Source organism: Lethenteron reissneri, chromosome 11 (assembly GCF_015708825.2).
Source record: "Lethenteron reissneri isolate LAM-NWPU_2019-01 chromosome 11, ASM1570882v1, whole genome shotgun sequence".
Lineage (NCBI taxonomy): Eukaryota > Metazoa > Chordata > Hyperoartia > Petromyzontiformes > Petromyzontidae > Lethenteron > Lethenteron reissneri.
In genome coordinates this window covers 6,574,011-6,718,189 of record NC_083789.1, presented here as the reverse complement: position 1 = coordinate 6,718,189, position 144,179 = coordinate 6,574,011, and the positions used below count along the sequence as shown (strand labels likewise).

The window sequence follows — 144,179 nt, the reverse complement described above, 5'->3', positions numbered from 1 at the left end:
GACACGCGTTACATCGATTACGCTTATAAGCGCCGCCACGGGTGCACTCATGCCCACCCGGGAAAGCGGACGTTGCATTAAAGTACTGTCCTTTAAATATTATTTTTAAAAGCCTCCTCTTTTTTGTCCAACTCATATCCCCCCCCCACCCCCAAGAGAAAAGTGCTGACGCATTAACCGAGAGAGGCCAATGCGTGTACAAGACGACCTTGACTGCGCAACAAAACGTGGCCACTTGGGTCGTAACTTCTCAAGCGGAATGGGCGTTCCCGTGGAGAAAGGCGCCGAAGACGGGGATGATGCCGAGACTGCGAACACCGAAGCGCTTTCAACTATGGCGTGATGTTTTATTGCCATGCGAGTATCCTTACGCAGGACTATGCATCGAGAGACGGTTAACAAGGATGATGTCATCATTTTATATTTACTAATTTGCAACAATCCACGTATTCAGGTTTGCAGTTCAATTTAAGAATTCTTATTTCACAATTGTGTTGCACGTAAGCCCTCTCGTGACAGCATGGGTCATGTGAACCAGTTATGTACATATCTGAAGACAAAATAATCAGTTCCTCGGGGGGGGGGGGGGGGGGGTCAGAATACTGAGCCGGCAATGCTGAGAATCTAGCTTCAAAACCAGGTCCTCAGCAGTGATTAAACCAGGTTCGAATGTGAAGCGCATTGATGTCTCATGGCGATCGATAATGACAGAATGCAAGATTCTATTAAGTAAATGTTGTTTTTCACTTAATTTTGAAATATCGCAGCTCTAAGACTTTAAAAAATGTACTGCTTTGACTGTAATGTGATGGGAGAATTCATTGTGGGAAAAGATCTCAGAACAATTTCCATGATATCTCCTTCCATGGAGCATTCTCGAACACGGGGTGACGCACTCCTCTGCAAGATTGCGAACGGGACACTTCATCTCATGCCATGACGCCGGGGGAAAACAAAAATATATTCTGCACTATTCTACGCTTCCATCGGGAGTGTAAGAAAAGATTTAAATCTATAAATAAACCACATCGTTTCATGCCTTACCACTGTAAAATTATGGGTACGAGGGATCTGTTCACTGGATTTTCAACTGGTCAGAAAGGCAACATAAGTCGACGCAAAATTATGCTCAACTAAGCATTGGGGGTGGCACTCCCATTTACAACCCTGAGCCAAGGGTGCAAATGGCACATTCCTGTGGCAGGGGCAATTAAATACATAGGAAATCCCCCAAAATGACTTCCAACACAGTAGTATTTATTGTGGACCCCCCCAAGAGGGATCAAAAGCAAACGAGATTTGAACTCCACACCCTCTGTTCTAACGGCCGTGTGTGCTTGGCCGGATGGCTACAACAGCCACCACGTGCATAAAAAAAAACCCAATAACCTTCAAATCACAGCCAAGTTGGAAACACTCCTAATTCCAACTGAAACATACACTAAAGACAAGGTGCACAAAGTCTGCAAGCCCTGCAGCAAATTAATTTAAGGACGGCGGACATGGCAATAATACACTTCGCTACCCCTTGCACTCACACGAATAGAAACGGGAATGGAGAAAACCCCGCGTTTGTGCCACCGCCTTCACAAACTCACACGGCACCAATGGTCACCACTCCTTCGGTCTAAAAACATTCTTTTTTTTAAGACGGACTTGATGTAAAAAAACAAAAACAATTCGGAATTTGAAAAAAAAGGCGAAATAATGTATAATTTCATCATTGGCAACTTCGAGTTTTTGGTGCAAGATTCTAAATCTGGGGCACAGTCGATGTGACATGGATCGATCAGCACCCAGCACTTTTCTGTTGCGAAGGTGTAGGCGGCTGGGGAAGAGAGTGGCGGTATTGGCAGGCCGAGGAAGTGGCTACTGACGTGTCGCTACCATCAGCCATGGGAGAGGGTTCGGGACGACCACTTCGCCACGCGACCTCCCTGACTTCATCGGCCAAGTCTATCAATGCCTTCCTCTGCTGCTATACAGCGCACGCAACGCAACGGCATGCATCCCGGAGCGGATCGCAAATCCAAAATGCAATAAAAATAAAACCATCGAGAGGTTTTGCATTTCGATCTGTGCAGTAGCTCTCAAAAGAAAATGTGTTCGCCAATTCGGGCCTGCAGGCTTCTGAACAGAACCCAGCTAAATTTTGTTTTTTGGCGATGCTTTCAACAACAGGCGCCTAGCCACAGATACTTAGAAAGTCACATGCGGTGGGTGCGGTGTTGCCCCTTTGAGCAGTCACCACTGGCTTTCTTGCGCTGCGTTGACATCAAACCCACGGGTGGCGGAAGACTTCCACAGGCGTGGAAGAGACAGGACACGCGTTTCTGCCAACTCGGCTCCTTTTCGCCAAAAAAAGTGGACGGCAAAGGTGAAGGGCAGCGCCACTTCCCCGTCAGTGCGTTCATATTCCCAACATGGCGCTGCTCCCAACAATTGCATTGTGGGCACGCTCTCCGATTCGATTTGGCGAGAAAACAAATAACCTTTCGTTTTAGCCGAGGCACAACCACAGCCATAAAATAACAATAAAAAGTAAGAATATGAATAACTAAGGTGCAGCCAACTCAATCATCGGATCGACAGCCTGATCATTTTCAGCCGCACCAAAAGTGACAGTGGCATCAGGTTTTGATGGATGAGCCCTCGTGATCACATGGGGGGATTACTGAGGGAGCAGGGTTTTTCCGTGAGATGAAAGGAGTGGGAAAATGGGAGGCGTAGGGTTAGAGATTGGAAGTAATGAGTTCCAACGTCAAAGTCAAAAGGTCAGGAGTCAAGGTTTGGCCAGAGGGTTGATGCATACGCTGCACGGAGAGGGGGGGGGGGGGTCGCTGGAATGGAGCGACTCCTGGTCCTCGCCGTTTCCTGCAAGTCTCCGTAGCCGAGCACGGAATTCAAAAGCTTTGGGAACAAAACAAAATATGAATTAGGGTTGCATTTATTACTTATTTTAATCAAGTTATATTAACAGCAATGTCGGATTAAAATAGCACATTTTAATTATTTAAAATAAGTAAAAAATAATATATATTTAAGAGTGTGAACAAATGGGTTTTTTAATGACCCAAACATTTCTAGCATTTGATTAAGCAAGCAAACCTTGGATCAGTTTCAACCGCTCCGATTCTCTTCAGCAGGGGGTGGCCCATTAAATAAATGCTGTTGGGCTGCCGCCTGTTCTTATAAGCAAAAGCCCTCCACCAGTACGGCGGGGACTCAAACCGAGGGCACAACTGGGAATCCTACCCAGGACACCATGATCATAATTGCAGTGTATTCTACGATGTGCCATTGCTCCCCATACATAAATACACACCAGGACCTTATTGAAGGCTGAGTCGAGGAGGCCTAGGACAAGTTCAGATGCTATATGCCACTGATTTGTTTAGCTGGGATTCGAACTAATGTCGCTCCTACACGGAACAATAGCAACCGCCATTCGCCACTAAGTGATGGCGATGTCATGATAACACTTGCACCAGATTTGGTGCACTGTAATGCAATGTGAAGTATCAGACTCCATGGGACCTCCTTTGCCAGTACCAAAATATGATAATAGGGTTTCCCCTTTTTTCTGGCAACAAAACAGGTGTTAAGATGTTAAAACACCAAACTGAACCTTTTTACAAGGAATCGTGTCTGCATTAACCACAAGTATTGTGACTGCATTAACCACATGTATTGCGGTTAATGGAGACATGATTCCTTATAAAAGGTGTTTCAGTTTGGTGTTTTAACATCTTAACACCTGTTTTGTTGCGAGAAAAAAAGTGGAAACCTATTCTCATGCCAAAGACTTGCTGGCAGGAGATCACAGGGCAGACCAAGGTATAAATGGGTTAAACTAAGACAAAATTATACACACAAACGTGTGTAATTTCCACATACGCACCTAGCAAGCGCAGTCAGGCTTGGCTGGGGCTTGCACTCCCCGTGGCTGCCGCAACTGTCGAAGCGTCGAATCTCCGTACTGGATTCCCGATCCCATACGCTCAGGGTCCAACTCCCCTGTTGTGGCAGCACATACATGAACACAGCATGAACAAACAAGACATCGAACTCCCATTAAACAATATTCAACACTGAGGAAAGGACTGTAAGTGAGTCCCTATAATGGTCAGTCCAATGCACAAGGGACTTGGTGTCCAGCACAATGCCTTTGTTCCACTGCTCATGTTTTAAATACTACACCAGGTACTCAAGACTGAGTTGACCAATAGGAGACTCAACACCGGTACAAGATATCAGTTGCTACTGGCTGGGAATCAAACTCGGGTTGCCAGGTTCATGACGCAGGAGGAAAACCACTCTACCATCACTCCTGACATGAGTGTTACACGTGTAGTAAGTATATGGAGGCTTGACGACAGGATCGGAGGCACACTTATTCATTACACCAACACAGTTATTACAGGTCACTTGGCTACAGGGATTTCTCGACAGCTAACCCCTCTAACCTATACCAATTCCTCCACTACGGGACTAGGGGAGGCTATCTGTCCCAGCTTGGTTAAGCTGGGATCCCGGCTCCCTGAGTCACCAGACCAGCTTCGTCTGGGCTCTCGGGGCCACGCCACCGGCTTGCCCTGGTCGGCCCTTATAAGAACAGCGAGCCAGGGGAGCTCTGGGGCCTACACTAGCTGGTCTTCCGTCTTCTCTGGTTAAAGCTGAGTCCCGACCTCGAGCCCTCGAGCTCATCACCTTTTATAGGACTCGCCCCCGAGGGGGGGCCCGTGGGGGATACACATGCGGACGTCGGTGCGAGCGCCACCCTTGTGTACGGCCGTAACCCCGCCCCTTGTGTTTGTTGGCCATCCGTGGCCATGCATAATCACACCTCAACATTCGTAGCCATGCGCAATTACACCTCTACATCACCCCCCCCTGTACAGCTCGCAGCCGTCCCTGGCTGCAAAAAAAATCAGAATAAAGGTGCATCCCTCACGAAAACCCCGTGTGTGTGCCTCGCGTAATTTTTAACAAGAACAAGAGAACCTTAACAAGAACAACAACAGGAAGAGAGAGAGAGAAAAAAATAACCCGACGCACCCCCCCCGAATAAATACCCCAAAACCAACATATATACACACACTCCGGACGCCACCCCTCCCATTGTCCGCAAGGCCCCCCAACGGCCGACCTCACAATAGTCTGCGCGTTTTGGCGCGCGTTCTCGCGGCGGGCCCGTCACAAGGGCCCGTCCTGGCACGCTCAGTGACGGTTGTTGACGGTCCGGGTGCAAGAGAGTCAGGCGTCGCTGCCGAGTGACCCCCGACCCCTCCGGGAGGGGTTGGTGGGTGTGGACCCGTCACTCCTGTTGCGCCTGGGGACGGAACAGTTGATGTCGGGTTAGGCGAGTGCAGCGACGTCGGGGAGTCGGCGGAACCCTCACACGTTTGGCCATGCGTGTGTGTGTGTGAACCACGGGGCGGCGCGATGAATGGTTTCAACCTTGAGGGGTGCACATACCACCGGCGCCTCCCCCATTTGACGCGAACACATTGCGGCCGCAAGACCTGTACGACCTCCACTGGCCCCCGCCACGGCCGTACCAATTTTGACGAGGTTGCCAGCGGCACCTGGGGACAGTGCAACCACGCCCTGTCCCCTGGTTTCCATTTGACCACCTGTACCCGCCCCAACCGAAGCCTCTCGTTCGCCCTCTGGCGGAGTTCAGAATTTTGCACGGCCGCTTCCCGCGCCTCAGACAATTTGCTGATGTTAAATTTAACGTGTTCGGACAAGTTAGACTTCACCTGGGGCGCCGAGAGCTTCAGCTGGGTCGTCACAGGGGGGTTAGCCTCGCGCCCATACATCAAAAAGAAAGGGGAAAATCCGGTGGCCGCATGGGGAGCCATTCTGTAAGCCTGCAACACACCGGCTATACGGAGGTCCCAATCCGTCTGGGATACTGACACCTGCTGGGACAGCATAGACGTGATGGTCCGATGCAGCCGTTCCACCATCCCGTCAGTTTGTGGGTGATACGGAGAGGTCCGAACCTTCTCCGTACCCAAGAGGTCGCACACCTCACGTAGGAGTTTACCAGAAAAATTCCTACCCTGGTCAGTAAGCAGCCGTTCCGGAGCACCCTTGTCGAGGACATAGCCCTGGACAAAGGCCTCCGCGATGGCTGCTGCCGACTGGTTTGCCAGGGGCCAGGCCATAGGCCATCTCGTGAAGTATTCGACCCCCGTTAATAAATACCTATTGCCCCTGGGCGTAGCGGGAAATGGGCCGAGTATGTCCAGAGCGACGAGCTCGTTAACCCGGGAAACCTTAATGGACTGCAGCGGAGGGTTGGACCCCCTAGCAGGTGGCTTCCTCTGCGCGCATTGCGTGCATGACCCCAGGAGATCCCCCACGTCCTTTTCCATGCCCGGCCAGAAGAAATCGAGCTGGAGCGTGGCAAAGGTCTTGTGAACCCCCAAGTGCAGAAGCCGCTCATGAACAGCCCATACCACCTTACCCCTTAATGCTGCAGGAACCACGAGCCGCTGGCGGCGGGTTTTTCCATCCCAGTGCATTAAAAGACCCTGGAACAACCCCCACGAGTCAACGTTCGCCACCCCCTGACCAGCCCCCCCGACGCGACGGCGCAGAGCGAGGAGGGAGGTGTCCTCCATTTGGAGGCGTCCCCATTCCGCGACCGACAACCCCAGCAACGAATCCCTCCCTTCTTGCTCGATAGGACCCGAAGCCGAAGGCGCATCGGCAGCGGCCACGAGGACCGAATCGGTGGTGACGTTCGGGGGCCTACAGCGCCCCGAACCCAAGAGGCACGCGCACTCCGAAGTGGGTGGCAATCGTGACAGGGCGTCAGCGTTCGTGTGGCGGACACCCTTACGATATGTGGTGACAAAGTCATAGTCTTGGAGGATCTCCAACCATCGAGACAACTGGCCCGATGGTTGTTGAACCCGCAGGGCGTACTGTAGGGCCGCATGATCTGTACGGACGGTGAACCGCCGACCGTACAGATACGGGCGGTACTGCTGAATGAAATAAACAATCGCCAATAATTCCCGACGGGTAACGCAGTACCGCTGTTCGGCTGGAGACAGTACCCGACTACCGTAAGCCACCACATGCTCTACGCCCCCAATGAGCTGGGACAGCACGCCCCCGATGCCCGTGTTACTTGCATCAGTATCGAGCAAGAAGGGTTGTGAAAAATCGGGGTAATTCAACGGCGGAGCCCCCACCAAAGCTTTCCGGAGGGCGCGAAAAGCAGCCTCCTCCTCCGGCCCCCAATGAAACCTGACTCCCTTGGACGTCAAGGCATGCAATGGTTTCGCAATCGTAGCGAAGTCAGCCACAAATCGTCGATAATACGACGCGAATCCAATGAAACTCCTGACCTCTCCCATCGAGGTGGGAGTCGGCCAGGAGCTGACGCATTCCGTTTTGGCGGGATCAGTGGATATCCCCGAGCGCCCAACAATGTGACCCAAATATCGCACCGATTCGCGGAGTAAATGGCACTTCTGCGGTTTAAATTTCAAATTGGCAGCCCGCATTTTGAGAAAAACAGCACGCAACCTCTGGAGGTGTTCCTCGAAGGATTTGCTAAAGACGATGACATCGTCTAAGTAAATCAAACACGAATCCCATTGCAAACCTGCCAAGACCAATTCCATTAACCGCTTAAAAGTTGCCGGCGCAGAATGTAAACCCATCGGCAAGCGGTTAAATTGGAAGAGACCTTGCGGTGTACGAAAAGCAGTCTTAGGTTTTGATTCGTCATCCAGAGGAAGCTGCCAGAATCCAGATAGCAAATCGAGGGTGGAAAAGAATCGCGCCCCCGCCAAGGCATCGAGCGACTCATCCATTCGAGGAAGCGGGTACGCATCTGCCACAGAGATTTTGTTCAGACGCCGAAAGTCGACACAAAACCGCAGTGAGCCGTCGTGTTTTTTCACCAAAACGATCGGCGCGCCCCACGGGCTGTTGGAAGGGGAAATGATATCGGCGGCTAGCATGTCATCAACAGCCGATTTGACATGATCCTTTTCGGCGGGACTCAACCGAAAGGGATTTTGGCGGATTGGCGCGCTGTCACCCGTGTCAATATGGTGTCGCAGCAATTTAGTACAACCAATATCAAATTTGTGTTGACTAAAAACGTCAGCAAATTCGCTCAGGAGAACTCGCAGCTGCGCGCGCTGCGAGTCGGACAGGTCCACTGAACCCGCGCAAAGCGCATCCAGCCATCCGTCATCACAGTCCGAATGCGGTCGCGACGGAGGATCGGTGGATACCTGACCCACGAGTGGTTCCTCATAGGGTACCGGCGTTGCGTGTGCAAGCACGGTCCCTTGAGGAACCACGGCCGTTCGCGATCCCACATTAAGGACTGCAATGAAGGGGTCCCCATCCCCTCTCACCATGGTCTGAGCCGCGAGCAAATCGGGTCCATTTACCCCGGCCCGAGATGGTCCCAACAAGACCCCCCGATCCGCAACCCCTTCATTAAACGGCCGACGCAACCTAAGAGGGACGAGCATCTGAGCCCCCGGAGGTACGCGCACAGTTTTTGTCACGAGCGCCTGCACGGTGGCAAACGCCCGACGCTCCGTGGTGGGGGAAGACAAAAATGTAACGCGTCGGCCCGATGGGAGCTCAATGCACCCCTGGTCAATCAGGATACGGATGGGCATTTTGGCCAAGAAATCCGTCCCCAACAGGCACGGAACCGCGAGTGAGGAGGAAACCAAAACAGGCCCGGATAATTTAATGTCTCCAATGCAGATAGTGGCACGGATTTGCCCAATAATGCCCAGCGAGCCCCCGTTAGCAGCATAGCATGGCACGTCAACAGGGAGCAAGGGACGACTTTGAACGGGAAGGATGTTATAAATCAAATCAGATATAATGGTCGCCGATGCCCGTGTCAATTAAAATCCGCACCTCTACCCCATCAATATGACCGACCACAACCGATGATCCCGCCGACACAGCAACGACACGATGGGCGAGCTCCGACCACTGACCCGGTTGGAGCGCTCGCCGCATTATAGAACAATCGCGCGCGACGGACGGGGAATTTGGAGCCCTGTTTGGTTGAGCGCGTGTGTGTCGGATGTGTGCGTGGGCCAAACGTGTGAGGTGCCGCGACTCGCCGTATTTCTCTGCTGGAGCTTGGGAGGAGACGGCGTGGCGTCCTGACGAGGTGTCGCCCCGCGCTGACGGGGAGCCCGGCATCCTGACGCAACGTGGCCTTGCAGGCCACAGTTGTAGCAGCGTGTGAGCGCCCCCGATGTCCTGGGCTGCTCCTGGCGGCTCGGTCCATTCCGAGCCTGTGGTGCCGCCGATCTCCATTCCCCTCGCCGCTCCACCCCGCAGACCTCCTCCGATGGGAGGGCGGTAGCCGCCATGGCATGGCTGGCCGCCCCCTTTGCCGCCTTTCGACGTAGGGACCGCAAGCCCCCGTGGATGTGGCGCGCGACCAGCAGGGACGACATCTCCGCGTCGTCTTGAGCCAGGACGTTGACGTCCAGCTCATCAGCGAGTAGCAGCAGTTTCTCAGCCACCATGGCATCCACTCCTTCCTCGTCCATCCTTGGAAAAGCAGCCTTCGCCAGGGCCAGGAGAGCTGTCCGGAAGGCCAGGGGCGATTCGTTGGCGCCCCGACGCCGATCGTGGAACAGCTGCCTGCAGTCCGAAGGCGGCCCATAGACGGCTGACAGCAGCTGCAACGCCAGGTGTAGAGTGGCGCGCTTTTCCCTCGGCGCCGAGGTGAGGGTAGCCAGGGCGTCGTTGTCCAGCATCGCTGGCAGCGCGCGTAGAGCCTCGGCGTCCGACCAGTTCGCCATCTCTTGATGAGCGATGAACCGCCTCTTGAAACCGCCCCAGTCTCCGTCTGCGCCCACGAATTCTTTAAGAGGCGGCAGACGCTGTTGTAAGGCGGCGTCCGTGGCTGCAGAACGCTCTCCGTCGCTCCCCGCCGATGATACAGTGTGGGCGGGCTGTGAGCATGGCATCGCCGGTCGCTCTGATGTTGATGCGCCGGCCGGTGTTGATGACGTCACGGCTTGTGCTTGGCGCTCAGCAGACACGTGACGCGGCCCGGCCCCGCCCTCCGCTCGCACTGTAGCGATGGCGGGAAATTTGACCGCGAGCCGCGTCGGGGTGGCGGGAAACGTTGCCCCGCGTCGGCTGCCGTCGTCGACCCGCGCTGCTCCTCCAGCCCCCAGCCGCGTGATCTCCTCCAACGCGGCGGCCGCGGCGTAGAGCAGTTCCGCCAGGCGGGAGTGGGCCAGCCGAAGTCCTTCGGCCGACGCATCCCCCCCCTCTTGTCGTGGCGGCGCGGGCGTACTCGGCCCCGGCAGCTCCGATCCGACCCCGGCCATCTCTGGTGGTGATTCGGCCGCGGCGTCTTCCATCTCCGACTCCCTGGTACGTGTCGTCCCTCGTGTGTCCATCGTTGGACGTTTTACTTCTGACACCAGATGTAGTAAGTATATGGAGGCTTGACGACAGGATCGGAGGCACACTTATTTATTACACCAACACAGTTATTACAGGTCACTTGGCTACAGGGATTTCTCGACAGCTAACCCCTCTAACCTATACCAATTCCTCCACTACGGGACTAGGGGAGGCTATCTGTCCCAGCTTGGTTAAGCTGGGATCCCGGCTCCCTGAGTCACCAGACCAGCTTCGTCTGGGCTCTCGGGGCCACGCCACCGGCTTGCCCTGGTCGGCCCTTATAAGGACAGCGAGCCAGGGGAGCTCTGGGGCCTACACTAGCTGGTCTTCCGTCTTCTCTGGTTAAAGCTGAGTCCCGACCTCGAGCCCTCGAGCTCATCACCTTTTATAGGACTCGCCCCCGAGGGGGGGCCCGTGGGGGATACACATGCGGACGTCGGTGCGAGCGCCACCCTTGTGTACGGCCGTAACCCCGCCCCTTGTGTTTGTTGGCCATCCGTGGCCATGCATAATCACACCTCAACATTCGTAGCCATGCGCAATTACACTTCTACACACGCATAAAGACAAAGATCACCCATATAGCCTTAACATACTTTTGGGGCAAGTACTGTTAGCGAGCACCTATGAAGGCTAGCATGGCACACAAGGGGTGAGGGAGGGGGGTTCAGCATTATGCCCGACCACCCTTGTCTACCTAGTGGCAATGTTTACACACCGCACAAAGTACTAATTTAAGGCTGAGTCCACCTAGGGGAGGCACAGGACTAATTCAGATAATCGTCACTGGTGTTAGCTTGAGCAGGAATCGAACTCGGGTAGTCGGGTTCGCTAACCACTACACCACCGATCCCCATACATAGACACACACACACCCACAAATATGCACACATTGTACCCTTTTTTAAGCTATGGAAGGACACCAGAGAACCCAGAGGAAACTCATGCATAACAAATGGGGGAATATACAAACTCCACGCAAAAAGGCACCCGAGGAGGGAATTGAACCAAGGCCCTTCTTGCCGAGACTGTACGAGCACTACCCCCCGTAAGGTGACTTCACCAGTGGTAAATGTGACACGACTGACCAGACTCGATCTTGTTGAGGATGGTCCTCGCACACTTGAGGAACGCCTCCTCCACGTTCTCGCCCGTCAACGCACTCGTCTCCAGAAACATCAGCTCTGTGAGCGCACACAAAAAAAACACGACGGTTAAGAAAGCACATGCATATGCAAGGATTTACATGTACGGAACCGTCCTCGGAAATATTGAATTGGCACATTGCAAGCCGACAGTTAATAGCTGTCGGGGCAAAACGTGTCCTGTTTACTCTACTTTGAGTCCCTCCCCAGTTTCCACAAACCCTTGGATCAATATGGCCACTTTTCAACAGGGTGGGACAGAGCTTTCTATAAGAGATGTTAAAGATCACAACTGATGAAAGCATCTATCACTGGACATCGACCCTAGGTTACGAGGTTGAAACTCAACAAACGGGAAGTCCTTAATAACGACGAAACTTTACACGATCGTTTTGTTCATACTGCATCTTCTATAAGAGATGTATGATGAATCCTTCCACCGATACAGATGAATGGACGGAAGGACAAAAAGAGCCAATGCACGCACGCTTTATAACTTAGTTGTAAAAAAATCAAAGCACAGCTTAGGGTACCGCACCGATTGGAGGTGCCATCAGTAGTGTAATGTACCCTATTTTTAAAATGTTTTTTCTCTCTCTAATCGTGCTATTCTGGGATGTCACGAGTTGCATACATTTCCATTCGAGTGCTTGCAGCGAGTGTCAAATAATTTGGCGCCTGGGAAATAATGTCATGGAACTACTTCTGAAAGCCCACTTCAAAGGCCTCTTATCTGCATTAGGTGATGCACATTTTTATATACCCTGTAAAAAATTGCTCTATGCATGACAATCAAAACAAAATGTTTAAGCCTCGCCATAGGAATATGCCGAAGTCATATGGTGACAGCCGACCATTTCTCAGTATTATACCTCTAAGCAGTACACAGACCAGTTGCCAGCACACTCATCCATTTCACTCAAAGAGTTAAAGTTTTGAGTCCTCATTCAGCTGCACAAGGAAGACTGCAGCTTTAACACCAAAGCAAAGCCATTTCCTGTAAGGGCATTAAAATACCCATACAATATACGTGGGCATCATGGTCCGAATATAAGTTGTAATATTGTAAAAATATAAAACTTTTGTCAGATACATCTGAAAAAGGCATTTAATTTTAGAGAGCCCCACTGGGATTTACAAAGAGGAAAATTAACATCATATACACAGATGTATATGTTTGGTGTCGCTGCTGTTATCGAGCCCCTATTAAGACTAGCAGGCCCATGACAAGAAGCTTATTTAGCACACCAGAACCACACATGCCCTGCCACTTGAAGCCCATCTCCTTGACAACAGCTAATAAGGGTGCATATGGTATACACAGCCCAACCAATAATAAACATAATTCAAGCTGATTCGCCTATAAAGATCAATGGAAGGGGGGGGGCAATTGCAGTAAGAGAGGGAGGGAGGTTCAAAGGCTGGGAGTGGCTGCTGGGAAGGTGGACGTGTTGAAGGGAGAGGCAAACCGTTCTCCTGGGCGAAGCGCGACGCCTCAAGGAAGGTGACCTCTCGGTCCGGTTCCAGGTCCTTTTTGTTGCCGCACAGGATGATGGCGATGTTGGGGCTGGCCAGCGTGCGTGCGTCCGCCAGCCAGTTGGTCAGGGCGTTGTACGTCTCCCGGCTACCGCGGTAGAAAAGGAATGGTGGATTAGATCGCACGTAGGCGCACAGGCGCTCACACGACAACAACAACAGCAGCAGCAACTGCCATTCGCCACGAAACGGCGGTGGAGAATGCAATGAGCAGGACATTTGGCCTTAAGTTAAAGAGGGTTGTGGCATGCATGAGGTTTACCTGGTGATATCATACACCAAGAGGGCACCGGCTGCTCCCCGGTAGTAGCTTCTGGTGACAGAGCTGTGAAGACAACAATTTTGGTGTGAACGCCAACATAAAAAAGCAAACACAAAGGGGTGATGGCTGAGGTGTAGGGGTAGAATTAAGATTCATGACAGGGCTAGTACAAGAGGTTGGCTGTGGCAGGTTAGTTAGGCTGAAAGATGGCATTAGTTGATTAGGGTCAGTGGGAGGGCTAGTACTTGTAGCTGGTTGTCTAGTTATAAGGGCTAAGGTTAACAAGAGAGCTAGTACTCGTGTCTATTTGCTAGTTTGCTTAGGGTTAGCAGTTAAAAGAGAATTTGGTTGGTTAGTTCCACCAGTCCAATGGCTTGCATAGCCTCTCCAGTGCGATGTATGGCATTTTCAGTTTTTGGCCACTTTCATTTATGGTGTTCACACGGTGCCTCTTCAAAGGCAGGCCAGAGGGACATTTTTATATTCATCTAATGACCAGAGTCGTTTATTGGGCCAAGCAGCAAAGGGTGCAAAAGTCAATCCAGCCAACCACACAAGTCATTAATTAGTAAGAAACCCAGCCTCGCGGTTGATTTGCGGTCGACTTGGCTGGCTTGATGCTAATTGTCAGTTCACTACGAGTATATCAAGGGTTGTTGGCAACCTCTTAGCCCATTAACTAGACAGACATTTTGCTCGCCTACCTAGTAAATACATCAGTGCTAAAGTATAAAGAAACCCATCATAGGTGTACAGAGTGCATATTAATTTAAAACATGACTATACATTTAAAAGTGTAAAATTTACGCTTACTAGATAAAAGGAAAAAGGGCCAGCGTAACAGCAGTCACTGACACTCATGTATCATGAAGTGGTGTGGTGCTTACACATTTATTTATCAAATGTTACTGCTGCACATACTTGTAGCTTATTGCTATGTTCAGTTGTGCAGTCAGTTCACACATTACAAATTGTCTCCACAGGGCCGATTCAGGCCATGACTCAAGAGTACTAATTTCAGGCCGAGTCAGCAAAAAGGAGAACCGGACCAGGACCAGACACCAACGTGCCGGACAGAAACAAAGACAACCGCTCCCGTTGCTCACCGATGGCTAATTCCACACCGAAAGGAAACATTACTTAAATACTGCACATCAGGGGTCGGCAAACCAAAATAGCAAGAGCCATGTTTTTCTAATTCGGTAAAACAATTCAATCTGTCCAGAGCCGCAATGCATGCAAATAGGAGACTGTCTTTCTTAACGAGCTGCATGCGGCTCCAGCGCCGCACGTTGCATATTATTGCAAGTTTTTACTGAACAGCGAATTAGGTTATTTTGCAGGAATTAGGTTATTTTGCAGTGGTGGTATAAGCATGTGGAAAACACACACCGAAAGCGCTCTTGGCCCGCCGTGTCCCAGATCTGAAGCTTCACAGTTTTACCGCCAGTGTTGACAACCTTCGAGCCGAACTCCACTCCGATGGTGTGATTCGAGTCCTGCTTGACTACGCACGCACACGCACAAGCATCAGTCGCACGCGTGAGGCACGCCATGTAAACCACAATCGTGTCTTTATTTATTCCTACAAAAAGCTCCCAGCACATGCAGCGAAACGTCGGACATCATGCCGAATATCGACCGCGACAAACATATTAAACACCTGTCACGGCGCTTAATTCCCCAAGGCGTCTCATCCCAGTTATCTACACGCAGCAATCCAATCGTTGTATAATAGTCAACTCTCTATTCGTGGGCGGATTATCCAGGCTGCAGATTAACTGTGCTTGTGAAAAGGGAAAATACAGTACAGTATTCCACAGTCATTCACACATTTTACGTTCACTGGATCTATTATTAGCTGCTCCTCACTCATGACTAATTGCTTTCAGAATAAAATCAGATGACACATTCTATGTCTTTACCCCAATTTTATGTAGGTAGGCAGTAAATATGTTCGTATCGCCTCGTTTACATGTTTTGCATTAATCGTATTTTCTATCATCTGACCATTCCCTCCCCCCCTCCAGTTACCCATAAAATATATATTGAAATTTCATTTAAAACGTCTTTTTTATGTTTAGTTTGTTATCCTTCCCCGACAAACTCCGCTTAGCATGGTTGGCTACGTACGGTGCAACATAAGTTCAGCATACATAACATCTTGCTACGGTGGGAAGAGATGTTAACTACTTCGCCTGGTACGCAGGAGGTCGTGCGTTCGATCATAACCCCTGTATATATGGAGTTTGCATGTTCTCCTCGTGGCCGCCCGAAATATTCTCCCGCTCCTCTAGAATCATGCGTTTAGACCATTTGGCTGCAATAGATTTCCACATAAGCCACTTTCTTGAGCTATCATTTGTGGCCAGGCCACTTCTGAAAGAGAACTATATAGGTTAGTGGACCTTACCTGGTAAAATATAGTTTAGCTTAGTTTTAGTTTAGATACCCTGGATAACTCAGCTGACTGTACTTGCCTTGGCCACTCATACACCCGAGCCAGCCAAGCTCCATTACATGATCTAGTAATTGTGATAGAAAGGACACGTGCTGTGTGGTCACTCACACTTGTTCTCTATGAACTGGTGCAGGAGGCAGGACTTTCCCGTGCCAGCACTGCCAATGACCAGGAACTTGAAGAGGAAGTCTGTGGAAACACACACACAAAATAGACATTATGCAAAATGAGGCCTTGGCAATGCCATTGCAGACATTTCCTTGTTCACCAGCAATGAAGTGCAGGAACCGAACAAAGAACTCTTGAGATTTTGGATTTGAGTCTGGGCAGACCCTTGTAATTTCAAAGGGCTATTATATCAATATCAGCAGCAACAACAATGATCGATTCATTGCAGGATGAAGGCCTCCCCAAAGCTGTCGCCATTTTGCATGGTCTAGCAATGCAAAATCCATCTAGCTCCTGTACACAAACTGATCTCATTGTTCCGTCTCAGCAATGGACGTGCTTGCTGGCGTGTTGCTGCCTTTAGACTGGCACTCCAACAAGCTGACCATTTCCCTTTCTAGCGACATTTTACGTCCAATCCCACTTAGTTAAGCCAATGCCTCTCGCTTGTGGATGTTCCCCGATTCCTATTTGCTTCTCGGTGTATTCCAAGTGTGCGCCTCTCCAGGCTTCTTTGCACACTTTTGTTATATTTTTGTTGTCAATGTTCATGAGTCTGATCCATATGTCATAGCAGGTAATAAACAATTATACACTTTGGTTCTTTCGGTAAAGTCATGTAGATAGAAACATTTTTAGCGATCTATTAATTTTCTATCTACGTGACTTTACAGAAAGAACCTAAGCGTATGGATTACTGCAGTCACGAAAGCTTCAAATGAAGAACACACAATTATTAAAACCCTTGGGCTCTCACGTGGCTATAAATCTATCAACCCATTATATACTAAAAGTATGTGGCCAGGCAGCACAATTTTTGAGAGGCCAAGGCTCAAAAACATGTTGTAAGTTAAAATCCAAGTTGGGGGGTTTAACTCAGCCCCCCTCATGCCTTTGGCGTGAATAAAATGAGCTGTCCTTTGTTAGGACAACCAGTGGTTGTGTAATGGGTTAACCTGCTCCCAAACCTGTCGCAAGAATGTGGAATTTTCACCATGGGCTTATAGCTGTAAACCCTTGAGCACTTGTAGCTGAAACATACTTGAGACCTTTCTTGTCAGTATCAAAATATAAGAATCGGTTTTACCCTCTCTGGCAATAAAACAGGAGGTGTTAAGATGTTAAAACACCAAACAGAAACCTTTTGCAAGAAATCATGTTTGCCTTAACCACACAATACTTGTGGTGATTATGCTAAACAAAAAATACCAGAGCATGTTTTATTTTAAAAATACCAAAGCACGTTTCATTTAGCATATTCACCACAAGTATGTGTGGTTAATGCAGACATGATTCCTTGCAAAAGGTTTCTGTTTGGTGTTTAAACATCTTAACACCTCGGTTAAAACCAATTCTTATATGAAACTTTAATTTTTTTAGCGAAGAGGTTGCCATTGTAGCAACGCGACTTTAGGAAATCTACTCTTTTTTGTCTTCATTGTACAGTCTCATTTCTACTGTTTCCCTTTGCTCAGTCTCACTTAAAAAATGGTCATTCACATCTTTTATGCATGTGAACCGGTTTAATTAGTATCTGTTCATCTACTGATGGTCAATGATTCAGTGTCTGCAATCATTAATTTAAGAAGCAATAAAACAGAAGACACATTAAAACCGCTTCACCCCCATTCTACATAGGTAAACAAGTAGTATGATTTAGTAAACAATTTACATTTCATGCATTGTCTGCTTGTATTTTTTACTGGGCTATCCCTCCTGTAATAAAATGGTAGGAAGTGAAAGCTCTGGAGACTTCCCTTGTAAGACAAAAATATTACTTGTTAATGGATGACGAGAAACACCATCCTGCCAATTTTCTCACATGCGATGAGTCACTCCAATAATTACAGGCATAATTAAACTACGCTCACAACCATGCACATTTGTGTTATATTTTTAATACATTTTCATTTGAACTAGGCTCACAATTCTGGAAGGACCCTTACCATATTCGTACCTACCTACTTGAGTTCAGATAACGGATGGGCTACAGTCACTATGGTACAGGCAGACAACGAAAACTATTTCAAGGAGAGATTTGTTTTAAATCTCTGGAGTCTGTGAGATCAAAGGGCTTCTTTAATCCCACTCGCGCAATGCACAAGCTCCTCAAAAGTTGGCTTTTTCTGTCAGCTCATTGTGATGTGAAGGCTCAAATTTTATTTTGCCATGTTTCTGAATACTGCGTGTCTGTTCATGCGTGTTTAAAAAACATGTGATGCAAATTCCAGTCACCCTAGACTGCTAACCTCGAAAACCTAAACTCTGTTCAGTGACCAGCCAACTAAACATTTATGTCTCCATGTGGAATCAAAGCACACCTAGCCTGGTACAAGTGCAGTTGTTATGTTACCACCATGTAGTGGTCCATAGCTGATGTTGCTGTTCTGTGTAACGGCGACCTTGGTTCGATACCCTGGCTATGCACATCAGTGGCAAATGGAATCTGAACCTGTCCTCGGCATCATTTTAGGTGAACTCCGCCTTAAACAAGTACCCGGTGTAGCGTGTAAACATTAGCACTGGGGAGACGAAGGCGGCCAGGCATAGTGCTGGGCGCGGTATGCTGTGCTCGCCTTAATCGAGGCTTACTACTGACAACACTTGCCCCCGCAGGCTAGAAGGGATATTTGTGTGTTGCACTCTTAACAGTAGAGGTACAACTGAAACTCACAACTATGGAATCAATGGAATCAGTTTGTGTTCACTCGGCCACAAACAGGAAACAAAGTTTAGATACAACCAGTCTTAGAGCCATGAAGGACACGTTGAGATGTTATGAAAACATAAAGGACAAATGACGGCAACCTTCAAAACACACTTTTCTCGAAATCATAATCGGCTCACTCCAAGCAAAAACAATCAAAGACAAATATAACTGCAGTCAGGATGGTACGTGATGAATTCCTCCTCCAATGCAATGTAGAATGACACTCATAAAATACTGCGTAACATATCTCAAGGGGTCTCACACATGGTTGAAGGACAATGGATTGCACCGTGCCATATTAATCATTAGTGAGAGGCCGAAATCGCACTTTTGACTTTGCACCAATCCCGTGCCTTCTTATTGCTTATGGCCAAATCACGTTGAACGCACCTGACCATCAGATCCCAGAAGCTATGGAGGACTAAGCCTGTGTAGAACTTGGATGTGAGACTGCCTGGGAATAGCATGTGGTGTGTGGGCTTAGGTTGCGAGGTGGCCAGGCAGGACAATAGCAGTATAGCAATGGACTATTGAACATATCTGTGCGGAGTGCTATCCCTTTGAGTGCAAAGGGTTTTCACTGGTTGCTGCCGTTACTTGCCAAACACTCATTAGTGGAATTGGCCAAGCACCGTATTCAGGGACCTGTTGACCGTGAACTATGGTGAATCAAGGACCCTCTTATATTAACAGATATCTCTGCAAACATGGGGTTTTTCCCCCCACTATAGTCCTCAACAAGCAGTCACACAACACAGAATTAACCTTCAAAACCAGTGAAGGATTCTCATTGTGTGTTTTCGCACATTCCAGCAAGTGGCGTGATGTGCACGAGTCGCCCACCCCCCCCCCCCAGCTGGCCTACAGCATTGTGCCTCTAGGAGACAGTCTCGCAAGTAGGTTTACGACACGCTATCTGCATGGCAGTTCTAGTTTCCTCCCGCACCCTAAAAACTCACCCAAAACAACGCGCTCCTTAAATAGTCCTGGAAAACTGTGAGGTTTTTTTCCTCGGTATAAACTTCACGAAAAATGTTGCGTTTGTAATGTTGGAACAAATCAACAGAGTTTGAGAGGCGTGATCACAACCCCACTGAACAATACATTTTCCGATTCCTTTCCCTGTAGTCGCCACACAATGGAATAATTTCCCCTCATGCCCTAGTGATCCTTCTGTTTTCACTTCTATATTATCGGGCACTCAACAGCTAAGCGGACTGATCAACTTGAAGCACGAACAAAAAAACCAATGCTCCGATTATAAATGAGTAACCCTTCATTCAGTGAATCGACCCAAATGACCTATAGGAGAAAAAAAATGATGTTCTACCCAAGAGCATTACTGACACAGGCAACTATTCACACCCCCCCCCCAAAACATGGCTTTATCATGTGTGTATGTTGAACTTCTTTCGCACCATACGTAGCCAACGGCTCTAATCGCAGGTGATCGCATCAAAAAAGAGACGTGCTAAGCGAGCGCAAAGTTTTGTTTCAGAAGAGGACAAAAAAAAATGATACAGCCGACAGTGTAGGAATAATATCTGACATGCGGTTGCAAATCTTTCGCCACTTCCGTATGTGGAAGATGCACGGTTACAAAATTCCAAACCAGCTCCCATTCAGCTTGCATAATGCGGTGAATGATCCACCATTTCGTTACAAAATAACACGAATAAGTAATTTACTCTCAAAGGTGAATCTCCTGTGCAAGAGCACCAATGCGGTAGACAGCACCAGATAAAAAAGTGTTTGGAACATAAGAGCCATAGCGTACAAGGTGAAATATTTATAATTTATTGAAAAAATTGGGTTTAGTGTCCAAGCCTGGCTAAGGAAATATGGTTGACATCTGACCACGATAGTGAATACTTTGGTGAATAACAACGCAACACATGATCGGGCCACTTCACGGGCGATCAAGACAACAGGAGTACAGAAGAAGTTTGTGTTATCTATTAAGAAGATGAAGAGTACAGTATTAAAGCCGAAAAGCTCACAGACTTGTGTTTTCTGGTTGAACCGTGTTATTCAGTACAATGTCGCCTACATTTTTGTCCGCTTCCTGAACAAGCTCTAAGGAACAAAACGTCGGACAAACACACATTACAGCCCGAAAACACATCAGAAAGCAATATTTATTTTAACACTCAATGTTAACGTTGAACCCCAATTAACTTTTTTCAGAAGGTGAACTATTCAATTCCTGATAACGCTCCAGGCACATAATTGGTCTCGTTTCACAGCTTGATTTGATTGGCTATGTCGGGTGGTGGAGGGTTATAGTTAAACAAATGGTATACCTACACGATCGAACCAGAAATAAACAAATTATGAATAATTGTATCGGTCATATAAGGCTACATAGAAAATTAAGCAACAGGCACAAGGAGCGAAACATCAGTACCGAACTATTTAGTTCCCGAAGAAGTTCCATGCACAAGTTAACTATTGTTGTTGGCTACGTATGGTGCAAAAGAAGTTTAAGTTATCTATTAAAACTGAGAGTGCAGTGCTGAGACTTTGGGCCTGCGCTCAGCAACTGCATATAAATATACGTCCCAACAATATGCCAAATATGACGCAGCAGAATTAGATGACACACCGGAGAACTACAATGCACAACCGCGAAAATCCACGCAGTAGTTTTACAAATGTAACATTCCCGTTTAAATTATGCTCCTATATCCAGTAGACTTATAGTGATGAAGCACTTGGAATTATACTTAGAATTAGGAAATACATATTGGATCGTGTAATTCCATTATGGACTACTTACGCAAACTATATGCTCATATGTCTTTAGGATGATCGAACAAAGGAGAAATATTACACGATAGAGACAACGCAAATGAGACAAAGTACGTAAGAAAAAGCCAACACAAACGAGAGACATTTTTTTGGAGGCAGAGCACACAACGAGGCAGTATAAACAGGACAAACAATCATTTATTTTTTCAACAAATCATTACAATCAATTCTCTCAGTGGGGGTTTGATTTTGTTACATTCCAAAAATCTGATCATTAGTAAAAAGTATCCAAAGCCACAAGCAGCCATCACCCCACATTCCTCCCCATCTCATCCCTCATTTTCCTGCACCCCACCCCCCAAACCATGTCACCTCTGTATTGCCTGATCCACCTCCTCTCCTTTTGATGCTCATATCTCAAAGCTTTCAAATAGGACTAGGGCGGCTGAATAAAACTCATTGTGAAGGGAAAAGCTCCTCTCGAAGTACGATGAATAATTAAAACGTGGGGAAGATACTTTGAGGATACGCATTGATATGGAAATGTTACTCCTGCAATTCTACCGTTCATTTTGTCTTCGGGAAGAATTCAGTTGGGGAAAAACAGCTTGTGACTACCAAAGATATTCCATAAAATGCAAGGCATATCGATAGGAATTATGTCAATGTCATTGGAAGACAATACCATTAAGCATACCGGCGCTGTAAATTAATCATTTAGATCAGTATGTAAGAAACAGAATATTTCTTATATAGTCTCCACTATGACGTGGAACAATTAGTGTTATGTATTGTAGAGCTTTGTGTCAAAAAATGACTTCACTACTTCACATAAAGTGTACTTGCCTTTAAACATAGGGCAGTCCATCAACATTGTTTTAGGCAGGCACGACTGCTGATGAGAGAATGATTGTCAAAACCCTTTCAGACGTTTGCTTGTATCGAACCAATTTTATTGCAAAGATGCGCCACCAAACAGCCATGTAGCCAATAGGACGTGCCAAAATAGTATTGTTTTGGATGTAGAGAGATGAATACGGGAAGGAGACATTATTTCTGCGATTTATATTATCACAATCAGTTGTATGCTTGGAAATTGGCTGGAGAAATTACAAGCCGAATTTGTTTGTTAAAGCCCCATGTGATTTGGCTTAGATGATACACAATGCCTGCTGGTAATCCTATAATCACCAGGTGGAATGCTTTCAGTGGAGGACCTAACCCCTAGCACCAACAAATCATGGTGGCACTGAGTTTTGTAAATATGCTCCGTGCATCTATAATTATAATTGAAATGTCAGTTTTCATGACACCCACACCAACCGTTTTCTCGCAAACAGCAATGGTGAGGAACGTATGACCCTGAGGCCGTATCCGGCCCCTAAATGCATGTCATGCGGCCCACGGTCACATAACGCCCACTAAGTAAAAACATCACACAAACGTTATTTATCCATGACTGCAAGCATCTTATCCGCACTAATTTGGTACTGGAGAGGGAATATTTTCGACGTGGCAACACTGCGTTTATAACTTCAGCGCACAGCGTCTGAGGCATATTTCTACTCTGTCAACATGCACACTATTGTTGTTAATATCGAATGATGCTGAGGTATGTTAATGAGGGACCCACCAAAGGTATTACTTCAAAGCGTCCCCACTCTTGCTCTACAGTTACACATTGTCATTACCCGGCACGTAATGAATGAGTGTTTCTTATTATGTTCATGATATATGCTTTAAGCCCTGTGTGAAATCAATCAAAAATCAATCGTATAGTTATTTAAAAACAGGCGAGGGGACATTGAGACCTACGTTAGTATATTTTAAGGGAGACATATATGACATGTAACAAACACCAGAGTCAAAATATTAAGCAAAACAGAAATCCTCAAGTCAATAAGTGAGTATCTACAGTGTATGCCAATCTTACCTTTAAAATATCGTAACAAGTACTGTGTGTACTGTACATAATATTAAAACAATATCCAATCTTGAATAAAATCATGACAATTCATAGAATCGTATGGGGTGGGGAGGAGTGAATGCTAAAATGCCTCATCACTATGAACATCTTCAGAATCTCAAAGTTTTGAGAGATTAATTTGAGCATATTGGCCTTAACGAGTATCCAAAGTCCACCGATGGAGCCAAGATCTGTAATGCATTTGTTGCAAAGCACAAATTTAGTAACCTAACAACTCTAAATGTGGCCCTGATATCAGCATGCAGGGGCCAACAGGTCTGTAGACAATGTTACTCCCTCTGATGCAAGTTGTCACCCCACACACTTGTTTCATCATAACGTTGATGCAAAGCATTGTTCCAGGGCTGGGACTTCATTTGAACATGGTCAAGTTCAAGTTCATGTATTAGGTATAGCCCTGTGAGCCATTCGGCTCTTGAATCGGGTGCAACCGCAACAAACAAAAAACAAAAACATGAACAAGAAAACATCTTAAAGTGACTATGTGACTGAGTGCAAACAGAAAATTTAAGAAAAGACAGCAAAATATTGCAGAAAAAGCACCGTACACCAACACTGTGTGCAAAAATCCCAAATGGGATGCAAGTCAAACAACAACAACCACAAGACAACTTAGATTAAGGCCATCAGTCTAACTCTGTACTACAAACAAACATGGCCAAACCTAAAAACTTTTCGAAAATCACCAAAATAAAGCCATAAAAGCAATGAAACAGTGATCATAGGAACCGTGACCGAATTTTCACAATAAACGACGTAAACAACATGTACTACCAAACTCTGCAGCCATAGCTGGCTGCATGAGTCACTCCACAACAGCAGGAGCATCAGTCGGAGTGTCACATGGACCCAAGTGGACAGACATCCTAACTTGCTTTTCCCGGCAGAAGGGAAGTTGCTGTATGCATAGCATTAACCTGAAAACATGTGCTTAAGGGCAAGGCCAGCTTGATCATGCCTAACATACACAATGATGATGCATCAGCAAAGCATGACCACCCCCACCCACCTGCTTAAAAAGTCTTAAGTCTCAGTTGAGTTCTTCTGGGTAAACGAAGTCATGTTATTTTTGTTCTGAAATCAGTCTATTTAATAATATTGGATGAAGTCTTAGTATTTGCTTAAGAATCTGGGTAAAATACACAGAGCCCCACAGAGATGTCCAAACCAAGGCGCTAATAAAACAAAACTACAGGAATCACATAGCTTTTCAATCACAATCCGTCAATGACAGGATTTAGAAGGTACAAATCAGATGTGAACAAAGGCGGGAGTGCCAGGATGTTGGCGAGCTTACTGATCAAGACAAATTGTCAAGAAGGCTCAGATTCAAATCGTTAAGCTTACAGGGGGCAAAAACAATGTACCCCACAGGTCACCACTGAAGTGTGACAACCGAAACAATTGACAAAAGCTCTGTTTTTCATAAACACAGTAGGGGTGTGGTTTGGACCAAACAGAAAACCCCCATGATCCGGATGTCCAGGTCGATTAAGATTTTAGAAGGAGAAAAACATAATCGTAAAACATACAATTCATTCAGAACAGTGAGCGATAATTAAAAATACTGTCCAAACATATTACAATCGTCTCATAATAAAACTGTACTGTTAACAGTGCATTAACAATGCATACAAGGAAACCACACGTTCTAATTTAGCGTCGCCCATGTTTACTGGCAGTCCAACGGAAAGTGGTCGAAATTCCACGTTATTATGGCAGAAGCAGTCTACGCATATAACCAATGTTGGCCTAGCGGTGCCGCCTAACCGGGCGGTGCTCCTTTGATCAACACATAAGTAATGTCTTCTTGGTTCTTTCGGTAAAGTCACGTAGAAGGGAGGTAATAAAATAATAAAAATAAAACATAATTAAATAATTCTCACGACGTTTCGGCCACAACGCAAGCAGCCGTCCTCAGGTGAAGACCAGGTCTGTCGTGAGAATTATTTTATTGTTTTATGTTTATTATTTTATTACCTCCCTTCTATGTGACTTTACTGAAAGAACCAAGAAGATGAATCCCTGCAGTCACGAAAGCTTTAAATCGAAACATAAGTAATGATCACGATGGAACTAAGTTAGAAGTGATTATGGCGATGGTCATGGGTCACACTGATGATATTATACTAATGACAGAGCTAAGGCAGCGTTGATAGTGATGAAGATGGTGCAGTGTCATCATTGATGACGGCTAGGTTAGCACAATATTATGGTACCGATGCTAGTGATTATGAGGACTGATGAGTGAAACTTGATTGTTATGTGGCTGATTCAATCTTGATGATGAAGAGGAGTTAAATTGGATGTGTGACGATTACGAATGAGTGGTGATGAGACATGTTGTTGTTGCTGTTACTGCAGCAGGTGATCGAGCAAGAGACAACTAAAGCAGACTTGAAGTCAGCACGGTTGCAGTCTAAACTATAAAAATACTAACATCGCTAAGACTACAACTACTCAGACTCTCCTAAAACCACTAACATCAGTAATAAAAACACAAGACCATAACTACTAACACAACACCATTGCACGAAGACACCAAACATTAACATACTATCAACTGTAAACACGTTAACGTCGCTAAATCGTGACGAACGATGAAAAGCACTTACATCGACACACAGAAACACCAAAACCACCGGCAAAAACGTCAACACATTAACACTAATTAAATAATACGTGTAATATTATCACAGGAACACATTATGTTCTGATACTGCGTTGGCAGTGGTGCACAAATACACAAATAATTTAACACGTTCGTCTATAATACTGTGACCTTAAAATAAACCTAATAGCCGACGTTTCAGGCAATAGCTCTTCTTCAGAAAACAAAGATAGGCCAGAGCAATAGAATAGTTAGAGACTGCATTATACACCTCGGAGTCTGATAAGAATTCCTTTAAAATGTATTCCTGATTAACCGTTTTAAATTGGAATATGAAGTTACCTATTAATAGCTATTGAGTAATAGACTAAAAGACTAAAAAAACATGAATTACAACGTAAAATGATTTGTATTAAAATTAAAATCATACACTTGCTAGAACACTGCATTATAGAAAAGTGTAGTACTCTACCACTAACTCATAGCAACACTGATCAACACCACCACCATTAACACACTACGGGCAACACCAATATACACTAGCCTGCAACAGACTGTTAGCGAGCACCTATTAAGGCGGGCAACGGCACACGAGGGGGTGGGTGGCCAGCACCAAGCCAGGCCGCCTTTGTCTCCCTAGTGGCTGAGTAGACCTAGGGGAGACCCAAGACCGCTTCAGATGATCGTCGCTGTTGACCGTGAACCGGGATCGAACTTGGGTCGCCGGGTTCGTAGCGCAGCGCGATAACCGCTACACTACCACTCCCCCCTTACCAACAACAACACCACCACCACCAACAACTACTACCACCAACTACAACCACCGCTAACACCAAATCCCCTGTGGCTTGTTTACACTTCTTTGATTGATAATTTTATAATTCGTAGTCAGACGACACCTCGGGCCTACGGCCGCAGGCTTCTCCCAGGCGACGAGTCCAGCCGCAGCGGAAGCGGTGAAATCAGAACGCGTCTTCCCCAACCGAGCGACCAAACGACACCACAACCACCACCACCAGCCACAACATCCCAAGGAGAGGATAAACTGACCGTACGACTCAGACATCGCTGCTGACACGGTGCTGCCCCGCTTGTCTCTTGCCTGACGCCTCTTGCTACCGCTACTGCTCCTCACTCGGCGCTGATGGCGGACGCTCGGGTCACGTGATCGGGGGTAACCGTTGGGGGGGGGGGGCGGGGGGGGTAGTGACGTAGGAGATAAAGGCGCAGCCCTGAAATTGCCACCTGCTGACGGCAATAGCTGTAGGTGGTAACTGCCACCTCATCCAAGACGTCTGGCCGGCATGGAAGAGTAGACCAAATACTTTCTAGGTTGGGGGCGGGGGAGGGGAGGTAGTGACTTAGGAGATAAAGGTGCAGCCCTGAAATTGCCACCTGCTGATGGCAGTAGCTGTGGGTGGTAACTACCACCTCATCCAAGACGTCTGACCGGCATGGAAGAGTAGACCAAATACCCTCTAGATTTGGGGGTGAGGGGGGGGGGGTTAGTGACGTAGGAGATAAAGGTGCAGCCCTGAAATTTCCACCTGCTGACGGTAGTAGCTGTGGGTGGCCACAACCACCTCATTCAAGACGTCTGGCCGGCATGGAAGAGTAGACCAAATACCCTCTAGATGTGGGGGGGAGGTAGTGACGTCGGAGATAAAGGTGCAGCCCTGAAATTGCCACCTGCTGACGGCAGTAGCCGCGGGTGGTAACTGCCAAGACGTCTGACCGGTATGGAGGAGTAGACCAAATACCCTCTAGATGTGGGAGGTAGTGACGTAGGAGATAAAGGTGCAGCCCTGAAATTGCCACCTGCTCACGCCAGTAGCTGTGGGTGGTCAGTAACTCCCACGTTGTAACCAGAAGGCTGAGGTTGATGCATGGAGCCCTCCCTCCACCGCGTTGCCCGCTACTCGAGTGGCAGCCAGAGGCGGCGTCGAGCCCGAGAGACGGAGCGATGAGATCGGTTCGCTTGCAGGTGCCGGGTGGATCATTGCAGCGTGAGGTGTTGGCGATGACCTGGGGAGGGCTTCATTCAACGGTGCATTGATCAGAGCTGTTGCTGCTGGCACTGCTGCTTGCTTTGTGTCCATCAATTGGGTTACTCATAATCAAGAGTTGGGTTATTTTGGGGGGGGGGGGGGGCGGGGGGGGTAGGTTATATCGTGTCCACGTAAATGTGTCGTTATATTTACGCGATCTAAGCCCACCTCCCCAAAAAAAGCCTTTGCCCGTCCAAGGACGGGTGTATTGCAGTAAATCTGAAACTTGCAAGCGAAAATCAGACCGCGACGTGATATATTCATTGCATCAATTCGTGTGCAATTTGTAAGGGCGCGGTGACACAGACCTATTTCCTTTAAAGGTTATAATCCCTTGTTCATCATGACGTCCTTTTTACTTTGATGCCTCAACAGCGTGACGGAAACCACGTGACGTCAGGGTTCTGCATTTGTAGTGAGGGTTGTGAGTTGACGCCGAGGGGGGGAGGAGGAGGCGCCTCGCCCCCCCATGTGGAGTGACGTCACCCGCTAATTATTATGAATGGAGGGGGGGTCCATGTGGAGGACGTCACCTGCTCATGATTATTAATAAGGGGGGCTGTTCTATGTGGAGTGACGGCACATGCTCATGATTATTAATGAGGGGGGGGGTGTCCATGTGGAGGACGTCACCTGCTCATAATTATTAATGAGGGGGGGCTGGTCGACGTGGATTGACGTCACTCGCGGGACACACAGACATCCTTGGCTCATTATATTAGGACATATTGGTGTTTGCGAACGCGCCTGCGTGTGTTGTAGGAGTCGGGATCCCACAAACCCGCACCGCTCTCGCCAAGGCACTGGGTCACTAACACGCCGTGTTCATCACAGTCCTATAGACATACTAAAGTTTGACTTAAAAGACCGCTTGTGTTGCGATCGAAACGTCGTGGCTTTTTAATTTTATTTTAAAAATGTATTTTATTATTTGTATTTTTTATTTTCTATCTACGTGATTTTACCCAAAGAACCAAGAATATACCAGTATAGACATACGTTTCAAACAAGGCACACGAATCTAGTGTTCCTCATTGGCAAGGCCCCACGGAACGCTGGCGGCCCCCAGGTGGTCTTTAGTGCGGCCCCCTGACAATACACAACAACGCGTGAGGACATCACCGCGCTGCTGCGGTCAGACCCCCAACTGGTGTCAAATGTGTGGCGGCCCTCACACTGAAGTCTTATCGACGAACGTAGCTCCCCCCACCCTCCCCCCCTCTGAAAATTAGTGAAACACATCCCTGCGGAGGGAGCTGTTAGGAACGTTGGGTTACTCGGTCAATGGCCAGGGTCAACGGCGGCGTGGTGTATTCCGCAAATATGCCCGACTGTGAGGGCGTGCACAAGCCGGCGTGAGTAGGTTAAACGTTGAGTTTTATAAGGGCACCACGGGTTGACCAGCCCCTCCCCACCCAGCCCCCCCCCCCCAACCAGCCCCACCCAGCCCCTCCCCACCCTCCCCTCTCCACCCAGCCCCTCCCCACCCTCCCCTCTCCACCCAACCCCACCCCTCCGATTTTTGGATGCACGACGGACGGACGGACACAATAATCCCCTGTGGGCTGGTGTAACCAGGAGGTTCCTACCAGTATTGACACCGCTCTAATCTATAACCAGCCCACGAGAGGGCTTCAGGAGAGAGAGAGTTCATGTGGTTTTGCTTTTCTTGCGTTGAAGAAGCGCCAGATGATGGGGAGAGAGCGCGTGCTGTCTGAAACTCGTTGTTTTACAGGCGGCACTATTATTATTCTGCCGCGATGGGGACTTTTCTTGGGTCACTTGTTTTCTTTTTACATAGACGTGACTAAACACAACAACCGCCATTCGCCACGAAGTGTCGGTGACGTCACCACGACGCTTGTGCCAGGCCATGTGCACCTTGAGGCTACCACGTGAAGTGTCGAACGCCCGCTGGCAGGAGGTCACGGAGCAGACCCAGCAGGTACCACGGGTCGACTGACTGAGATGACCGAGATGACTGGCTGATGCACCACCTGTGCCTCCTCCTACTGTGCCAACTTGCTGTGCTTTATCCACCCGGCGCTCCGCTCGTTGTTGTGAGCGTCACACAGGCGCGCACATACACACACATACACACCCCGACACGAGGGTTGTAACCAGAAGGTCGGGTTTATTTGCAGAACCCTACACCGCGTTCTGTCGCAGCCCCGCGCTCGACAACTTGAACATTTCGGGTCCTCTGTTATAACAGTTACCGGCAGCCCTTGGTGATGCATCTCGGCCACATTGAACAATTAAACACGCTCTTGGACTCAGCGTGGAAAACTCATATACCCGACCACACAACGATGGGGTCAAGCATAGGTATCTCGTCGCATATAGCGTGGACTGCTGCTTATATTATTAATTTTTTACATAGCACCTGCAGCTCAACAGCATTGAGTCTGTAGATGTGACGCGTGTGCGTTGTGGGTGTGTGGTACAGCACAGCGCAGCGCGCATGTATAAGTCGTTGTTGACGATGTCCCCAAAGAGTGATGACACTGATCGTGATGATTAATAATTATTTTATTGTCATCAACGTCGTCGTAGTTATCAGTTCACCTGAAGTTTTCGCTTGATTCGTTTTTTTCCTCCACGCGTGGATACGTTACGATGTTGTCTAGAGATTGATGTTTTTAATCTCTGTTGCTGTTTTTTTATGCTTTCTATGTCGTTTTAAACGATGTTGTTTTGACACCGCAACCTTTACTGCAATGGGGAGGAGCAGGCGTGGTGGCGGCCGTGTAGGTGACGATGCCGATGAGTCTGACACGTGGCTCTCATCGGCAACGAATACACATAGCTCAGATATCAGATATCTCTGTGTGCCAATGTGTGTGTGTACATCGTGTAAAATATCTCTCTCCGCGTACATACATACAGCTGCCTCCAAGTTAAGAGGTGTATTTATGTGTGTGTATACATCTATGAAAGCACCTGTATTCAGATTTCTACGTATACACAAGATATACTATTTATGCATATGGGAAGATGTCTTTCCCAAGATCTCTTTGTGCTATAGTACATTATAATTTAGGGAAAGGTGTCTCTCCCTGGAATCACATAATTGAAACACTACACGCACACATATGTATGCTGAGAGGTATATATTACAAAGGTCCCTATGCATATATTATATATGGGCAGATGTACATAAGTACACCACCATTCTGTATATCACACACATAATATATGTGTGTGTAGTGTATAACGTATGACACACACATAAATGCACGTGGAGAAGCAATGGATGAGTGAATGCATGCACGCATGCACGTACAGCGGCGAGAGAACGCGCACACACACACGGATGAGAGGAACGCACACGGCTAGCCGCCTGCAACCCCCAAGGAGCAAAGGTCTGGGTTCGATTCCTTTAGAAGCACTTGCGATGGACGATGGATGGACCCGCCTCGTCGTACTCCTGCTTGGTGATCCACATCTGCTGGAAGGTGGACAGCGACGCCAGGATGGAGCCTCCGATCCAGACGGAGTACTTGCGCTCGGGAGGAGCGATGATCTGAGGTTTCGGGGGAAGAGGCGCACGATGGGAGAGAGAGGTGAGTCGCGATCAGATCGGGGCTTGGGGTGGAGGCTGGGGGAGTGCACGGGGTGGACGGGAGCAACGCAGGGACACGGGGAGAAGAGAGATACGGCACGCAGAACGGGGGAGAGGAGACACGGGACATGAGGAAACGGAGAGACGGGGAGGCTAAGAAAGAGGAAGGTGAGAAAGGAGGGGGTGGTTGGTGGTGGGAGGGATAGAGGAACAAGGAAACGCCGGGACATGGGGACACGGGGAGAAGAGAGATACGGCACACAGAGTTGGGGAGAGGAGACACGGGACATGACGATACGAGGACAGGGGTGGGGGGGGGGGGACACGGTGCTCGAGGAGGTAAGAGGTTAAGAAATTCCGGCACAGGGAGACAGAGCGCGATGTGTGGATACAGAGGGATGCGAGGAAATGTCAATCAATGTTAATTACAATGGCACTCTACAGCTTTTGTATGAATCAACTGCTGGATGAAGCCACCGATGGCGACTGAGTGGGGGTACGAAATGTTGTAGTAGCGTCGCCGGTGGTGAATGTCAGCCGGAAGTGTCACCGAGACGCTGTTACGCAAATTGTTATCAGGCCACATCCATATTGCCCCGGGTCGCTTATAAGTTAGACTCATCCCGATCTCTTGAGCTCTCACCTGGTTCACCAAAACTTCACACTACTAGATTACAAACCGCCTTTATTTCGTATTAAATGTTCAGTTCGTGTTCCTGCGACACTGCTCATCTCTCACCTTGATCTTCATGGTGCTGGGCGCCAGGGCGGTGATCTCCTTCTGCATGCGGTCAGCGATACCCGGGTACATGGTGGTGCCACCGGACAGCACGTTGTTGGCGTACAGGTCCTTGCGGATGTCGATGTCGCACTTCATGATGGAGTTGTAGGTGGTCTCATGGATACCCGCGGACTCCATGCCTGTGTGTGCGTGAGATTGCGTTGTGTGTGTGTGTGTGCGCGAGCATACGATTAACAATCACGACCACCAATAACGCAGCAAAACCTGCCACCTACCTACACGATCACCACTGTGTGTGTGTTGGCTATGGGGGGCGGTCGACTAGCGGTTAACTCATGGCAAACAACAGCAGAGATTAATGATCTGAACCAGTCCAAGGCCACCCCTAGGACGAATCAGCCTCAGGTGAGTGCCTGATACGATCTATAAATGTCGCTACTAGGGAGACAAAGCCGGCCGGGCGTGATGTTGACCACCCATCGTTTCGTGTCGGCTTTCATAGGTGCTCGCTAACAGCACTTGCCCTAAGAGCCTGTTCAGGCTATACGGGTTTTTTGTTTTTGTATACGTCTGTGTGCGGAGAGCAGTGGCACAGTGGATAGCGCACTGCAATACGAAACGGGCCGCCTGATATCCATCCTATAGCCAATAGTTTGAGTTTATTTTGATTTGTTACATGGATGATGGTCCCGTTTCGCCAGTAACCCGGCTGTTTCCACGGGAGATCCGTGGTGCTGCGTGAGCACAACATTGATATCCATAACTGATGATCAATGATAATGGCGATTGCAAAGTAATTAATTGATCGTGATCATGAAGAATCCACAATTGGTGACACATTTTGTTTCGGTCATGATGGACATTTAATCTATGCTGATGTATACCAAATACTTAATGACCACGATGATGAACGGGTGATTGACTCAATGAAAAAAACAGCAGGTCACTGACTAATGAACGAGGGTTTACAACGAAGAACGAACGAACGAGCGAGCGAGTATGTGGCCACTGACCGATGAATGAGGGCTGGAAGAGCGTCTCCGGGCAGCGGAAGCGCTCGTTGCCGATGGTGATGACCTGCCCGTCGGGAAGCTCGTAGCTCTTCTCCAGGGAAGAGGAGGTGGCGGCGGTCGCCATCTCGTTCTCGAAGTCCAGGGCCACGTAGCACAGCTTCTCCTTGATGTCACGCACGATCTCACGCTCGGCTGCGGGGGAGGAACAGGGACGGCGGCGGTGGTGGTAATGATGATGGTGATGGTGGTAAAAATGATAGTGGTGGTGGTGGTGGCAATGATTATAGTGATGGTAATGATGATCATTGCAGTGGTGGTGATTATGATGATCGTAGTGGCGGTGGTGAGAGTGAAACAGGGGTGTCAAGGATTTACATCAAGACGGACGAACATAAATACATAAAGTCGGACGCGCAGACAGACACTGCCTCGCACGTGCGGTTTCAGACAAACGTACAAAGACACCGACAGACGCGTGTAGACACACACGCGTGCGTGCGTATACGCACAGACACGCAGACACAGACGCAGACACAGGCAGATGCACCGATTCATCAACGCAGATACACAGGGATACGCGCACGTGTATACACGGAAACACACTAATGAGTGATGGTGATGCTTATTGGATTAATAATAATGATGTGTCTTCATCTTATAATTATAGTCGCGATGATATACTGTATATTGAACTACTGCGTATGTCCATGAAGACGAGGATAATGATATCATCTCAGCCAATGATGACGATGTTTTACCCCAACGACAGTGAAATCTATTGAAACGATGATGATAATAATGACGATGTTCATCAAATTAACGATTATGTAATTTAATCCAGTGATGATCACGACGACGACGACGACGACGACGATGACGATGAGGATCTCACCGGTGGTAACGAAAGAGTATCCGCGCTCAGTCAGGATCTTCATCAGGTAGTCGGTGAGGTCGCGACCGGCCAGGTCAAGGCGCATGATGGCGTGGGGCAGCGCGTAACCCTCGTAGATCGGCACGTTGTGGGTTACACCGTCACCGGAGTCCAGCACGATACCTGCGCACAGGTGACAAGCGACCCGTCAGCACCGCACAAGTCCGCCACCCTGCTGCTTCTTACGAACACCTGATGATGATGATGATAGTGCTAGTTGTAATCTCCAGCGAAACGTCGTACGCAATTGTCTAAATCGTGCTCGCTTTTGAACCCCGCTCCGTCGCTTTTTCTGATAAAGCAAATCAATTGACACATTTGCCCCCCCCCCCCTGCCCCCCCCCCCCCCCCGTGACAACGCGAATCGATTGGCCCTGCCGGGCGGTGGAGAGTTATAGGAAACAACTCGACATTGTACCCACACGACGATCTGACCCAAAATAAACTAGTTTCGAATCATAATATCGGTGGCGAAAGCCTCGGTACCGTGCAAACGCATAGACGAGAATTTTGAAGCAATTTTAAGCATTGGCGTCAACAAGATGAGTGAAGCGTCGTCTCACCGGTGGTACGGCCGGACGCGTACAGGGACAGCACGGCCTGGATAGCCACGTACATGGCGGGCACGTTGAAGGTCTCAAACATGATCTGGGTCATCTTTTCACGATTGGCTTTGGGGTTGAGGGGGGCCTCTGTGAGCAGGGTGGGGTGCTCCTCGGGGGCCACGCGCAGCTCGTTGTAGAAGGTGTGGTGCCAGATCTTCTCCATGTCGTCCCAGTTGGTGATGATGCCGTGCTCGATGGGGTACTTGAGGGTGAGGATACCACGCTTGCTCTGCGCCTCGTCACCCACGTACGAGTCCTTCTGACCCATACCCACCATCACACCCTGCGCACCACAAGAGGAGGAAGGAGGAGAAACAACAAACACACAGAGTTTTTACTTAGAACGTTCAAGAGGAGCCGCGGTGATTCACGCGATGTTATTATTCCCGCGCCGGGTACGCAGGACGGTTATTGGGTTCGATCCCGGACCCTGACGATACCTGTTGTATATTTGAGATTCGCGTGTTCTCGCTCTCTCTCTCTCCCCGTGCTGCTCGCGTGGATTTTTCCTCCGGGTTTGACGCCCTCCGCATTTAGAATCAACGCGCGTTTAGATGATTTTGGTGCTGCTCTAAATCCCCACGTGTGACTATGATGATGGTATCAACCTCTTTGATGACCCATCGTCACGTGTAGCCAGGTCGCCTCTGTAAACGAGCTAACAGCTCAGTGGGCTTTACCTGGTTAATGAAATTGTTTTTATTTCTGTTAGTGTATCCATTGGTCCGCAAGGTCTTAACCCTCTACACGCAAGGGCTTAGCCAAAAATACCGAATTGTCATTCAGCGTCGTGACATTCGGTCCTGACAATTATGCATCATCAAGCGACCAGGAGGTGGCAGTACGGTACAACAATTCAAGTGTCCAACCCGCGTGATGTGACCTATCCCCGGGTCGAGAATTACTCCGCATCGAAATTAAATAACGATACGCGCAGAACTCCGTTCCGCGTCGGAACGCACGAATAAGATTTATGTTCTAGTCCATCAGCCGGAACAGGCTTGCCGGACCAAGTCATGAAACTCTGGACCAGGTCTCGACCTTCTGGGTCTCATCAGCAGAGCTATAAGCTCGTTAAACGAATTCCACATTGATCGTGTATTTACAATGCGGGCGCCCCTTCTGAAAGCGAGCCTCGAAACTCCGTGAGACGTTCCCCTATTAACGCTTTTAAATGCCCAATATAATTATGAATACCCTATGTAATTGAATATTACGGACATCATTTGGTGAACTCCCTGAGACGTGTTGCCAAGTACTCCCCGTGCTTTTGAGATGTTGATGACATTTCACTTTTGTAGTTTACAGCACCCGTTAGCGAGGGGCTGAGAGGGGGGCAGTGCAGCAAAAATAGATTTGCTGATCTCTCGGTTCGAAACTAGAGTCCTGTCCCCTTCGCATGCTCGAGTTTTATCATTCCATTTGCCACGTGTGAAATGTATAAACACACACATATATGTGTGTGTGTGCTCAAGACCCTGCATCGTCTGGAGCGCGCGATATGGAAAAGTAGAAACGCGCTTCTGTCTGCAAGTGGTGGTGCCCCTTTGCGCCATAGTCTTCTCGGGACGTGAATAATTCCAATTGGGGGTGTGGAGGGAGTGGAGGGTAGGTGGGTAGAGACAGCTGTGGGGGTCAGGGATAATTTTAGTTCTGGGGGGCGGAGTGGGGATGACGGGGGTTGGGGGAGCGAGCTTGGTGGTAAAAGGTCACTTAAGGGCGGGTGGCTGTCCCTTCTCGAGCTACCAGCCCTTACAAGTCGACACGTGCGTGCGGCAGTGAGGCCACGTGCCAACTCCACCGTTGGTTTCATCTTTTTTTAATGTAAGGTATCAATCTCTCAGCTGGTGTCCTTCTGCCTCGAGGCCAACTGGGTGATTACCCCCCAACAATATCGCTTACAGCCCCTCTCGGACGAGGGGGGGGGGCTATATGACCATACTTCACCACTCTCGGTCAGTTCCGAGTTGACGAAGACGTGGGCTCATGGACGTGGAGCAACAACAATTGATTGCTGCAGCACTGCCCCCCTTTATTGCCCACCGCGTAACCTCGCGGCAGCGTTACGGGCGCCTTGTTGAACTGGGTATCGGCCCCGGAATTGGTGGGAATCGTCAGTGTGGCTCCACATCGGCGCCGGTGCGATCGGTCTCATCGCTAGTTGACGATCACCGGGCGAGCGTGTAATCACGGTACCCCGACACCCGCAACTGCGAGCAGGTTTTCGCCGGTCTTGCCGATCATCGGTGAAAATGTGCACACGCACAGTTCATCCACGTGGCTTCTATTGATATCCCTTGCCGGCAACAGGTGCTCGCTAAAGGCTCTTGCCTCGACAGTACCACGGATTGAAAAGCTAAAACCGGGAGGTCAAGGGAATTGCATCATTATTGGGAGTGAGAAGGGGGGGGCGGAGTTGATGGGTGGGTGACAGAGCGGGTGAGGATGGGGGAGTGCGTTCGGGTTATGGGGGACGAGAGGTGGGAGGGGGGGACTGGTGATTGACAGCTACATATGCAGTTGCCTTCTTACTCCCTTATAAAGGGACGTTGAGAAACGTCGGCTAATTTTGGAATCGCGAGCAGTCGGAGCATGTAAGGCAAGCATTTAAAATCGGCGCTCTCAGTCGGTCTCCTCTGGAGCAGATTGACGATTCACAATGCCATATTATCATCATCATCAACGTCGTCGTCGTCATTATCATTAAATGTGCCTGTTATGCAACACATTATTTACACTTTGGTTGCAAATCAAACCCTTCTGGGAAGTTGGATCATGATTTTGAATTAGTATCAGATTAGAGAGCCCGTTGATATTTTTAACACGAAATTATCATTCGGATGCACTCCCAGAAGGCCGCGTGGATGATTGATTTGAAGAAAAAAACTAAACTTTTATGTGTTACGTGGTGCGACAGAAACCATCAGGAGGCGTGTTGTGTCTGGTTATGTCATTGACATTTAGCCATTTCCTCCACCCCACTTTTATGTGACAATGATGCGACTACTAAAACATCATTTATTTAAGCCAGGAAGAACGACACCGACACAAAATAAACCCCGACTGACTCTCAAGGCAATTTTTCGTTTGCGGAAGGGTCATTCACCATTGCTGATGAATATGATGATGTTACAATAATATGATGATGATGCTACAATAATATGATGTTACGATAATATGATGATAATGCTACAATAATATGATGTTACAATAATATGATGATGTTACAATAATATGATGATGCTACAGTGTTACAATAATCGCATGTCCTATTTAATGCACGTATTTAGGTGTCACGTAGTGTTGATTGATGGGTGATGGGTGGCGTGGAGGGTGGGTGGGGGTGGCAGCTGGGGTGGTGGAGGTTAGATGATGGGAGGGAGTTGGGGGGCTATCGGGTCAGATTGCATTGACGACTGGTGGATGGTGGAGGATGCGGGTGGAGGATGCGGGTGGAGGCTATGGAATTGTTCCGTGGTGGATGGCGGCGCGGTGGAGGTTGGGTTGGTGATGGGGGCATGTGGAATTGATGGAGGGGGGTGGTGAGGGTGGAAGGGGCTGGAGTGGCGGGGAGGGGGTGGTTTGGATAAATGTGTGTGGGTGGCATATGTCGAGAGTGGGGGGGGGGGGTAGGTGGGGATTTACGGGGAGGTTGGTGGCATTGATGGGAGGATGGGGGGGGGGGGCTGCAGTGGGCGGGGGTAGTTACGTTCGACGTGGGTGGCGTTGTGTGTGGAGTGGGCAATTGATAGGGATGATGGAGAATTCAGGGATTCGGTGCGAGAGGCATTGGTGGGGGGGACTGACCTGGTGGCGGGGCCGGCCCACGATGGAGGGGAAGACGGCGCGGGGGGCATCGTCTCCGGCGAACCCGGCCTTGCACAGACCCGAGCCGTTGTCGCACACGAGTGCGGTGGTCTCCTCGTCGTCACACATGGCTGATTTCTGGACAGGTCACGACACCTGCTCGAGAGGGGAGGGGAGGGGGGGGGGGCACACGGGGAGAGGGGCAGGGAGAGAGAGACAATTGAGTGTGTGAGAGACAGAGAGGGTGTGTGTGTGTGTGTGAGTATCGGAGTGAGTGTGTGTGTATTGTTAGTTGGTGTGTGTGTGTGAGTAGCGGAGTGAGTGTGTGTGTGTATTGTTAGTTGGTGTGCGTGTCTGTGTAGTTGGTGTGTGTGTGTCTGAGTATCGGAGTGTGTGTGTGTATTGTTAGTTGGTGTGCGTGTCTGTGTAGTTGGTGTGTGTGAGTATCGGAGTGAGTGAGTGTGTATTGTTAGTTGGTGTGCGTGTCTGTGTAGTTGGTGTGTGTGAGTATCGGAGTGAGTGTGTATTGTTAGTTGGTGTGCGTGTCTGTGTAGTTGGTGTGTGTGTGTGTCTGAGTATCGGAGTGAGTGTGTGTGTATTGTTAGTTGGTGTGTGTGTGTGAGTAGCGGAGTGAGTGTGTGTGTGTATTGTTAGTTGGTGTGCGTGTCTGTGTAGTTGGTGTGTGTGTGAGTACTGTATCGGTGTGTGTGTTATTTGTTGGGGTGTTTAAATATCGGAGTAAGTGTGTGTAAGTTAGAGGATGTACGACAATATTGGAGTGTGAATGAGAGAAACACGGTGTGTGTTTGAGTTTTGGTGTGTGTGTGTGAATTTGAGTATGTGTTCGTGTGAGTATCGGAGTATGTGTGAATATTGGCGTGTGTAAGTTTTATATTCTTGTATGTGTGTGGATCAGCGGAGTGTTCAATTCCCAGCCATAGGTAACGTAAGTGGAAATTGGAATCAGAAACTTATCCTGCTTGATGTGAACGTCGCTGAGTGGGGGCGAGTGGAGGTATTGGGGGGGGGGCACACCCCCCCCCCCTCTTCTACTGTGACGGCTCTAACAGCTGTTCGCCACAGGATTTTTTGTCCAAATAAATAATAAACCCGAGAAAATCCGCGGCACCTTGTTCGATCCACTGCTGGATAAAGGCTTCCTTCTCACGCCGTGCCGTTCGCGCCGGTCGTTTGGTGTGAAGGCGGGTAGCAAAGGATGTGGGATCATAGACGGAACTTACTTGTTTTTTTATTAACAAATATTAGTCTCTCGTTAAAGTTCTGCATGTGCCACGGAGGAGCGGTGGCGCAACGGTCAGCGCGCTGCGCCATGACAGATTATGGATATTTAATGAGTTCGATTTCCGGTCACGGCTAACATCAGTGGCAAGTGAGAGCTGAACTGGTCCTGGGCCTCTCTCCCCCCACTTCCCCAACCGGCAATGTCCAGTGTGGTGAAGTATGGTTAAACAACACCCCCGACTGGCACAGCGTCGGGACGTCTTCATCCAGCAGTTGGTTGACATAATTATTAATCAATCATCTCTATGTTAGTTCAACAACATCAATAATGAAAGCTTTTTGTTGAAGAACATTTTAACAATTTTTTTTTTAAGTTTCATGTTGTAAACTTAATTCACATTCTTCCGTCAAAGTTGCTATTTAATATGACTTATGACGGTATTTCACGGCGGTTCCTCTAAATCACAGACGTATCTCAGGGAGATTCCCCACCCGGGGTCTACAAAATAACAGAATAATTGAATTAAATCCGATTAAGTGATTGAACGAGTGATTGAATTCAACGACTTATTGACGACGATACGATACTGAATTCACTCACGGGTGCGGGGTCAAGGGACCCGGTTCTCATTGAATAATTCCCCGCGTTCGCTGCACGCTATGGACCTCTGGAGTAGGCACGTGACAGCAAAGTGGCCACGAGCCATAGCGGAAGGTATCCTCTCCTACTGGATGTGGTGTGCCGGGTACAACACGATTTTTTTGTTGTTGTCTCGGGCCACCGTCCCGGATAGAGCCGGCTGAAATGAATCCGCGAGGGATAATTGAAGACGGGACGCTAAAAATAATGTTGCCAACTCCTAATAGGGCTTCACCAGCTTCGTGCAGGTCTCCAGAGAGCCATTAGAGAGAGAGATATATCAGATCCGTTTTTGGAACAGTGCTACCGGTTCTACGTTGCATTTTTATATCATTAAACATTTTCCATGTATTTCCCCTCTTAAGAGAGTGGTGGTACAGCGGCTAGCGCGCATTGTGTTACGAATCTGAAAAGCGAATTTGATTCGCTGCCACGGCCACCATTCTGAGTGGCATCTGAAGCCCTTCCTGCATCTTCGCCTCCACCACTGCTGTCACCAACCCACACTGACCGGAGTGGTGAAGTATGGTCAAACAAATCCTCATGACATACACGGCATGGGAGGCCTTCATCCAGCAGTGGATCGAGGAAGGGTTTTGTGAACTTAACTAAAGTTATTTAAATGTTCAAATTACAGCGTCTTCATTATTGTAGAGGTAGTACATTATACTGTGCCACTTTATTTAATCATATTCGCATAATCGAATTCGTCATTTAAATCATAGATCACAGATTTAGATTCAAGTACAGTAGCTGTGTTTAGCGAAAACAACCAATTAAACAATTCGTGTAAATGCTGGTTGCTGTAAATCACTTTACTGCATAAAATCACAACTTATCGCGATCGAATTTTTACGTTTTGTTATACGTGCCATTACAACATTTGTAATTTTGAAATGACCACCTTCATTGCAATTATCATCATAAATCGCACCAGTAGCATCGGCGTCATCTATCGCTGCCACATTGCTGATGCCACAATTTAATTACTGCCGGCATAACTATTGTGAATCAACTGAAGCTTTTATGACTGCAACTATCCATGTCATTCTAACACATTTCACAAACAATAACCCATTGAATCAATCAATGTTCGTGCCATGTATTTAATCACCGTGGAATGGTTACAATCAGACGTGCATGGGGTGTGAGGCTCATTGAGATGTGGTGGCATTTAAGCGAGAGCCATTATGCATGCAATTCCTTATCCCTGTCACCCAATAGGACACATTGCTACGTGTTAACCGTCGATGCAGTGGTACCGGGTGTGTGCACGTGTGTTATTGCACGTGTGTGTGTGTGATGTGCATATAGGTGTGTGTGTGATGGGTGGATGTGTGTTTGCGTGTGTGTGAGTGGGATGTGTGCAGACACACACGCGTGTGTGTGTGTGATTTCACTCACCGAGTGGCTGATTGCAAAATGTGGGGCCTTGATGGACCGCGCGGGCAGTAGTGACCGGTTGACCGCCGGGGTCCAGGTTTTATAGGGAGCCAACGCGGTGGGCGAAGGGAGCAAGATACCACCCTGTCAGCCCAACCCTCTCCAAACCCACCCACCCACACACCCACCCACCCACCCACACACCCACCCAGCTGCCTCCACCTGCCCCCCCCCACCTCGTTCCCAAACCCAGCTGTATCTTCCCACACCCCCTCGCTCCAACTACCAACTCTCCGCCCCCATCTCGGGGCCACAAGCCCCCACGACCACCGTGCCAACAACCATGGACCTCTTGATGTTCCATTCTTTTTGACTTCGTGTGATGGGAAAAGCCGATCAATGGGACGTCTGGTTAGGCACGCAACTGGCACCAACCCATTATCCAGATGGACGGAATCGTGGGGCGCATGAAACGTCAAGAACCAACGCCTCACCGTCACTGGCCCAACAGCAGAGGTCCCCTTGCTTGTTCTATGTATGTATGTAGAACTTCTTTTGCATCGTACGTGGCCAACCGTGCTAATCGGAGTTGCGGGGGAAGGACAACTAAACATACAAAAGCAGTTCTAGATAAATGAGTTTGTCAATCTAGATGATTTAAAAGCGCATAGCTCCCGTGGCTTCCTAAGATCGGAAGCAAGAGCGTTCCAGACGGCCGCAGAAGCGCATCTGAAAGTGCAGCGCGATGCGGTGACCGCCTTTGACGGTTGAATGGACAGCACTTAACCGAATTCTTACAGGACACGGGGCGATGTGGCCATACGTTCTAGGACATGGAACGTATCGTATGACCTTGCTGACCTCATCAAGGAGCATAAACCAGCATGGTTAACCAGTCTCCCGCGCACGAGCTTATTTCATCGCTCCATCTGTGTGGTACGGAGGTCTTCCACGCAGAACCCAATTAAATGGAATATCCACTCAATGGCTTCGCTGAGATGCTAAGCAGAGACATTAAGATCTGAGTGTGCAGGTTGTATGTATGTTTAACTTCTTTCACACCGTGCGTAGCCAGCCATGCTACTGGGAAGGGTTCAGAGGAAGGACAACAAACTAAGCACAAAAAGCAGTTCTAAAGAAATTCGTTTTCAATCTAGATGATTTAAAAATGCATAACTCCCGTGGCTTCCTAATCAAGTGAATGAACCAAATGCAACCGATCGACTCTTGCATCCTTGGGCAATCCGTCTCAGCCGAGTGACGGTTCTCTTCCACCAGTGTCTTATCCGCGGGTCCGAGGATGGCCGATGGGGCTGATCATGAAATCAACAGCCATCTGTAGTCGCAGCTCGGCCGCCGCGTCTCTCCGAGGTGGCCCGGTGGATCGTTGATTCTGACACTGCGAACACGCTGCTGTTTCTACAGTACCACTTCCCTGCCTTTCCTCCTCCCGTTGCAGGGTTTTCCCAGCGCTGAGATCCTTGCCGCAGACTTCTTCCTCCGCCTGGGATGATCCTGCGCAAGAGTCCTCTCCCCCCGCGAGTTGGCATCGACGATGTCCTCCTTCGCGTTGTTCCACGAGGAGGACCTCCTTGAAGCGATTCGTCAAGCATGAGGACACCTCGACTCGTTAAATGCTAATGAAAGAGTCCCTGTAATGAATAGGTGAATGGTTGATGATGATGATGATGATCATGAAATGTCCATTATAAGAGCTTGTAAAAGCCATAAGTTCAGAAGTTTATTGCCCGAGTAAAGCCCATTCATTCATTGAGCTACACGCGGCTTTCTTAAGGGTAACTAGGCCAACAGACAACAGTGGTAGCAAAGGTTTACCAATTGCAAATGTTTCAATAAAAAAAGGAAATCATAACAATATTATCTTACACACAATTATGTTGTGCATTCACACTTGAAGGGAGTACACAGATGGCATCGTGGATATCCCAAAAGAAGAAAAAGACAGCAGACGGCAGAGCCATCTCCCAAGCGTGCACGGCGAATCGGGGTGACCACCCCGGGCCCCGCACTATGGGGGGCCCCGCGTTTCGACGTCACGGTGTCCGATCTAATACTTCCGGTTTAGTTTGAAGGCGTTGGGGGCCCACACAGTGGGGCGCCTCACCCCAATATGGGGCGCTGCGATGGCGCGATGTTAACTTCCTCGCCTCGTATACAGGAGGTCGTGGGTTCGATCCCGATCCTTATTCTTTATATTTGGAGTTTTCACGTTCTCCCCGTGATCGCGTGGATTTTTTTTCCGGGTACTCCGATGTTTTCCTTCCATCAACATGCGTCTCGAGTATTTGGCTGCGAGACATTTCCGCGTGGAAACGTCACTTGGTTGACCTTTCATTTGTGGCCAGGTCGCTTCTGAAAAGGGAGCTGTATAGCTGAGTGGGCCTTGGCTGAGAATAAAAGTTGTAATCAAATTGTTTACATCAGGTACTCCTGCCAGATAGTCTCAAAACTTTGGAACAGCCCCAGTTGATTTAAAACGCCCATTGAACCGACGCGCTCAATGTGACCAATTCATCCGGGATGTGGTCACAAAAGCTAAGCGGGATTGAGCCCGTGCAGTGCTTGAATGGGTAACCGCCGCCGTGCGCATTTGTAGGTGCTGTAGGCAGTAGATGCCAGAGCAACAAGATGATACGTGGTTCATGTACCTGCCACACTTCCATCATCAACCCGCGGTGACTAGCGTGGTGAAGTATGGTCAGATAAACCCACACGACCTAAACGGAATGAGGTGGCCCTCGTCCAGCGGTGGATTGGCAAACGGAATTTATATTATGAATATAGATGATCAAGAGCCCACTGGGGACCGTCTTTCTTTCAACAGAGACCTGAGTTAAAGCATAAAGAGCAAAGGGCTGACTTAAAATAACCGTGCCGAACAATAGAACGCGGCGCAAAAGCAACACATTTATATTTACAATAATGAGATTGAAGCTACAATCTGCGGCCCATTGTGACTCCGTTGAACCATTATACAACTGTGCTGTGTGATGGTGATGGTGGTGGTAGTCAGCAGAGGGCTGATCAGCAAACACAAATCCATTGCAGTTGAAAAATGCCATTGTTGTACTGCACTTATATGGGACCAGCATCTGTGCTCAACTGCCTTCATCATCGATGTTTTTAGACTCGTGTGTGTCGTAGTGGGGCTCGCGAAAGACTTCTTAGCGATGCTGTAATTCACATTCGTTTAATAAAACAAAATAATCGATTCTTGAAATGTGATCCTGAACTGTCACAGTTACATATCTGGAAGAATTAATAGTTCCATAGTGATAAAATAACGATAATCGTGATAGCTATGACAGCCGAGATTTACCCAGACAGATCAAATCTTAGATAAAGAGACCATAGACCAAAGAGCTTTGTAAAAACAAATACTAGTAGCCGGTTACATTTATTTATTGTTTTAAATTATGAATTTTTCACTCAATGATTATGTTTGTGAATCATACGCCCACGTTCAGTGGGTGCTACGCGCTCTCGCACGATTGGCAACGACAAATTTCAGAACGAAAAACTCAAAAGTGCGCACAAAAGCGTTGAAGAGAAGTACGGCTTGGAATTACACTGCGAGACGGAACGGGGGACCGCCTGGATCAGAGAACATGTCCTGGTGAATGGCATCGTTTTGCTATGAAACAAAAAAAAATAGTGGGGTATGGACAGGGCACGTCACGGCCAGAAGGGTCCGTGGGACGATGATAAAGAAGAATAGCGGAGTGGCAACTGAAGATTGGAACGCGTCCGAGAGAACGTCCACTGAACAACAACGAAAGTCGTTCACGCGCAGCGTCACAAAAGGTGGCACCGGCTTTGAGGAGGCCATCCATGCAGCAGTGGATCGATCGTGGGTGATGAGTGATGCTGAATTCGTAACGGCCTTCAGCCACTCTCACCCCTTTAGCGTCGCACTCCATGCGAGGCGAGTTACTTGGTTCGCTAGTTAATGGGAATCGTGATTATTTGTGAGTGTTTGAGAACGAGACTCGAAGCCATGGAGAACGTTCTGCTGACTCTTCCCCGTGAGTCAAACCAATCAGCCTCCGTACTCAATAATAATAATTTACATTTGAAAGGCGCATTTCATCCCTATGCGCCGTGTATTGAAAGCAGAAAATAAACAGAACCAGGGTAAGCGTTCAATTTAATTAATGGCAGGGCCCAAATTTCTAAATATAAATAATTGCATTTTCGTTCAGCTATGATAAGCATATACCCAACTATATTCTAGTGTTTCCAGCCCACCTCGAACATCATTCGAGTTACATCGACCACTCGTTAAGTTCTACATTTATTAGACGTATCAACGTAAAGTTAGTAGCACTGCTGTGTTACGTATAGTAACTGGATAATTGACAGAATGAGAGATAATTGTATTGGTTATGTTCAATAAATGACTTTAAACCTAATTTCCTGCATCGTACACAGGGCTTAAGATCTCGCTGAATATATTCTGGATAGTTGGTAGACTACAGAAGGCATGTGACTAATAGCCACATCCATAGCGCAGTGTATACTTGATGTGGTGTGCCGGGTGCGGAAATATTATCCGGTCGCGGACTCGGATCGACTCGGCTGAAATTGATCCCTGTTCATAATACGGCGCAGTTGACCAAACGTACGGGCAAAATATTCCCCATTTTAGCCGAGTAGACCTCTGGGGGAGGCCGCTGTTAGCGAGCACCTATTAAGGCCAGCAGCAGCCGCACACACACACACAGAGGTGCGCAAAGGGGAGATGGAGGAGGGTAAAAAGCACAGGGCTGGGAAAGTCGGGGTCGGAGGAGAGGACCGGGGGGTTGAGAATGTGGACAGTCCATGCTGGTGGCCCTACACACTCTCTCTATCTCGTCTTCTTCGCCTCCCTTCCTCTCCCTCCCTCCACTCCCCCCCTCTCTCTCTCTCTCTTGGCCGGCACAGACACTCCGGCCTGCCCAAATTTGGCAGGAGGCATTGCGTTCACAGAGGAACCATTCATGGGCAGACGGGCACTCACCAACGCACAGATCACGGCCCATGTTTGGACACACCTCTGCCCTCCTCCTACCCCCTCTCTCTCTCACACACACACAGACACGTGCTTTCTCACATTCACATACGCACACACGACGGGCTATATCTCTGCACACTATTCTTCCGAGCACAGCTCGCTCACAGATGATCCTCCAGTTTAGCTCGGTAGACTTTTGAGGGCAAGCGCTGTTAGCAAGCACCTCTTAAGGTTTGCACAGTGCGCGGTGCATGGGGGTGCGGTGGTCAGCACAGTTCAAACAGGCGCATAGGTCCTCAATTTAAACCAGGCGAAATCCTAGAGATGAAAAGACACTTTCAAGGGAGACCTGGGAAAGAACATCAGTATACACCAGCATATGGATTCGTAGCACACCGATAGGGTCAAAACATTCAGGAGTAAATACACGACCTTTAAAACCACGGACGTTTGACTCCCCAATTACGAATAAAAATTTGTGTGGATCTAGGATGGGCCCAAACCATGTTCGGATACTAATTGCCACTGGGGTGACCACGGAATCGAAACTGGGCTGCGTTTGCACACACACGCGCGCGCGCACGCGTGCTGCCATGCCTTAGTTTGGCTCTGTGAGCCCTCAGGCATGTTTCACCGACTGAACTATTTCAAGCTCATCCAAACGTACAATATCTCACCGCACATTCGCTATAATCTCATGCAGACTCGGCAACGGCTTTTCTTTTAACTGAACACGAGTGACGTGAACACACACACACACACGCAACCTTCGCTTGTGTTTATTTAATGTGCCTTGTTTAAATAAACTGCGCCGAAAAGTCAAAACGTTTGCTCCACTTCAAAACTAAGTGTGATGTTTATTTAGCCTCTGGATAACCGTTTCGTGCAGATAATTTACAACGGGGCTAAACATTCCGACTCCGGTAGCTGCTACTGGATGTCACTTTGCGTTTTTCTCGTTATTTGTGGCAGTAGCCGAGCGAGGGGGGGGCCCAAAGTGTGGACACCAAACGTGTTCTTTCCCATAAGCGGACCTGGCAGCGTTGAGCATCGGTTGACCATACTGTACTGATGAGACCTAATAACGTTGAAACCAGACGACAGCTATTTTTGTCGCCCTCCTGCTGCTGCCAGTCGGTGCTAACATCTGCTCACATTTTTACTACGATGGTGATCCAAGACGAGAGAGTACCACAATGCAATTCTTCAGGAACTGCTGACGGTTTTGTTTTTTGTTGTTGTTGTTGTTGCTGTTGCAAAATGCACAGAGGCTGTGGGATTTGTTTTGTATGCTGTTGTTGTTGTCTTTAGAAACGTTAGGGTTGTTGTTGCTTTTGCACAATGCACAGAGGCTGTGGGATTTTTGTGTATGCTGTTGTTGTTGTCTTTGGAAACGTTAGGGTTTTTTCAGCCTGCGCAATTTTTTTCTGTCATGATAGGTTTTTTTTTCCTTATTATTATTTACAGATCCGATTGCGGGATGGGCTCTGAGTGGGATGTCTACCGGTTTAGACAACTGGGACTGAAGGACAAATTCAAGTTGACAAAAAAACGGTGGCGCTTCCACGATCTGCGGTGAAAATCACGCGAGTTGGGTGGCTCTGTAACACAATCACATTTCTGAGTAATACTTTCCCAGAACGATTTGTCATTTTAAAAAAAGAAGTCCAAGAATATTTCCCACCCGCCTATGAACGTTTCTGAGAGTAACAGAGTTGTTTGGTGACGTGCGGCATGCAGGCCAGGCGATATCGGACCCAGAGGATTTGGACTGCAGCGCCAATTTGTTAAGGAACCATGTACTCGTTCTCTGCAATATTGAATGTTTTTGGATTTATTTTGTTGCTGCAGTGCTGATTCTTCTTCTTCTTCTTGCGTACGGCTGATAGTTGTTGCTCTGCATCTACTAATTTCATATTCAGGTGGTCAAGCCAGACAACCGCTTCAGGATAAGCAGAATGTATCGCTGTGATGTCTCCGTCGTATTTGTCGATGGGACATTGCGTCGTTACACGTTGTACGTTGTATATTATTTTATTTTACTTTTATTAATTTTAATGTTTTACCTACGTGACTTTACCGAAAAAAACCTAAGAATATGAATCCTTGCAGTCACGAAAGCTTCAAATCTAGAGTTGTACGGTCTGTTCTGGATGTCCACAGTCGCACACTACTGGAGAGTTTTTAATTTCCATTTGCGTATCGGGTAATCCACATCTACTGCCATGGTTTGTGCAGTGGATGCGATTTAGGGTGGACCGTGAGACTCAGTGGAAGATCAAAACCCGAGGGATCTTCTTCTGCGTTCGTTGCTGTACTCACGCACCGCCACGGATCTCGCCTCGAAAATAGTTGGGAAACTGGCTCAACGGGATCATCGGTGTAAAAAAACAATTAATCTTCTTGGTTCTTTCGGTAAAGTCACGTAGAAGGAAAGTAATAAAATAATAAAAATAAAACATAATAAAATAATTCTCATGACGTTTCGGCCACAACGCAAGCAGCCGTCCTGGTCTGTTGGGGAGACAGCGTCAGACGCTGTCTCCCCGACAGACCTAGTCTTCACCTGAGGACGGCTGCTTGCGTTGTGGCCGAAACGTCGTGAGAATAATTTTATTATGTTTTATTTTTATTATTTTATTATTTCCACTTCTACGTGACTTTACCGAAAGAACCAAGAAGATGAATCCCTGCAGTCACGAAAGCTTTAAATCAAAATAAAACAATTAATGTCAAACTCAATTCATGAGCAACTCGAGTTGACAAACAAGATATGGAAACGCACCACCAGGACAGCCGCACGCGTCGTATCTACTACACGGCTCACGTAAACTGGGCAGCAGAGGTCTAAGTGCATCAGCGTTCGCTCAATGTACGTTCTGCCGCACAAAAATAGCAACAAGGATGGGATTCGTGTGTAGAAGAGCACTCAAGGCCGCAAGGACATGAGTTTAAATCCTGATCGGTCATCTCAGCACTGCACCACCACCAAAGACAAAGATCCCCCCGTCTAGCCTTAACAGACTGTTGGGGCAAGTGCTGTCAGCGAGCACCTGTGAAGTCCAGTACGGCGGCATACGATGGGGTGGGTGACCAGCACCACGCCCGACCACCTATGTCTCTCCAGCAGCGATGTATACATTTGAGGCTGAGTCGACCTAGGTGGGGAGGGGGCCCAGGACCCGTTCAGATAATCGTCACTGATGTTTGCCGTGAGCGCGAATCGAACTCTGGTCGCCGGGTTTGCAGCTCAGCGCAGCGCGCTGACCGCTACACCACCGCTCCCCACCACCATCACCATCCCTCCGGGGCTCGGTCAATCGAGTGCCCACATATGGCGAGGCTGCACCAATTTGTGGTGCGGGATCGACAGTTGTCTGTCGTCGTGCTAAATTAAGGGGAAAACAGGCCTAAGCCACAGGAATTTGTAATTTCCCTTGCTGGCCCAGGAATGCCAACTGAGTTCAGAAGTGCCCTGTGCTCAACAACAACAACAACAAAAACGGACACACTTCTAACTTTTATAACGAATCGGCCGACCGATTGTGACCATTTTCAATACAAATTTGACAATTGACGCTTTAACTTTCGTGGCGGGCGCTTTGTGTGTGCGGTGATTTATTTTTTGCTGACTTCTTGCCAGGTACCCTTCGCAAAAAGAGCTTTTTTACCTGCTTAAATACAGGTGAAATAGGTAAATAAATATCGGTGGGGGGAGGGGGGCAGTAAAATCGGGTGGAAAGAAATCCGCGGAAGCCCAAAATGGAACTCCGGATCACATCTCGGTGAAGCAATTGTGCAGCACACGTGGAGGCGGGCATTGCAGTGTCGAGAATGGGAGCAGCGTCAACTGAATTAATAGCAGCTCCGTGTCCTTTCTAATTATACCGCCAATGCCAAAAGGCGGCTAAATATAGCGATTCTGCACGGCAGAAGCGATTCGCTTTGTCACCCTAAATAGCATTCAGACTGTGCAAGGATGAATCGCGTCACAAGCCTGGTCACCTACAAGCCTCGCCTGGTTCGTGTCCTATACGAGCCCCACTCGTTGCGCTGACAAAAAAAAATACATTTGGTCCGATGTTTTTTGTTGTTTTGGTTATACCATAAACGCGCCGGTGTCTTCATATCACCAACATTGGGGCGAATCGGATAACCAAGCGGCCGTTTGATCAACTCGTCATCTGGCCCCATGTAATGCGGTGTGTGTGTGTATCTCTGTCAGTCAACACATGGCACGCTGGGTCTGTCCCGTGACGTCTTGCCAGCGGGCGTCGGACGCTTCAAGTGGCCTTAAAAGTGCACCTAGCCTGGCGATTGTGTTGTTGTTTTGTAGAGCTTATTTCTCACCGTATGAAGCCAACAAAACATTCAACTACTTTTATTCGAATGACATTATGGGATCTTTAACGTCCACCTCGGAAGCAGACAGAGTATTTAATGTTTAATACGCCCACCGTATTAACCAGGGTGACCTTACGGATTCAAACTTATGCAGAAAGTGGCAAACGTGCTACTGCTGTTGGGACACATCATTGCCTACGTGTGGGTGATAAAGGGTACACGTGTGGGCTACAGTGTGTACACGTGTGGGATACAGTGTGTACACGTGTGGAATACAGTGTGTACACGTGTGGAATACAATGGCAGGCTGGGTGGGATTGATCTCTCCGAACCAGTCCCCGTTTCACGTGTTCAGACGCTACGTAAGTGCACACTCACATCACGCAGCAGGAGGCAGTCAGACCTTATGCTCTTGATAATAACGAGATGAACACTGGAGCGCGCGCTGACAGTGACTTATAAACAGCAAAATGTGCAAATTGCGACCATGAGATCGTTCCACCCATTATGCATTGCATCTCACGTAACATCTGCGCATTGCGTTTGTGATTTAAAAACATTTTAACCAGATAAGGCCACACGGAGCTATATAGATTTTTTTAGAAGCCATCTGACCACAAATAATAAACCACCTTTATAAAGGTGTCAGTTTTGTACCAGTTTAAAAGGGTAAAAACCTACTACTATATTTTGCCACTGGTAAAAGAGATCTCATAGCACAAATAATAACTCAACGAAGTGGCCCCCATCATGTAGACACTCATAGCAGGCAAATGATCTAAATGCATGTTCATTCCAAATGTGGAGGGGAAAACTCGGAGAAGAATCCACGCGACCACAGGGAGAGAGACGCAAACTTCAATCACACAAACGTCAGGGTGGGGGGAATCGAACCCACAACTTCCGACATACACAGGCGAGGGTGGTGACATCTCACCACCGCGGCACCGTTGTGTGCGTTGCTCATAACGTGATGGCAATGTAGGGTGACATGCACGGCACGATGTAAGGAGCGAGCAATCCGATGGTCACAGTCGTGCGCATTGCCATCTGTAGGTCCTGTGCGCGTGTGTGGACCATTCGTATTGTCACGTTTCCAGCCCGCACACACTTTTCTGTCTTGCCCATTATTCACTGGAAGTATCCGAATTTGTCGAAGGTTAATTGATAACAAGCGGGTGGCAAGTGCTATCAGATTAATGTCGCGAGATGAAGCGTATATATTCAGAACGATCATCAGTGGAGCAGTGTACCCCCGCTGTTCGTGTCCCAGTGGTCCCAACATCATTATGGTTTACCCAGGAATAGACGCATTATCTTGCTGTCGCGGTTGTCAAAATTAGCTTCTATCGGTCTTCTTTGTTTTCATCCCATGGCCAATGATTTTTATGTTGGTGATGTACAGCACCTCGAGTATCCTTGCAGAAACACGCCCTAAGAACGTCATTAATTATTCATATATATGGCATAACTACTACGAAGGGTGCCGCGGTGGTGAAGACGTTAACTCCATCGCCTGTCATTCAGGTCGCGGGTTCAATCCCAACCCTGACGCCTGTATATTTGGAGTTTGCATGTTCTCCCCGTGGTCGCGTGAATTATTCTCCGGGTCCTCCGGGATTTCCCGTCCATATTTAGAAACGTGCGTTTAGAGTATTTGGCTGCTATACATTTCCACACAAGCCACTTTGTTGAGCTATCAATCGTGGCCAGGTCGCTTCTGAAAAGTAGCTATACAGCTCAGTGGGCCTTACCTCGTCAAATAACAATATCATTTTTTTATTTCAACAATTAACAGTTACACTAAAATGTAGATTCCTATGGTTGGAAATACTTAATATGTTGCTAAACAAATAGGATTTTTGCGTGCTGTCATTAGTGACCGAGCTAAGACCACGGACACTCTACGGCCCCAGTTTAATCACGAGCAGATGAAATCCAATACGTGCACCCAGGACCTCAGTAGCAACGCTCAGTGCTCTCACACCAATATCAGTGCTTAGGAGTCACCCAGTCATCTCGGTTCGACAGCGTGACGCTACCCATGAGTAAACCCGTTAAGATGATTCAATACACACCGCTCCAGCTCGCCATGACGAAATACTGTTCCAGAAGATGAAACCCAACTGATAAAGTAGTCCTGTCAAAGTCTCAAACTTCAGCACTCTTTACATCGCATTTGCATGTCCAAAAGCACAATGACAGCATTTTAATGTAAATAAATGTAAAATTAGACTTTATTTAAAAAAAAAGAACTTTGCACAGGCAAGAAAATAACAATAGTTCAGGTCAGATTATTTTCGATCTCCCATCAGGTAACATCTGACTTTGGGATCGGTAAATGGAAATGCGCATAACCAACACCGTAATTTAGTTCCTCCGGGAAAATACGTGACCCCATCAGCAGCCTCGCGAACATCCGCGTTCAACAGAACTCGGGCGATATGTGAGCTCTCCAAAACACACCTCCTTGTCATGCAAAATCCATGCCATAATATACCTGTCAAAATGAGACATTGGTATATATATATGCACATAACAAAGACACAAAAACCCAGGGCTGAAGTTCAGCCGGGTCTGTTCGGCTTGCAGACCTCGAAGATATTTCTGCACCCATCACACCACATCAAATGGACCCCCTCCCCCCCCCGCTGTGACAACTAGTCATGTGCCTCTCCAGTCTACCAGCGACCAACGATCATAGTACTGCCTGTGTTTGAAAGGAGCGGATGCATAGACTGCATGCACAAGGTATATTCAGTCAGAGGCGGGAACTGCAAGCTCAAGTCGGCTCCAAGTTGTGACCGGAAAAGGGGTGGCTGGGTCAGTGCGAGCAACGTTTACACCGGGGATCTTGTTCCGAACGGCCACTTTATGAGAAGGCCAGCAGAGTGGAGAGAACTTAAATGCAGATTAAATTGGTCCCAACAAACACTGATAGGAACCCAAAGCAGATTCCAATATTACTTGTGGTCAGGACCTCCGATATGGACAGACCTTTATTTGAGTAGCAAACGTTGGGTGTCACTTATACAAGAATCAAGCCAACCTTTCCATCAGGCAATGCTAACAGTCGGCGTACTCAGGGTAGAAATAATACTAGACTTGAATATTGCAATGTCGAATTTCCAGCACTGGCTGTGAATCAGTAACAAGAGATTAGCACGGCCCAGTGCTCATTTGGGTATTGAAACTCGCCGACTTATCAATGCGAAAAAGATAAAGTTCACTCCGAACAGGCTAGGCCAGACTGGTGCAGTCAGAACTAATGTCCTGATATAAACGCAGCTGCAGACACGTCATGGAAATGGGATCAGGGAAAACAGCAGCAGGGTGGAGGCAATGTGATGGTATGGGGGTTTGGCAGTAGGCATTCATTGATTAAAGCAAATTCTTACACTCACAACAAAAATGCCATTACATCGTACGTATAACAGATTTTTCAAAATGTATGCACATTAATTGCAAACTTCAGGCTTCAGGCCAGGGATGGGACTGACCGGTCGCACTGCTGGGCGCAGACCGAGGCGCTCATGAGAAAAAGGGGTGATGACGTCATTGTCAAAGCGACGTCATGTGCCTTGCAATGACGTCGTTACGCACGGCGGCGTCTCGCAAACTTACAGCATGTGTCAGGTGTGGTCTGCTTCTGCCTTAAGCTAAGCGCATTAATGAGACCAAACGAAAGAACAAAACATATGACACAAGACAGCAAAGATGGTAAGATACAATCGCAAACCAAAAACGATTAATCGATCGTGACCCCACACCCACCCCCCTCCACACCCCCAGATGGTGACGATGCACTGAATTGCCCGAGGAAGGAAAGAGGGGGTGAACGATAACCGCTACGAGCCGACTGAGCGAGGATACTCGCGTTGGTCGGCTAAGATGTTGCGAGGTTAGAGAGTGATTGGAAGTGCTCGTAGTTTGCGCGCAGCAGGAACTCGAAGGCGGGATCCGAACGCAGCATGCCTAGCGAGCTGGAGCCCAGCAGCGCCTCCGGCGCCGGCATCACCAGCCGCAGGTCCAGCCCTGCGTGCCACACCGAGAACACAGGAGCCGTCAGTTACATTCAAAACCGCGCTGCCGTCGCGAAATGAAGACACTTCCATCTTATTCATATTCTTAGGTTGTTTCCGGTAAAGTCACGTAGGTAAAACATTTTAATTAATAAAAGTAAAATAAAATAAAAATCACGACGTTTCAGAGGCAACACAAGCCTCCGTCCTTCAGGTGGAACCGTCACAGCACGATAGCTGTATCAAGTAAGAGAAATTCCAAGAAAACATTCCTGGTTGAGGGTGGGAGGAGCCAAGGTAGGCCCTAGATATTATTATTGTGAGGTTCGGTGCGGCTGAAGCACGCTGTTAGGAATGAGCCTTTGTTGTGTAGACTGGTTGAAAAGAGTTGTTAAGGTGAGGCTGATGTAAAGGTGCGTGTAAATGGGACTGAGTCTTTTGTTATGTAGAGGTGGTGAGGCTGAAACACTTCCATCTGTAGATCTAGTGGCAACGTGCAATAGCAACCACCGAACGACAAATCCTTTAGAGCTGCGACATGCTGCCGTGCCTTCTACTGGTGGCAGTGTGCCAACCTCTGCCCTCTAACCCGACACCCCCCCACCCCCGACCTCCTCACCATCTTGCAGGAGGAGCTCCATGAGTCTGGCGAACACGCTGTCATTTGCCGCACGCACGGGGTCGTCAGTCCGCAACATGGCAGCCCAGCTACGACACACACACAGGACAAACATTTCCTTATTCGGCCTTACAAATGTCAAGCGCCTAATAAGGTTGCACAGTAAGGAACGTAATGATTCATTGATTAAAATCCTATTCCCACCATTGGAACCTCATTATCATATTTTTCTACTGGCAAATGAGGTTCCAATGGTGTAAATGCTTACCCCGAGCTCTCATACTCTGATGGTGCATTGTCTTTGAGTTGTGCGCCTTTTGGCGTCATCTGGTCCAACACCATGTGAGACTAGGCTCTAAGGAAAGCTGTCTCGGGTGTGGACCAATCAACTTCAAGGACAGTGCAAACATTATCAGAGTTATGTTTTTGTTTGCATTACGACTGCAGGTATTGTGGTCTATGCAAACATGACGCCTTGTATAAAAGGTGTCAGTTGTGTTGCCAGATAAAAAGGGTAAAAAACCAATTATTAAAATCCTATTATTCTGATGCTGATGATCAGGGCTTAATTTTAGCCAGAGCTGTTTGGGGCAGAGCTCTGAAAAATATATTTTTCCAGTCAGTGGTGGGAAGGAGGGGGGGGAACAGCAGGAGATTTCCAGGGGGGTGCCCCAGAAAAAAAATCCGATGAGCAATGGAGCCCTGCTCGTGCAACACACAATCACGCACAACAGAATAAATCATAACTAATGGAAATTGTATTTGCCTTTAGGCTAATGGCACGAAACAAAACAGAGCACACTAAACGGACATTGGAAACGACACAAATAAAGATCTGTAACCAGATCCACACTCGACCACCTTTGTCACCCCTGCACCGATGTGTACACAGCGTAGAAGGCAGATTGCAATTTAAGATTTTATTTATTTCAGCATTAAGGGCCCAATGAGCTGTTAGGCTCTATTTCATGGGCATCCTGCAACTCATTTAAATACACTAATTTAAGGCCGAGTGAACCTAGGGGAGGCCCATGATCAATTCAGATATCACTCCTCACTTATAGTCAGCTATGGCCGGTAAATTAAGCCACTGCTCCTCACATGGCTATTGACCCCTTGTATAGCCTATAAAGACTGTTAGGGCAATTGCTGTTAGCGAGCACCTATTAAGGCTGGCATGGCACACGACACACACACTACAGGGACACGTGGCCAGTCAGTGACGCAGGGTACCCCCCTTTCCTTGATATGGGCAGCAGAAGGCCATCCGGGAATGCGGTGTTGGGTATTTTTATACGGAAGAGGGTGGGGGGGAGAGGGTGGTGGACAGGAAAGGGTTGGGCACTGCCAGTCAGCAATGCTTGCGCTCAGCACTTCCTCGGGAGGTCCCAAGAGCACACATGCCTGACCGAATTCTCTTGAAATGAAGGCCATGACACAGAAAGGGTCGACGCGTTCAAGCGGCCTTTGATTGGCCCTATCAATTAAAATGAATGTTACGTACAATTGTTGAGCCTGTGTGAAGCTTTCAATGCACTGATGCGTAGATGACGGTAGCCTTCTCGCGGTGGGCTCCACCTGTCGAGTGTTTGCTACCTTGAACGCAACTAATAGCCTCGCAGTTAGGCTAAATGGGCGTCATTAATTCAAATCTAGATGTGATCAGTAGAGCTAAGTGCAAGTAAAAAAAGGCTCTTATAAGGGCCGTAAACCAATCGGATGAGCTCTTTGAGTGAACCAGCTAAACGATGAAGGACTCACAGTGTTGGTGTACGGTGCTTTTTCTGCAATATTTTGCAGTCTTTTCTTGGATTTTCTGTTTGCACATAGTCACTATAAGATGTATTCTTGTTCATGTTTTTGTGTGTTGCGGTTGCACCCGATTCAAGAGCCGAATGGCTCACAGGGCTATACCTAATAACTGAACTTGAACTAAAGACCTAAATGTGAATTCTGAAGGGAAAACAACATTGACATTGTCACCTTGCAGGAGATGCAAGCCATACCCAAGAATATAATGCACAGATCGTTGCTAATGATTGAATTTGCAACTTTGTGCGTTTCTTTAGCCAGTGTCATGTTTTCAGTTAATTTTATCTGTAGCAGATTCATTTAATCAATTCCAGCAGGTAAAGGTGGTAACAAGTAAATGTTCTAATAAATGTTCTTAAGACGAGAATAAAATCACTTTAGAAGGTGATCGAACGTGAAAGCCCCAAGGGCGGAGATTGAGAGGAAGGCCAAGAGAGAGAGAGGTGGTTCAAAGTGGTGAACTAGGATGTAAAAGGAATGTGGAGTGGACGTAGAGATGAGGGCTCAGGACAGGAACGAGTGGAGAAAGCGAACCAGGTAGTAGTTAGTCATAGTAAGACTCCATGTATGTGGGAACAATGCCAGGAAGATGAATAAGAGCAGTAAAAGGCTGTAATAATTGACAAAACATTCTTGATTTTTATTTTACCAGGTAAAGCCCGCTGAGCTATAAAGCTCTTTTTCAGAAACGATCTGGCCATAAATGACAGCTCAACGAAGTGGCTTACAGCAGCCAAATACTCTAAACGCGTGTTTCTAACGTGGAAGGAAAAACCGGAGGACCCGGAGGAAAATCCATGCGACCACGGGGAGAACATACAAACTCCAAATATACAGCAGGCGTCAGGGTCGGGATCGAACCCACGACTTCCTGTATACCAGGCGAGGGAGTTTACATCTCCCCACCGCAGGAGCCCCTATATAAATATAAATACTCTACACATGTACTTTTTTCACGTAAAAATGCATCAAAAAGTGGTGCGATTGAGCAATGTAAAACAACGCGCGTACCACACCACTGGCTGAAATTCCTCGATGTATCGCGCCTCCACTCTATATTACAGCCTCCAGGTGAAGCTCTAATAAGATTGTCGACATTTATTGGGCATGGAATAAGTTCTCACCCCCCCCCCCTCATACCCTCCCAACCCCACTCCAGGGGATTCAATGATTTGTCAACATGCATGGTGAATGTGAATCAGCGTCGTGGTATTAAATCAAGCATTGCGGGATGCATGAATAACGCTGCAAAAAGTGAGATTATTATTTATCCAAAGGAAAAGCACCACTCTATAAAATAGCACACCAAGAGATACGCTCTCCAAATACGAGCTGCAACGTTTTTCCCTTCTCGCCTACCCCACCCCACCCCCATCGTCTCAAACGTTTTTGTAAATGCGCCAATGACCAAATCGTGAGCTCACGTTGTTATATATATGAAGCATTTATTGTTGACGATGACGGTGGCGAAGCATTGCCGGCCTGTGCTCCATGACACTGCCACTGGCTCAACCCTCACGAACTTCAAATGAACCACCAAGGCGAGTTCGCACCGTCCTGCTAGGGAGGTAAAGGTGCTGCTGCTGCTGCCCTTGACGGCGGTGGCTCGTGCCGGTACTGCCTTGCTCCGTTGATATTTTGACCCACGGAGAATTCGGAACCCCAGGGTTGAAAAATATATTCGATTTCAATCCTCCAGCTTGTGGTAGTCGAATCAAGTTTTGGGTCATTCTTCTTTTAAAAAATGTGTAGTTGTGTTCGGAGTTAGCGTATTAGTTGTGTACATTAATATAGACAAAAGATAAAAATATATATATCATTCTGTCCCCAGGAGTAATTTTTCCATGGGGAAGAAGGGATTCAAATTACCATAATAGAAATGATACCACAGGGATCCAGTATTTGTGTATATATAGTATTCTGACTGCGGGGCTCCAAATTATAACTGTGACTCTTCCACCACCAAGAATGCAGGCTAAAGAGACACGAAGGACCACTGTGTTGCATTACGCTGGTGGGCACCGAGCGTTTCAGAGAACCAGCTGAGAGGTGCTGGGCGTGGGGGGGGGGGGCGCTTAGGCGGTGGAAGGGGGCGTTGTGGGTGGGTGGGGAACTCACTCGTTCCGAAGTAGCGTCTGGCAAAAAATCTTCACTTTCAGTTCCTCAACGTCCACGTCCACACAGTCCTGAGATGAGAAAAGGCGAGAGGTAGACAAAGTGAGCCACGGCGATCGTATCCTCACTCCTGACCCGCAGAGTTGTCGCCATCATTGTATGCCACCGTCAAGTGCGATGAGGAAGGCTGAGAGTATAAATCTAAATAATCACCACCTTTGTCATTGACACTGCATTAAGACAGAAAAGGTACGCAGTTCACTCTCGATTACAAAGCTTTCGTGACTGCAGGGATTCGTATTATTGGTTCTTTCGGTAAAGTCACGTAGAAGGGAAATAATAAAAATAAAACATAATAAGATAAAATTCTCACGACGTTTCGGCCACAACGCAAGCAGCCGTCCTCAGGTGAAGAACAGGGCTGTCGGAAAGACAGCGTCCTAATGAACAGCGTCCTAATGCACATTAGGACGCTGTCTTTCCGACAGCCCTGTTCACCTGAGGACGGCTGCTTGCGTTGTGGCCGAAATGAACGTCCTAATGAACATTAGGACGCTGTCTTTCCGACAGCCCTGTTCACCTGAGGACGGCTGCTTGCGTTGTGACCGAAACGTCGTGAGAATTTTATCTTATGTTTTATTTTTATTATTTTGTTTCCCTTCTACGTGACTGTACCGAAAGAACCAAGAATACAGTTCACTCTCGATTACAAAGTGAGTGGATTATCCGGGTTGCGGATTGACCGTGCTCATCTGTGCGTTTTGCGTGCACGCTGGATTAACGCGTCAGCTGCTCCTCACCTATCGAAGGTCTGTGTGACTCGGTGTCGACAAGTAAATGGATTACTTTAAGAACCAACAACAAGAGACAACACATTATCTGTCCTCACCCCCCATTCGATATTGGTAAACAATAAAATAGATTTGAATTAGCTAATAATGTTTTTTATAATCTGTGGCCACCTGTCACCCTGATAACCCCGATTAAATAAGATTTTACTTTAAAGCAAAACGGCATTTGATTTCCTTTAGGGGGATGAATAGAGATATTGGTACCTCCTCAATGTACTGCAGCAGGTCGAGGGCTTTCTTGAAGTCAAATTCGTTTGCCTCTCGGTTGTCATCGCTAATGTACATCTGAGAGGGAGGAAGCAACACACACACACACAGAGGTGACCCGATTGCAAAGCGTACGGTGACAGATGTACAGGGATGCTTGCAATTGAACTTGCACCAATCAGACATAATGATTGTGTGTTAAAGATATTGTGAAGAGGAAGATAAAGAGGAAAATGAAAAGTAGATGGATGCTGAACTCTAGAACCCATCAATCACCTCTGCATTCCTTCCCACCTGATTTAATCTAAGGTCAAACTTTTGCATCTAAATGTAACCAATTACACAGCTGCTGATCGGCTTGACTGCTCTAATAATCGGTAACACAAACAGCACAACAAACCCCAACATGCGTTGCCAAGGTATTTAGGAAAAATAAAGACGACGACAACGATGATGACGATGGAGAAAAGAGGGAGAGGAAGGTGTGCAGGCACACGTGCCGCTCACCATGATGAGCTCGTTGGCCGACAGCACTCGCATCGAGTCCACGTCCATCTCCTTGGCCTCCAGCAGCTTGAGGGGCAGCGAGTCCTGGTACATCATGAAGTCCTGCTCCGCGTCGATGTCTGCACCCGCAGGCGCACGTCAAAAAAACAACATAACAATGAACCCCTGCAATCCCGCTGGTCTGCAAGGTGATCGAAGGTGGCGGCACGGCAAATGGTTTCGTGAGCCTGTCTGTGCGGTTGTGTTTGCTCTGATTTATCGATTCGCTTAATTACTGTCCAATAGTTTATTCCTCTTGTCATTTTTGTGACCCAGTTCATGGTTGTAAAGGAGACGATATCCTGGTCTCACTGGTTAAACGAAATAAACTTGAAACATTGGACTGTGAAAACCTGCGACCGTTATTCCCTTGAATAACTCCCACGTGAAAAAAAACACCTTAAAAAGGAACTGGACAAATCTGGCAATGTAGAATGCTCCTGAAAACAAACCTTCAGACTCAATGAGTCTTGAAACTCAATGAGGTTATTCTGCATGAATAAATGGCATAAGAATCGCTTCAGATGTGTCGTCAAACAAGTTTGAATTTGCCACACCGGACGCATCAAGCAGAGTGGAACAACCACGTCGGCTAAAAATCACCAGGAACATCTGCTACGTGGCCATGCGCTGTGGCTATAGGCCACCTGGAATTGCATAAAAGCTTCACAGCCACAAAGGAAACCTCTTAAAAACGTGGGGTGCACACATATCAACAGATCGATGTTTCAGAACACCTCTCTGCAACGTGCAGAGAAAGTTTTGTCCGCCTAGAGGTCTCAAATTGCCTTCGAACCAGAATCAGCTGGTCCAACTTCACAACGTGCGGAATATGGGCTGCACCAACGACCCCGACACACGTGACTGCGGTGAAACAGACTACAGAACTTTGATTGGCCTGAGCCTTGCACCGTGGAGGACCTTGCCAGGGCCACAAACTTGGTGGCCGTATCACCATCGACATCATCATGTGGCCGATAATGGTTAACACCTAGGCCTGAGGTGGCAGGACATGAAACGGAAGTAGTCATGGAAGCCTCTCCCCTAGCGACGCACTGTTGATTAAGGAGTGTGTGTCCTGGGGGCTCATGTCGGAGGCAAGGGCGGACAGCTTGCTGAGGCTCAGCAGCGTCTTCTTGCGCATGAAGTAGCACGCCTCCTGCTCCGCCAGCGAGCGCAGGGTCTGTGATGCCTGCACACGGACGCACGCACGCACGCACGCACGCAAGATCAGGTATGCGAACTCCTCTTGCGCTGTTGCGATTCACTGTACGTGTGTGTTACGTACAACCGTTGTTAATCCGCTGCTGAATGAGGGCCTTCCCGTGCCGACGCGGATCGTAGGTATTTGACCATACTTCACCACACTGGTCAGTGCAGGTGGACAGTACAGTAATACATTCTGCAGCACTGCCCTCTGCTGCCAGCCACGTACTTCTGCAGCCACCTTGGAACAATTGCTTTTGTGGTGGTCGCCCATCCAAGCACTATCCACGCTCAAGTCACCTCTTGTCCCAACTCCTGATCTCACGAATACGGTGTAAGCCAACCCCTTAAGACGCGCCGCAATAATACGCAACAACACCCCCACCCCCCCCACCTGACCTGTGTGAAGCTGGCCATGTGTACATGGTGCAGCCAGCTCAGGTGCTGGTGCCCGATGAGGAAGGTGTTGAGCTGGGAGTTCTGGGCGGCCGGTTGCGTGAGCAGCTTGCTTCGCTTGCCTTTCTCCATGTACCAGCGGAAGACAAACTCGGAAAAATTCTGCAACGTTCAATTGTAAGATTTTAGGTTTTCCCGCAGACCGACCCAGGTGGGTGAACGTGCGGGTGTGCCAAGTTTATTACTCTCCAAAACACCCGATGGTGCTGAAGCAGTAATGCATTTGGGCACATTCAATTCACGTGACACTTTTATTCATTTGCCTTTGTCGGGTGCACGATATGACATTTGTACACGACCTAACCCCAAGGATACCAATTATAAATCGTGATAAGTTTAATTGGGCACGGAGTAAGCCACCATCGGCGACTGAAGAGATGTTAATAATTTAACCAGCAGGGGTGTAAAGATTTTTTATATATTTTTTCACAACCACGGTTTATCCAAAACTCGGATCAATCCGCTGACAGACAGTCGAGACCCATAAGAGTTTTTTTGGGTTGAATTTCATAAATGTGCCATTAAACCTGCCACCATTCGAACGGCACGTTATTAAATTTATGCAATCTAACCAAAAAATACCTCTGTTAAGGATATTGGTCACGAAAGCCTACGAAAAATCTGGAGCCAGTTGTATGCATGCACGCAAAAAGTGGAGTACAAGCGCACCTTGTCAGCAAACTGTGTCATGTAGCGCTGCAGGCGAGCCTGGTTGTTGGTCTCCTCACACAGCCGCACCAGCACAGTCAAAGTCTGAGTACTTCTCAGCAAGAGCGGCTGCCCTCTCGTACTGCCGCAAGTTCACTGGGGAGAAGGTGGATGAATAAATCAACGGAAAAATTAAAGTGTTCATATTGAAAGGAGTTTTCTTTACAGCGATGCCAATGGTTGACACGCACTGCGCTGCGATCCTGACGATCTCAAAACCAGTTATGGATCGTTGCTTGGTCTGACTCGGGTTAAAACAAGTACCTATTCCGGTGTGTAAACATGAGCATAGGCTTATGACAACGGCTACCGAGCATGCCTACAAAACGTGTTTTGCACTGGTACACAATAATAAACCTTCAACTATTAGCAGAAAAGGGTTGTCTTTCTACTCACCCACAGAGCACCCCCCCCCCCCCCAGGCATTACATCAAACCGATGGAGGTACCAATCGCCCCCGGCAGAGGAGCCCTCCATAGCGAGCGAACCGACCGCGTGACCACCTCACGTGACCACCCCACTGTGGCCACCCCACATAGGACGTGCGTATCTTGCGGCTCTTGGCCAAATGAAGATGTTGGCACGCGACTCAAAGGGTCAGGCGGTTTGGCCAACCCTGTCATATAACAACAACAACTAATGTCGAGAGACTCACAGTAGGCCCCTAGCAGCTCCGATCGTGCCCGCGCAAACTCTGCGTCCGCAGCCGCGTAGTTCAACTCCTGCTCTTCCTGCTGCCGCTCTTGCTGCAGCCCGTGTCGGTACTGCAGCGCGCGCAGGCGACTCTCGAACGCGCCGAGGCAGGAGTCGGCGATCGCCACAAGCTGGTCGAGCAGCGTGCGCCGTTCCGCGGAGTCGGCTTCAGGCAGGGCATGCTGCAGCACCAGCGCGTGCTGACGCAGCAGCAACTCTCGCACGGAGCTGCTCGCTGTTGCAGGAGACGAAGGAGTGAGGCGGGACATGGCGGTAATGTCAGGAGCGATATTGATTGAGAGAAGTCAGATGTAAAATATAAAATTTTAAAACATATATATATTTATTTCATCTATCCTAGGGCAGTATTCTTCTAAAAATGCCAGATTGAGGACTTGTGTAACGATTGATTTTTGTAGAACTTGGCAACACGCACATCTACAACCACCACGCAGCCCCCAAGAAACACGTAGGGTGCAGCGCAGCCAGAAAAGGAGAACTCGATTTAGCACAAAAGGGAACTGAGAATCTTTGGAGATTCGACACTGCGGTTGGGAATCGAGCAAGGCTCGTAGACGCTCCACTGCCATTGAAATCCCCCCCCCCCCTGCGCCAGCCTGCGCAGCCCCCCACCCACACCTGTCCAAGGCACGTGGCCCTCGTCCGAGAATCCCTCTGCGTCCTCGCTCTGGTACAGCGAGCCCTCCTGCTGTCGGTACTGCCAGGATCTCTGCAGCACGTCCTGCACATGGATAACGGACCAAGCGATAACACATTTTTTTTTTAATGAAGAAAAATCATGCATACGATTGGTTTAATAAGAAGAATTTTGTACATTTGGTATCGGGAGCCTGTTCAGAAAATGCTGCTGGTGTTTAAGTTAAGAGCCCTCCCCACAAACACTGTGGGGGATGCACTGTCTTGATGAATCACGAATAATAAAAGAACAAATGGCTATGAGAGTGAATATTTAGCCCTTTCCTCGGTAAGGAAAAGGTTCCCCATCCCTATGTTCGTGGGCCTTGTAGGCAATTATTTGAATGAGGCAATTACTCAATTGGGATTATACGTTAAATACATCACCCCCCACAGTGAAACTACTGCAGACTATAAAGGTGAAGCATAGCACCTTCATGATAGCCTTTCTTGATATAACGGTGCAAAACATCAAATGTGGTATATTATTTCGATTTAAAGCTTTCGTGACTGCAGGGATTCATCTTCCTGGTTCTTTCGGTAAAGTCACGTAGAAGGGAAGTAATAAAATAATAAAAATAAAACATAATATAATAATATAATATAATTTTATTACTTCCCTTCTACGTGACTTTACCGAAAGAACCAGGAAGATGGTATATTATTATTGATGAATGTAACCTCAGACCGTGTGGAATAAAAGTGAATGTTACGGATCTGCAGATGTTTTTGCCCCATGACCCTCGGCGTCACCGCACCCGGAGGACGGTGTTGACGGTGATGACAGAGCGCATCAGATCGGGGATCAGGAGGTGATCGTCCGACAGGATGTCCTCCAACTCCCCCTGCAGCGCCGGGAGGGCCTCCTCGATCCGTGTCACCTGGGTGACGTGACAGACGTGCACACGTACGCACATCCAGACACGTACGCATGCGCAGACGTGTACATAGACATACACGCACCCCACGTTCGCAAAAAGTACACATACACAAGTGCACAGACGCAGGCATGTAGACGTACGAACACGTACACATATGCACACACGCGCAGACACGTACACATACGCACATGTACACATACGCACAAACACGCACGCACAAATGTAAACACGCACGCGCACACATGCACAGTCGCATGTGAGAATGAGGAACATTACAGTAGCAATACATCCTGCACATGCACAAAGGCCCAAGCAATTAAAAAATTTGTTACAAAAAATCATGCATATTCAAAAGCTATGTAACGTTTTCCAATATAGGTTAATCTTGGAAAGTATTTAATTAGAAGAACTGGATTTTAGAGAAAAACATGTTTGCATAGGCATTTAATTTTTATTTTTTCTCTTGATCGTCTCTCAAATGTTGGGGCAACCCTTGGAAAAATTTGGCCCGTTTTCAATCGTGTAAGATCCTGACAGCAAGACAACTAAATACAAGTTCATTTCAAATTGGATCATCACTACGAGAGCTGTAGTTCACACCCGCAAATGGAAGGACGGACAGAGTTAACGCCATACCACTTACAACCTTAGAAAACATTCATAACAAAGGAAACATAGTGTGGACCAGAGGTCACTTCCACGGGTAGGCCTCTAACACAAAGAGTTGCCCTGCTGTACTGGAGATACCAATGTTCACATGACGTGACGCCGAAAGCGCAATCGTCACAAAAACTTGGGAATAATTACAAAAGGAAAACAGAATTGCTGCAACCTCTCGAAAAAACAGGTCGGCAGGCGTGAGTGCCTCGCTGTGTCCTCCTCCTCGAACCGCCCTCCGCCTCGTCTCCCCGCGCCGCCAGCGCTCGGCACACGGCGCCGTTGAGCAGCGTCGGGTGGCGCGAGTGGTGCTCCTTGAGCACCAGCGCGGCACACAGCTTCTCGGCGTGCTCTCGCAGCACCGCGCGCGTCGGCGCGCTCGCTGCCCACCGGCGGCCGGTCGGGGGGGCGCCCTGCGACGGCCACGACAGGCTGCGCGCTGTCACTGAGGCCAGCCGCGGCAGGATGTGGCACTGCCGGGAGAGAGACACGGGAGGGAGGTAGGCATTGCACGCGGTAGTTAGGTTCGTCATGATATCGTTTTACATAACAGGATATGACTTATCTACGGTAACAGTTTCCCGTAACTTTGTAATTGTTTGTAGAATTTCTATTGGAGGGGAGGGAGATTGCACGCGGTAGTTAGGTTTGTCATGATATCGTTTTACACAATAGGATCATCATCAGCCACAGTCAATCCAGCGATGAAGGCCACCCCAAACAACATACTCCGAGCACATGCATACAAACTGATTTCATTGCTGCACTTCCTCTCCGTAGATGTGTTCTCGGATGCGTTTAATTCCTTGGCAACCGCTCACATGTACGATGCAATTTCACTTTTCCTGATATGACGTATATACGATAACAGTTTCTCCTAACTTTGTAAATTTTATGCAGAATTTATACTGTTGTTGTGCTTTGCTGTACTTCCGAGTAAGAATGAAGATAATGCAAAAGGTTTTCGAAGCGTATTTCACTCAACGGATGCCTGCCAACAATATCTTAATCATTGCGACTTTACAAGCAATAATACGTATAATGCAGATGCTGTCAGTTATACAAGAAATATATTACACAAGCTGTAAATGGGCTACATTATATCCTCATGGACATTAGTAATATATTTTATTTGTATTGACCCGGAAAAGGGCCTGTTGACCTAAAAAGCATTTACCAACATTGACCCTGGGAGTGGGAGGCGAATGGATAGAGGTAAAAAAAGGGCACAGAAATAAAAGAGGAAATGAAAAGGATGGCAAAGAAGCCAGATATAAGGGGAGGCAGGCACTCCACCGCTGAATTAGCCCGGCATCTCGAGGATACACTGTACATTCATTCTCATGTCACGTGTGGCGCGCCACCGATAGCCGTCGGACCTGGCGGAGGAAGTTCATGTAGTCCTTGTGCACGAGCAACTTATCCTCCAGCTGGGGAATCAGCAACAGCGAGGACTGGCCCAGGCCTACGACATCTGCAGCAATCGCAGGGCGAGGCAGTCACACATAAGGGAGGCATCGACCGTGAACTGTAGCGGTAGGGGAGGTCAGATGCACGACGTGCGGTGTGACAGAAAAAGTTTTACGTGACCCGCGACCTTACGGCAATGGTTGTCGGCCCACTTGAACACGCAGGATTGTGTATGCCAAGAATAAAAATTATATTAGTACATTTGGTACACATTTGGTACTCGTGTATTTCTTATAGCAAAAGGCTATCACGAAGGTACTATGCTTCACAGAGAGTGTGCAGTAGTTTTACAGAAAGAGGCGACGATCGCTATTTATAATCCCAATTGAGTAATGTGGGTGATTTCAGATGCGGAAATTTCAGACCATGATGCCGGCACACAATGGGCTACTCATTTTGAACGTTCAATGTGAAGCAGACGGCACGCATTTGTAGGGTTAATAAATCCGCAGTTATGACCAGGGCGGCCTGCCTGATTCGAACCGCTAACCTCTGCAATCAGTGGCGAACGCACTACCGCTGCGCCATGTTGATTAGGTTGAAGTCTCCATCGACAGGACATATTGCATGTTGTCGTATGGCATACGGATCTAGATTTGGCCCGTGAGCAACTCAACTCCCCATCGCCACCTTATGCCGATTGACCACAGCGTTACACACATGCATACAACACCACTAGAAACACAGATGCAACAGCGCTATACACACACCCAGACAAAGCATAGGACGGCATAAAGCACAACGTTACACAAATACTGAACCGTTAAACAAAGGCAGATAAATCACAGCATTAAAGACAAACAATTTTCACCAAAGTACGACACACACACACATGCACTACTGCCCTGATGTAGTCAGATCATATATTTGGTTCTAACTTCCTCCAGCAAAACATTAACAAAATAGAAGTAGTCCTCATGATGCGGCTACCACCACACCCAGCCACATTTGTCTCCCCAGTGCTGATGTTTGTACACCGCAAATATGTCGATCTAGGAGAGGCCCAAGAGCGGTTCAAATATTCGCCACTGTTATTGGTCGCGAGCAGGAATCGAACTCAGGTCACTGTACTCACAGTGGAATGCCCTAACCACTGCACTACCGTTTCCCACACACATTTACTTCACGCCAAAGACAAAAATCCCCCGTATAGCCCTAATAGACTGTTGGGGCAAGAGCACCTATGAAGGCAAGAACGGCACACGGGGGGGTGGGTGGCCAACACCACGCCCAACCATCTTTGTCTCCCCAGTAGCGATGCTTACACACCACACCAGGTACTCATTTGAGGCTGAGTCGACCTAGGCAAGGCCCAGGACCGGATCAAATATTCAGCACTGTAATTGGTCGTGAGCGCGAATCGAACTGGGGTGGACGGGCTCGTAGCGCGGTGCGCTAACCGCTAAACTACCGCTCCCCACTACTTCGCACCACATGCGTACGCACATGCACGTACACATGCACGCACACATGCACGTACGCACACATGTACCTTCGGGCACGGACTGCGCCCACCGCGGGTCTGATGCAGGGAAGTCATCGGTCATGGCGGAGCTCAGCCGCGCCACGGCGACGTCCAGCGGCGAGTCCGTGCGTCCATCCGTGTCCGTCGGGAATTTCTCATCCACGATGGCCTGAGCACCTACGTAGTCCTGCCTGTGCTCACCAGCAAGGTGGGGGGGGGTGGGGGGCAACCAGCATAGGAATTGAGAAAACTGGGTGATACAATACAATTTGCTTCTTATGAAGCTCTATGGGACATCTGTAAAAAAAGCTTTACATCTCATCGGATTCCTGCAGTATAAATATTCACATTCTGATATTCACGCAGTGCATCCCAGCATGCCTTGCAACAATGATCATTTTTAAAAAAACACTTTTATAGCCCTTGTCCAATCAATTCAGCCCTTGCTCAATCAATTCAGCTAATTATCCCCCAGTTTTTGTTCGTGTGGAGATATGATGCGCCTCCCGCAACAGATCTCAGTAGGCAGGTAGGCAGGTAGGCAGGTGATATGTGTATGGTAAGGGACCCATGGCCACAATCGCACTTGAGGTCATCCCTCATGTTCCCCTCATGAAGCAGGTGTCCACACCGTGTACCTGTGTCCTGTGTGGTTTTGGTTTGGTGCTGTGTACTGTTTTTGAGGGCCCAAACTAGACGTCCCATTATAAGCATTTCTCATCATCCAACAGAAGAATAATCCAACCAGCTAAAAATGGGATTATTCAAACTAATATGTTTAAACATTTCACGTAAAAGTTTTCGTTGCGCCAACATTCCTGATACGACTTGGAGCAAACTTCCAGAAGCAGAGCATAACAACTAAACGCCATTGTGATCCACCAGATGAGTCCATCGCAAATGCAAGAAGGGATTGGTAGTTTCCGTTTTTTTGTTACCAATAATTTTCTTTCATCTATTATCTATTTGGCATGCATATGCAAATATATAACAATAAAAAAAGTCCAGCCCTATGCGTGTCTTTGTGTCTGTGTAAACGTACCGCGCAGTGACCGATTAATCTCACCGCTGGTGCCTTGCGATGGCGGTTGCCGTCCTATTACATTCCCACTCGCATTGCGGTTTAAATGTTGGCGCACGCCAATTGGTTCCATCGTTACTGTCACTGAACTTGATTCGATTATCAATTTCTACGAAGATTAAAAATCGATAACCGATTATGAAAACGCTAAATGAAAAAACAATTTACAACCTTCAAATCAATAGTCACGGAAACGCTCGTCCACCGCCACTGTCCGCAAGTGGCAATTGCTCACCGGCACAAGAGCAGTAGGGCAGCCTTCAGCGCCGCCACTCCCTCGTCCTGCCGCCCGGCATCAGAGCGCAACACCGAGCTCTCCAGCACCGACGTCTGGCAGCACCAACACCAACGAGCAAAGACTTAACATCGATGACGACAACAACAAAATAAATACGTGGGAAAGTCCACATCGTGCACAGTATGCGCCCTTGATAGTTACACCACTGGTGGGTGATATTGGGACGTGTTGCAAGAAATGTAGATGGGGCCACCCCCCACTGTTTTGTAGCCTGGTACCTAGGCCCCTTTGATCCATCGGCCCATGTGCATTTGCACCACCTGTAAACTCTATAGCCACGTGACTTGTGGTCGATGAAAATAACGACATGGGCCCCCACCTATCTCCTCGTAGTCTGGCGGCTGAACCCCTCAGGTCCAGTGGGCTCCAACCCTGTCGCAACTCGCTGCTCTGGCCGCACGCTCAATATCTCCGCCGCTTCACCAAACGACAGGTCGACGTTAACCGTGTAAAAGCGAGTGTGTGCGCGCGTGCTCACCTCGGCTGTGCCGGGCCCCGGTGAGGCCATAGGCGAGACGATTGTCGAGGTGACGTTGGAGAAGAGCGAGGCCTCGAGTGCCGGCAGAAGGGAGGTGGTCGCGTGGCGTGCGCTCAGCGACAGCAACCCCATGTGGCGCGAGAAGAACACAGGGACAGTGCCCACGCTGCCACCGCCCAGCACACTGTCGCCTGCCGCACAGAGGGTAAAGAGCAACGAGGGTGTTGCCCACTCGAGTATTCCGTGATTTGACAAATCGTCATCATTCGGAGTCGTGATTCGGTTTCTGAATCAATCGTGTTGTTTACTCAGCATCATCGTCGTCATCATCATGGTGAGCCACAGTCTTATCCACTGCTAGATAGTGTTCTCAAATGCTTTGGCGATCCCTCACAATTCTGTGATGCCACAATCGATCTCACTCTTGCACATGAACTGATTTCATCGCTCCGTATCTGTAGTCTTCACCAGATTTCATTTGGCCACCATTCCATCGCCAGCCTCATCATCCCCCTGCGGTTGCAATACCTCAGCACCCAATCTCCATGGTGGTTGACCGCAGGCGCATCCTTTGTTTTATTTGCCACCGTCACCAGCTACCATTCCTTTTAGTAACATGTTAAAGAATGATAATTGCATTTGGGCAAATGATCTTTCTTTAACAGTCAATTTATAATCACAATGTTAAGTAGGGTGGAGCGGTGGCACAGTGGTTAGCGTGCTCCACTATATCCCCAGCCATGGATAAGATCAATGGCAAGTAGATATCTGTACCTGTCCTGGGCCGCCACATCATCAACCCGCATTTGACCAGTGTGGTGAAGTACAGTCAAACAAACCCCATGAACCGATATGATACATGGGGAGGCATTTATCCAGCAGCGCATTGAGATAGGAGTAAGGAACATTAAGGAGCCTTGATCGAGAAAATCTGAGAATCAGTGCGATGACCATGATGACAGCAATGACAAAAACAATAATGCCCACACAGACGAAGATAATGATGGCAACTTCCATAACAATCAATCCATCGCACAGCGTTTGCTGTTGGCACAACAGCCCTCACCTCTACCGCTCTCACCTGGTGTGCAGAAAGGAATTTTTTCCTGCTGCAGCCACCCACTGCCACTGCCGCCTACGATGGAGCACATGAACACCATGCCGCCGTCGTACAGGCACGCCAGCGAGCCCTCGGGGTCCGGCACCAACAGGCGGCACGCGGGCTCTTCACCTGCCTGTGCGAGTGGGCGTGAACAGGCACATTGCCCTGGTTATGCACGCCAATGCCCATAAAGTAATTTGTCAGCTGTTTCTTAAACACTTTCCCATTCCGATAATGTACATGTACACGATAAAGTTTTTGTTTCAATTCCGTTCAGATGACGTACATGAATGGCACTTTTATCAGTACGTCTTCAGGTCGGAAGATGTACCGAGGCTCCCACAAGGCCATGAGAGAAGGTGTGGCACAGTTTGGTGCCAGCTATCAGAGTGCAGTTGTATCGCTACAGTTCTCTGCGGTGACTATGTCTTTAAAAATAACGGCACTATGCCTCTCCAAATAAAGTTAATGCTAACCGCTTGTGCGTTCCAAGATTCAGCGGTGAAGAGAACTCACCCTACAACTTGCAGACATCTCAGAATGGGAACGGGTCAATTATCTCACAGAGAACGGCCCATAGAACGAGATATCACATAACTACTTCACAGAGGCTGTTGGGGAAAGTGCTGTGTGCAAGCAATGAAGGCCGGGGGTGGGTGGTGTGGTCAGTATCATGCCCAGTCATCTTTGTCTCCCCAATGATGAGATTCACACACCACACCAGGTATCACAGGGGAAGCCCAGCATAAGTAAATGTTGCCACTGACATTGCCCGTGAGCAACAGAGGGTCGCAGCGCAGTGTACAAACCACTGCATGAACAATCCGCTGAAAACGCTCTCTACACATCAACAACAAGACAAAGATCCCTTGACAGCCGCACAGACAAGTGGGGCAGATTCTGCTCATGAACTCATATGAAATCCGGCACGGCACATGAGGGGTTGGCGTAGCCAGCATGAACACACACTCGCAGACCCACACGCTGACCTGCAGGGGCCGCTGGTAGGACAGCACCTCCACGGAGACATCCTCGCTTAGCTGCTGGCCCTCGTCGACGAGGCTCAGGAGGACATGGTATCCGAGGCACTGGCTGTCACCACGGTGCCACGCAGCCGCCAGCACCACTACGCCGCAGCTGCGGTGACAAAGCGGTCAAAGGTTAGGCGTAAGAGAAACGGTTGCGTTAACCAGGGTCTGTGTCAGCGACAGCCTACATGACGATGTGCGACGGAAAATGTGTGGGTTCCTGCTTGTTTACAATCAACTCCTGATTATCCGGAGCAAGGACAGGCAGGGGTAGCAAGGATAGAACAAAACACGATGTAATACTTGTGTACGTTAGACTACGGAAATATAGATTAACCATTGTAAATTAGGGCCAAGACATAAAATATGTCAACCTTTTGAATCTTTTTATTTATGTAATCATGATTTGCCAACACAGTTGTGGCCACTCACCCTGAATAAGTATCAGCGAATAATTAAACCAGAGTGCACGTTAAAATATTAAATTTAGTTTTTTCACACAGCAAAGTTAATAGGCAACCCAGATAACCCATTGGATAATCAAGAGTTAACTGCATAAGGCAAATAACAATAATCCCCATCTCGCAATTATTTGGAATTATTGTAATTCAAGGTGAAAAAAAAAGTTTTTTCATGAGGATAGGGTGAATGCAGCGACACAACTGGCCGCAGAGGTCACGTGGACTGAATACATTCAGCACCGTTAATGAATACAAAACAATAAACTCTCGCACACACCCCCAGAATATGGATGCGTGTATCGTTACAATAATAATAAATTGTAACGTATGCGTTATTACATCAGGTGATGTTACTATTGGCCCAAATACGTTTTAAATTATACGGTGTAACGTGACTCAATAAAAGATCCAAAATTGTCGCTATAAATCAGAAATATGAATTCCTATATATATCCCAAATGATCTCATTATTGATCCACCCCATCCTCCTAAACATTCTGGGTGATGACTCACTCTGTAACCTGCAGGTCCAAGTGTTTGATCTCAATGCGTTGCTTTATTTCCTCATAGTTTTCATCCGAGCCCTGCAATCGAACCACAATGACATGGATTTTTTTACTGGTTCACTCTCAGACACTCTCAGACACAGTATTGAGAATCCACCAACACTACCTTTCTGGCCTCTATGTGCTGTGCAGACCAGCCGTTACCATAAATGTCGCCTTTCAAATACTTTTTATTCTAAAGGCAATGATAATGATGAAGGTGTTGGTAGTTATTTTTTTGTTATTTGTGCTTGTACACCACTGCCAACGCAGCGACATCACCAAATAATTAGTTTGACAATTGAAATGAGAATTTAACGATTCATTAATACCGATTCTCACCAGAATCATATTTAAATCGTGCATGTAAGAATTGATTTATAATTTACACGGATTATATACTAAACAAAGCATATGTTTAAGTAACTAATAGAAGGTAAAAAAAGGCAAAACAACATGAGGCTGAACAATGAAGCGAAGAGAAAATACTTTTCTTGAAAATAATTACGACCCAAAATTTCCACAATTAAAAGTATCGGCTGTCGCGCGAATCATTAACACTCAGCTTTTGGGATGCACAGAACATTGCGGGAGGGGGGGGAAACATGTACATGTACAGCCCTTATATCAATCCACTGCTGGATGAAGGCCTCCCCATGCCGTGTGGGCGATGGCGAGTTATTTGACAATACTTCAACACGTGCGGTTGGTGAAGGTGGGTAGCATGCATGTTGCGGCATAGTACAGTACAACAATGGATTTTACTGTCCTGACCTCTGCTGCCCACAACGTCGACCTGTTTTGTTTATGGTGGTTATTCGTACAAGCAATATCCAGGCTCAAACAATGCTTGGCTTCTGAGATCTGACAAAATCAGGTGCATTCCGGATGATTTGGAGAAGAAAAAAAACCCGTTAAAGAGAGCAAGCAGTTGGTTACCCAGATGGCATCAGTGATCATGCTGTCGAGGGACTTGTGGAGGTCGTAGGTCAGGACCAGCCTCTCGGTGCCGCTGGCCAGCGCCCACTTGCTGAGGCTCTCACTCGTGAGGCTGTAGAGCACCTGGTCATCGGCCCACACCTGGGCGCGCACCATCTGTGCGGAGTTATATAAGGCAACCAGAAGAAGCATGGATCTCACTGCACCCTGACACTGAATAATTGTTTAAACATAACGGTGAATGCAGTGGCCTCGACTGGCTGAAAGAGTCACGTGAACTCAATTCGTATAAATTACACGCATCGAATATGTTAAACCCATGCTATAAAAGTGACGACTCGGTATCTTCGACACGACCATTATGAGATGTGTGCCAGTGATGGATAAATATTGTTGGCGATCCATTTAAAAGCAGTAAACCTCATGTGGCCACGATCCAAATTAAATCAACCTGTGGGCTCTATTTGGCCCATGGGCCATAGGTTCCCCACCCACAGTTCCAGGGCTGCCCTGTCTAACCACACCCCCACCCCCGACTGCTGCATTGCCGCTTACCGTAGCGTCGACCGCAACTGGCGAAAGCATGTTAAACATGGACGACACGCGGCGTCCGAGGCCAGACAGAACGCCCTGGTGCTGTCCCAGGAGCCTCGCCGCCACCGTGCCAACTCCGCCACTGCCGCCTCCGCCCGCTCCTGGTGTTGACCCCGTGCCTCCACTGCCACCGGGCTCACCGACCGGCGTGAGCAACCACAGCTGCCCGTGCACGGTCGCCAGCATGAAGGCGTTGCCCGGTGCGCGCATCAACGAGTGGCACAGCTCGGGACCGCAGCCCAGAGCGGAGTCACTGAAAGTCGTGTCGTGCGTCAGCACGGGCCAGTAGCGCAGCACGCCCTCGGGAGACGCCGCCAGCACAGACACCGCCTGTGCGCATTGGTGACGATTAATGGTTAAGATGCAACCGAAGCAATAAACAGCTCTACAATTTCACAAATATGAGCCAAGCTCTGTCACAGCATCACTGGACTTTCTCACCAAATAAAGAAATATTATTATTCAAACTGATTTATTGCTCAAATGAGCATTGAGGTGGTGTTCATCTCCAGTTTATAGCCGAGCCAGGGTTGTCCAACTATTAAATTAAGAGCCTTTGTGTCTATTTGAAATTAACACACGGTATTTGATAACGCCTGCCACTGGTGGCTTGTGATGGCTGCCGCTGACCAACCACATTCGAACGTGCCATGCGGTGTGAACGTTCATGTGTGCTTATCAGTCTTATTTCTACGAGGTCAGCTTTACGGAGTTTCCCTCTATTTGTGGGCCTTCCGCCAGCAGTGGTATGAGCAAGCAATTGCAGGGCAACACCTTTACATTTTACCTTTTTAAGCCATGGCTTAATGGGAAACGGGTTATGTGAGAAGTCGGCAATGCTAACAATTAGTTTGGTGCTTCCGAGTGTTTCCTCACTTGCGCCGAAGTGTCGTCCTTGCTCCCAGCGGATTCACGGCAGTGAATTGCCACAAGGTCAGCCGAGTGTGCAAATTCAGTGGGTGGCAGCTTAAGCTCCTTGAAGACTGATGGCTGAGCGGCACGCATGCAGACACGGCAACAAGACAGTGATGACACAGCTGCTGTGGGCCAAACACAACTCTCCACAAAACCTTTACATGAATTAGGTACGTAACTATTTGAACCCCCTGACAATTCGATGAATTGTCATCATTTGAAGTTCTGATCCCATTGAAGAATATTATTGATAGTAGATATTTCTTTTGAACTTCAACCTATTTCCTTTAGAAATTCGTCTTTGAATACATACCAACGATAATCACAATATTTTGATTTGTGTGTGTTTATATCACTGTTTTTTCATCTTACACTTGCACTATTTTTGACTCGCTTCTGTCGTTAACATCAGTCAAATACCTAATTTGTTAGTCATGCAATATTCCTCAAAGATCTGTACTCGTTCTCTGCAATATTAACGTTTTTGGTTTGTTTTTGCTGTTGCTGTAGCACCAAGGATCTCCCATTGTTAAAAGAGCCAGGCAGCTCGCCAAACGGGATAAGCCGTGTAACAAATCAAAATAAACCTCAAAAGCTTAAACTAATGATATTTCTCAAATTTGACAACACAATTATCGTCGAATTTATATCACACGCCATATAATATTTCCATATTGTGGTAACCCTAGTGAACGACCGCCTTGGATTCAGCTGCCAGTACATGAAAGTGAGAGATATGTCACTTATTTTAAACCACATATGTCCTGTTTCTGTCGTGCTATATACCTTTGAGAGGAAGGAGTGTCCAACCTTCCAAATAAACAGGCGATCACCGTAAACGAGCCAGGCCCAGCCGAGGGTATCCAACCCAACGCTCAGCTCCTCATTGGCTAAACGACAATAAGAGCATGATGAGAGAAACTACAAAAATGAAGATTGTCGGGTGACTCAAAAGAGGTTGGAAAGTTTTTCTTTTTAATCCAACATTGTTTTTTGACAATAGGAGGCAGAGGCGGTGATGGTGGCATTCAGAGGTGGGACAAAGTCATTGTTATGCAAGTCCAAGTCGAGTCTGAAGTCATCAAATTCATGACTCGAGTCTGACTCGAGTCCAAGTCACATGACTCGAGTCCACACCTCAGAGGTGGGACAAAGTCATTGTTATGCAAGTCCAAGTCGAGTCTGAAGTCATCAAATTCATGACTCGAGTCTGACTCGAGTCCAAGTCACATGACTCGAGTCCACACCTCTGGTGGCATTACCTGAAGCCATGGCAAGTGCCTCCATGACGGCCACAGATAGCGAGGAGCCGAACCGCTGCAGAGCGTAGCTGGCACTGCCCTCCAGGAGCATGGGGCTGGGCTGGAAAAGCACCCCGCAACTTCTAAACTCCACATCGCATAGGCAAGAAAGGGGGGGAGGGGGGGGGGCATTCATTAGGCAAGAGATAAAAGGAATTCGATTTCAAGTGCTCACTATCAATGGATTCATGTGGTTATGGATGACTCCGATTTCGGGTCCAGTCTTTGTGCCAAGAGAATCACAAAGATATAATGAAATAAAACAATTAAATACCGTGTTGTGACTGGTACATGAGTACACATAAAAACCACAACACAGCGATCATTAAGTCACGCAATTGTCATTAAGGGGGGTAAAGATTTTTTTTTTATCTTGGTATACCGTCTTGTTTGTATTTGCTAAATGTGCAACCCTGCACCTCAAGGGCATTTGGCCTGCTCTTCCACGCTCTTATTGATAGTTTATGTTTTTGTCTCATTCGTTACGTCCGGTTCATACGATTAACATTAATCCCGAGCTCGCCGGACAATGCAACCGCGACATTTCAACAAGTGCACCAAGACAAAGATCCCCCGTGTAGCATTAACATTCTGTTGGGGCAAATGCTGTTAGCGAATGCCTATGAAGGCCGGAACGGCACACAAGGGGGTGGGGTGGCCAGCACCACGCCCGGCCGCCTTTGTCTCCCAACACATTGCACCACGTACTCATCTTAGGCCGAGTCGACCTAGTGGAGGTCTAGGACCAGTTCAAGAAATCGAACTCGGGTCCCCGGGTTCGTAGCGCAGCGCACTAACCGCTAACACCACCGCTTCCCACACGGGTGCACAGCACACATACACACACACACAAAACGTCACGTCCCTTAACAAGTTCAATGCTCATTTGACAACACTTAAGTCAACACGTCACTTGGCCATCATTTTCAACTTGAATTTCCCGGCACCGGTATGTAAACAGAACGTCGTCCCCACTCACAGGACGCACAAACTCGTCACAATTGGACTGGGGGACCCCCATGCATGCTGCTGCGTGTCTGCGTGATGGGCAGCAGAGTGCACTGCAGCGAAATTCAATGTTGTACTGTACTGCTGTGCTACGATATCTATGCTCCCCGCTGTCACCCAGTAACAGAGCGGATTGACAAAGACCTATAACGTACATACAGACGCAACAACAACGTCACCTTCTCATGAGCGAACGGCGAGGGCTGACGGTCAGTGGCGAGATACCGCGAGCCGGACTCTGGGCCTGGCTCTGCGAGAGGAGTGAAGCGTCTCGCCCCGCCGCGGTCCCCGCACTCCTCCGGGCAGCGCTTCTAGTCAAGGCCGTCACGTACGGGGAGCTCGGGGGCCGACGGGCGGCCGACGACCGGGGCGAGTACATTACTCGTTCCGCTCAATTCCCCTTCAAAAGGAAGGAACGAACGAACGTAAGGGGTTAATAATAATAATGATTGTGATAAAATTCTGTGAGAACTATGACGAGGACTTTACGAGTTTTAACGGCGCTCCGACAAGGCGGGAAACGCACGGCACGCACGCTACCGCTGTGGCGACGAATCGCGTGCGGCCCTCGTTCGCGGTCACGTGCGCGTGTAACCGCCAATCGCGAGGCGAGCTGTGGTGAGCTACGGCGAGCCGGGAGGGTGGGGGGGCGGTCGCTTAGGGAGGGAGTGGGGGGGAAATTGGGGGGATTGGGGGTTGGGGTGGGGGGGGAATGGGGGGTGGGGGGGAAATGGGGGGGGGGGATTGGGGGTTGGGTGGGGGTTTGAGGGGAATGGGGGGTGGGGGGAATGGGGGTGGAGGGGAATGGGGTGTGGGGGGAAGGGGGGGTGGGGGGGAAATTGGGGGGATAGGGGGTTGGGGGGGTGAATGAGGGGTGGGGGGAAATGGGGGGGGATTGGGGGTTGGGTGGGGGTTTGAGGGGAATGGGGGGTGGGGGGAATGGGGGGTGGGGGGGAAATTGGGGGGATAGGTGGTTGAGGGGGGTGGGGGTGGGGGGAAATGGGGGGTGGGGGTGAATGGGTGGGGGAATGGTGGGGGAATGGGGGGTGGGGGGGATTGGGGGGTGGGGGAATGGGGGGGTGGGGGAGGAGTGGGGGGGGGAATGGGGGGGTGGGGGGGAATGGGGGGTGGGGGGGGAATGGGGGGTGGGGGGGGAATGGGGGGTGGGGGGGGAATGGGGGGTGGGAGTGAATGGGGGTGAGAATGGGGGGGGGTGGGGGGGAATGGGGTGGGCGAATGGGGGGGTGGTGGAACGGGGGGGGGGGTAGGGGGAATGGAGGGGGGTGGGGGGGAATGGGGGGGTGGGGGGGAATGGGGTGGGGGGGATGGGGGGGGTGGGGGGGAATGGGGTGGGGGGGAATGGGGCATGGGAGTGGGGGTGGGGGGGGAATGGGGGTGGGGGGGAATGGGGGGTGGGGGGGGAATGGGGGGGTGGGGGGGAATGGGGGGTGGGGGGGAATGGGGGGTGGGAGTGGGGGGAATGGGGGTGGGGGGTGGAATGGGGAGGGGTGGGGGGGGAATGGGGTGGGGGGGAATGGGGGGGGTGGGGGGAATGGGGGGTGGTGGAATGGGGGGGGGGGGGTGGTGGAATGGGGGGAATGGGGGGGGATGGGGGGAATGGGGGGTGGGGGAGGAGTGGGGGGGGGAATGGAGGGGAGTGGGGGTGGGGGGAATGGGGGGTGGGGGGGGGATTGGGGGGTGGGGGGGGAATGGGGGTGGGGGGGGAATGGGGGGGGGAGTGGGGGGTGGGGGGGAGTGGGGGTGGGGAATGGGGGGTGGGAGAATGGGAGGTGGGGGGGGGGAATGGGGGGGGGAATGGGGGGGGGGAATGGGGGGGGGAATGGGGGGGGGGAATGGGGGGTGGGGGGGGGAATGGGGGGTGGGGGGGGGGAATGGGGGGTGGGGGATGGGGGGGGGAATGGGGGGTGGGGGGGGGGAATGGGGGGTGGGGGGGGAATGGGGGGTGGGTGGAGCCTGTACCGGAAGACGTCTTCCGCGCGTTTCATTTTGACGTCTACCGAATTCTGAAACCGGCCACGGAGCGAAAGACAAGAGGGGGGCGCGCATCACATCGCTGCTTGTTGTCGTCGTTGGGGGGGGGGTTTTCTCGGCCTTTTGTTTAACTTGAAAGGGCTTCAGACGCTTGCTCCGTTTTAACGGGGGACGATTTGGCTGACTCAAAGTCGAACCTCGTTGGATAATCGCCGTGTCAAGACAACGCGAGATGTCAGACGGTACAGCAGCAGTGTCATGGGCGTTCTGTCATTAAATACAGCGGCATCGCTTCCTGATGGTGCCATTTAAATGTATGCTGTAGTTCTATTTACTATTGTATTGTTATCATCGCCCCCAACCCGCCCCCTTACATTTGCATGTGCGTGCGTGTGGTGTCCATTTGCCTTATTCTTTGCAGTGCAGCGTGAGTATGAATGTGTCGCTGTACTGCACTTGGATTAATTCGTTGTTTAGATGATACGGTACTTACCCCTCCGCTCGCCGTCATAGCAAGGTGGAATTGCCACCTCCGGCTCGGGCAGATGAACGTGATTCGGTCGGTGTCAACGCTTCTGTTCTGTGTCATACTTTGATGTGTTCAACTGCGACCACTGAAATCTAAAGCCAAACAAAATGCACGTCCCATGGCAGCAATTGGCAAACGTCTGAGGGAGATGAACTCAACTGCTGCGTGGGCGGATGGAGACTCGTCACGAAGTGACCTCGGTGTCAAAGCAGATATGGCAGGGTCGTTGTAAAATATCGCGTGGGAGAGAGGACCCGGAGAAGATCGATGAAATTTCACAAGTTCATTATGGGGGGAATGGAATTAAATAACGCTTTCATCAAGCAGAAGGCATGGGAGTTGAACGTTGTGGAGAGCCCATGTGGAAGTGACTTGATCTCTCAGGGACAGGACCTCGGATTTGTCACAGATGTCTGTCGTCACCTGGTGGTTTTCTTACTCTTGACCCTGGCATCATAATAATGTGCAATTTACACCTCTGGCTTTGGCCCGCAGATAGAGATCACTGGCGCCCCTTTTTGATTATAAATTGTGAATCTTGTAATGCATATGTACTGACAAATCTGTTATTTTGTGTTTTTCTATTGCAGAAAAAAAATCACCCACGCACCCTTCTGCACGCAAGTCAGACAGGGCTCATCACCAGCAGGTTTTTTTTATTTACATTGCCCTGCATGCAACTGCCGGTTTCAACATCATCACCAAACACAACATGACACCCCTGCACAAACACGTGGCTCTCATAGACAGAGGAATGAATTTGTGTTGGCATTGCAAGCCCAGATTTGAGCAATTAAATGTTCCACAGAAGAAGAGTGTTGTCACTATTGCCGGCAATGGCCATCGGCGATGAGTTCCCTGATATTCTTGGTTCTTTCGGTATAGTCACGTAGAAGGGAAATAATAAAATAATAAAAATATGAAACAATACAAATTCTCACGACGTTTCGACTCCAACACAAGCAATCATCATCAGGTGTGAAATCCACAGCAAGAAAATTTGAAAAAAAACACCAGCATGCTTTTTTCAAAAATAAAAAAAAAAACACCGGCACGCTTTTTTCTAATTTTATTGCTGTGGATTTCACACCTGATGATGATTGCTTGTGTTGCAGTCGAAACGTCGTGAGAATTTTTATTGTTTTATATTTTTATTATTTTATTATTTCCCTTCTACGTGATTTTACCAAAAGAACAAAGAATATGAATCCCTGCAGTCACGAAGGCTTTAAATCCGAGTTCCCTGATGTTGCCGCGGTTGTAATCGCAGCCTTCAGCTTCTGCAGTATGGACGTATGGTGACTTGAGGTGTCACGTGACTCATTGTCCGTATTGTTTCAGGATGTCGACTGGGACAGCGAGGAAGACGAAGGGGCGTCTGGATTCTCGGAAAGTACGACAACAATGGCAGCTGCTCATCATCTGTAATCATCGTCGTTGTCGATGTCATCATCACCATCGTCATCTACATGCTTTCTGCTTTTCCAGTGACCCGGGTTTCCCTTTCAGTTGGTGGCATAACTTGGTTTGGGTCTCCCTGGGTCAATTTAGCCTAAAATGAGAATAGTACATTAGTGCTGAAAAGACCTAAGCAGCCGAGATTACGCGATACAGGTCAGATTACCCTCTCCGTGTGCTGTCATACTTTCAATATGCGCTATTATGTCACTCTATGAAATGATATTTCTCCGACAGAAGCAATTGCCAAGCAACTACAGCAATTACCCCAAATGTAATAACATTGACTGATTGTTTTAGTTGGCACGGTGGCTTAGGAGGGTGGCAGCATGTCAAAGCACAGAGACATTAAAATGTCCTTTGTGTGAAAGATATAAGTGTAAGCTTTCAAAGCGATCGTTTTTTGCTAATATTTAGCATTTATTTATTTGGGAAAAGCTTTTTGAAATTAATCCTTGCTCATTTAAATAGAAATCTTCAGCCATTTGTCAGTCCACTGCAGGATGAAGGGATCCCCGCACCACATCGGTTCTGGCGGTAGGTGGGGGGTTTGCATACTTCATTCCGATGATCAGTGCGGATTGGTGAAGGAATGGCTGAGGATCGGTTCAGATATTACCTGCCACTCATGTAAGCCACCATGGCTGGGAATTCAATTCAGGTTTCTTGGGTTCATAGCAGTGTGAGATAGCCACTGTGCTATTACACTTCCTCCCTCAGCTGATTAAACCTCCACTTATTTTTTTTACAGCTGTGCTGTTTATTTTCTGCACGGAAATATTTAAAACTGTCAATTTTCACCACAGGTCTCCCTTAAGCCCTGTTACCATGGGCTCTCGCCTCACTATAGTTCATATGGAGTATATATACTGCATATATATAGAGTCCAATATAATACAATGACCTATGATACAATCACCCAGAATGTGCCCTATCTTGTTAGACCTGTCACATCAGTTTGTTGTCGACTGTTGCGAGGCTACGTGGTGTGGAGCAGAGGGCAGTGCTGCAAAATCCGATGTTCTGTATTTTTTAACCTAAATCTTCGCTTCCCGCCTTCACCAACCCGCACCGACCAACGTGGTATAGTGCGGTCAAGTTAAATAACTCCCGTGTCAAACGTGGCGTGGGAGAGGCCCTCATGCAGCAGTGGATCGACCAAGGGCTGTGAATTGTTATCGTTGCAGTGGACGCGCTGCGGGAGATGCTGGCGCGCAAGCTGGAGTTGGGCTCGGCGAGTGGGCACGAGCGCGTGCTGGAGGAGCTGACGCTCGGGGGAGTGGCCAAGCACATCCTTGCCGGGAAATGTGAGACACAAGCTGACACCGCCACAGGCAGTGGCAGTGGCACAGCACGGGCAGTAGCGCCGACACAGCCGGGCGGTGGCACTGGCACGGCACAGGTCGTGGCACCGGCACAACACAGGCAGTGGCACTGGCACGGCACAGGTCGTGGCACCGGCACAACACAGGCAGTGCACAGCATGGCCAGTGGCACCACCATTATTTTTATAGTGCGGCACAGTGGTTAGCACATTGCCCTTTGCAGTCACGCACCCAGCTGTACGCTTCAGAAGGAGAAACATGGTTTTCCTACCAAAAGTCAAAAGTATGTTTTCACAACACGGTTATAAATTTAGATTAAATACCAATTACTAAATTATTAATGATTACTGAATTGCCTTTTTTCACATGTATTAAAAGTCTGAAGTTTTCGCCACACAGGACTGCACTCATCTTCAGGAGTTGGATCGATGCCCGCAGCAGTGTGTGGCCAAAGCTTGAGAGAAGAACACATGCAGCCCAACCCAGAAAATTACAGTTGGTTTACAAATGGCTGTGGAAATGCACCGGGTTAAAGAGAATAACGTAACGTTTGTTTTGTTTTCATTGCAGGCAAAAATATCGTATGCATGGTGGGTGCTGGGATATCTACCGGTAAGTTGTCGGTCATTATTTTTCACTTGTTTGGATGGGAGATTAGCTGAGAATACCAGGTGTCATAGGCTTGGGTTGTGATATGGCCCGGAGATGGCAAGACATCAATGGATTGAATCCATCCGCGTGGAGCTTAAGTGTGTGTTCCCCCTCGTAAGGGTGGCGGTGGGTTTTCTCTGGATTCTCTAGTTCCATCCCATGTGAAAACAAATGCTAATTTGTAGCATTGGCTAAACATCCCAGTGCAGGATCCTCTTTAAAAGTGTTACGTTTCAATGAAGCTAAATACAGTCAACTCTCAATTATACGGGGTAATGGGTGCGGGGGAGGAGTGGACCAAATAAAACAAAATCCAAAGCATATTTAAATCCATAAAACCTCATCTTTTATGAACCTTCATAAAATTGTGCGAAGACAAGCAATCTGTTCACTTGCTTGTGGAAACATGGGCACTGAGTCACTGCCCCTTCAATGAGTAAGATTATAATTAAACTAGCGCATGCATTAAGATATTTTTTTTTTAACAAGCACAATTCACTACCCGACTAACTGGCCCACAGACAAAGCCGTCTTTAGGGTGCGGCGAGTCGGGGCGACTGCCCCGGGCTCTGCGCTTTCGGGAACCCCACACTTCGATGTCACGGTGTCAAATGTTTAGTTTGAAGGCGTTGGGGGCCCCACACAGTGTTATTTTCACCGGGCGCCGCAACCCCCTATGGATGGCCCTGCTCACAGATAATCCAGAGTTCACGTAATTTTATTTACGGGTGATGAGATGGGCCGAGAGGTTTGTTGCATAGGTTCGCTGTTCGAATCTGGCCACGGTGGCGAGATGTTAACTACCTCGCCTGGTATGCAGGAGGTCGTGGGTTCGATCCCGACCCTGACGCCTGCTGCTGTATATTTGGAGTTTGCATGTTCCCCTCATGGTCGCTTGGATTTTTTTTCCGGATCCACCGGTTTCTCCCTCCACATGTAGAATCAACATGCGTTTAGAGTATTTAGAGAATTTGGCTGTTATACATTTGGCTGCTATAAATTTCCACATGATAAGCCTCATCATTGAGCTATCATTTGTGGCCAGGTTGTTTCTGAAAAAGAGCTATATAGCCCAGTGGCCCTTACCTGGTGAAATAAGAATAGTTTAGTTTACTTCAAAGATACCATGGCCCTATTCAAAGAAGAATGGGCATTTGCATGCTGGCGTTATGTTCCAAACTTGAAATAATGCTTGAAATTAACCTAATTGTGAAACGCACAGCAATCGTAGTCCCTACTGCAAAAACTCAGCATTAACTGAACTTCTAAAAAGGGAGGATCCCGAGTCTAAAGACTCAGCGAGGCTCTCCGGGCTAAACAAGTGTAATAATAGCAACGGGGCCCGATGGGCTCAGGACGCGCGCACCCAGTCACCGCCGCGTGGTTGCGTGGTCACGTGTGCAGCGGCCGGGATTCCCGACTTCCGCTCGCCCGGCACGGGGCTCTACGACAACCTGCAGAAGTACAACCTCCCACACCCGCAGGCCGTCTTCGACATCGGATACTTCCGGGTGTGTGTCCATCACACACACAAAGATCCCCCGTGTAGCCTCGACAGAGTTTTGCGGCAGGGGCTATTAGCGAGCACCTACGAAGGTCGACACGGCACACGAGGGGGTGGGTGGCCAGCACCATGGCCAGCCACCTTTGTCTCGCCAGTGGCGATGTTTACACATTGCACCAGGTACTTATTTGAGGCCGAGTCGACCTAAGGGAAGGCCAGGACTGGTTCAGATAATTGTCAGTGGTTTTGGCCGTGAGCAGGAATCAGCGCGTTAGCCACGGTGCTACTGCTCCCCACCTTGCACCCCCACCTAACAACAATGGTCATCTTAATCATTTCTGAAGCCATAGCCTTACATAGAGACCCAGACCTACATTCAGTTGCATTGATTCGGTACGAGCTAATTCTGAACCGGTTTCAACAATCAGTGTCTCATCAGCAGTCAGGCTTGCTTGAATCACGATTGAATTAATGCTGGTGAAATTATACACTCCCAGAAGGCCGATGGGTTGTATAAGAATTTATTTTAATTGTTACATGGTGAGACAGATACATGAAGAAGGCATATTGTCTGCTTGTCTATTATATTAATTAATATTCTTCACAACTTTGCAATGACTTATTTATATTGGATGGGATCGGCTGCTTTGATTTATTTCTCCATGTACTACTACTCTGTCCCTCTTCTCTGATCAGAGTGATCCGTAGATGTACATACAGATCCATAGGCTTACATACATTTACTTGATCTGTGCTGCCCATTTTCACAAGCCGGCACTGACCCGTTTGGGGAATCATGATCAAATAACCTCCGTGACCCACGTGGCATGTGGAGGCCGTCATCCAGCAGTGGATTGGCAAATAGAGTTGGACATATGCACGCGTGTTTAACCTTTTAATTGAAAGCCACGCACTAATAACAGCACCACCTAACCAGGTAATGTTATATGTCTTTATTATACATATTCCATATTTGTTAAGAAATTTAATTTTCTATGCATGTGCTGTTTGTGATGTTTGTAATTTTCAGGAAAATCCAGAGCCGTTTTTTGCACTGGCCAAGGAGCTGTACCCTGGTCAGTTCAAGGTAAATATATATTTTAGAAAAGACTCGCAACATACCGTACCCGACAGAATCACCATTCACACAGACCCACCAGGTGAATCGGATTACCAATCACCAGCAGCCTTACCATCAACCAAACTCAGTAAAGTATCAAACATTCAGTTGGCTATTATAAGGCAGTGTTCTATTATAATTGATGTAAGAAAATAGGGGTGAAATTGCACGGTCTAAAGTCTAAACAATGAGGGTGGAAATAGTCACCCCACCCCGGCGATTCGATGAATTGTCACGATTCAGAGTCACGATTAGATTCTATAATATATATTTTTTAATATTGCAGAGAACGGTGGTTCCTCTCATGGCCGTTGGCATGCCATAATCTAATATGTACAACAAACACGAATTAAAAAAAACTTAGATTCTTACCACGTGTGATGCAATGCGTGCATCGTGTGAATCAACGTGATCAACGAATCGATGCAGCGTTTACCCGCTTTGTGATCTTTCAACGAAAGGCGCTTTATAATTATAATGATGATTCACTCAAGGCTCATACTCCACACACAGTGGGGCAGACGCTACAGAAGCAGCGAAGTGGGTCTCCGTGTTGCCTGACTGTGTCCTTGTGCTCCCTTGCAGCCGACAGTCTCCCACTACTTCATTCGGTTGCTGCGGGACAAAGAGTGCTTGCTGCGGTGCTATACGCAGGTGTGTGCTTTTGCCTAAGAGCAGGATAAACGACCGATGTTGTCATGCAATTATAATGCAGAAAATACTAGGGGCTCACCTTTATCGCACTATAAATTCCACGCCTTGGATAGATGACGCATGACTGAATGCAATGAATTAAGAAACGCAGTGCCGCCAGGTTGAAAATATTCACCCCCTAGTACAACAATTCAAAGTGATTTCCTGCTCAAATGTGCATTGAGTTTATGCTCGTTTATTTACAGCCCTGAGCCATGGTGTAAATTCCACACCGCTATGGTGGGGAGTGAGTCTGTGGACTTTCTCATAAAATGGTACAATTTTATCGACCCTGGAAGGATGATCAGCTGAGTCAACTGCAATCAGGATTTGAACTTGTAACCTTTCCGTTTGCGAGCCGCTCACTCTACCGCTGAGCCACATGGCCCCAGTACTTTATTGGTCCAGCGAAGATACTTGCAGTGACGGATAAACATTGTTTGTGGGCCGTTTCGAATCAGTAGGCCTCGTGCAGCCACGGACCGCATGAAATCCGGTATGGGGCCGTAGGTTCCCCACCCCTATTGTAAAGTGTCGCACAGACGGGACTTTTGAGACACGGTGCCTCGTGTGTGGAACGTAGAATATCGACACTCTGGAGCGTGTGGCCGGGCTGGAGAATAACGAGCTCGTGGAGGCGCATGGCACGTTCCACACCTCGCACTGCCTGGGCTGCAGACACGAGTACTGCCTCAGCTGGATGAAAGGTGCCTCCCAGAACAACGGCACAAAGCTCACAGCTCCCACGTTTGTAAACCAGGGAAGATGGGGACATCATTTCAGCTCGACTGTCATCGAATTTCCATTAAGAAGCGGCAGAAATTTATTTGAGTCAAAACATCTCTGGTTTTATGCAAACCGAGTTGAGTAATTTTCTGGTTTTTGCTAAGCGAGATTGTTTCGCTTTGACGACCAACGTTTTTTTTGATGACCAAGCTGAGACCATCAACTATCTGGACTTCATCTCTAACAGTTGAAAGCTGGATTCGAACCCAACAAGTCAGCGTTGCTGGCTAAGCGTCAATGACATTTAAAGTTGTAATCCCTCAAAGTCACCCAGCCACCTAAGGGTTTTGTTGTGTGTGTTTTGTCTCCGTTATACAGAGCAGATCTTTAGCGACAAGGTGCCCAGGTGTGAGAAGTGCAAATCGGTTGTCAAGCCAGGTTGTACTGCTCACTTTAAAACTCATATCCCACACACACACGTACACACCATGAATACCTGTGCATGACAAATCATTCCCTTAAGAGAACATCTAAAAAATATTTTACCCATCAGCTGAGCAAAGCGTGTGCAGTTTTGTCAATACTCTCAGTTTCAATTGCTCTGTAAATAATATAACAACAAAAAATGTACAAGTTAAAATTATGTTCAGGAGGCTCCATATATATACGTCATGATTTTTATGCATTTTTTTTTCTTCTAAGGGTGCAATCCTTGCAGATAAGGAGGCAATTCCGCGGTCCGGCAGCCGTCGCTAACTTGCGGTCTGCGTGTGCATTGCAGACATCGTTTTCTTCGGGGAGGCATTGCCGGAGAAGTTCTTCACGTGCGTGCAGTCGGTACGGAGGAACAGCGGCATCGTCACAGCACTCATGGCTTGTCAATAAATACATAAGTAAATATGCAGGCCAGGTTAACAGATAAAAAGTTAATAAACGATACTATCATAAACCGGAGACAAGGACGACCGCTGATGAGTTGGAACCAAATGGTGCAGAAGATCATAGTATCTACAAGGGAAGGCGTCCAAGTGATGGCACAAGACCATCACAAGTGTCAATAGCACGGGATAGACCAAGTACTCAGCACTATGAAACCCAGCGACCTGAATTAAATTTCCGGCCATGGAGATGCAGTGATGAATCATCTGGTGTGCAGGTGCTAGGTTGATTGTTACATTCACAAGATCATGAGAGAGGGTAACAGCTTGGGGAGGCCTTCATCTAGCAGTGGAATGATCATAGCTGATGATGATGATGATGAGAGCACAATGAAACTATCTTTTATCAGGGTAACATAGTGAAGAAAATAATGATAGTGATCCAATAAGCATCTCTTGCTGACTCAATGGTGGTGGTGATGATGATGATGACAGTGATCTTGATGACAATGATGGTGTTGATGGCGTGATCTCTGACCTCGTGTGTGTATGTGTGTGCCTTAGGACTTCCCAAAGTGCGATCTCTTGATCATCATGGGCACATCCTTGGTTGTACAGCCATTTGCCTCCCTCACCAGCAGGCACGCATGCACGCACACCAGCGCAACACCACACACGTCAACGCTACTCGATTCATTTTTGGCTGGGATTAATTTCAGCAGGGTCTGTCCGATTTGTGGACTGAGAAAATATTTCCGCACCCAGCAAAAGCACATCCAGCATACCTCTCGCTGTGACTGTGACGGCCTACCGCCAGTCAAGTGCCACCTACTGCATAAGAGGGATTGTTACAGCCCGCAGTGCAGAAAGGCTCACAGCTATTTTCAATGCTCTGATAATGTAAACGATTAAACACGTGCTAATTTCATCCCATCGCTCACATAGTCGGCCCATTATCACATAAAGGACTACCCCTTTGAAATGGCCCACAAATTACATTTATCCATCACTGCAAGCATCTTAGCTGCACTAATCGGTTGCTGGAGGGGAACACTTTTGGTGTGGCAAAAACGCCGTGCTTATAATTTTATCGCGGTCGGTCATTTCTGTAGCTGTGGCAGGGCTTCTTGCAGTGATGGAAGTCACCGAGGCGTCTGGTTAAATGTGTGGCCACCAGAGATATCGGAGAGTCCTCTTCGGCCCTTGGGAGGGTAAAGGTTCCCCACCGCTGTCCTCGACGGATGACGAGCTTGTGATTGCAATACGACCGATGAGAACCACATCTCGATTTAAAGCTTTCGTGACTGCAGGGATTCATCTTCTTGGTTATTTCGGTAAAGTCACGTAGAATGGAAATAATAAAATAATAAAAATAAAACGTTATAAAATCATTCTCACGACGTTTCGGCCACAACGCAAGCAGCCGTCCTCAGGTGGAGAACAGGTCTGTCGAGAAGACAGAGTCTGAAGTTCAGACTCTGTCTTCTCGACAGACCTGTTCAGACTCTGTCTTCTCGACAGACCTGTTCTCCACCTGAGGACGGCTGCTTGCGTTGTGGCCGAAACGTCGTGAGAATTATTCGATTAGTATTTATTTTTATTATTTTATTATTTCCATTCTACGTGACTTTACCGAAAGAACCAAGAAGATGAGAACCACATCGCCAACGGGGCCGAGTAAATAACGACACTCTTGTCACGTTGCAGGGTTCCAGACAGCACGCCCCGTCTTCTCATCAACTTGGAGAAGAGTGGACAGGTACATATGCGTGTTTTACCGTCTGGGTGTCTAATGTACTCTCTTATCCTTGGCTAGTCGCATAGCACTTTATCTGTTGACGCATAATAAATACTGTGTACTCTTAGGTTTGTATCAAGTGGGAGACAGTAAATCTAGCTGTGACGGTCCCACCTGTGTTGCCTCCAAAACGTCGTGATTTATTATTTTATTTCTATTATTATTTCTATTATTTAAACTATTTAATTTTTACCTACGTGACTTTACCGAAAAACCTAAGAGTATGAATCCTTGCAGTCACGAAAGCTTCAAATCTAGAAAGAAATACTGTGCCTTATCTACAGCATAGATGGTACTTCATGTCTGCATGATCCACCAACCGACTGCTGATCACAATGTAACAACAGGTTTGCATCACAGTCGCCACAACCACCACCACCAACACCGAGTTCATTTCCCATCTGCCCCTCCAAGCCAAACTGCCACAAGCCATTACCAGTCGCTTATTCGTGTGGAGCGGTGGCGCAGTGGTTAACGCTGTGAACCTGAGGATCTGAGTTTGATTTCCAACTAAGGCTAACATCGGGGCTGTCAGATATTATTGTCATCATTATTGTTCGACACGGGGTTGTATGGGTAACTCTGTGGATGCGTCGCTCTATGTCCCCGGCAGTGCGACCCCATGCTCGCTGCACTCGGCCTGGGAAGCGGCTTCGACTTCGACTCTGATGACGCATACAGGTGAGCTCTTCTGGCCAGGCCATAAACCTCTCACAGCCAGGTGTCTGGGCCTGGCAACCCAGAAATTATTTCTACACCCGGCGCTCCACATCCAGGATACCCTCTCGTTATGGCTGTGGCTACTCATCACCTGCCTACTCCAATCTACCAATAATTTAAAAAATATTCAGCGAGATATTAAGCCCATTGGAAAATGTTTTGACTTCATAGTTCCGCCCACTCTCTCCTTTCTGTGTCTCCACCGACCACCGTCGCATTGTGTTTCCTGTGCCCGTTGCGTCCTGTTTGATGTGCGTGTTTAGGGATGTGGCGTGGCTGGGCACGTGCGACGATGGCTGCCTGGAGTTTGCGGAGTTGCTGGGCTGGAAGGTGCCACATTTGCACAGACACACACGAAAACATCCCCAGAGTGTGCGATGCTACAGTTGATATAAAGCAGGCAAAGCTCGCTAACAATGATTTGTGTGGATGTATGCACACATACACCCAGCATCAGAGGCATAGCGTGGTTGAAATATGGGCCCTGCTGCAAGGCATGAAATGGTGTCCCCTGTCCAATTTCCCCTCTTCGTAGTCTGTTGCCTGAACCCCAGTAAGTTGCACCGTCTGTACACACGACAGCCATGCCGTTGTCCAGCGTGCATATGCAGTGTGCTGCACATAGACAAAGATCCCCCGTATAGCCTTACCAGACTTTTGGGGCAAGTGCTGTTAGCGAGCACCTATGAAGGCCGGCAGGGCCCATGTCCGGCCGCCTTTGTCTCCCAAGTGGTGAAGTTTACACAAACCACACTGTATACTCATTTAAGACTAAGTCGACCTAGGGCAGGCCCAGGACCGGTTCAGATAAGCGTCACTGGTATTGGCCATGAGCGGTAATCGAACTCGTATCGCCGGGTTCGTAGCGCAACGCGCTAACCGCTGCACTGCCGCTCCCCACACACACACACCCCCCACGTTCAGCGGCCATTGTGTGTGTTGCAGGATGAGCTGAATGCTCTCGTCAAGGCAGAGCACACGAGGATTGAGGCGGAGAGTGGCACAACAGGGGACACCGTGGGTGCAGGTGTCGGCGTTTCAACAGAGGGGGGCACTGCGGGTGACGATGCTGGCGCTTCAACAGAGGGGGACACCACCGGTCCAGGCGCTTCTTCTGAGCCAACGTCAAGCCCCAGTAAAATCTGAGCTGTCCCGACCGATGAAGACAACAAGCTCACCATAAATTGAGTGTCGCCCACTACTCCTAATAATAACCCACGGTTTCCTTGACATTTGGCAGATTGGGAGCGATGTTGTGGATTGGCCAAAGCAACAAAAAGGCAAAGCAGTTAAATAGCTGTACCTTCAAATGCACCTTTTAGGTTGTTGTATTTAAAAGGAATGAGTCATGAAATATCGGTCTTGTCGTCCATGCGAATGTCAGTGTTTGATGGTTCAAGTTTATTTTGTTGAACCAGGTGAGAACTCAATAGACCAGGATGAGTCTCATTTGTGAGAGTGACCTTGTGGTGGGTTATTGAATTGTGTACACATCAGCTTCAGGCAGTGTTTGACTACATCTTTAAGGGGTTTTATTAAATCTTAAGAAAAGAAAATGTACATGCTAAGGGCTGATTTAATTATTGCATTAAGAGACGACTGAGCTATTGAATGGTAAATTCCGCAATTTATTTAAACCTTGGTTTAAAAAAAAAAATGTAATTGCACCAGCCAGTTAAAAAATTATACTAACACTGAGGTGGACAATTGTCCACTTAGAGAAGGAAGCTTACCTTGATATTGAACGTCGCAGTGTGATTATTAAAAAGTATGAAACTTAACGCTAAATATTTTGCAGCTCATGTTTACTTCAAATAGAACTCTTGTCTTTTGCCGAGGTGTGGCACTGTGTCCATTCGGAGTTACAATGCCAACAGATTGATGGTGTTTGCCAATTGACTGAAAAAAGCCCGTGTTTATTCATTTCGTCGTTTCCTGTGGCTTGTAATTATAAAGTGTCTCTTTTTGTTCACGTATACACGCGTTGCTCTGAAAAACATTTTCAATAAATGTGGCTTGCGGAACTTTCGCATTCTCCCGTCACTGCTTTCAGCCACAACTGCTATAACAGCGACGAGGGTGGCAGCCGCTGAACTTGTTTTTAACCGGCTGAGACCATCAATGGGGTTCTGGTTCAGGCTTGATGTCAGCTTTGGGGGTGGTTAAAACACGATTTTTTTTAAACCCCACACCCCACCCCTGTGCATTATGCATACACCATCAGAATTTCCTAAGGAATTGCATTGTGGTCCTCTTTTCCGAGGTCACCATCAAAATTAATTGAAAATGTGACCGAGAGTGATAGACAACTGTGGGACCGGATTTATTCAAATCAGGACTCGTCAGCACACTAATAGTCACCAATGTTCATTGCTGCAAAGTCTGCCTTTTGGACACCATTTATATCTTGAGCACAATGCACTTGACAAAATGCTGATGGTTTTTGCATAACACACAGAGGCTGTGTTTTATACGTGTTTTTACTGTTGCTTGAAACTTATGGTTTTCCAACCCGCATGATGATTCTCTTACGATGGACTTTTCTCATCGTTTCCAGGCTTTGAGCATTGGGGTGTAAAGCACGATTCAAAATCTCGTCAATAGGGGGTGTTTACCAACATTTTCTGTGGGAATTCATAGCTCAGAGCTGTTCTGCCAGCAGGATCGATTAAAAAATTAGCTGCACAAATAAACTGCTCAATACATTCATCAATAACCACTGCCTTAAAAGGAAATACATATATAACAAGTGCCATTTTTGGCAATGACCCTTTTTCATAGCACATATCAAATGTGCTATGAAGAAGGGCCGTTTCCTTAAACATCACCCATTACATATTTTCCTTTTAAGGCTATAGTGTGAAGGAATGTCTTGAAATCTTATATTTGTGGATGCCCATTTGTGTCTGCCATGCCAATGGTGGCCATACCACCACACTTGACAGTCATTTTAGGCCGAATTAAACTAATGCTTTAGGACTTCATATTTTGTCACTTTAACAACGGCTAAGGATTGTCTGGCTCACAGGACATTGGCCAACTACTGAAGCACTGGTGGCCACCACAACAGCACACGCACACACGTTTTTTGGGAGGTCCACCCCGTTTATTTACAAAACGAGGCATTTTAATTTGTCAAAAGTCTGCGGTTCTTGGGATTTCAGCCACGAAGTCATTGTCGATCTACGATATTGAATAAATAAAAATAGCATCCTGCAGAAAATTGTATTTCATTGAAGCTTGCAGTCATTGATCTTTTCCCCGATCGCATCATGGCAATTTGTAAGCGGCATGTAATGAAGGTGTCGCCTTGGCTTAACGCACAGGCTGCATCATGGATTATGGCTGAATGCTATTATCTCATCGTTAAATAAACCCAACACAAAATACGTTGTGCCTTCGGTGGTTCACGTCTGCACCCAGTTTGTGTTGCTCGGAGGTACATGCACAATATGCACCCTCCGTGCAATGAAGAAAGTTTTCAACTGCAATATAAGTAACTTGAAGTGAACTGGATAATTGTGTTGTACCAACACATTTTTGTAATGGACTTTAAAATCTGAAAAAGTAGATCTATTGAAATGCGGATAAAACTGTTCATTCTTCATGACTTATCCATTATGCGCCATACCCACTTGTACTGCTACTTTCAACAGCTCGCACGAGCTTTTACGTTTCATAATCTATTGTGATTGTAAAACCCAATTGATTTGAGAAATTATTTGAATCCCTCTTATGAAATGCACACAGCCGGGGACTGTGAATGAAAGCTATCCTTGATTCTGATAAATCTCCACATGAGCACATACACCCAGTCTTACCACAAAATATTGTTACAAATGTTTTTTCACCTTTCACTGGCATCAAACTTTACATTTGTGGCAACTGATGGACAGTGGCCATACAGTGTTTAATAACGTTCTCTTCAGTTTCTCAACCTAGCCTCTGCAGTACTCATCTGCTCGCCTCTGCAGTACTCATTTGCCAGCCTCTGCAGTACTCATTAGTTCGCCTCCAGTCACTTTTCGGTTGAGTTTAGCGGCCCCGAAGTATTGCGTGACCGCCGCATTCATGGTGCAGCTGCATGCCGATGGAGAGAGCTGCGGGCTTTCACTACGAGGACCGTGGATCGTGATTTCATGGCGGGAAGACAGGGTTTGGGGTGGGGTGAAGAAGCGGAGGGGAGAGCGCTCGCCAAGAACCGCAGCCTTCGTTACTCGATGTCCTCGGGTCGCACGGGGTGCGGCAGCGGCACCACAGACTTTTTGTTGACGTCCCGCGACAGGGCTTTTCGCATGTCTGCGTGCGAGAGATCGACAAGTGGATGGGGGGGGGGGAAGTTAATTTATGTTCGTGTCCAGAAAAATGCACCGCGCGTGTTGTAACTGGCACATCAGTCAACGTAACCGACAGAATTTTTTTTCTTGTATTCGGGCACGAGGGTTTGGGGAAGGCGGGTGGCTGTGCGAGGAGATTCACCGTACGCATCCTCGTCCGCCTCCCCGTTGCTGGCCGAGTAGTACTCGAGCACGGTGCGGTACACGCTGTAGCCCAGACGCCTGTACATGCTGACGGCCACCTGGTTGGACACCCGGACGAATAGGTCGACAAAGAAGCAGCCCTTCCTGCGTCATGCACACACAAGTACGAAAATGGTGACGACGGTGATTGTGACGACGATTAGGCATGGAACTATTCACTCCCACAGCGATTCGATGAATTGTCATGATCTCAGTTTGCAATTTTATTAAAAATATATATCTATAATTTTCATTTCGTCTCATTTCAACAGTCTTGTTTGTATTGTTTGTCTTGCCTTTGTCTTGTAGTTTTGTTCGCTCCACCAGAGGGGGTTCACTTGAACTCATTAGATTAGTTATAGATTTGAAGCTTTCGTGACTGCAAGGATTCATACTCTTAGGTTATTTCGGTAAAGTGACGTAGGTAAAGAAATATATATATTAATAAATGAAAATAACTAAATTAAATCACGTTTCGGAAGCAACACAAGCCTCCGCCATCAGGTGTAACTGCACGCTAGTCATTTTACTGGAGCAGTTACACCTGATGACGGAGGCTTGTGTTGCTTCCGAAACGTCATGATTTAATTGAGTTATTTTCATTTATTATTATTATTTTTCCTACGTGACTTTACCGAAAAAACATAAGAGTATGAATCATTAGATTAGGCATATACTCATCTAAAAACACTGCTTCTTACAGCGAGGGTTTTCCTGGATAAAGAGAACTGTTATTCATATTACAAATGCAGCATGTCATCAGCTTTTTTTTTTAAGAGCAGCGTATGGGTTTCAGTACTTCTCGGAGATCTCCTCCAGCAGCTCCATGAGCTTGGCAGCCAGGCCCAAGCGGCGGAAGTCAGGAGCTACGGAGAGTGCCGTCACGTGTCCGTGCCACTCCTCGCGTGACACCGAGCCCTCCGCCTTCCCCATGACTGAGGGCAAAAGTGGGGCCACGTGCCAGACTCAATAACTCTACTCAAGTCACTCAATTGCACCAGTCACTCGCTCGATTGCACCATTCACTTATTCTATTTTGCTTATGTCACTCACTCATTGACTTTATTGTACAAAACTCGCTTATGCAATTGTACAGGACTCAGCCACTCCATTCCTTGCATGATCACTCGCTTCATCGTATCGCTCTCGACGACGCAATTCTCTCCCTCTCTTGATTGTACCAGAATCACTCACTCCATTGTACAACTCACTCAACCACTCGAACAATAAATCGCTGAAGCTCGGCATCAAAGAATCACGCAGCCAAATAATTGACACAGCCATTCACGTGTGCAATAAGGAAAGAAAATTAGTCATTATTGATCAATCACTCTATATACTAAAATTGTATATACAATAGTGTCTATATGCAACCACATCTAAAGACACTCCTTTAATCATTCAGAGACATTCAGGTCTATTCTTCAATCATTCATTTCGTAAATACAAAACGAAATTAACCAAATTAACTATGATCCTGTGACCACCATTTCAAAAAGGTAGGTCAGTACATGCCAGTATCATACTCCCTAATATTTCTCAACCAGAAAATACTTGAAAATGACAGATTACTATAGTCTCTCAAGTACAAGCGCACAGGGTCTCAAAGCAAACCCAAAATAAAAATCAATTATAATGAATAATGTACACCTCTTTGTTTAGCCACTGGTGGACGCAGGGCCTACGCATGCCATGTGGCTTCTGGGAGTTGTTTGACCAGACCTTGCCACGCTGGCCAGTGCGGGTTAGTAAAGAGGGGGGGCCCAGAATTGCACCGCGCAGTATTCGCACACTCTCAGAGAGAACGACTCAGGGGCGCAAGGAGCCACAGTGGAAAAGGCAGCCGGGCAGCAAGTCGGCGCAAACAATTTCCCAAGCTCTGCAGTCCTCTATATGAAGGTGTTATCGGCCAATTAATGTTTATACACGTGGGAGAAAACCAGAGCACGCGCAGAAATCCCACACATGCGAGGAGGCGACACTCTATCCCACAGTTTTAACAGGCTTACTGTAGCCCATGATGTCACCCGACGCGGACTCGGCTAGCAGGAAGTACTCGGGCCAGTGAGCCAGGTACTGGAGGTAGAAGGGGATCCCATACTGTGCGTGGTGTCAAGGATTCGACCAAGAGGCTTGACACGGCAGCCACAGCCACTGCTTACACTCACCACCGATTCCACTCTCGTAGGAAACACCTTTATTATTTTTCAACAGTTTACTTTCAGCTACTAAAGCAGAGTAAGCAATCAACAAGTGTGTGATGCTTATACAGTGTATCAAACTAACAAGGGTACATATACTGTGTCCCACATATAATGGAGGATTTTAGGAGGCCCCTTTATTATGGGAGATTTTTTTGAAAATCACACTCCAAAGCAACAGACTTATTGCAAGCTTCATCTCCACTCCAGAGACCAGGATGGGTCTCATTTGAAAGAGTGACCTGGGGCATTGGTCTGCCAGAAAGTGGCGATGATTGCCGCTGTGTGCATAATCCCAATCGAGTAATTTGCGGAATCATCCTCGAATTTGGTAAACTTGGACGCTGACGTCGGTACACGATAATGGCCTACTTTTACGAATGATGTCAAGGGAGATTTCACGTTCACTGTGAAGCAGACAATGCAGAGTATTGTGATTAATACACCCAGATCATCCATCCATAAGTGCCCTTTAAATGAAGTCATCATAATGGTAAAAGTTTCAAGATTATTTTTCATAAAGTTCTTGCATCGAGAGGGATATTAGACCAACTGGTGTTTTAAGGAGTGCGTGAAGGAAGAAACCGGAGTAACCCAGATAAAACCAAGGCATACGAGGTACTAACATAAGTGGACTTGCTGTACTGGCTGTCATTTTACACGCTTTTATTTAAGTCGCTCTGTTGTTGTTGTCGTATCCTCAAATCTTGTAACTCAATGTGGTATCGACTGCAAACTTGGTATACTAATGTCATACTGATGACAATACTATATTCTATAAAAAAAGTATTTTTAAACATTCATTTTTATATGTTATGTTTCGGCTTGGGTCTAATTGTCCATGCTCAACTGACGTTGGCTCTAAATCACCGCGGCCCCTTACGTTATGGCAAGCTTCGGGGCCACTTCCTGGAGTCGTGGAGTTCTGCCATTACGAGTAGGGTACATTTCATTAAAGCGTGGTTTTTTAAAAGTATTTTTAAATATTACTTATTGTAGACCAATGTACGCATACATCCCCCGTCTCCTGCATCCAAAGCACTGGCAAGCATGCGCCACCACATGTTTTGAGCTGTTCAAGGATACGGTTTCTGTGAGAGGGTCCAAGTTTCTGCAACAACAAAATATATCAAAAAACACATGTAAATTTCACCTTCCGAAGTACTCAGCATAATTTTTCGATTTAAAGCTTTCGTGACTGCAGGGATCCATCTTCTTGGTTCTTTCGGTAAAGTCACGTAGAAGGGAAGCAATAAAATAATAAGTTTCATTGTTTTTTTTTATCAGATTGTATTAAGCTAGTAGTGTTACTAAAAACGATTAAAGTAAACCCTACATCAGGGGTCGGGAACCTTTTTGACTGGGAAAGCCCTGAAAGCCAAATATTTCTAAATATATTTCATCGAGAGCCATGTAGTATTTTTAACGTATAATAAATTCAATGTGTCTTCTGGTCACGGGACCCGTGACCCGAGAAATTTTATCTTCAAAAACTAATTTCTGTTAACTTTAAAATTACACACTATTATTAAGTGATATCACAAGTATTTTAAAATCAGTTCCAAACTGATTTTATTTGTATTTTTTTATTATTATTTTTTTCAACTCAAAATTGTCTGGGAGCCATATGCCGTCACCGGAAGAGCCATATATGGCTCGCGAGCCATAGGTTCCCGATCGCTGCCCTACATAATGTTTCACATGCAGTTATATTCAGAATCAGAATATTTATTTCTACTTGTGGAATCCGATGAGCTATAAAGCTCTTTTTCACAGATGTCCAGTCGGGGCGGGTCAGAACGTTACAACAATGAACAATACAACAAACACAATGGGAGTGCAAAGTATAGGAAAGGTAAACAGATCACGTGAGAAAAAATATACAAATAAGACTAAACCATTTGTCTTACCAGCTAAAGCCCACTGAGGTATTAACTTCTTTTTCATGGCCACAAACAGCTGAACAAAGTGGCCCAGCATGTGCAAATGTATAGCAGCTAAATAATCGAAATGCTAAGCTGTCTGACACGCGGTTGTACAAAATGATGTGGCGATGCTGCGTTGACAGTGGTGCACAAGCACAAAGTAAACGAAACATATTCGTCAATAACACTGCGGCCTTAAAAAGAATAACAAATATCCATGGTAGAGGTTTTTTTGGGTCTGATCGCGTAAATACAAAATGTGTCGTTAAACCCGACACCACCCGACACAGCCACGTGAACTGAACATGCCACTTCGTTACTAGTACAGCACACCGGTGTGTTGGAGAACAAATCCACAACATTAACAATCGAACCCAAAATAAGCTATATTATGGATGATATTGGTCGCGAAAGTCTACGTGTTAAACTTAATTAAAACATATACATTTGGGGAAATTGCCCTTGATAATTGGTTTTTTACCCTTCTATCTGGCAACAAAACTGACACCTTTTTTACAAGGAGTCATGTTTACATAGACCACAATACCTGCAGTCATAATGCAAACAAAAAACATAACTCTGATAATGTTATGCACTGTCCTTGAAGTTGATTGGTCCACACCCGAGACAGCTTTCCTTAGAGCCTAGTCTCACATGGTGTTGGACCAGATGACGCCAAAAGGCGCACAACTCAAAGACAATGCACCATCAGAGTATGAGAGCTCGGGGTCAAGCATTTACACCATTGAAACCTCATTTGCCAATAAAACTATGATATGAAGGGTAAAAAACCAATTATCATATTTTTACTGGCAAATGAGGTTCCAATGGTGCAATTGCCCTTCTTTATAGCAGAAAGAAAGCGTCAGGTCTCGAAAGTAACGCAGCTCTGAGCCTGGATAAGTGTCTGGAATGGATCACCATCTGGCCGTCGCCTGATTATGCCGGTTCTAATTACTGGCGAAACGTCGAACTCGAGCTTGTTAATGTTGTGCCTTGGCTCTCCAACACACAGCCGGTGTGCTGTTACCAGTAACTAAGTGACACGTTCTGTTTACCGAGCAAACCTTACTAAGTCTCTGTCGGGTGGTGGCGGGTTTAACGACACATTTATAAATTTAACGACACATTTGTAAATTTAACGACACAAAATATATAAATTTAACGACGCAACATTTTTGATTTAAAGCTTTCGTGACTGCAGGGATTCACATTATTGGTTCTTTCGGTAAAGTCACGTAGAAGGGAAATAATAAAATAATATAAATATAAACCAATAAATGTATTATTTCCCTTCTACGTGACTTTACCGAAAGAACCAATAATATGACACAACATTTATAAATTTACGCGATCTAACACTTGTATAATGAATCCACTGCCGTGTTGTACCGTACTTCAATGCTCCTCCCAAACGTCCCAACGCGACTTTCACCGACCCGCCAAAACGACACCGAGTGGTGAAGTACATCGAAACAAACATGTATCATTATAAAACAACAACAATAACAACAACAACGACCCCCACGAGCCGTCCCGGGGTGCGTGAAGGACGAGAAGAAGGCCCGAATGGAGCGGCGCCTTTGACATGGAAGTGGTGGTGGGGGGGGGTCCTGGCTACGACTTCTCTCTCGGTTGCTGCCGTGCATTCTAATGCCTCGACAACTCATTCATTCACCCAGTCAGTCACACACTCACTCACACGTTGTTAAACTTGAAGAGGTCGTCGCAAGTGAAGGTCCTGATGGTGGTCATGGTGAGTGGCCGGGTTCCGTGCGCCTCCGCCAGAGACTCAACGCCGCCTCCTCCTCCTCCTTCTCCTCGACCTCTCACCTCTCGCCCGGAGGTGGAAGATTCGGCACCAGGACAAAGATCCCCCAGCAGGAAAGCTTTGAAAGGCCGGCACTGTGACACACACACACACACGTGGGGTGACATCAGCACCACGCACGACCGCCTTTGTCTCTCCTCTCAACCCCCCTCCCCTGGCGATGTTTGCCCACCGATCGTTTGAGGCTGAGTCGACCTAGGAGGGTGCCCAGGACCGGTTCTGTTAGACGTCACCGGCGTTGTGTTGGCCGTGAGCGGGAATCGAACTCGGTCCGCTGGGTTCTGGGTGCAGCGTGGCGCTAACCGCTGCACCACCGCTCCCCCCCACCGCACGAGCGGCTCCTATCCGCTCTAGGGAATGTAGAGTATCGTACATCCATACTTATCCACTGTACGAAAACCAAACCGCGCCCCCAGAGTGGCTCCTATCCGCACTAGGGAATGTAAGTATTGTACATCCATACTTATCCGCTGTACGAAAACCAAATAGTACCCGTAGCGGCTCCTATCCGCTCTATGAAATGTTCAGTATCGTGCATCCATACCTATCCGCTGTACGAAAACCAAACCGCGCCCCCAGAGTGGCTCCTATCCGCTCTAGGGAATGTACAGTATCGTACATCCATACTTATCCGCTGTACGAAAACTAAACAATACCCAGTAGCGGCTCCTATCCGCTCTATGGAATGTACAGTATCGTACATCCATACCTATCCGCTGTATGAAAACCAAACCGCGTCTCCATACTGGCTCCTATCCGCACTAGGGAATGTAAGTCGGCGCCGGGCCCTGTACTCGGCATGGCGGCCTCGTGTCTGCTGCGGGGGTCGTCGTCTCTGCGTGGTGAGTCCCTTTCGTCATACTTCACCACTCCTTGCTCTACCCACGGCTGCCCCTCTCTGCTCGAGCAGGAGAGCTCTCTGTGTTGCTCCCCACGCCTCATTTGGCTGGCATTTAAATGTGTTAACGTTTCGGTATTGAACGAAATAACTGATGTGATCGATTGTTGCAGAAAGTTGTTGATGCACGTCCTCGTTGGTCTGCGATGCAATGTTTAATATAAACTGGAGTGCAGACTCGGTGTGGAGTACCTCGCGAGCTCCAGATGAGCACGGTTGGCTACGTACGGTGCGAAAGAAGTTCAACGTACCAAACATTTACACCAATGGCTTGGGGAGAGACCTCGTGCAGCAGTGGATTTGATGATGCCCCTTCGTGATTAATTATACTCTTGTGTCTAAAGCAGGGGCGGTTTCTTCATTAGGGCGATTGGGCGACGCACCACCAATGTCATTGAACCACAGAGTCACGCTAGCCGTCACTGTCAGCCTCTGGATATAGTCCAATCAGCGTCATGTCACGTTCTGTGGAGTACCGCCTCTTTTTGGGCGATTTCACTCCGGCTGAGAATCGCCCCGAGTGGTCCCATAGACTTACATTCAAAGATGTTTTTTTTCGAACGGGGGCGCTGCAATGCATTCTCTATGGCTTCCGGGAGGGCTCGCCCTAACGTGCTCACGTCATCATACGTAAGCACGTTTCATCCAACAATATAATTTGTCGCCACCTAGTGGAATCTTTAATAAAAGAAACTTGAGTGCATTGTATATTAATAGTGAGTGTAGAAACAAACAGGATGTATTGTAAGAGTCACTTTATTTTTCATTAATATTAAAGAAGTGAAGTTGCCTTTACATGCTTAAGCTGTTAATTTATCCATTGCATGGGTGGACCTTATCCTTATCAATCATCCAGACATTTGCCCCCCCCTGAGAGATTTTGCAGGAGCCGCCACTGGTCTAAAGTGCTGCAGGGACGCGAGTGTTCGAGTGGCAGTCCAAAGAGCTCTGTCCTGAGCCAGTGGTGGACATTCCACGTTCCTATGGCGGGAGACAGCCTATCTGTTGGACAATCACAGTTGACTTCCCACCGAGGGAGCCTATTCGTTTTTTTTTTATCAGTCCCTTGATTGATTTATAGCACCAGTGTCAATCATTGGAGCTTGCATGACCATACTTCACCACGCTGGTCAGTGTGGGTTGAAGGGAACGTGCCGAGAACAGGTTCTGATTAAATTCGACAGTGATGTTGGCCGTGGCAAGGATAAGTAATAATGTGACGATAATTATTGTATCCACGCTCGAGTATAGTGGTGGTGGTGTGCTAATAATGTACAATATTCACGATGGTGATGGTTGCGATGATGATGTTAGTGGATGATGAACATCACCATGGTAGTAGCAGTGATAGTGTCACGATAAGATAGGTATATGCTGTAGAGCAGGGGTGGGGAACCGTTTTTCTGCCAAGGGACATTTGGATATTCATAAGATAATTCGCGGGCCATACAAAATTACCAACTTAAAAATTAGCCTGTGATATTTGGTCAAACATTTAATTAACTCACCCCTAATGTGATGGCTGGAACCGCTTCTCTTTGGCGAGGCGTGTGATGTTAGCTGCTATTGATGATGTTGCTGCTACTCGCAATTGCTTTTCCAGGTTTGCTCCTAGATTTATTGAATTTCGCGGGCCGTATGAGGCCCACCCATGCGTGTAGAGGAAGACTTCCAGCAGCAGGGGGCGACGCTTTTGGTTGCAGGAGACAGGAAGAGCTGTCAACCCAGACGGTTGACCCCGTATTCTTGTCCAGGGAAATTGAGTTTTCAGGTCCATACGGCATACAGCCGTTTCAATACAGACAAGAAAATGTATGTTTGTGTTTCTCCCTAATAATGGGACTTGTAGGATGAACGTTGAAATGTGTAAGGGCACGGGGTGACCGATAAGGTTTGAATTGGTCTGTAATAAGGTAGGCACTGATAAGTGGTTGACAGGTATGGACATGTGGCCTAAAGGGCTGAACATTATCGACAGGCTACAATAATATTGTTGACCAATATTAAAATGATGTATAAATATAATTGTACTGCCAGTTATTCACCCAGAACTGCTAATCGGAAAAGTCAATAGTGTTTTCCAGGCGCGTTCTGCGTCGCTGTGTGGCCAATGCTGTGTTTGGCTTTACGTGCCAGGAAACGAGAACCTGGAGAATAACCACCACGTAACTGAGGGGGGGTCTGACTTTTTGTGATGCCGTTAGACGAAAATCGTCAAAAATCGCGTGACGTCATTTATGGACGGCCCCGATGCCATTTTCTGGCTACTTCTCGCAGCCCATGCCTATAAAACCTGGAAAGCCCTGGTGGTCACTCTTACAAGCTGCTGTTGAATGTTTCCATCGCTTCATTTTGTATTTGTGCTGGGATCAGTCAAGCACTGGGTGAGACAAAGGCCGTGCCAGCCTTCATAAGGTGCTGTCTAACAGCACTTGCTCCAACAGTCTATGCAGCCTACCACAACACAGGCACAGGCATTTTCACGCCAGGTGTTTACATGTGAATAGGAAAGACCTGTTCATTGTTAGTGCCCCTTACCTTCCTCTGACGAGTGTATTCCCACAGTAGCCCACCCCAGAGCAATTATATCTTTATACAGAATTATCCATAGTTCTGAGCCGATGGGACCCATTGTGTTGTAAATGGGTACTTTTGAGATGTACTGCACTGTAGATCAGGGCACATTCAGATCGTAAACATTATTTGAGAACGGGTGAGGGATATTTGAGATCCAGGGTGAGAAGAATTTGAGATAGGCGAGGGCTCATTGGGACGGGCAAAAAGGGTATGCCAAAGCAGATGAGGGCACAGGTACAAGGTGAGGGTTGGAAGAGGTGAGAACATTTTGATACTGGTGAGGAGGGCACATTTGTAAACTTGTGAGAACACCTTTAGACACAGTGCATTACCATACTTGAAGGTGTGGGGTTTCTCGGATCCTCATACATTGACCAATTATTTTTTTATTTTTCTATCTACGTGACTTTACCGAACGACCCAAAGAGTATGAATTCCTGCAGTCACGAAAGCTTTAAGTCAAGATTTAGGCACTATACTGCATACATTTTTTCACCATTTCCCCATCGTTTTATCCTGGTTGTGCTTTTAGCATCGCATTGAGATGGTTTGTCCTTTCAGATATCTTTCGCACAACAGTACAATGCTTTTGTTTAAACTGATATATGAAGGAGACATTGTTTATCTATTTTTTAAGTGTTGTGGAAAAGTGTTCGATGTGACGATAACTCCACCCAGATCCTCACGTCGCTGGGGCCTCTGCTGCGTGCAGGCGAGGGCCTTGGCAACGATCAGGAGCTGGACAACTGTGACACAATCCTGCGATGCATAGCGGAGGACTTGCGGGAGAGGCTGCCACCCTCGGCCCTGCTTCCTGGAGAGCAGCTCGTCCCAATGTCATCCAGGAATCCCGGCTCTCTCCGTTGCGCGGACACACCCAGCGGGGTCGTCGTATCGAGTCCAGAGGTGCCTCTTGCTTGTGCCGTCTGCGATCATAACTCAAGAATATCTCGCTGCTCAAATGAGCACTGGGACAGCCGCTTGTATCTGTTGACATTTCTGAGCCATTGGTGGACATTCCATTTTCTCATTAGGGGGATGAGTGGGCTAGATTTCTATTGGATGGCCACTACGGTATAATTAAAACTGAATGTTCATACAGTAGATGTGTCTGTATGTCCTTTAGTATATTTATTTCAATGGTAAACACATTGGAATGACCTCTTATTTTTTGTTACATTTATGCTCACCATCTTCACCAACCTGTAGTGACCAGGCTGAAGTAAGATTAAATATCCCCCACAACCGGCACAGCTTGGAGAGGCCCTCACCCAGCAGTGGATTGACAAAAGGGCTGCACATCTTTTTTGTTACTGTTTAAGTTGCCGAGAGTAATTTGTTCATGAGTGCCAAAGAAATTGTGACATGAAATGTTTCTCTTGCCCGAGGCATTTTCATGTTTTCCCGTTAATGACTGGCATCCAAAAGTATTATACTGGCCTTCACCGCAGCTTGTTCAACAGTTTACACCAGGGGTGAGAAGCCTTTGGGCCCACAATTTTATTGAATCAGGACTGTGGTCACACGAGTCCTACCACTTCAACATGAACCGAAAACAATACTTATCCATCACTGCAAGCATTTAGCCACACTAATCGGATGCTTGAGGGGAATGTTTTCGACCTGGCAATAATGTTTTTAATCTTAGAACAGTCACCTGCTGTCTAATGTTTGGCCCAATTAAGGCATTTAAAAACCCTATTCGGTCCTCAATAAGAGGTTCCCCACCCCTGGTCTGCACTGGAGGGCTCAATATGGGGGGGGGGGGGCTTTGTCTTTGATTTGTGCACACGATACAGGAGCGAGCGCCCGTGGCACATGTGGACGCATTTGTGTACGATGAACAAGCCCTGGAGGAGGCGTGGGCAAGCGGGACCCTAAGCCGAGCTTATTGCATGGACTGCGGCTCTCATCGCACCAAACCCCTGGGTAATGACGATAACCGGTGGCGTAGCTATCGAGTGTGCAGGAGGTACAAATGCATGGGGGTGGGGGGGCGCAGAGCAGAGGGGACTAGGCGTCGGGCTATGAAGAATGGAGTACGACAGGGGCAAGCTGGATACGGCCGTTGCTCACGCTGTTGACAATGGGCTGGTCTCTGCTTCCTACAGAATTCATCTCACACTCCTTCTCAGCACTGGAGGTGAAGTTCTTGTTCCGTTACGCGCTTCCAGACCTGAGCACATGCACAGTGCTGGACGTGGGATCACGCCTGGGCCCTGTGCTTTATGGGGTGAGCGAACCTACCCACGTCATGCTTGGTTAATTATTAAGTTACACCACATATAATATGGAGAGATTGTGACGGCTTGTGGATGCCATTCAGCAGTTGAATGAGCATGGCTTATAATAGGGGCGTAGCAGTGGCGCAGTGGTTAGTACACTGTGATATCAACTCGGAGCTCCGAATTCAATTCTCGGCCATGCCTCGCATCAGTGACGAGTGATATCTGAACCAGTCATGGGCCACCCTCTTAACTTCGGGGTGAAGTACAAACAATCCCCATAACTGACGTGGCGTGGGAAGGCCTTCCGCAATGTATTGGCAAAGAGCTATACATTATGATTTTACCCCAATAGAGTTCCATGTGCATAATTACCTATATTCCAGAATCTAGAACATGCATAGGATTGGTTCGTGGGTACCAGACCAGCATGCAAGTTTGTGTGGAACCTGTGATGGTTTGCACTTGAGAATTAGTTAATTTAAAATTAGAAAAATGTACTTCTTAAACTTCAGTCACAATCCACGTTCCCTTGTTTACAAAATACATCAAAAGTGACTTTAGTCATACATAGCAGCAGCGTCGTGATCATGAACTGTCACAAATTACGTGCTCGAGTAAATAGAGCAGAAAATTCGATTTACTACTTTCATTCAGTAGGAAACGGCTATCGAAAACACGTTTTCCATTGCCACAATTGATAAATTGTTGGATAAACTATTGTATACTGAATGCAACACTCATCAATAACACTGCCTTAAAGGAAAACAGAAGATAGGTAATGTTTTAAACAAGAGCCCTTCTTTAGAGCACGTAAAAATAAGGGTGCAAATGCCTTTGAAAAAGGAGCATTGCACACAACATTGCCTCATAGTTTTATAAGACTGTGAAATTGACAGATTTATTTGTGCTTGTACACCACTACCACCAGAATATCACCAAATAATTTGTGATTGATGTGTTGCATAATTAGGCTTATCAACATATATGTATCAGGGATTGAGCCAAGCTGACCTGCTTTCATACTGGGCCCAATGGTATATTGACCCACTCATCTGCCAACCGACCTCCATATAGCTTACAATGTGATGTACAGCCCTTTGCCACACTGTTGCTGAAAGCCTCTACATGTTTTAATGATGGGGTAGTTTTACATACTTCACCACTGGTCAGTTGAGGTTGGTAAAGGTCTTGCAAAGCTCAAGCCTGCTTCATATATTTGCCACCGATCTTCGTCGTGTCCAGGAATTGAACTCAGGTTAACGGGTTAACTGCACAGTACTTTGAACTCTGCCCTGCTTTAGCCTATAATACATAGCATCGTGCCTGCTACAGAGCTTCCATCCCCACTTCTCTAGGCCTACCTGTACAGCTCTGCAAGGCGCATTGTGGGCGTGGAGCTCAGTGGAGAGATGTGCGCCCTGCAGCAGGCCATGCTGGAAAAGTACCACATGGCAGACCGGGTTGAGGCGAGTGCAACACATGAGCATGTCATGTATCCATTAACGCAAAGGTGGGGAGCCTATGGCCCTCAGTCCAGGGGGTCAACCACTTAGAAATGGCCCACGGATGACATTTATCCATCACAGCAAGCATATTACAGCTGCTAAAAACTGATACTAGAGGGGAATATTTTAGACCTGGCAACACTGCAGTTCTAATTTTAGCACAGTCAGTTGTTTTCTTGCAGGTAATCCTGAGGACAATGCAGTCCTAGCGTGATCAAAGTTTAATGTCACATCTTGCGGCATGACAAAAATTTAAATCCCCTATTCAGCCTTCAGTTAATGAAATGCTTCCCCATCCCTTGCTTTTAACTTAATTTGGTGTACTAAATATGAAAAGCCTTTAAAAACCGTAACTTATCAATTCTGCAGTAGCCGATGGAAAAAGAGTGAAAAATATCACGTTGGACAGCACTGGCCGGATTGTCGACAGCTCCCATCGTGTGTGTGGGCTTGTGCAGGTGGTGTGTGCAGACATCTGCACGCAGGGAGATCTGTTGGGCACGGCAGATGTGGTGGTTATGAACAACGTGTTTGAGTACTTCATGGACCCAGAGAGCCAAGCCAGGTGTGACGAGTGAAGCCTTTATTGCTAGTCCATGGGTCCAGACCACATTTTTTTTACCTGTTGGGCATCAAGTGAAATGTCAAAACACCAGTTGTACCAACATATTTAAGTTCTGTAATAGATAAGTATATCACATAATACACTTACTTCTATTAACAATATACAGAAACTGGTATTTCTAAGTCCTTTCCACCACCTGATACTAATTTGGATTCTAACCCATGGGGCTGAGGCCCTTGAGTAGCTTTATTCTACACTACACTGACAATAACATGACTGGCTTAATACATACTTCATTCCGACTAGAAGCAATGTGGTCAGAATAAGCCTGTAATGATTCTCATTTTCTCAATACAGGGTTGCGGTAAATGAATGTTTATTTATACTTAAACTATTCGGTGCATGTACTTAACATATTTACATATATTAATTTATGCCAACTATATTATGGTCACAATATTGAATTTTTCATTCAGGGGTTATGATTTCATTTAACCTTACAAGTGGATATTCTGCAGATACTGAAAGGGGGCAACAAAGAAACCACTCGGCAGGACACGAACAAAAATATTTAACTTATTTGTTCAGATTAATTAAATTAATTGACAATCTAATCTATTACTCAACGTCAGTCAGCAACACCTCTCTTTCCAATTCACATCAAGATGTCTTGGTGTATCGTGCTGTGGACGGTTGATCTACGTGGAAATGTCAGCCAGTTCTGCAATCGGCTCGATGGAAACGTTCTGTAAAAGCTTACAATGCATAACTATAGCACTTCCACGAAAACCTGAGATAATGGAACAATTAGCAAAAAAGGCACTTATTTGTGTAAATTGTACAACTCACCTCCAATTTACACTACAACAGCTGAACTTAAATCTGTTAACGGTGCCTTTACCACATGACGTATTGCTTTGTTGAAAGGTGCTGGCACTTTGTGCGGGAACACGTGAGGAAACCAGGCTGCCTTCTGCTCACTGTGCCCAGCTTGGAGGAGTCGCTTGGCCGCTTGCAGGTCAGAGCTTACAATGGGAATATACTGAATGAACCCTTTTATGCCAGGACACTCCAAAAACTACCAGTCATGGAATAAATCACCTTTGTGTCACTAAAAACAACCGTACAGGCAGTGCATGTTTTGTAGCATTTAAAGTACCTTGGGAGTAACATAGCAATTTAAAATCTTCATCCAACTATCCCCATTTTCTATCCACACTGCTCTTTTGCCAAGTAGACAGCTGTCATTTTTTAACGTGCAGAGATGGCACATTTGAATTACTTAGTGATTTTTTTATATAAGGGATTTGAATGATAATGTATGATTCAGCTTGGATATGAAAGTTGACTAAATTACATTCCTTGACACTTGATGGAAGTACTATAATTATTTTAAAGCGATTAAATAAAATGCACATAACCTGAAACTAAGTCATTGAAAATTATGCATTCCACAAGTCACTAGGTTACCGAAACCTGCGACATTCAGTTCTCGTTTCGCAGGTGGGTGTTAATGTGAGTGAGTGGGTGTGCGAAGTCCCACTCGACTACAGCGTTTATCTGGGAGAAGGCATGGACCACGAGGCACTGGAAAGCATCCACCTTTACCGTGTGCTCTGAGCACACAACATCACATGCAGATGAAGACTGCCACCAACTTCCTGCAATTCCACATATTTTCAATACATATGTAAAATATACCTTTGCAAATGATGGGACTAACAGGATTTTCACGTAAGTTTGAATTTGCTGGACATTACATTGCAGGAGTTTGAGAGAGAAAAATGGTAGGTCACTTTGTGACCTCCAGGAAAGCTTGGCTATGTATATTGACGTGAATGTATTATTGTGCTATAAAGAATAAAACACTTTCAGACGGTGTTCATTTGTATTCCAACTTCCAGATGAATTGTATGCGATTGCTCCACTGCCAGGCCAGCATGACAAACTTGTAATAGCAACGTTTACCTCATTGGCAGTCCCATATTCTACATGGAATAATATTTCAAGATAAACATTTCAGTTCGTCACAATGACATAATAAAAATTGGGGCATTGTTTTAAGAATAAAACCACAAGTACAAGAATAACAACGCTCTCCAACGTAAACACAGCACACTTTGCATGTAATTTAATTTGTTCACTCAGGAAAAACATTTGTGTACACAAAGCTGTTCCCTTTTTTTCTAATTGCATCACTAGTCTTTGCACTAAGGCTTTGCACATGGCATTATGTGCACTACACCAGCAGGGCTGCTACACAAACCAGATGTGTTCTAAAAACCGGAATTGAAAGCACAAGGGCTACATCTTGCTTAAATGCCATAAAAACCCCATCCCATTAACTGCATACTTTTTGATGGAGATAATCCCATGGGATAATTACAAATGGACTCAACCTGTCTTTTTGTTGTATATAATTTGACATGACATATGGACAGCGTTATACGAGTTTAATTCCTGATTACCACGGTATGTTGTAATTCTGTTGGCATAGAATTGCAATGTTTTTAAAACTCTAGTCCCTTGCCAATCGAGCAGCAACAGAATTAGCAACGCAAAGCAAGGACAGTGCATTACAGTACTTTTTTTTCTTCCTTAAAGCAAATCGAAAGTGTTCATGGCTAGTTGGGGTGGACGTTTTATATAGTGTTAAGAGACTGGATGAAAACCACATCAGATGGGCTCAATTTTTTTAAGTGCTTTCACTCTCTGCCGAGTGCTGCCCTTTCAACGTGCGTTCAACTCTCACCTCGTGTATCCAAGGATACATTTACACTTAATTTTTTCCATCTTTGACAAAGTGCAGCACTATGCAGTCGGGAACAGGTTACCACTTTCAGTTAATGCAATAAATGTTCTGTAAAATTGAGTGGTTGATTAATGTATTGACCAGGATTAGTGACGAGCAATTCAAATTGCTCACTGCCCACTCACCCTCCCACCTCTAAACTACACCTCACATGCACACATCTCCAGTTGGAGTAAATGTCATCACTTCCACATGTCAATGTACATTTCATCATAGTATTAAAGGTCATATAGACTTCTGCATACCTCCTAGTTAACCACCAGTTTCCATCACCACTAAATTAAATGGCATGCATGTAATGATTAGCAACGACCAGGAACCTAATTTGCATATAAAGACCAATACACATGAAATGTTAACTTTGATGGATCCAGTCATCAAGTTTAACACTGGATTGATGTATGTTTTCTGGATCAACAGCCAAAACCAAATTGGGTTTCCATTCATATAAAGCAAATAAAGCACAAAGTTCGTTTATTTTGCTGGATTGTCTGCCAATGTTTATTCTGAAAATTAAAATATTTTTGAAGAACAAGCCGTTTGTCTAGATTTGTTCAATATTCCAACCCATGAAAAGCATGAATTATCTTTGCATTAGTGCACCACTACACTGACAGCAGCGGCTTTGTGAAGCCTAATATTTATTTTGATACAAATGCTGTCACGTTTACTGTATTAATTAAATTTTATGGCAACAAAAAAACACTACATCCATGACACCTTGAATTTATAATTAGCATGAATTAATTGCATTGAGCCCACAGTTTATACCATCAGTGATAAATTGATTATCTGATGTCTAGGTATGCAGTTTTAATCTAACTTGCACGTGCCCAAAATATGCCACATTTTTTTATGTTTTAAGTGGAGTGTAGCTAAATTTGACAAGTGATGTACACACATTGGCATGCTGCGTGACATAACCACCTGATCCCTTACTGGGATGGTTTACAAGACCTCAGTGGCATGGATGATTTGCTCTAAATCATAGAGCACCCCTCCCATCGAAATTGTATCACCCAGTTGTCAATATTAGCAGATGTATTACAAGTTGATACCGCGTGGTGCAGAACATTCAACAGCTGATCAAAAGTAACAACCAAACAGTAAAGAGCAATGCATTTTTCACCAAGGCATTGTAAACAGGCTTTGCTCTCAAAAGGATGATGTGACACAGGACTAAGAGTGATTTAACTATTACGAAACAGCCGTTTAAAACCTGATGAAAGGTCCTAACAACTGAAACGGACCCTGTAGGGATATAGCTTTACCTTCTTTGCCCAGTTCAGTGCAAATCCTTCGAAATTCAATATTGCAGATTTATATATGTGAACTATTTTCTTCTAAATGCTCAAAAAGTACCTAACCCCCACAGTGACAATACCTAGCTGTACAATATAGCAAGTTTTACTAAAATAAACACTTTACTGTTGCATACACATTGTGGTTTCTGATATTTTACTACTACAAAAACAAAATATTTGGAAGCAAGTGTAAAATTTCAAAAGTTTTGGCACAATAAATAAGCCCTCCCAAGGTCAAACTGAGCAATTTGTATCGAGTAGAAATTTAGGACATTCAATGGCTACAATCCTGCTCATAGCAACTGCAGAGTACACCATGTCAGATGCTTTCAGCATCACCTCTCACTTGCTAAAGCTCCGCCCCATACAAATGTTTTTCCCATCAGTCAAACCTTGTGGCTGACGGCAGCCATTTGCTTAGTCTTAACTTGCATACATACACTTGTGCAAAGCATTTGACACCGACTTAAATGATTGCACTGGTCTCATTATAAATTTCAGATTGCTGTGTAGGGGGTGAGCAGAAAACCAGTGGTGTAGGGTACCTTTTTAGGAAAAAACTGGTTGGATGAGCTAAGTCGTTGTCACCAACCTAAACCGTTGACTGCACCACACATCCCCTATTGGCTTAAATATTTGATTTCAAAAAATGGAGTATGAATTAGATTAACTGGCACAACCCTATATAAATGTGAACTAAGCTTTATACAAGCGAAACAAGACCCACATTACCGTTCCAAAACCACACATGAAATATAACAGCAGTTTGGTGATTTGTATATAGATGTGGTGACACCTGAAGCAATTGTGTGTGCAGGTTCTTTTTAAGATCTCATCCTGTGTTCTTGGAATCAGTTGAAATATCATTTGGTGACTTCTGGATAGATTGAGTAAGTCAGCTGCAATGTTATAAGTTCATAAGTGAATTAAATTGCTGTCAGAAGTTTGACAAAGTTAGTGTTGTTCACATGTGCACAAATATAAGAGGGCAAGATTGCTGCGGTTGCAAGTACCATTGAGAGATTAGGAACACACGAAAGAGATGCTGGAAAGGCAAAATTAAAATGTCATTAAATAATTAAGTGCAAGCCTGCAGGAGAGGCTTGATGGCTGACTGAACTAATTCCCCTGCTCTTGGACACCACAGTCAGTAAAAGAGATGCAGAATTTCATACGTGCAGGTGCCAATTATTTTACTTGACCATTCCTGCATTTAAGCTTCTTCAAATTGTAAAGCTCACATTCAAAGGACTCTCTACAAGCTCATGTCTGTAGTGTTAAAATAACTCGAATCAAATGTTGAAAGCTAAAAGACCTTATACCAAGTTGAAAAATACCAACAGCGATCATTACAGCAAAATAAACTGGTCAGTTGAAAGGAGGGGGATGTGGGCAGGTGAAGCAAAGAAGGGAACAGAGGGGTTTTCCACAGACAGGCAAAATAAAAGCTGGCATTTTGAAGGCCATCCACAAACCAACAAATAATAAATAACAAAACATATATCTCACCGTAGCCACTATCTTATCGCACTTATCCCCCCCCCCCAACCACATTGTTGTGAATGCAAAAAATAACAAAAAAAAAGTGGGCTTTAGTTCCATCTTCCACTTGGCTACTAGTGGCATTCTTGCTGGAACTTTCCTTAGAGAAACCAGTCAAGAGAAAATGATATACCCCCAGAGACAGACAATTCCAACTCCACTTCTGCCACATTAAGCAATGTAAGAACCGCAGATTGCAGGAACTCCCTGTTAGATATCCAATTTACATGTGTAAATTAGAACATGGCTAAAATGCATGCGTGGCATTGCAACAATAAAATAAGCAATATGCAATGCTTTTGAACACTATGAAGGGCAATTTAATTGGACAACCACTCCATTTGTATTTTCAAATTGCTTATTGTCGTGGAGTTGGCTTCAGTGGAAGCTGCACATGGCCATGGTCTCTGGAGGTAAACGCTGGTTGTGCAGTGCTCATTCCCCCATGCTGGCCTGCTCAGTACAGGTGGGAGTGTATTCCTTCCAGGGCGACACCTACAGGGGCTTGCCTTCCAGGGTGACCACAATATTTCCACCCAACTTTTCAGCCAGTGTCAAGCGGTCCCCGATGTCTTCCATGCCATTCACCTGCCATTCATGCTTGATGCCTGCATCGCAAGTGATTAAACGTCCGGTAAGGCACACCCCATTATGGGTATCCAAAAAAAAATGACATGCTCATCGTTTTTTAAGTCAAATGAAAAATGGTGTCTTCACTTTGCTAAATAAGACCATATCAACTGATAAATAAATCACAAGTTAAATATCATAGTACATTAGATAAAGCAATCTGGCCAGTATGGAAGAGGAGACCAAATACACCCAAGTGCCTCTCTCCAGTGGAGACCATCCCCCCTCCAGCAATGGCATAAACAAGCAATTACGGAACTACATCTTTGCCTTTTACATTAGATAAAAAGAGGTAACGTTTACTAAATTAATTGTTACTTGTGTTTATAGCTGATAAAATGCTCATTAAGTTAACCTTTGTATTTAGTAGTGTATGTGCAGGCCTGGGGGCTGTGTTACCTGTGAACTTTTTCTTTATGGCATCCTTGGAGCTGGCATAAATCATCTTGCTCTTGAGTGGTGCACTATCAGGCGCCCTGAGTGACAATGACACACAGACACATAAAAATTTAAAGCACAAATATTTAATTTTAGTGACCCAGGTTATGCTTGCAAATGACACTGTCCTGGTTTTGTGAGTTCTCAGAAACAGAATCTTTATATATCCTGGAGGTTAAACAAATAAACTTGACTTGTCATGAATACCAATCATGACACCCCATTTAATTTCAAGGTAGCTCTCAGATTCCAACCCATCATAAAATGTTAGTAATAACAGGACAATGTTAGGGGTTAAAGCAGGTACTTATTGATGGTCCCAAAAAAATGCTAGTTGTGATTAACCAGTGTATAAACCTATATGTATATTAACCACTGCATAATAAAATTATTACATCAAGTTAGACACCAATAAATACATCAACAAGATTAAAGTTCCAACTTCCAATTGCTTATTTGGGATTAATCCAAGGAAATAAAACACTACCTACAAACACACAATAAGATCAAGTAACTTTGATCATAAATCGACAAAGACAACTTCCAGAATTAATATCAACTATAACAGCCCACAGCAAAAACAATGCTGCTGTTTTACCCACTGCTGGAATGACAGTTAACGTACTACCCATTTCACAAAAGTGCCAGCAAAATGGAGTAAGACGGAGTAAAATGCTTAATATTGCTGGACCCCTTGGGTTCACCCACCAGAAGACGAAGACAAGATCCTCTTTCTTGCTCTCGTTCGTCTCGTAAGTGGCGTCATAGAGAGCGTAGCGACAATCGTTGGGTGGCAACAGCTTGACAAAGGCGCCATATGGGTCATCGACCGACTGACCAATGTCGCCCACCAGGATCTCCTTGGCCGGCTCCACAATGATCTGCCGCTTGTCAGGACTCAGGCAGAAGAGCACCGCTTTCTTGCGCTTCTTCACTTCCTCAGCTGAAGATGCCTTGCGCACCTTCATGTCATTGAAGACTCTGATGACGTCATCACTCACCGCCACACCCGAGGCCTGTACAAGCATTTACCACAATTATACAGCAAACTAATTAAAGCACAACAAAAAATAACACACAGTGTGGCTCTTGATAAGATTTGTAACATAGTTGAGGTTTTCGTGGGAAGAAAATTGACAGTGTGCACACTGAAGCACATGAAATGAAAACACTAGAAAGGCGGTTCTCAACTCATGAGTCATGCTCCCCAGGCGTTTAGAATCAGAATATGTATTTATACCGGAGGAATACAATTAGCTATACGGTTCTTTTTCACAGATGTCCAGTTCACAGGGAGGGCACAGGCTGTAGCATGGATACCGTACACAAGAAACTGCAAATGTGTGCAAGGAATATCAGCGCCATGTGTGGCGAAAAGCCACACATATACACACAACAACACTAATATACAACACGTCAATTGAGAAATCAAGTACCGTAAGTGGGGGCTGCCATACTAAAACAGCAAAAAAACAAGAACCACTGCATCAGAAGGTTCAGTGGCCATCACTGGGGCAAGGGTATAACAGGCAGCTGAGGAATGGATGGTTGCCTTGTTGGATGAGTCATACATATCTTGCTGTGCATTTAAACGAACCCCAAAATAGGCGGCTGATAAAGTTATTCGAAATACCACTGAACTCATTTATATATTAGTATTATTACACGGCGTCATTAGATTGGTTAATTGCAGCTTCAACAGCAATGACCAATTAAAGGGTATTCATACAAGATAATTGTTTGCTGCCTAACCAAATATTTTCTTAGAAAAAAATATTGTGAAAATGTAACAAGGGGAAAAAGATCCCGGCTCAAGTAGCAGATTCAGCTACAAAAGTGAAACTGCTGTAAATCACAGTAAAAAGACGAACATGGAATTCATATTCCAGTACAGTTAACTTTTTAATCGTGATGAGGAAACAGCACCCAGGTCAAGTTACATGGCTCAATTCTATTTTAACAATCATTTATGAATTGAAAACCAACCATTAAGTATTTAATTTTTCACATTTTACATTACATGTGTCGAGAAAGTAAAAATTTTAAGTACTTCAGCATCACTTTGCTGAATATGACTAAGTGCACTCCAAAAGGTTTGTCAGAATCAAAGTATATCAATGAGTGAAATTTCTTAAGACAGAGGAAACATCTACGAAGCAGGATATGCCATAATTTTAATCCTTAACATAAACGCGGTATGTATTTTATAGACACACATTAAATTACATTCTTTAATATTTTCTACTCGTTTATCTTCATTGGCATATACAGCTGATTTCCAATAAATTATGTTAAATAAACGTTTTGTTTACTGGGAGATTATCAATAACATGAAATTAGTGCTGTAGTTTATAAATTCACATCACATGTAACTGTGCGAGTTCGAGTATACTACAAACACATTACTCATCAACTTTCGATGAGCTGCATGATGGTATTATCCTATTTTTATGCACTTGGGTTGTTGGCTTTAACCAGCCACTGATACAGAAGTACATGCTTAGTGTACTGGGTACGGTTATACACTGTACACAACGCCTCACCTACACATCTAGTAATGCTTTTCCTCATGCGATGACCTGATTGCAACTCATCAAATACAATATGAAATTTTTTTTGCCGAATTTTATTTGCATAAGCTTTGAGCGACATACAGTTTAATCAAGATCCCCATGCATTGTTTTCTAGAATAGAATACTTTGTCGTTATCTTACAACACAATTGTAAAATAAAAATTCTACAAGAGAAAATGTTAAATAAATACCTTGATTACATGTGATGAAACATTTAAAAATGTAACATAAAATACACATTTTTAATACCTTCTACGATATTTCACACCCAACTACTTTATCAAACAGTTAACGCTATTGGAAATACATTGTCAAAGTATTAAACAATATACCAGATTATAAATGGAGGGTATAACACAAATACGAACAAAACTACTCCAGTAGTTAACGGCACATTTCTATATTTACGCGATCTAACCTAAAATACCTCTATTATGAAAAACTACTCCATTTAAATTAAAAGATAACTTTTTGTTCACTCGGCACTTGTAACCAAGTGAATACTAGCGAAATTAAGCATTACTAGTATGGTTCAGAAAAATGGTCATTAACGAAAAATAAAGAAAACTGAAAGTGAGTAAAAAAGCATTGAGATCCATGCTTGGAATTAATGACACTACATTGACAGACAACACATGCAGTTTAACATCATCCAAAAATATTAAAGGAAAGTGGACTTTGGGTAGCACGTTACAAGAAGGGGTGGTCAAAATAACAGTGTGACAGCCAAGGAATGGAATCCGACCAAGAGGACGTGCACAGAGGAGATGGACCGATAAGCAGATGTTGGATGGATCGTTTCATCCGAAAAGCATGAAATGTGGTGGCGGATTGTGGGGGAATACATCCAGTAGTAGACAGGTCATTACTGAAAATGATGAAAATATGAATGCCAGTACTGTACTATCACGAATATTGTAGTAAAAAATCAGGTCAATGTGAAGACAGTAGCAAAAATATTACAGATAATACATAATTATGCAGTGGTAATGTCACAGAGGTAGTAATAATGGTGAATGTAATAATGTATTGTTATAAAATGTGAGTACAGTAGTGAAAATGATGTGAATAAGCGCAGAGGAATATTAATAATGGTGACATTAATGATGCCTATAATAAGTAGCCATCATGTTATAAGTGGAATGGTCACAATGACAATATTGACGATTATCATGTCGCTAAGAAGCAACTGAGAAGAGTGTTGATGATATACTCTATGTATTCATGAGTATAATATGGAAATAACGTAATGAATGTGAATAAAAAACATTATGTAAATGTATGTGCAGTAGTAATAGTAACTTGCACGTGAGTACAATACTGCAGTTATATTAATCTGAATGTGGTAGTACAAACGATTAAATAGTAATGTTACCGATTAGAGTTCATGTGAATATATGTTGTGTAGTAATAATTATTTTAAAATATACATCTATAACGTACTAATGCAGTGATCTTTAAAGTGACTGCAGCAGAAATGACATGGACACGAACGACTGCCTATAATGTCATAATAAAGTTAAATCTGTAGTAATGAGAAGTTGCGTTCAGAATAAACAAGAGAAAAAGATATCATGGCCAATGAAAGTGTATGTGAATCAGTGCTGCTATCAGCAGCAGCAATGATCAATCCACTGCTGCATGAAAGCTTCTCCAAGCCGTCGCAATCTCTTACGATCCGGCGATACAACACTAATCTACCTAGCAAACGCACTAATAATGTAATACAGTATTATAATTACAGGAAAAATGTAACGCTCAGAATAACGTGAGTGCGATATTCGTGACAATGATTATATCATGATTTATGGCAATGGAGGGTGTATTGTTTTTTTTGAACGCGAGTAGACTATAAATGTAATTTATCATGACAATGACATTGATATGTAATTATGTGAACGTGGTAGCAATAATTCCTGCAATAATAACACTAATATCTTTGTAAAAATGATCCTAATGACTAACATCAAAGTATTAATTAAACGTGTTTACTGTAATACGAACACACCAGCAATGTGTTGCAATGTGGTGGTAGTTAATAATTGTTGTATTGCAACACTAATACAGTACTCACAATTGGAATTTTGTCGTGATAATATAGTAGTCGTAATTTAAACTATTGTATACCATTAATCATATATTTGTGAGGTTGCAATAATTATCATAACTGTCAATTATGCTGACCAATAACATGGTAATGTGACTGAACTTGTAATAATTACTGTAACACTATGAAACTACCATTGGAACCTCATTTGCCAGTAGCAAAATATGATAATTGTTTTTTTACCCTTTCATCTGGCAACAAAACTGACACCTTTTTTACAAGGAGTCATGTTTGCATTGACCACAATACCTGCGGTCGGAATGCAAACAAAAAACAGACAACTCTGATAATGTATGCACTGTGTGTGTCAGTTTTGTTGCCAGATAAAAGGGTAGAAAAAAACAATTATTATACTATGAAACTAATACAGTAATTATGAATATACAGTACGACATACTGTAGTGATGTGGACACGGTAGTTATGATTACTGTAATACAATTACACTTTTAACGATGTGAACGTGTTGTAACAATGTACAGAAGTAACAATGTGAATGTGGTAATGACTGTAATGTCACTAAACAAACAATACTAAGAATGTGTTGTTAACGACAGTATAATTATTAATCGTATGCCATTACTGTGGTAATGTGCATGTGACAGTAAACTTACTATAATTCTACCACACGAATAATGCGGTAGTAATAATTGCTGAATTACTAACACACAAACAATGATATGAATATGCCTTGCAACAATAAGACGAATTATGACCGCAATATTAATGATAATTCAGTACTGTACATTATTCAGGGTAAGTGACCGTAACACATGGGGGCCCAGCCTCTCTCTCTCTGAGAGAACGTTGCGATAATAACACAGTCACAATTATCACTGCCACATTAATAACACAGTACAATAATGCAGTACAGTACTATAATACTACTAATAATATAATGGGATGTTGAAGTATGTGAAGCCCACTGCCCTCTCTCTCACACTCAAGTGAGAGAACGTTGCGATGATAATAACACGGTCACAATTATCACTGCAACATTAATAACAAAGTACAATAATACAGTACTACAATGTACAGAAGTAACAATGTGAATGTAGTAATGAACGAATTATGACCGAAATAGTAATGATAATTCCGTTTTTTTTATACTCTTAAGTAGGTAAAAAATAAATAATAATAGAAATAAAATAATAAATCAGTTATTAAGGGTTAAGTGACCGTAACACATGGGGGGGGGGCAAGCCTCTCTCTCACACTCAAGTGAGAGAACGTTGCGATGATAATAACACAGTCACAATTACCACTGCCACATTAATAACACAGTACAATAGTACAGTACTATAATAATACTACTAATACTAATATAAGGGGATGTTGAAGTATGTGAAGCCCACTGACACCCGGGGGGGGGGGGGGGGTAAGGCGACACCGCTGGCCCGGCCACCGGGGCCGGCTAAGTAAGGCAACACGAACCCCGACCACGGCTCAGAAGCTAAAATTAGCGGCGACACGAAAGAAGAGAGAGAGGAGAGAGACACGAAGAAGAGGAGAGAGAGACCAGAGAGAGAGATGGAGACGTGGGGGGTACGACACGAGGTAGAATATGGCCGTCGTCGTCCTCACACAGGAGATGTTAGGGGCCCCCTTGTAACCACGCAGTCTTTAACAAACAAAAGCTAATTGGTGTTGACATCGTGTTTATCAGAGGGTATCGACGATTGTTGTGTCGATTTTTTGTTAAGTAATGAGCGCAAATGCGTCATTTAAATAAAGTCGTCCCCTCGACAAAGACAACAATAACACAACACTGGTCAGTCAAACATATTCTGGTTATGTATATATTGTTTTTACCCCCACACCGCGTACAATAGTGAAGTAAATGATAACTGGCGCTATATAAATCAGTGTAACACGTGTAGGCGACGCAGTGATTTAATGACAATTGCAACGATGACGAGGTGAAATTTACACGACGCGAAAAATACCCCCCCCCCCCAAAAAAAAATCGTCGGTCCCTCATAAAATTACACTTTTAATTAAAACCCACAGACAGCGTTACAATTACATCTTTTTCCGAGGTAAAAGTCGCATAAAAATATGTTTTTTAGTTGTCGCGCGTCAGTCGCGATATAAATTATTCGCGGCAAAACATCTCCCTCACGCAAACCCCAATCGCCCAGCGCCTCGCTCACCATGTCGGGAGGGAGCGAACAGACGTGTGGTGGTAGAGAGCGAGGGACTCTTGCGGCAGCGGCGGCGGCGGTGGCGGCGGTGTCGGTATCGGCGCTCGGCGCTCTCCTCTCGACGGTGGCGGCGGCAGCGGCACCCGTTAATTACGCGGGAAATCGCCCCTCGAGCACCACCGTTAGGTGCCCACCCCACCCCACCTCTCGCGCCCGCCCGCTACGCCTCGCCATTGGGCTAAACGCGCGCACGTGACTTCTGCTGGAGGGGGGGGGGGGGTCGAGTTGGTGGCCATCTTACGTAGGGGGGTGAGGCTTTGGGGGGGGGGGGTCCAGTTTCGTGTTGGTGGCCATCTTACGTAGGGGGGTGAGGCTTTGGGGGGGGGGGTCCAGTTTCGAGTTGGTGGCCATCTTACGTAGGGGGTGAGCCTGTGGGGGGGGGGGGGGGGGTTCAGTTTCTTGTTGGTGGCCATCTTACGTAGGGGGGTGAGGCTGTGGGGGGGGGGGTCCAGTTTCTAGTTGGTGGCCATCTTACGTAGGGGGGAGAGGCTGTGGGTGGGGGGGTCGAGTTTAGTGTTGTGGCCATCTTACGTAGGGGGTGAGGCTGTAGGGGGGGGTCCAGTTTCTAGTTGGTGGCCATCTTACGTAGGGGGATAGGCTGTGGGGGGGGGGGCGAGTTTCGTGTTGGCAGCCATCTTACGTAGGGGGGTGAGGCTGTGGGGGGGGGGTCCAGTTTCGAGTTGGTGGCCATCTTACGTAGGGGGGAGAGGCTGTGGGTGGGGGGCGAGTTTAGTGTTGGCAGCCATCTTACGTAAGGGGAGAAGCATAAGGGGGGAGTTCAGTAAAGTCTAAGTGCTGTACTGTACAAGGTTTTTTTTTGCATTTTCATGCTCGCTGTTTTGTTCACGTGGAGAAATCGACGAGGACTCGAGTGTATTAGAATGTGCCATCTCATGCGTACCGTGTTCAATAGCCAAACTCACCAAATCACCATACTTTATGTCACAACCCACTCACCAACTCACCACACTGCCAATCACAACACACCAAGTCATACCTGTCAACAACCCATACGGTGTACCCGTATTCTTGTACAGCGAAACTGAGTTTGCAGGTCCATGCGGCGTACAGCCGTTCCAATACGAGCAAAACAACTCAATGTTTGTGTATTTGCGTTTCTCCTTTTTGATGTGACTTTGTAGGATGGATGTTGAGATTTATAAGGGCACGAGGTGACCAATAAGGTCTGAATTGGTCTGTAATAAGTAAGGTAGGCACTGATAAGGGGTTGACAGGTTTGCCAACTCATCACACTGCCTATTCTCTCGCATTGCTCGATTATTGAATTCCCTCCCATCGTCGTTTTCCCCTAAATGCTTATATCTTTACTCAATTCAACAAGGTCTTATCTATATTCTTGGTTCTTTCGGTAAAGTCACGTAGAAGGGAAATAATAAAATAATACAAATATAAAACAATAAAAAATCTATATATGCACTGATCCTGAGCAGACCCAACCACTCAATCTACTCGCACTGACCAGAGTGGTGAAGTATGGTCAAACAACCCCCGTGAGTGACCTGGCTTGGACACAGGCCGCCAAGAGTTAAGTGACAATAGCAATCATCATCAGGTGTGAAATCCACAGGAAGAATTTTGTCTTGCTGTGGATCATGAGGTGTGAAATCCACAGCAAGAAAATTGTCTTGCTGTGGATCATCAGGTGTGAAATCCACAGGAAGAATTTTTTTTTCCTGTGGATTTCACACTTGATGATAAGCACAGCACAACACAAGCAATCATCATCAGGTGTGAAATCCACAGCAAGAACATTTTCTTGCAGTGGATCATCAGGTGTGAAATCCACAGGAAGAACATTTTCTTGCTGTGGATTTCACAACGCTTGGTCCAAAATCTTTTAAAAGTTTTGAGTCGAAACATCGTGAGAATTTGTTGTTGTTTAATATTTGTATTGTTTTAACAGGACCCTGCGGGGTGGGCTGGTAGGAATAATACTTAGTACCGGTACAGAGATATCGACCGGGTATAGAGGAGTTAAAGAAAAAATTACTGTATTCTATTGTAACGTTAATTAAAAGTGTTTGTTTTGACAAGAAACGCTGTGAGATTTAAAGACTCGTAGTCTTTCATTTCCAACACCACCCTCAACACCACCCCTCCCACGGACGGACGGACGGACACATTAATCTATTGGTGGTCTGGTCCACTTCGTTCCTACCAGTATTATTTCCCTTCTACGTGACTTTACCGAAATAACCAAGAATATGAATCCCTGCAGTCACGAAAGCTTTAAATCAAAAGGTCTTATCTATTTAAAGTTTGACGGTGCTCATTGTTTCTGGCCAATTGACGTTTTTGGACCTTTGCTCGGCATTAAACAAAAGTCATCACAGAGAAGAACGCTTGGTCCAAAATCTTTTAAAAGCGGGCTATCTTACCCTGACTTTCTAGTTCACTTTTTATAATATAGAGTTTACTAATGATGGCCTGTGTCCACGCCGAGTCACTCACGGGGGATTGTTGATCATACTTCACCACTCTGGTCAGTGCGGGTAGATTGAGTGGGTGGGTTTGTTCAGGATCAGTGCATATATCATTCACCAATGTTGGTTGCTAACCACTGCGCCACCGCTCCTCACATTTCAATTTAAAAAATCCGTTTTGTGCCTGAGGACTTAATATATCTCTGTCATCGTTGCGAAAGACCAATTTAATACCAAACCTACATCGGCTTTTACTTATATTGTTTTGTGCTATAATTACTCAGTAACCGGACAGAGAACATTAACGTTGCTGCACCTGGTCTAATTAACCTGGTTAGGATGAATGATTAAATCCAGGTTACATTTTAACTGCTTTTAGAATACAAAATTCTGTACTGGAATGGATAATTTGTTTTTGTACATAACAGCTCACTGACTCGACTTCTGATGCCTCAAATAACTTTTAGTTTTATCACAACTCCTGACATCACAAGGATACTTTATACGGGGATCACGTGAACCACGTGGTGTTTACCGGAACACGTTTAGGGTGACACGTGGATGTTTGTGTTTTGAATTAGACGAGAAAACGTCCGTGAAAGATCAATGTTAAATTTTTTCCCTAAAATACACGCATCACCGCAACATCTGTCATGATCAATCCACGTAGTGATAAAGGCCTCCAAAGACCCCTCTAACCTCTCAAACGTCTAGCCATGTAACAACTCAGCTCCTCTCTACACACGACTGATTTAATAGCTCCATCTCCTCGGGGAGCGTGCTGGTAGAGACGTTGCGGCGAGTGTTTGTGGGATTGATTTTATGGCGTTTTTTTGTATTTTCAGGGTGTGGAATTAGTTTGAGGGTGTTTTGACATACGGTGAGCTTTGTGGAATGTACGGAGTTAGACTGATGGCCTTAATCTAAGTTGTCTTGTGGTTGTTGTTGTTGTTTTACTTGCATCCCACTGGGATTTTTGCACAAGGCGTTGTTGTACGGTGCTTTTTCTGCAATATTTTGCTGTCTTTTCTTGGATTTTCTGTTTGCACAGTCACATATTCACTTTAAGATGTTTTCTTGTTCATGTTTTTGTTTTCTGTTTGTTGCGGTTGCACCCGATTCAAGAGCCGAATGGCTCAAGGGCTATACCTAATAAATTAACTTGAACTTGAGTATTTTGCAGGGTTGTTTGATAGTGTAGATTATTGCACTGTTAAGATGGCTATTGTATGGTCGAGGCTATGTTGTCAGCAGGGGTAGTGCCGCAGTGGACCAAAATCCAACGTCTCTGCTGTTCACCTTCATTCACCCGCACTGACCGGCGTGGTGATGTATGTCCACAAATCCCTCCACGATCCAGCAGTGGAAAGGAATGTAAATGCACTCGTATTTTAGAAGATGCAATGACACGCTTTAGAGGGCATTTAGAACTGTTGGAGAACAATTGAGAGTGTTGTGTATATATTTAGGAAGTGTGTAGTAGACGTGTGTGTTCTAGAGGGTGTCGTGATTGAATACAAATAGTTGAAAGGGCACAAGTGTGTATTTGAAGATATAACTTGTTAATTTTAGACGTGTGTGTTAAAATAGAGAGTGAACAGCATGTTTGTGGCTTTTTGAAGTATGTTTAAGTTGTTGGAAGAGGGCGTTAACAGCACAATAAACATGATGCTTAAAAAAATGTTAACACTTATATGGGACTATCGTTTTTATAATGGAAAAATAACGGATAATACACTGTAACACGATAAGAAATGTATGTTAATAGCTTCAAAAAGTCAGAGTCTCCACTTATTCGCCATCATTGTCAACACATGCCTGGAATCTTCTCCAGGTGGTCTCCAGAGCCCGGAGGCACATTTCTTGTGGTATTGTTGTTTTTAAATTACTCTATATATTATTGTACTATACGGTGCACAAAAGTATATGCCCCCCCCTGCCTTTACCAACCTGCATTGACAAAAACCCACGACGATCCATGCAGCGTGGGGAGGCCCTCATGCAGGGATTGACAATAAATTTGAGAAAGCTTCAAATCTAGAATTAATACCCTCTACGGGGATGATTTCCACCTATCTGTTAGAGTTTTTAACAGACGAGACAAGAAGTCACAGCTTCTCGAGACGTTGACCTTCCTCAAGAGATGCCGCGATAACAAGGTAATACCCATCGCTTTCACACTCACATCTGCTGCTGTGTCTGATAAGCCACCCCCCTCTCTCCTCCCCCCCAACTTGTATTTAAGGGCTTACATCTTGAATTCCTGCCTCACTTGATACAGCAAATCTGGCTGTGACGGTCCCACCTGATGACGGAGACTTGTGTTGCCTCCGAAACGTCGTGATTTTTATTTTATTTTTTATTAATTTTAATTTCATTTTTTACCTACGTGACTTTACCGAAAGAACTAAGAATATGAATCATTGCAGTCACGAAAGCTTCAAATCTAGAATTGAGAAAACGTGTTGGAGACATGTAGTGCGTTTTAGTTTTCGACGGTCTGTTGCGATGTTTTCATTATATTTCCAGGAGGGTGTTTATATAACATTTTAGGACGGCGGGGTGTTAATTATAGCCACGTGGGTTGTTTGGGACGGAACCGTGACGGCATGACGGGTTCTACAGCGAGTGTTGCTAACTCATTCTCGTCGCTATATGAGCCTCGAATAGTCGACGCTAGATGTCGCTACAAGAGACATGTTAATGTCATAAAAAAATGCACCACTGGACAATTTACAAGTGCAGTATATCAACACTGTGACCAGATACAAGATCCTTACTAATTGCATGGACTAATGACAAATAGTTTTACCACATTGTGGTAAACAAAAAGTGCATTTAAACAGGATCCTGAATGCATACCTGGAATAATGTCACTAAGCAATTTACCATTAATTACGGTATTCACCATAGGACATTGATGCCAGATCTTTAATCCAGACCTGGAATCGCACTTAAAACTGCATAATGTCCTCATCCCATAAAGTCACTCGATGTGTCGCTATCATCGCTGTGGCACATCCTTTTGGCTGGAACAAAGACGGTCAACTGCATTGCGCTCATCTGATATTAGGAAGCCACTGGAGCTATGCACTTTTAAATATAGAGGGACAAACTAATTTCTTTCCAAATGTTTTTTGTGTTCAGTTTGTTGTCCTTCCCCCGCACCTCCGTTTAGCGTGGTTGGCTACGTACGGCGCAAAATAAGTTCAACATGTGTTCACACAAATCTAGCGACACTTCAGAATAAACACGTATTTCTGGAGCCAAACATCGCACTTCCTGGCTTAGATATTCCTCCTCGAAGATACTGGTCGAGCGATTGTGGCAACGCAACCTAAACTATGGGCCATGTAAACATAAAACTACAGAGACTCATAGAGAACCATAGAGATACATTAAAGACACGTCTCACAGTCGTGCCATTGTGGCCTTGCAGCCCAAATTATGGACCCATATAACAAATACACCACTGGGATAATACAACTACTCACGAACTATACATCTCTCTCTTCTGAAGCCCTCTCGTCATGGCCTAACATTTAGCTCTTGAAGAACACAATGCTGGCCACCCATTCTTTAAAAATAGAATCCGGCGAAAAATAGAATCCAATGAGAAGAAAACTCGGACAGGTTGGCAACACCGCAAGAAAACAAACAAGCGGCGGTGTCACTGGGGTCGTTCTTTATACTAGGTCGACTCAGCCTCAAATGAGTACCTGATGCGGTGTGTAGTAAACATCGCCACTGGGGGGGGCAAAGTGCGGCCGGGCGTGGTAGTGCCGGCCACAACCCCTCGTGTGCCACAGTGCCGGCAACCTTCATAGGTGCTGCTCGCTCACAGCACTTGCCCCAACAGTCTCTTACAGGCTACACGGGGGACCTTTGTCTTTGTGTTGCAGTGGGGGAGCGGTGGTGTAGCGGTCAGGGCGCTGCGCTACGAACCTGGCGATCCGAGTTCGACACCCGCTCAACCCACCAACACCGGTGACGATTATCTGAATCCGGTCCCTGGGCCTCCCCTAGGTCGACTCAGCCGCAAATGAGGACCTGGTGTGGTGGTGTAGTCAACATCGCCACTGGGGGGGGGGGGGTGCCGGCCACCCACCCCCTCGTGTGCCACAGTGTCGACAACCTTCATAGGTGCTGCTCGCTCACAGCACTTGCCCCAACAGTCTCTTACAGGCTACACGGAGGGGAGGGGATGGGGGATCTTTGTCTTTGGGGCCGTCCATAAATGACGTCACGCACCTAGAGGGGGTTAGACATTTGTGACGATGTGTGACGGGGGGGGGGGTGTTAGTAATGTGATGTCACATCAAAATGCGCAACTTTAAATAAATATAGACAACACGTTCTACTTAATGAAATATTTTTTTTAAATAAATGTTTTCTCCTACAACATCAGAGTGCAGCGCCACATTAAATACGCACTACAATGACAATAGTTTGAAGCATACTTGTGGTTCTTTCGGTAAAGTCACGTAGAAGGGAAATAATAAAATAAAAATGTGAGAATTTGTATTGTTTTATATTTGTATTATTTTATTATTTCCCTTCTACGTGACTTTACCGAAAGAACCAAGAATATGAATCCCTGCAGTCACGAAAGCTTTAAATCAATAGTTTAAAGCATGTTTTATTTTGGGGGGGGGGGGGGGGCATGCAGAGCTTTGTGACGTCACATCTGAGGGGGAGGGGGGGTCTGACTTGTGAAGCCGCGTGACGAGGGAGAAGGGGGAGGAGTCAAAAAAAAATCGCGTGACGTCATTTACGGACCGCCCCTTTATTGTTGAAACTCCTCCCCCCAACAGCTGCCGCTGTTGTTGTCGCGTGTGACCTCCTCCATCCTGCTCCACCACCACGACCACCAGCCTCCCTCCTGCATCACACATCGCGAGGCCACACATCGTACCACACCATCAAGATGATGTCCCGTGTGGCATCGTTGTCCCTACTGCTGTGTGGCCTCTGTTACTTCTGCTGCGAGGCGTTGCCCGAGACTCGCTGGAGGCCCATGCTGGGTGCCCCGACCGCCATCCAGACCACGGACCCGGGCCTCCACACGGCGGCCGCTGAGGCCACTCGCCTCTTCAACTCGGGCCTCAACAGCCGCACGGTCTACAGACTCGACAGGGTGACGAAGGCCACACGCCAGGTCAGAGACGTTGACGGGTGGACACGCAGCAGCAGACCGCCGGTGCCAGGCTAGGTGCACGTCGACGCCGCGTGGAAATGGCAGGGTCGTCTTTGTCAGAATTTGTTTTGTTTTGGAGGAATCCCATTGAGCTATGATACTCTTTTGTTGTTGTTGTTATCACGGGATAGACCTCCCCCTCCTCCTTCCGGCTGTGTCAGTATATTCGTGACGATATTTTTGTTTTATTCTATTAAGGACCGTCTCTTAAAATATATAGTTTTTTTTTACAGAATAAAAAAAATATCTCTTGTTATTTTTGGCTGCCGACTCCGGGTCTAGACAAAACAAAGATGTCATTGTGGTCTTGCTTAGCTGATTGGGGTGGGGCAAGTGCTGTTAGCGAGGGGGTGGGGTGGCCAACACCACGCCCGGCCGCCTTTGTCTCCCCATTGCCCATGTTTACACACCGCACCAGGTGCTACTGATTTGAGGCTGAGACGACCTAGGGGAGGCCCATAACCGGTTCAGATGAATCGGTCACTGGTGTGTTGGCCGTGAGCCGGAATCTAACTCGGGTGGCCGGGTTCATACCCAAAGGTCTTCCAGAATAAACTTGCTCAACCTTAAATAAACATGTTAACTCGTAGGCTTTCGCGATCAATATTATTCATAATCAACGTTTTTGGGTTTAGATCTCGTTATTAATAAATGTGTCGTAACCCTCCACCACCCGACACGGCCAATCAGCAAAAAAGTGTCACGTTGACAAAAAGACAAATAGTTTAACTACTTTAGCCCACCGGTGTGTTGAAGCGTGAATTGCCCGATGATGCTGGATGCAATTACCAGCGAAACGTCGTACTCAAAATACGTGTTAACTCGTATATACAGACTGTATTGCAACTTCGATAGTGCCGTTTGTTGCTGGCCGCCCAACGATTATGGTCTGTGCTCAGCAACTACGAGAATAGAACAATGTCATCATCGGCTATTGTCCATAAAGTTGAGTCCCCACGCCCAACACACAAAATGTCACGCAGTCAACTTTTACACACACAGACAGTCATGTATACACAGAGGGCCTTACTCAGTAAACATGCCAACGTTGTTGGCATGTGGTTGGAACCGTGGGTTCAACGTTCAATATTCACTGGGTAGACTATATATGTGTGCACGGAGGGATTTTGTGTGTGTTTTTGGATGTGTTTACACTAACATTGGCGCTGTTTCAGTGTTGTACTTAACACATTCGAAGGGGTGTTGGGGAACCTTTGCCTTAGTGCGGACCGAATAGAACTTTCAGGCGGCATCTTTGGTGGGCCTCAATTTAACTCTCAACATAAACATTGAACGTTGGGCCAACGTCGGTCCAACGGTTCCAACCACATGCCAACGTTCGCGTATTTAACATAAAGTACAATATTTGACTTACAATGCTAGGTTGAACGTTCCCTGATGGGTACCCAATTAGGACGGCTAAGATGATATGAGTGGCGGATACATATTGTTTGTGGGCTGTTTTGACATGGTGTGGGTCCTATGAAATGAAGTCGTGGGCCGTATTAGATCCCTCCCACCCTTAGAAGGATGCCTTTGTATAGAAACAGTACAGTTTACCCTGATGTATCTAACAGTTCGATATTTTAGGTTAAATTCAAACTTGTGCGGCCTAAACTTAAGCTGATTGTTGATGAGCAGTAATGCTATATACCACACAGCTACAAATAATATTTAACAAAACCCCACATACGAAGTGTCATTTGCTCGTGACTGCTGTTAGGGTCGTAAATGTTGACCTTTTAGACTGGGCCTCATGCAAAACACAGGCCCTCGACTATTTCCACACCCTGCTTATAGCCGTCTATGACCAAATAATCCAAAATGATTGTCAAATCTCGGAAGCTAAGCAGGCTGGAGCTTGGATAGTACTTGGATGGGTGATCATTAATTCACAAATAGGTTGCATGGGCTATGGGGCTGTGTTACGTTGTGGACAGTAGTCTGCAAGTGCAGACAAATATGTTGGACTACACTTATTTGCTGCTACGTCACCAACCCCCACTGACCAGTGTGGTGAAGTATGGTCAAATAAACCCAACGATCTACAAGGCATGGAGAGACCCTCATCCAGCAGGTGGATTGACAAAAGGGCTGTGGTTGTGCATGCTTTAAATCCAGCCCTGTGGAGGCAAGAGTTGGTGGATACATATTTGTAAAACGTTCAAACCTGTTTGGCTGTGAAGTACCTAGAATGCTAGATGGTAGTACAGCAAGTGGGTTTATTAGCCTGTAGTTGTGGACTTTTGAGTGATATCCCATCGTATGCGTGGCAGGTTTTCCCAGGTAGAGGTATCCCTCGATTTATAAAAGAGATGCGTTCTTAAAAAACACGTAAAACGAAATTTTGTTAATCGGAATGGCTTTTACCATTAATTTAATAGTAAAAATTAGGGATGTGTTTCGGACAGTCATTCCAACTGTACTCCTAACCTAAAATATATACCTATATCACTTTTAACGATACAAAAATAATAAGAACATAAATATTAAAACTATTCAATAATAAGTAATTAAAAACTAAAATAATTAACCTTTTCAGGGAACTCCCCAAATTATATGCATGTTGGTTTGACTGCAAAGGTGATGTGGAAACCTGACTGTGGCACTTAAGGATACCGTGACACTGTCGTGGAAGAATGACAGCCTCCTGGGCGATGGTTCTTTTTTGATCTCATGGCACGTGCTGTGTGAAATTTCATGACGTGGAATACAATTCGAAAAGTTGATTTGTCATTTGGGTTAATGCAAAATTTTGTAAACCGAACGTTCGTCAATCGTGTATTGTGATTTGTATTGTGATTTCCTCCAACACGAACCAAAGTTAATGGATTTAGTCAAACGTCAAAATGCAGGATCCTCGTGCATTGCGACATGTACCTGGCACACCATATCCAGTCTTACCTCTCACTATCGATGTGACTACTGGATCATGTGCCTGCTCCAGTTCACCAGCCACCCAGAAATCATTCAGTGGCAGATGAAGCCCCTATTATTATTATTGCTACGAACTGATGTTCACTTTATCGCTTGATGGTGCAGATTGTGAGTGGTCTCAAGTACATCTTTGAGGCGGACCTGAAGAGCACGGAATGCTTGAAAATGGAGGAGCGAGTGGCTGAGGACTGCAACTTTCACGACGATGGCGTAGCCACTGTGAGTACAGCCAATGCTTGGGAAAAAAATCCCCTCTTTGTGCAATCGGCATCACGTAATGAGTCGAAGTATCCATTTGCATCTCTTGCATAGCCGTGACGACCATTCGTGTTTGAGAATGGTCCGCAAAAGCGTAGATCGCAGAGCTCCCCTCCAAATGACCTCTGGACTACAAAGTTGGGAGGAAGCTCCTGAAGGCAGGCTACTCGCCAGTCTCGATATGACAATATAAACATCGCTGATCAACTCTCGGCCATAACAATTATATATATAAAAATTGCCGACGTTTTGGCCCATCATTACCATTTCTCATTGCAATGACTGCTCCTTTATGAGAAATCACCAGTGGTTGTAATATGGTCAGACCGGCTCCTGTCATGGGAATGTGAAAGCTTCACCACCAGCTAAGAGCCACATGTAGGAGGTGAATGCTGCTCCACACTACTATGAGCAATAAGATGTGAAGTTATAAATAATATCATTAAAAATATACATCAAATTAGTTTTTTGTTGTACATTTGAAAATGTATAAATTAATGTACATGAAGCCATAAGGGTCAACCCACACAGTCACATAAGGATATGAATTCAGATGTTGTTTCTGTTGTTATTGCTGTTCAGTGTAAGAGTCTTTCTGTACGTGGCCATCCTTTGCCAGGTTTTCAAGTGCCGCTTTGAGGTGTGGACAATCCCCTGGCGCAAGCAGACCAAGGTGCTCAGTCAAAGCTGCGAGCAAAACAACCCAATCAAACCTTCTACCATGCCAAACGCCTAATTAGGAACACATCATCCAGCTGGCTAGGCAAATATAAACATGCATTTGGCCCGCCAGACAATTATTTGGGCACACGTACAAAAACCAGACATGTTCAGCCTAGTCAGATAATTATTCCGGCGCACAGCGAGGCACCTTTATAATTAGCCAGACACACAAACATCGAGTCATTTGGATGAGTCAGATGCACAGTTAGCTTTTCAAGCACGCAGCCAGTCTACTTGATGGCTTTGATGAGCACACTTCCACTCGACATTCATAAAATCAGTAGACACCTAAGTCCTCTGGGTAATGATTCATTTGCACATCTACGCAGCTGGACAATTAGGAATACATTACACGCGAGAAGACAAATTAGCGACTTTGTAAGACTGTGTTTGCTATTGATGTGCGACCAGGAGTTAAAGATTAATTTACAAACATTTGCTTTTAAAATATGACCAATATACACAGATGATATAAAGTGTTACTCTATATCCGAACATATTAAATAATAGATTTTTAACACTTACTTTCATTTAGCATGTATACTGTTGTTTTTTTCATTGCTTATATTAATATCATCTCTTCATGATAGTTATTTGATATTGTAGCCACTGTTATTAACGAGAACCCTGTATTTTCACATCTCTTGCACAATGATTAAAAACGTCAACAACTTGCGTCGGTTTTTCGCGGTTGCGTTGCACAACTCGCCGTTGTTGTCTGCGGTTGTACTCACGAGCACATCAGCATGATGCCTCGCGTTCCGCTCCACTGCCGAGCGGAAACGTTGGTACATCCTAACGAACAGCACGTGGTACAACCCTAAACACACACACACCGGTGAGCTATGCTACTCTTTACACAACCTGGAATGGAAAAAAGAAATACAGACGCAAATTGTACTAAATGCAACTTTCATATGTAAATTGTGGCAAAGGAATTCAAACGTCCATGTGGAGTAATTGAAAAAGAGGTGAGAGGGGGAGTTTGGGGAGTTTTAGCTTGAGTGAGGAATGGTGGCATAGACTGCAAGGGGCACAAGGGCAAAATGTATACAACTTTATTGTTGGAAGTACAGATGCAAACACTTCGTTCGGAGAGGCAGACCGTCTTGAGCCTTGGTCTGAACAGGATGTCTCAAGCAGTGAGGATGGCCAGAGTAAGAGATAACCGATGGTTGAAGTAGCAAAGGTGTGACCTCCCACTGCGCAAATGTTGACAGACTGGAGCAGAGGGGAACGTGAATACGTTGGGAGTTACACCGGACAGGCGATCATGATGGGACATACGTTTGAATTTCAGTGCGACTGACGCATTTGACATAGACGATATTTAACGTGGGGTTTTTACACATAGTTTACGATTTGAATGTTTGCATGTTATGTACTGTCGCTCACCTTTTTTGTTTCGAATTAGAAGCCGCATAATCTCAATGTGTGCTCCACAATTGCTTCTCTCTCTAAAACAATAGCATTAGCATTATTAATCGCAAGAAATAAGTAATCAAATATAATCGTATTTTGCATATTAACATTTAGTTGGAAATAAAATGAAGTTTATCTCACAAGGCTTGCGTGTGGACACACTTTTGTTTACAGTGAATGTGGTTGCGGTTTTTGTATGACGTGTGAGAAATGTGTTTCCTTTGCACAACACATGTTACTTCAATTGCAGTCCAGAAAATCGGGCCACCACTCACAAAAGATTGCAAAACTATTTTTTTATAAAAGCTACCCAAATGCCAACGTGACCATGTGATCGAAGAAAATAAACACATGCTTTACGATGAATCTGTATTCTTCTTTACCGTCGGTGATTTTTTGAAATAGCTTCATTCAGGGCGTTGATTCAAATAATGGATCGATTCTCCTTATATATGTTTTCCATTGTCGTGAATAGTAGTGCCTCTAGTGGCTACAAAGGACATGATGTCTACACACAATTCAACATGTGTATTGTGAGTTCGAAAATCGCTGTGTCCACCCCTTGTAAGAAGTTGCTGTTTGCGAGCACCTATAACCCTACAGTGTCACAATCATGCGGTGGGGCTAGCGCTGCGAGCACCTGGCCACGTCTGTGTCTCCCCCCGCCCCCCCAGTAATAATGTTGCCCAGACCATACAAAAGGCTCATTAGATATTTTGAGCAGAGTCAATCCCTGGTTGGCACAGGCCAGGTTCATGCAGCAATCGTTCGCTGGGCTTTGTTTTCCCCAACTCGTGCAGTAACTTCACCTAGGTCACACGAATTCTAAAGCGATGTGCCAACGAGCCCGCTATTCACCACTTCCCGCACGTGTAAGCAACGTTGCAACGTGGTGTTTGTGAAATGGTGAAACGCACATGACGAACGCACACAGATGGGCAAGTTTGTGAACGTGGATCAGCCACTTAAAGCTGTGACGGTCATGAGCACTGCCTTGGCCGTCTCCTTCCCCTTCTTGACACCGTATACCGTACACGTATTTGTCAGCGTATAAACATATACCGCTACTAGTTGCGTGCTGATGTGTGGTCCAAAGTTATTTGAAAGGCCTATTCGGCTCTCAGTAAGGACATGGTGCCACTGCCCCTGGTATGTGTATTTATATTCTACAGGGTTGAGAATCAGTCACACCCACAGCCCAGATGATTCTGTACGAGGCGATTCGTCCAAATAGTTTGTCTTCATTTGTTTTCGGTGGGGGTTTCCTCTTCAACTAGGAGACAAAGAACATTTGTTTTCCGCACTTTGAACTACTTATTTGTTTGAATGTATAACACGCATTAAATTGTTCATGTATCCGTGATAAAAACGTTTGTTTCCTTCACACCACGGGAAGAGGGGTAGAGACAAGGAAGTTCCCGAGACAGAGAGGTGGACACGGCTCAAGGTGAGCAGCAGGAAAGTGAGGAGGGAGACGGAATGGCTGGGTCAGGATGTCGGGGATTGTGAGAGGGGTGATGATGATGATGGAGAGGAGAGGGAAGAATGGCAGGAGAGCAAACACGTTAGCGGCACGGAGCCGCGTCTGTTTTCACAGGGAGTGGGGGAGGAGGAAGGAATTAAGTGGGGGTGGCCACACATCACTTGATTTAGACATTAGCGTTATTTCATCATGAGAACAGTGGCAATGCAGCAATTAGTAGAGCAGTTGCACGAACACAAATATTGCCCAAAACTTCGCTTGCAATTTCTAAACACAGTGGTGTGTTCGTGACTGCATCAACTTGGCTGGAGTCACATCCATGAATGGACAACCCATAACGATGACCACTGCACTACATGTTGCTATACAGAAATCCCTGGATATTTCCACGTTAGCTTGGCCGTTCAAGTGACCCGAGTTCCAGTTGCCAAATCTCGTTCGGATGTTCTCTTTTGTCACGCGCTTATCTCGGCCATGGTTCGCAACAGTTTCCCGAAATCGTGGAGAGATTCGTCGAAAGGTGACGGTCATCAGGTCCCATGGTGTGAACAAGTGCAGTCTCCAGCTCTTATTGTCCACAATCTCGGGTCTCCCTGTGTAGGTATGGGGGTATTGAGTGGTGGTTTTATAATCCCTTGCACTGGTAGGAACCGCCAGGTGACACCAGCCCACAGGGGATTGTGTCCGTCATGCAGGGAGGGGCTGGGTGGGGAGGGGAGGGTGGGGAGGCTGGGTGGGGGCTGGGTGGGTGGGGGCTGGGAGGGGTGGGGCTGGGTGGGGAGGGGCTGGTCACCCCGTGGTGCCCTTATAAAACTCAACGTTTAACCTACTCACGCCGGCTTGTGCCCACCCTCAGTCGGCCATATTTGCGGAATACACCACGCCGCCGTTGACCCTGGCCATTGACAGAGCAACCCAACGTTCCTACCAGCTCCCTCCGTAGGAATGTTTAAAATGTAAACAGACCTGCCCCTACTGGACATCTGTGAATAGAACTTTATAGCTCAGATTCCTCCAGTATAAATAAATATTCCAATACATTTCGTTGTGCTATATTTGGACTCCCCCAGCCCACCTCCCTCCCACCCCTTGAATGGAGGTCATTGTTTCACGGGGCTGGTGAATGCACCACTTCTTTCCTCCTTGCCGTGACAGCACCGTCGGCTCCTTTGCTACAACGCCATGGCGTTACAGCTGCCACTCACCACCACCACTCGCATGGCCACGTCACACGGGAGTGGAGGACAGCGACCTTCACGCGGCCCCATCTCTGCCAAGTGAGACATCACGACGGATGCCATCAACGCGGCGACCGAACATCGACCCCCCGGGGTCTCCAGAGCGACAACAAACACCACGCGCCAATGGCCGTATTCGAGGGCCAAACGACGCGCCACATGGCTCCTTAGACAAGATCCTCAAACCGAACAATGAGGGACTCTTGCCCGGGCGAAGTGCGAGTATTTTGCCGCTGTTCTTGACGAGGTTGCCCGACTCGACCACCTGAATGCGAAACTGTAGTTGCTGTGCATCTACATCAGCCACACAGCATAAGAGGGCCTCTTTAGAAAGTTCACCCCCCTTTGCGTTCCCTGTCAATTTCCCATAAAGAATCAAATAACCAGCGCCTCTACACAGCCCTGCACGACCCCTGGGTCTACCCGCCTTGCCAATTAAAACAAAGCTGCCTTAAAGCCAAAAGCAAGTCTTGGGAATCGTCCATATACCCCTAAAAACACAGAATCCGATTTTCCTGGAAATATCCAGAGAAATGAAGCGCTTTTTTCACGGATCTCCAGCGATTAATTATTTACGAAAGAAAACGATTAAAAACCACAGCTCCTTTCAATTCGATTTCAAGAATCAAACAATTTACGCGACTCCACTGGCTGCAATTGTTACAGCCAATCCGATAGAGCGAAGGGACACCGATGTCCGCGACTCGGCCTATACACACACACCCATAAAGACCCATTTCTCCGATTTAAAGCAGTGAGACTATAATTAAGTCGCCGCCGCTATATAAATATATTTCTCTCCCATGTCCGCTCAGTCACACAAACGCAGCCCTTGGTCGCCACACAAAGCAGGTCCCTGTGCTGTCAGGGATGAATGGAAGTTGGGGGGGGGGGGTCAATGCAGACACATGCAGTGGGGGTGAGCGGTGGGGGCAAGAATGTCGCTGCCGCAAACCAAGTGACTCAATGCATCGTGCCATACAAGGAAAAAAAAAACCCGTTCCCACGACAGAGGCCCTGTTTGTTCGGGAAATGCATAGGCTGGGACATTTCTTCAATACTTACCACTGGGAGGGTTTCGCGATTGTGCCGCGTAGCTCTAAGATTACATTTTGGCTTGTACCGCGCAAACTAGAGCGCGCATTAAAAGAAGTTTGAGATGGGCTTTGGTTAGAACTTGCAGCAAAAAAGTTCCCCTTTAGCAATGTATACACATCGCACAGGCAAGCCCGAATGGTGGTGACAATGGCCTTAGCGCGTGTGATGCTCGTTGGAGGCACACGGTGCAATGCCAGTGATGTTGGTAGTCCAAACTTCCAGCTTTTTTCTGCAAAAGCTCATTGATTGTTTCCCTCCACCAGAAAACACGATGGAAGACCACATTACACACAAACGTTTGTTATAAGCAGACTTTATACATGTTATGCCAAGCTGCAGGGCCCCCAATCACAACAGCCTCATCCCTGTTTACCAAACCGACGGAATAGTTTCTTTCCATTATATTGCATATGATGCTTATTTACACACTGTATGGATGCTATACACAGAAGTGGGTGGACAAATGCAGAAAATATGAAATCGTTTTCGTTGCATCAAGAATGAATAAAGGCGCTCAACTTCAGCCGGCACAGCCCAGAACGTGGTTCCGACAATTATTTTTCGCACTTTGATTTGTCATCATTTGGCACTGCACCAACGGCGTCACAAACATGTTCATGGGATTAAAGGCATATTAGGGCACCAAAAACAAACATTTCCGGATAGACCGAACTCGCACCTCTAGTGGTTTAATGCCTTACACCCCGGATAAGCTCCTACTCCAAAGTCAGAAATCGAAAAATGGCTCCGTGAAAGACGAGTTGTCGACCAACATGGGGCTTTTATCAAGGAAAACAAACCAACAATCGTAGCTCATGCGGAAGCACAGGCTGGGTAGATGGCATGAAGCATCGTAGGCTAACGAGCAGTGGAGACGGCACATATTTTAAGGGCACAACCGAGCAACGTCTTGGTACACGTCAATGTGGCGTATTAAAAACGTACCGCGTCACAACAACACCGCAGTGACAGACTACAGGACGCACACCTGAAAGTCAATTTCAAGTCTTCCCCCGCCCCCCCATCATCCAAATTCGTGGGACCCGGGCCTTAGAACACGCCTAGCAGGGCACGTCGCGGTTCACATCTCCACACCCCTGAGCCAGCAATTCACAACAACCTGCTACGCGCGTCGTGTTTTTACCAACCTGTTAAATGGTTTCTATTCGGTTCTTTTCGGATTTTTTTTTATACATCCTTGTCCACAATTACACCGAATTTAATGGCACCGCGTGATTTGCATATCAAGGTCAAAAGGTGCAGCCCTGAAATTCCTTGCTTACGCTACTGCTGGCACGGGGGTGGGGGGGGGGGGAGGAACGTCACTCGCAGCAGGGCTCGATGGCATTCGGCCTACTCCTCCACACTGGCTAGGAAGTCTAGGAAGAGGTGGGTGTACCCACACTTCGCCCTACCACACACAATCTGCTGATCAACTGTCGTTGTGATCATTTAAAAGGCTGGGTGGACAGAGGTGGGGGGGGGGGGGGAGTGATTTAATGACTTGGTCTTTGTTTCAAGTGCCACGCCGGGAGATTGAATCAAACTGGCAATCTATAGATTGCACACAAATCAAGCGTGCTAAACACGACACCAATGCAGCATAACATTTGTACGCATTAATCTATGCGACAATACGCTCGTATGACGAGTATACAAATTACATACACAACGATAAATAATGCCCAATTCCCATGGGAATTCCCATGGGAATTGGGCAAGATTTTCCCATGCTAGTCAAGGTTGAGTATTACACCAGTGGATCGAATTGTGACTTCTAGAGATGACAATCCATTCGTTTTGTGGGCCCCATCTTAAACAAACTCTTCACATCTCGGCGGAAAGAGGAGATGGGGGCGGCAGCAGGGGTGGCGGCGGAGGCGGGTTCGCCATCCCAGCGGCGCACGCCTCCTGCGCCGATCCTTCCGCCACGAGCTCTTCGTCCACGGTGGACACCTGCAGATCGCCCCGACGCCGGTACTGCCCGTTGTGACGGCCCCGCTGCTGGTACCGACCGCTCATGCCGCTCGCCAGAGGCTGCGGGACTGCGGCTCGCTCGCCGTACGAGCGCGCGGTGTAGGTGTCGCCAGGGCGCGGCGGGGAGCATGCGACGGTGGCGGAGCTCTCGTCGCAGTCTTGCCGACACCGTTCCGCGCGCCGCTTCTGCACGAGCGTGGCGAGCAGCAGCGCCATCATGACGAGCAGGAAGAGGCCGCAGGCGACGGCGCCCAGCACTACCGCGAGCACGGCGGCGGACATGCTGCTCTCCTGCACCTCTGCACGAAATGTACATTTCGATATCTTAACTTGTAGATTCAAATCATTCCCCATGCAGCATTACCCCCATCCAAAAATAAAATAGTGCCTGCCCCTGGCCAATAACAAGTCACCGTTCCAAGGCCAATTGTATAGGGACAACGCCCACCAACCACCATGGCTGTCGAAACCTTCAGCAAAACTTTGACCCAGAAGCCTCCACCGCTGCTACCTCTCACGCACAAAAAAACCCTGCCCCGTATAGCCTGAGACTTTTGGGGCTGTTAGCGAGTACCTAGGAAGGCCAGCACG

At 46.6% G+C, this 144,179-nt stretch overlaps 8 protein-coding genes across 9 annotated transcripts in view; 3 read left to right on the top strand and 5 right to left on the bottom strand.

The window, feature by feature from the left end:
• LOC133341372 (ras-related protein Rab-4B) overlaps positions 1-27,239 on the bottom strand; it is a 31,799-nt gene extending 4,560 nt beyond the window's left edge. Inside the window, exons 1-8 of the mRNA XM_061549925.1 lie at positions 27,122-27,239; positions 15,953-16,033; positions 14,776-14,890; positions 13,384-13,446; positions 13,055-13,209; positions 11,529-11,624; positions 3,902-4,017; positions 1-2,910 (exon numbers count right to left, since the gene is read on the bottom strand). The exon at positions 1-2,910 is cut by the window's left edge and continues 4,560 nt beyond it. Coding sequence (XP_061405909.1) covers positions 3,902-4,017; positions 11,529-11,624; positions 13,055-13,209; positions 13,384-13,446; positions 14,776-14,890; positions 15,953-16,033; positions 27,122-27,137 — 642 coding nt within the window. The 5' untranslated portion in view covers positions 27,138-27,239 and the 3' untranslated portion in view covers positions 1-2,910. The remainder of the gene's footprint in view (positions 2,911-3,901; positions 4,018-11,528; positions 11,625-13,054; positions 13,210-13,383; positions 13,447-14,775; positions 14,891-15,952; positions 16,034-27,121) is intronic.
• Positions 27,240-30,233: 2,994 nt separating this feature from the next.
• LOC133341370 (actin, alpha cardiac muscle 2) lies at positions 30,234-42,206 on the bottom strand. The gene is made up of 7 exons (XM_061549924.1): positions 42,069-42,206; positions 38,783-38,938; positions 34,934-35,258; positions 34,332-34,493; positions 33,440-33,631; positions 32,424-32,605; positions 30,234-31,645 (listed from the first exon to the last, which is right to left on the bottom strand). The coding sequence occupies exons 2-7, from the start codon at positions 38,909-38,911 to the stop codon at positions 31,502-31,504; spliced, it is 1,134 nt and encodes a 377-aa protein (XP_061405908.1). The 5' UTR covers positions 38,912-38,938; positions 42,069-42,206; the 3' UTR covers positions 30,234-31,501.
• An 11,406-nt stretch (positions 42,207-53,612) lies between these two features.
• Positions 53,613-80,122, bottom strand: NUP133 (nucleoporin 133). The gene is given in 27 exon segments (XM_061549923.1): positions 53,613-55,440; positions 56,047-56,135; positions 59,977-60,044; positions 61,029-61,109; positions 61,539-61,657; positions 62,634-62,769; positions 63,183-63,341; positions 63,909-63,983; positions 63,985-64,043; positions 64,603-64,875; positions 65,280-65,382; positions 66,095-66,217; positions 67,050-67,091; positions 67,093-67,347; positions 68,254-68,348; positions 69,837-70,000; positions 71,126-71,220; positions 71,667-71,857; positions 72,748-72,901; positions 73,758-73,905; positions 74,771-74,841; positions 75,742-75,897; positions 76,297-76,665; positions 77,212-77,325; positions 78,037-78,140; positions 78,513-78,634; positions 79,739-80,122. Coding segments are annotated over 27 exon segments (3,714 nt in total). The 5' UTR covers positions 79,939-80,122; the 3' UTR covers positions 53,613-55,291.
• Positions 80,123-81,570: 1,448 nt separating this feature from the next.
• Positions 81,571-94,981, top strand: SIRT2 (sirtuin 2). Of its 2 annotated transcripts, none has more exons than XM_061549920.1 (16): positions 81,571-81,793; positions 82,671-82,729; positions 83,422-83,473; positions 84,726-84,845; positions 85,434-85,475; positions 86,919-87,025; positions 88,049-88,105; positions 88,724-88,792; positions 89,415-89,538; positions 89,936-89,995; positions 90,339-90,394; positions 91,000-91,076; positions 92,143-92,194; positions 92,847-92,914; positions 93,217-93,283; positions 93,899-94,981. In XM_061549920.1, the coding sequence occupies exons 1-16, from the start codon at positions 81,784-81,786 to the stop codon at positions 94,097-94,099; spliced, it is 1,221 nt and encodes a 406-aa protein (XP_061405904.1). In that variant the 5' UTR covers positions 81,571-81,783; the 3' UTR covers positions 94,100-94,981. The 2 variants fall into 2 exon arrangements, with proteins under 2 accessions (XP_061405904.1, XP_061405905.1); XM_061549921.1 differs by having other exon boundaries at positions 81,571-81,865.
• Positions 94,982-96,038: 1,057 nt separating this feature from the next.
• Positions 96,039-103,767, bottom strand: NAA20 (N-alpha-acetyltransferase 20, NatB catalytic subunit). Its single transcript, XM_061549922.1, has 7 exons — positions 103,603-103,767; positions 103,302-103,504; positions 100,761-100,785; positions 99,483-99,573; positions 98,273-98,408; positions 97,433-97,578; positions 96,039-97,252 (listed from the first exon to the last, which is right to left on the bottom strand). Exons 2-7 carry the CDS (start codon positions 103,352-103,354, stop codon positions 97,167-97,169), a joined length of 537 nt encoding a protein of 178 aa, XP_061405906.1. The 5' UTR covers positions 103,355-103,504; positions 103,603-103,767; the 3' UTR covers positions 96,039-97,166.
• A 416-nt stretch (positions 103,768-104,183) lies between these two features.
• LOC133341365 (uncharacterized) lies at positions 104,184-114,137 on the top strand. Its single transcript, XM_061549918.1, has 8 exons — positions 104,184-104,272; positions 107,618-107,811; positions 108,705-108,834; positions 109,017-109,138; positions 110,489-110,599; positions 111,097-111,203; positions 112,131-112,221; positions 112,707-114,137. The coding sequence occupies exons 1-8, from the start codon at positions 104,230-104,232 to the stop codon at positions 112,821-112,823; spliced, it is 915 nt and encodes a 304-aa protein (XP_061405902.1). The 5' UTR covers positions 104,184-104,229; the 3' UTR covers positions 112,824-114,137.
• LOC133341366 (cofilin-2-like) lies at positions 113,320-124,920 on the bottom strand. The gene is made up of 4 exons (XM_061549919.1): positions 124,761-124,920; positions 118,638-118,945; positions 117,891-117,967; positions 113,320-117,469 (listed from the first exon to the last, which is right to left on the bottom strand). The coding sequence occupies exons 1-4, from the start codon at positions 124,761-124,763 to the stop codon at positions 117,357-117,359; spliced, it is 501 nt and encodes a 166-aa protein (XP_061405903.1). The 5' UTR covers positions 124,764-124,920; the 3' UTR covers positions 113,320-117,356.
• A 7,124-nt stretch (positions 124,921-132,044) lies between these two features.
• LOC133341363 (cystatin-like) lies at positions 132,045-137,937 on the top strand. The gene is made up of 3 exons (XM_061549917.1): positions 132,045-132,413; positions 135,495-135,608; positions 136,267-137,937. The coding sequence occupies exons 1-3, from the start codon at positions 132,183-132,185 to the stop codon at positions 136,381-136,383; spliced, it is 462 nt and encodes a 153-aa protein (XP_061405901.1). The 5' UTR covers positions 132,045-132,182; the 3' UTR covers positions 136,384-137,937.
• Positions 137,938-144,179: the final 6,242 nt, after the last annotated feature.

Coding starts and splice junctions, on each gene's coding strand:
- LOC133341370 (XM_061549924.1), bottom strand. CDS start 38,911: ATGTGTGACGACGAGGAGACCACCGCACTCGTGTGCGACAACGGCTCG. Junction 35,259..38,782: donor TGGGCCGGCCCCGCCACCAG/GTCAGTCCCCCC, acceptor TGTGGTGCGCAG/GGTGTGATGGTGGGTATGGG. Junction 32,606..33,439: donor CTTCCAGCCCTCATTCATCG/GTCAGTGGCCAC, acceptor ACGCACACACAG/GCATGGAGTCCGCGGGTATC.
- SIRT2 (XM_061549920.1), top strand. Junction 83,474..84,725: donor GGCGTCTGGATTCTCGGAAA/GTACGACAACAA, acceptor TTATCGTTGCAG/TGGACGCGCTGCGGGAGATG. Junction 89,539..89,935: donor CTGCCTCAGCTGGATGAAAG/GTGCCTCCCAGA, acceptor TCCGTTATACAG/AGCAGATCTTTAGCGACAAG.
- LOC133341366 (XM_061549919.1), bottom strand. Junction 117,968..118,637: donor GATCTTGTCTTCGTCTTCTG/GTGGGTGAACCC, acceptor ATTGTCACTCAG/GGCGCCTGATAGTGCACCAC. Junction 117,470..117,890: donor CATAAAGAAAAAGTTCACAG/GTAACACAGCCC, acceptor CTTGCGATGCAG/GCATCAAGCATGAATGGCAG.
- LOC133341363 (XM_061549917.1), top strand. CDS start 132,183: ATGATGTCCCGTGTGGCATCGTTGTCCCTACTGCTGTGTGGCCTCTGT. Junction 132,414..135,494: donor TGACGAAGGCCACACGCCAG/GTCAGAGACGTT, acceptor TTGATGGTGCAG/ATTGTGAGTGGTCTCAAGTA. Junction 135,609..136,266: donor ACGACGATGGCGTAGCCACT/GTGAGTACAGCC, acceptor ATCCTTTGCCAG/GTTTTCAAGTGCCGCTTTGA.
- NAA20 (XM_061549922.1), bottom strand. CDS start 103,354: ATGACCACCATCAGGACCTTCACTTGCGACGACCTCTTCAAGTTTAAC. Junction 98,409..99,482: donor GGGTGACATCATGGGCTACA/GTAAGCCTGTTA, acceptor TTTTGCCCTCAG/TCATGGGGAAGGCGGAGGGC. Junction 97,579..98,272: donor CTGGAGGAGATCTCCGAGAA/GTACTGAAACCC, acceptor TGCATGACGCAG/GAAGGGCTGCTTCTTTGTCG.
- LOC133341365 (XM_061549918.1), top strand. CDS start 104,230: ATGGCGGCCTCGTGTCTGCTGCGGGGGTCGTCGTCTCTGCGTG. Junction 110,600..111,096: donor ACATGGCAGACCGGGTTGAG/GCGAGTGCAACA, acceptor GGGCTTGTGCAG/GTGGTGTGTGCAGACATCTG. Junction 112,222..112,706: donor AGTCGCTTGGCCGCTTGCAG/GTCAGAGCTTAC, acceptor CTCGTTTCGCAG/GTGGGTGTTAATGTGAGTGA.